This window comes from Chiloscyllium punctatum, chromosome 8 (genome assembly GCF_047496795.1).
Source record: "Chiloscyllium punctatum isolate Juve2018m chromosome 8, sChiPun1.3, whole genome shotgun sequence".
NCBI classification, from domain to species: domain Eukaryota; kingdom Metazoa; phylum Chordata; class Chondrichthyes; order Orectolobiformes; family Hemiscylliidae; genus Chiloscyllium; species Chiloscyllium punctatum.
The window spans coordinates 5,805,511-5,949,689 of record NC_092746.1 but is presented as its reverse complement, the minus strand read 5'-3'; the positions used below and the strand labels follow the sequence as shown (position 1 = coordinate 5,949,689).

The 144,179-nt window shown below is 41.6% G+C and overlaps 2 long non-coding RNA genes across 3 annotated transcripts; one reads left to right on the top strand and one right to left on the bottom strand.

Moving 5' to 3' along the window:
* Positions 1-20,826: 20,826 nt before the first annotated feature.
* LOC140480349 (uncharacterized) lies at positions 20,827-31,370 on the top strand. Its single transcript, XR_011961274.1, has 3 exons — positions 20,827-21,100; positions 27,917-27,992; positions 31,266-31,370. It is a non-coding gene; the product is annotated as an uncharacterized lncRNA (long non-coding RNA).
* A 20,164-nt stretch (positions 31,371-51,534) lies between these two features.
* LOC140480350 (uncharacterized) lies at positions 51,535-100,516 on the bottom strand. 2 transcript variants are annotated; one of them, XR_011961275.1, is made up of 3 exons: positions 100,354-100,516; positions 96,889-96,970; positions 51,535-52,702 (listed from the first exon to the last, which is right to left on the bottom strand). It is a non-coding gene; the product is annotated as an uncharacterized lncRNA (long non-coding RNA). The 2 variants fall into 2 exon arrangements; XR_011961276.1 differs by lacking the exons at positions 96,889-96,970; positions 100,354-100,516 and adding exons at positions 61,350-61,414; positions 74,188-74,476.
* Positions 100,517-144,179: the final 43,663 nt, after the last annotated feature.

Genomic DNA, 144,179 nt, shown 5'->3' with positions numbered 1-144,179 from the left:
CAGAAATTGCCTAAATGTTAATTTTGGAGAGTTTCGTAGAGACTTTGCTCTCCAGTGGGCTTTCTGACAGTATTTTCCATAACTCACCTTGTTACCAAACCTCGATGGATCCTGCTCACCCTTCTGCCCAGGAGGGGAAGTAGTTGCCAGTATCAGGACTGCTCAGGTTCCCTGATGTTGGCACCATATTTAAAACACAGTTGTGCATCAGGTCAAGCACTGGCAGTTCGGAGCTGCCGTGCACAGTTCCTGTTTCGCAGGAATTGCACCACAGACGGCGGACACAGGTAAGGTAGCTCCTCACTAACACGGAATTGGAGGTCCTCAGTGGATGGAGTGGAGTTTAGAATTCCATCTTCTTTTCTCAGGACCAGCACGAGAAATTATAGCACCAGACCCTGCCAGACTGGTCCAAGTTGCCATCAGGGTCAATGCAGTATCAATGATTAGAGAAACACCCAGTAATACTGCAAGAACAGCTAGTGCCACGATCGTCTCTCTGTGACCTCCAATTCACTCTATCTCTCCTCTTGCACCCATCGCCCACCAAGCCTCATGATTATGGTCTACTGCTCTCACTATTGCATGCAATATCTTCCTTCACTCGCTCTCCCCCAGCTACTAAACTCTGCATCCCCTCTGTGCTTCCTGCTCACTCACTTGGACACCTTACCACCTTTCTCCCATCTGCACCAGCATTAATAGTTAAGTACCAGCCAGTTTCATCTCACTCAGTCCCTCCTTCAATTTCTGGAGTGACCAATATTTGTCTCCTCATCCCTTATGAGGAGAGGATCTCCTGTTAGAATTCTTTGAAGAGGTTACATGCAGGTTTACAAACATGGAACCAGTGGACCTGATCCATTTGTATTTCCAGAGGGCCTTTGACCCCGGGTTGCACAGAAGGCTTGTGGGCTGGGGGTGGATGATAGATAAATGGAAGGAGGTGGGATTGGGGGGGAAGGTAGCTGAGAATGCGATAGGAAGATAAAGATGGGGTTGAAGGTGATAGATCGGGGTGGGTGGAGCTGATAGGTGGGAAAGGTGATTGACAGGTCACGAGGACTGTACTGAGTTGGAGGATTGGAACTGGGATAAGGTGAGGGGAGAGGAAATGGGGAAACTGGTGAAATCCCACTATGTGGCTGCAGGGTCCCAAAGCGGAAGATGAGGTATTCTTCCTCCAGGCATTGGGTGGTTAGGGCTTGGCGATGGAGGAGGCCCAGGACCTGCATGTCCTTGGCAGATTGGGAAGGGGAGTTAAAGTGTTCAGCCACAGGGCGGTGGGGTTGGTTGGTGCGGGTGTCCCAGAGATGTCCTCTGAAACGATCCCCAAGTAGGTGTCCTGTCTCCCCAATATAGAGGAGACCACATCAGGTGCAATGGATAGAGGAGGTGACATTTGTGGAGGTATATTTCTGTCAGATGTGGAAGGATATTTTGGGGCCTTGGACAGAGGTGAGGGGGCAGGTGTAGGTGCAAGTTTTGCACTTCTTGCAGTGGCAAGGGAAGGTGCTGAGAGTGGGGTGAGGGCTGGTGGGGGCTGTGGATCTGACAAGGAAGTCGCGGAGGGAATGGTCTCTCCGGAACGCTGATAGGGGTGGGAAGGGTAATATATCTCTGGTGGTGGGGTCTGTTTGTAGATGGCGGAAAGTGGCTGAGGACGATGTGATGTATGCGGAGGTTGGTGGGGTGGAAGGTGAGGACCAGGGCTGTTCTGTCCTTGTTGTATTGGAAGGGGTGGGGTTCAAAGGTGGAGATGCGGAAAGTGGATGTGATGCGCTGGAGGGTATCATTGACCACATACAAGGGGAAATTGGAGTCTTTAGGAGGCCATCTGGGATGTTCTGTGATGGAATTGGTCATCCTGGGAACAGATGTAGTGGAGGCAGAGGAATTGGGAATAAGGAATGGTGTTTTAACTGGAGGCAGGATGGGAGGAAGTGTAGTTCAGGTAGCTGTGGAAGTCAGTGGGTTTGTAGTAGATGTCCATAGTTAGTTGGTCACCGGAGATGGAGAGGTTCAGGAAGGGGAGGGAGGTGTCCGAGATGATGCAGGTGAATTTGAGGTCAGGGTGAAAGGTGTTTGTGAAGTTGATGAACTGTTCAACCTCCTTGTGGGAGCACGAGGCGGTGCTGACACAGTCATCGATGTAGTGGAGGAAAAGGTGGGGTGTGTGGTGCCGGTGTAACTGAGGAAGATGGACTGTTCCACATACCTGACAAACATGCAGGCAGAGCTGGGGCCCAGGCAGGTGCCCATGGCTACCCCTTTGGTTTGGAGGAAGTGGGAGGATTGGAAGGAGAAGTTGTTGAGGGTGAGGACCAGTTCAGCCAGGCAGATGAGGGTGTCGGTGGAATGGTACTGGTTGGGATGTCGGGAGAGGAAGAAACGGAGGGCTTGGATGCCTCTGTCATGGTGGATCGATGTGTACAGGACTGGATGTCCATGGTGAAGGTGAGGCGATGGGAGCCAGGGAAAGGAAAGTCTTGGAGGAGGTGAAGGATGTAGGTGGTGTCACGGACGTAGTTGGGGAGTTCCTGGACTAAAGGGTACAGGATGGTGTTGAGGTAGGAAGAGATGAGTTTGCTGGAACAGGCATAGACTGGGACAATGGATTGACTGGGGCAGTCAGGTTTGTGAATCTTAGGAAGGAGGTAGAATTGGGCTGTATGGGGTTCATGGACAATGAGGATGGAAGCTGTGGATGTGAGATCCCCAGAGCTGATGATGCTGTGGATGGTCTAGGAGATGATGATTTGGTGAAGGGAGGTGAGGTCATGGTCGAGGGGGCAGCAGGAGGTGGAGTCGGCAGCGAAGATGTTTCCACTAATAAGAGAGACCAGGAGCCAAGGGCAAAGCCTCAAAGTGAAGGGACGACTCTTTCGAACTGAGGTGATGAGGAATTTCTTCAGCCAGAGGGTGCTTAATCTGTGGAACTCATTGCTGTGGAGGCCAGGTCATTGAGTGTGTTTGAGACAGAGATGGATCGATTCTTGATTAGTAAGAGAATCAAAGGTTATGGAGAATGTGGTTGAGGAAAATACCAGCCATGATCGAATGGTGAAGCAGACTCGATGGGCTGAATGGCATAACTCTGCTCTTATCTCCCATGGTCTTATAATTATTGCCTTAGCTGAAGTCTGTTAATGTTGAAACATCCATATCACACCTACAGACTAAGAGTAATATCATCTGCTGCACTTCTCTCTTATTACTGCCGCTGTGACTGGACACTTAACGTGGCTGAACATCTGACCTTATTTTATGATGGATTTGCTCTTTTCTTTCCTGCAGACACCAGTGGAATCTGCTCAGCCTTTGCCATTAGGAAGGCAGTACTACAAGACATCCCTTCCCCAACTTTGAGGAAGAAGCCACAGATCCCTCAGAGGATTCATCTGTGATGCTGCCTCCTACCCCCTCCCTCAACTCAGATACTGACACCTCAGTGGGGACTCTCATTGGGTTAAAGCCAGGAACCCATGCCAGTACTGTACTTTGATATTGCTGCAGCTGCTTAGGAAACAAATACCCCCCAGTCACAGGCACTGGGAGGATTGGCAGTGATCAGGCACTTGCTCAGAGCCAGGTAGGACGGCCCCATGGTGTCAGCCATTCATGACATCATTGAAACACATAAGCAGATGCAGGTGCAGCAGATAGATCGCTTGGTGACTTGAAGGTTGAAGGATCCACTAACACTATTCGCACCATGTTCCCTTTGGGATATGACCCCCTGGATCATTTGACTGTTGCCATGGACATTCAGGTCCAGCGGTCTCAGAGTCTGCTGGATATATACACAGGCCTGCACTTCATCACTCCAGGCATTGGTGCTCAACAGGGGGCGCGTGGGACCTGGGCTTCACTCCAGGTGCCCTTCCTCACAAGGAGACAGGATGGTGCCCAGTAGGCACCCAGAAAGAGGAGGAATCTCATACAGGCCTGCTGGATGTCTCCTCTCAGGGCATTCTAGAGGTAGTTTGGCCTTCCACCTCCACTGTGCCTGTCACCCTCAGCCCTGTGGGAGTTCAAGCCGAGGAGGGTGCAATTGCCTCTGGGCAGGAGACAACCAGTCTCTGTTGGGGCCCTCAAAACACAATTGCGCACCTCCTCAGGTCATGTGACCAGAAATTTTGGCCAAGGGGCTCTACTGCAGAGCAAACTTCCTGTAACCCAACTGTGGAGTTGAGCATTGCACTGAGATGGAAGGGAACAAGAAACAAGAACCTAGTAAGGTAGGTAGATGACATGGATGACCCTTCATTGTAAATATGTTCTCACCGTTTAAATATTTGTTCATTTTACACCATCAGCTGAGTGAGTGAATGTCATTTTCATTGCAACAAAAGGTATGAAGGTACAGAGGTGATCCATTCTTTACTCTGTATGATGTTCTAACTCTCTCTGAGCGATAGCTATCCTATCCTTAGCACACATACTGGCATGGAACTTTGACAGCATTGAAGGAGGGAGGGTCAGATGCTACCAAGCCTTCCACCCAATTGTTATCCTAACTTTTATTAAACAGGATTAACTCTATAGAAAGGTCAAAGCTGGAGGTTGATACTGGTCCTGATCCTTGCAGACCCATGTGGTCCCCATCCTTTCATGGAACAGCAGCCACAGAGACAGCCTGAGCTATGTGTCTGTTTCCACTCAGTCCCAATGGTCCTACATTAATATGGTCAGTAATATGGTCACTCAGTCACAGCACACACAAATAACATTGGAATGGCACCTTCCAAACGCTGTGACACAGAAGACTCCAAAGCAGAGGCCAGTGGAATGCATGTTGCATGTCACTGCCCTAATTCACCATCTACTGCTCAAATCTTTTAGTGTACATACAGTAATAGGTTGTATATTTGGCAACTATAACGAGGACATCTCCCCACACACAACACCAACACCCAGCCCCACTTCAGACCCCAGGTGGGCGGCACGGTGGCACAGTGGTTAGTACTGCTGCCTCATAGTGCCCGAGATCCAGGTTCAATTCCCGCCTCAGGCGACTCTGTGTGCGGAGTTTGCACGTTCTCCCCGTGTCTGCGTGGGTGTACTCCGGTTTCCTCCCACACTCCAAAAATGTGCAGGTTAGGTGAATTGGCCATGCTAAATTGCCCGTAGTGTTAGGTAAGGGGCAGATGTAGGGTGGGGTGCGGTGTGGTGTGGACTTGTTGGGCCAAAGGGCCTGTTTCCACACTGTAAGTAATCTAATCTAAAAGACATCAATAGGGAGGATAATGGTGTTGATTTTATTTTGGTTTGGGGTGTAAAGTGAGCAACTCCTTAGGTTGTGGGAGCTTCGAAATGATTTCTACTTTGGCAAGAATGTGTATCTTTATAGACCACAGATGGTTGCTGGTGTCTGACAGCAATTCGCAATCGATCAACAATGTTGTCACATTTGGAGAAGTATGGTTGGGGTCAGAATTGCTTCCCTACGCTGTAGGTCAATGCATTAGGATCTTGCGCAGCATTTTGTGCATACAGTTGTCTTCTGCCTGGACTCTGTGGGTGTTTGCTTAATACTATTGCCCTTTAAAGGGCCTCAAGTCTCATAAAAGTGGAGCCTCCTCCCTCCCAGAATGAAACACTTACCCAGCCCACTCTGGGTGTGGCAGCGGCCATTTTCATCTCCACTGAATAGTTGTTATTTGGTTAATGGTGGCAGGTCGAGCTTCACTGAGTGAGTCTTACAGCCAACCTCTCAATCATGGTGACTCCTCCAAATCTCCGTACTCCCTCCTCGGTTGCCCTCCCTGCCAGTCTCATCAGATTTGATGTTTCCCATATTACCTGTTTAACCGTTCACCTCCCACTTCAGCTCCTGTGACCCAGGCACTTTGTACTGTCATGTCAACCACGGTAGTGTTCTGTCCCCATCTGGAGCCAAGATAGAGCTGATGAACACTGAACCTCTCAGGTTTTGCTTTTTTTCCCTCCTGGGCTCCATGGTCACCCCCTCTTATGTATCGAGATTTCCCCGTCACCATTATTATTTCTTCTGCATCTCAGACTGTTGCCAGCAATTCTTATAATTGCGTTTCCCTGCTTCCTTACCACTGCATGACTCCTGTTCACCCACTCTGGACAGAAACCCAGGACGGCCATGACCCACAGCCCTGACTGATGAGTGGCCAGACTTCTAACTGAAGTGTGTGATGGCAAGTTTAGGAACAAAAGTGGTAGGCAGCAAAAAATAAGGGTACAAATACCAGGAGTGTGTGAAAACCTGAGCATCCCACGCATTCCCTTCAGCAAGCTGCACTGCTCAGCTGGATCAGGGTGTGTGGATCTAGTATTTGACTGCTCACTCACCTCAGGGCCCACAGCTCCAGAATGCAAGAAAGTCATCCTCAACCTCAGGGAATTTCCTAAAAAGAAAAATCATCAACCACTCACCAAGCGGGACAGCACAGTGGCTCAGTGGTTAGCACTGCTGCCTCACAGCGCCAGGGTCCCGGGCTCGATTCCAGCCTTGGGTGACTGTCTGAGAGGAGTTTGCATGTTGTCCCCAAGTCTCTGTGAGTTTCTCCCACAGTTCAAGATGTACAGGCGATGTGGATTGGCCATCCTAAATTGCTCATAGTGTCTCGGGATGTGCAGGCTAGGTGGATGGACCATGGGAAATCCCGAGTTACAGGATTGGAGGTGGGGAGGGGGTTTGGTGAGATGCTCTTTGGAGAGTCAATGTGAACTCGATGGCTGAATGACCTGCTTCCATACTATAAGGACTCTAAGTGCACTGGGAGGATGGATTCCACCATTACACCTTCATTCTGATGGTGGGATCCATGCAATGACCATTGGCCTTTCTTCTGCAGCTCTGATTACGTTCAGGCTTGGAGCACCACTCTTGGTCTTGGGTGATGTTTAGCTTCATTGGGGAGTGGAATTCAAAGATTCCTGCAAGATTAGAGCAGCACAGTGGCTCAGTGGTTAACACTGCTGCCTCACAACAATAGGGTCCCAGGTTCAATTCCAGCCTTGGGTCACTGTCTGTGTGGAGTTTGCACATTCTCCCCTTGTCTGCGTGGGTTTCCTCCGGGTGCTCCAGTTTCCTCCCACAGTCACAGGTCAGGTGAATTGGCCATGCTAAAGTTGCCCATAGTGTTAGGTGCATTAGTCAGAGGGAAATTGGTCTGGGTGGGCTACTCTTCGGAAGGTTGGTGTGGACTTGTTGGGCCAAAGAGCCAGTTTCCACACTGTAGCGAATCTAATCTAATCATGTCTCAACTGTCTCTCCGTCAATGTTATTTATTGACATGTGTATCCGCTACACTGACCACGCACCCGTGTTCCTGCAGCGTTGTGAGGCATCATTACATCATATCCACCTAAGGCCAGCTGTATTCCACACGGAAAAGCCAGGCTATATGTCTAATGATGTGTGTGAGAGGAAAGTTCATGTCTGTGAGTGGCACGGGAGTGAAAGGTCTGCCTGCTGTTGTTTTGGTGGCATAAGCATTATATTGCAAATGATAGAGAAAAAAAACCATGTCCCAGCTTGCAAATGCAATAAGGGCCCAGGGGATTCAAAGAATATTTATAGCCTGTTTAAGGAGCTTCTAGGTAGGCCTGAGAGTGCTCAGTGTGTTACCTCCTCTGAATGGGGAGTGCACTGAGATGGATATTGTGATTGTGAGAGAATTTGAGTTCATGTGAGGGGTACAGCAGATGAAGTATTCTGTTGTGGCGAGTTGCAGAGATGTGTGAGCTACTCCATGATGTTTCTCTAGAGGAGGGATGAACAGTGAAAGACTGCAGCAGCAGGATTCTCAGAGAGTTGAGTAGCAACGTTGGAAGAGAACAGTGAACATATTAACACATGTTGGTTAACATAAGCCTATGCAGTTAATGGGCCTGCTCACACAGGAAAGGATGTTTTACCAACATCAAACCATGCAGTATTAAAACGTCAAGGGTAACAGGTCACTCTAAGGGGTGTAACCTTGTTGCCTCTAGGCAGCTTACTGAGTTTGGCTATATTTACTGACCTTTTACTAGGTAAAGTAAGTGCACAATGCTCTCTGACCCCAAAATTTAAGTATGGACCTAACTGTGTCTCACAAGCTGCACACAAGAGCTTGCCAACTGCTTGAAAACATATAAATGCTGGACAAAGTTAGTCCTGATTTGAATATGCATTTTGCAAGCTGCAAAAAATGTTAGACACTCACATTTGTGAGCATGGGAAGTTCTGGGCCTAATTAGATTAGATTAGATTAGATTACTTACAGTGTGGAAACAGGCCCTTCGGCCCAACAAGTCCACACCGCCCCGCTGAAGCGCAACCCACCCATACCCCTACATCTACCCCTTACCTAACACTATGGGCAATTTAACATGGCCAATTCACCTGACCTGCACATCTTTGGACTGTGGGAGGAAACCGGAGCACCCGGAGGAAACCCACGCAGACACGGGGAGAACGTGCAAACTCCACACAGTCAGTCGCCTGAGGCGGGAATTGAACCCAGGTCTCTGGCGCTGTGAGGCAGCAGTGCTAACTGTAACCTTTATTTAGACAACCCAAAGTCTATGCCAGTTTTGTAAAATTCAATGAGAAAAAATTGAAATAGGAAGCATTTATTTATCATTGATTAGATTTCCTTAGCTGCCTGTTAGCTCAAGTCAACATCATTTCAAGCACTGGTCTGCTTTCACAAGTAGACATCTCTGAGTCATCTGACTATCTGTCTGGCATCATCCGTGAATAAGACAATATCTTCCGTTGAACAGAAAGAAAACCAAAATTATTCTTCCATAAGTTACCACAAGTTCTGCTTCCTCCCATTGCCTCCCTCTATCCATTTGTTCCAGCTGCAGTAAACATGGGAAAGATAGTACCTTCATCTGACATCAAATTGAACTTTAACCCCTGCCTTTTAACCTTCATAAATCCGAGTAGGTCCACTTCTGGCATGTTGCCCCATCTTCCCTCAGACCTCGGCTCAATTACTACAGATTTTGTTTTTAAATCATTCATGGGATGAGGGTATCAATGGTTGGCCATTCATTTACTGTTCATCAACTGAGTGGCTTGGCAGGACATTTCAGTTAAGAGTCTGTGGGTGTGGATTCATGTGTAGTCCAGACCAGATAAAGACGGCAGATTTCCTTCTCGAAAGGACATTTGTGAACCGGGAGGGTATTTTCGACAATCGTTACATGGTAACATCATTAAAGTTCAGTTAGGAACTCTCTTCAATAAGTGATCATTGATATTAGACCATTATTAATTTTAAATTTGAGATGGATTTGCTTTTAAGCGAAGGTATTAAAGGATATGGGCCAAAGGCAGGTATTTAGATTTAAGCCTTAGATCAGTCATGTTTTCATTTAATAATAGAACGGATGTGAGGAGCTGAATAGTCATAGTCATATGTTTCTAAATTCCTTGTATAAATTGTGGATTACAACTCTAAAGAGCTGGAGGAGCAGAGGAATCTGGATATAAAAATGCACAGATCATTGAAGGACATGTGGACAGCAGTAAATAAATAGTGTTATCGGTTTTATTAATACAGAAAAAAAATCGCATGACACCAGGTTATACTCCAACATGCTTATTTGAAAGAACAAGCTTTTGGAGTGTTGCTCCTTATCATAGAACATGGATCATGGAACTCAGAAGTTATAGCAGAAGACCACTGATGCAATATATTGAACAAACCCAGAATGCTGTATGTCCTTCATCTTTTAGAATGGGCTGCAGGTTTCAATTCATTATTGTGTAAATCCCAGAACTTCTTTCAAGTCACATTCCCGAGATAACTTAAGGTTTTATAAAAAAAAGTGACATCTCAGCTCAGACAATGCATTAAAGTTGTGAGGTTAGAGTCTCTGTAAATTCCAAATTTGTTTTTGTTGCATTCAAATTCCACCTGTCATGATGGGATCATGAACCCCACATACCCACTTGGAACTCAGGATTACTGGTTAAGTGACATTATCAGCACACCACAGCCCTTACTCTTATCCATATGGCTGTCAACACTTGACTCAGATACATCAATACTTCCCTCACTGACTTTTCATCACCCATCCTGCTCCAATCAAGTAATGCTGTCTCAGAGTAAACATTACCGATCCATTATGAACAAAGGAACAGGAGTCGGCTATTTTGCCCCTTAAGCCTAACCCACATTTCAATTAATCATTGTTGAGAATTACTGCAGTCTTTATGAATCTGCTCTTATTTCTTTTGTTCCTGAGCTTACTTAAAAATGACATAGGATTACTTTTCCTCCTTCACCATTTGTTCTTTTCACTCTAGCCCTAATCACTCTCCCCCCACCCCGCCAACTCTCAATTGCTCTCATATTCTTACAAAGCTCTTCAAAAGGCTTATTTCTCCGAAAAACCTTGACACCCCTCTGAGATTCTGCCCATCTCGTGTTTTGTTGACCTATTTCCCAGTAAAGTGTCTTGCTGGAGGACCTTTTCACCTATGTATTCACCAGCCTGCAAGTGGTGTGCCCTTTGTTTTGATGAGGCAACATATGTGATTCTTTAATCAAATATGCAATGTTTAGAAAAGATTTTTCACTCCTAGATTTGAGATTGATTCATTGGGACAACGGACGTGGAACACTGGACTGGAATACTGTAGGGTGTAGTTGGGTTTGTGTACCACCATGCCTGAGTTCCTGATACATGCTCCTGATGTGCAGCTATATCAATCTATACATAACATACATTTTGAGAAGTGTTGTAGCTCATGTTGATGATAAGTATGTAAGTTAGCTCACTGAGCTGGAAGGTTGGTTTTCAGATGTTTCGTTACCATACTAGGTAACATCATCAGTGAGAGTCTCTGATGAAGGGAAGAAATTTGAGGCTGAAATTTTGTTGCTTTCCTCCCAGACTTAGTCAGGCAGCTAACAGAACATCTGTGAAATTTCAGCACCATTTTATATCATCAACAGAAAGATATATTGGAAAAATCATTTATATAACAGATGATGGCCAAATATTTCATGTGATAAATCGCTATCTTGCCACGCATGTATTTTACAGAATTCATTGATTCTGCATGAGTGAACAACTTGACAGGAAGAACTTTCCCCAGAGCAACCAGATGTTAAAATATAAATGAAACAGCTGGATGCTGGCACTGGATGTCTCCATAACAACTCACACCCCACAACTGCTACTGGACGTTTTGAGGACTCAATAAATAAATATAATGAAATATTGGTCTACTCAGTGATACATTCGATGGAATGTCACACAAACACACTAATGTAGACAAGGTGACTCCACCCGAAATATTATTGTTGTGATAACAAAGCTTCCATTCATTTTGTGTGCAGCACCATTTCAAATGAAATACACCAAGGGTTATTTAATTCAAAGGATACCATTCCGAAGAAGACCTTTTACATTTTGATTCTTATGGCCAGAACCTGGGCAAAATTCACCAAGTTTTAGTGTTTCAGATGGAATATGCCAAATTGCCAAGCCCCTGCGTTGGAGGTGATTAACTGGCTCCACATTTTTTTTTTGTTTTCTCTGGAACTTTGGAGGCTGAGGGGTGACCTTACAGAGGTTTATAAAATCATGAGGGGTATGGGCAGGCTAAATAGACAAGATCTTTTCCCCAGGGTGAGGGAGACCAGAACTAGACGGCATAGGTTTAAGGTGAGAGGGGGAGATTTAAAAGGGACCTAAGGGGCAACTTTTTCACACAGAGAGTGGTGTGCACATGATATGAGCTGCCAGCGGAAGTGGTGGAGGCTGGTACAATTACAGCATTTCAAGGGCATCTGGATGGGTATATGAATAGGAAGAATTTGGAGGAATCTGGGCCAAGTGCTGGTAAATGGTGCCAGATTAATTTAGGATATCCAGTCAGCATGGACAAGTTGGACTGAAAGGTCTGTTTCCATGCTGCACATCTCTCTGAATCCATGAGTCTATGACCATTTCCCTCATTGGTTGCAACAATGTGCACATACAATGGACCTCCTCCTTTGTGGATATATTTTAAGCAAAGCAAATTTAACCAGACTTTCCTAAGTTAAAAAAGGGCTGTGTTTATGAGTTACTAAGTGCATGAAGAAATAATGACACACACATACTTACAGATCAGGTATGAAGCCATGATGTGGACATGCCAGAGTTGGACTAGGGTGGACAAGATCAAAAATCAAATGACGCCAGGTTATAGCCCAACAGGTTTATTTGGAATTGCAAACTTTCAGAGCGCTGCTCCTTCCTCAGGTATGGTATGACAGAGAGGTATAAGACACAGTATTTATAAGCACAACTTTAAAACTAGCGGCCTTGCTGAATTCTTTAATCAGTTAAGGGGCAGACTGCTGACTAAAATGCAAAATCCAGATTCTTTTCAAGGCTTTGTGCTGAGATAATTAAAAGTTTAATCAATGTACAAGAGGTGAAATACATTTTAGGTGTGAGGTCCTGCTTTGAATCTGTCTAATGTTTTAAGCTGAGGTCAGGTTTTTTTAAACTTTTTTGACAGAAAAGAATCTTGAATGAAATGAAGAGTGAGTTCAAACAAATATAAAAGAAGATTAGTTTAGATTAGACTCCCTACAATGTGGAAACAGGCCCTTCAGCCCAACCAGTCTACACCGATCCTCTGAAGAGTAACCCACCCAGACCCATTTCCCTCTGACTAATACACCTAGCACTATGGGCAATTTAGCATGGACAATTCACCTGACCAGCACATCTTTGGACTGTGGGAGGAAACCAGAACACCCGGAGGAAACCCACACAGACACGGGGAGATTGTTCAAACTCCACACAGACAGACACCTGAGGCTGGAATTGAACCTGGGACCCAGATGCTGTGAGGCAACAGGGCCAACCACAGAGCCACCGTGCACCATACACTTATGAAAAATTGATGCTGCAACATTAATAGTTAAACAGTGGATTTTGGGATTATAGATTTTGTAAATCAGTTGAAATCCTTTTCTGCTGTATCCTTTTTCTTAATTACTGGTTAGCTGGATTCCAGCAGGCAGAGCAAGTGACTCATTTTACTTTTTTGACAGAAAAGAATCTCCCAGAGGAGATGAGTGAGTGGTTTTTCGACAGTGACCTCGTCACTGTACACTAATGCTTGAATTGAAGCTAATAGATGAACTAGTGCCTCACCCCATCACCACACCCAAGTATTTCAGTTCATGAGCACACTTTCTTTTACCAACACACAGATACCAGGTTTAAACTGGATTTTAAACCCTGTTCTTGTATGTTCTTGATAGAGAAAGACACAAAGCACGTTTCTTGCCCAGATTGTTACCATTTCTCCCATCACAATCTGAGATAACTCCGAGGAGATTATGGTTCAGATCCTGGTGTATTTCTCTCTTTTAAATTCATCCCTCTGAAGTTTCCATGACATTTGTCAGACTTGACATTTCAGTTTCTCTCTTCAGGCAGCCACTCAATTTACATTCACAGTCAGCTTTTGATTGTCGAAGCCTTTTTTTAAAAAAAACACATGTTGGAATTAATTTGATGTGTTCGTGGTTGATGTGGGGTCACGAGATGATGCATGTGTTCTTATTCTGTAAGAATATTTAACTGGATATAATAGAACACATTAGCTGATGAGAGTCAATGAACCACAAACTCAAATCAAAAATGCCCCATGATATCTTAGAACATTGTGTAGAAAAGCTCAAGAAAAGAATTTCATAGGTAGTATGGATCATTTGTTATGAATCATTTAAAAAAATAATTTTGGGGAAATGTAGAAAACATTCAACAATGTGAAAATCCTTATGGTATCTTTAGATGCATTTTGACTAGTTCTAATTACCTTCATCTCCTACACTGTTGGATTAGTAGATTATTTTAACAGCTGAAAATGTGTTGCTGGAAAAGCGCGGCAGGTCAGGCAGCATCCAAGGAACAGGAGAATCGACGTTTCGGGCATCAGCCCTTTTTCTGGAATGAGGACAGTGTGTCCAGCAGGCTAAGATAAAAGGTAGGGAGGAGGGACTTTGGGGAGAGGCGTTGGGAATGCGATAGGTGGAGGGAAGTCAAGGTGAGGGTGATAGGCCGGAGTGGGGTGAGGGCAGAGAGGTCAGGAAGAAGATTGCAGGTTAGGAAGGCAGTGCTGAGTTCGAGGGATTTGACTGAGACAAGGTGGGGGGAGGGGAAATGAGGAAACTGGAGAAATCTGAGTTCATCCCTTGTGGTTGGAGAGTTCGCAGGCGGAAGATGAGGCGCTCTTCCTCCAACCGTTGTGTTGCCATGGTCTGGCGATGGAGGAGTCCAAGGACCTGCATATCCTTGGTGGATTACTTGCAGCTCAGTCTGTAAATATAGTGAGGTTTTACAAAACAGGATCTGCTGAAAGGTTGCACAGGGGAGTTTCATTGGATTCCTTAATTATTTTAGTCAATGGTCTTGTGTGCAATTTAATGTTCTCACACAAAGTGTGATTGGAGCTGGGGTAAGGGACATTTACTTGAGTGGGTGAGTGCTCGTTGGAGAGTTAGAGTCAAACTAATATTTTCTGAGTGATTCCCTTAAGATTTTCTTTAGTGATACCTTGAGCTAATCAAAAGGTTCAACTGGCAACTGGATTCCCCTCTGCCACTGTGTAATTTGAGTGGTAATGGAGCCTCTGCTGCCTTCCTGTATCTGCTCTGATTGACCCTGGAGCAGGAGGGTTCCTTGATACCCTTCCTATCGAATTCCAACTGAGACCCTTAAATGGGCAATCATCCTACTTAAGGGCATCTTCCCATCACTACTTAGTGTAAAAGGTGGGGCTGATGTGGTCAAAGCCACTTAGTGCCTGTTACTCCTGTGCCCGCACCCTGGGACCAAGCGACACTTATGCTCTCACTCACTTGTGGCCTTGATCTCTCAGTGATTCTTTGCCATGCACTTCCAGCAGCAGCCGTTATTTTCATTGACAATATCGGCATTGTATAGGTGTTGTCTTCTAGTTGGCTGGTGGCACTCAGAGACGCCATTTCCATCTCCTGCATCCCTGATTCTGGGCTGGGTTCACCATCGGCTATACCAATTCCAGTCTGACACTTAATTCAGTGGGTATTCCCCAAAGGAAGTGGCAAGAGAGTTCCCAGTAGCTCCCAAGACAAATTATAAAGTCCCAACACCTCGACTAGCTATTATTCATTAGACGTTAAGGTGTAAGAGCAGAAATAAACCATTCAACATATTGAGACCGCACTGCCATTCTCACACCCAAAGGTGCCTAAAGCCAAGTGGCATGATTACTAGGATATTAATGCAAGGACCTTCATGATGTTCTGGGTTCGAGTCCTACCATGGTAACTGATAGAATTTGAATTCAATAACAATCTGGAATTAAGAGCCTTATGATGACCATGACAATCATATCTTGGGGAAAGATCTGCTCCTGGTTCATCAACAGCTTTGCCTGGTCTCTGACTCAAGATCCATAGTAATATGGGTGATTATTAGGGTCGAGTGATAAATGTCAGCCTAGCCACTGACACCATGTCCTGTGAAGAAATAAATGGAGATTTCACTGGAATATGCAGGATCTCTATTTGCCAGACTCCTAGTTCATCAGTTTCCAGCATCAAAGAGCTCTTAATAACAAATTTGAACCTGAGAAACCTGGAAATAACTTCGAAGTTATTTGATTCCTGTTACCTGAATCTTCAATGTTGACATTATAACGCTATCCCTGGAGCTAACTGGTTGACTTGGCCGTACGTTTGAGATGTTCTCAATGCAGTTTTGTTACATAAGGGTTGCAACCTACCCTCATTTTTCTGTCAGTAATATACCTCTCACATGCTGTAATTTTGCTCCAGAGAGTATATCCGGTAAAGTGTTTTTCTTTGATTTATTAACTGTCATTTTGAATCAAATATATTGCACTGTGACTCCCACAAGAAGTTTGTTCTTAATTGCGGCTGTCATCAGCACTTTTTTTCATTTGGTTTAATAGAGAAGTAAGTGTTTGTAAAAGAAGCTTGGATTTTTTTTTCAGATGAAATGCTGTTTCAGGTTATCAAAAGACTCAGCCCCTATTGCGAAAGGATTCAGCAACCCATAGTTCTTTCACAAATATGCGTTCCGAAAGGATAAAGGAAGCCCAATGAGAAAGCTGTCCCCTTTTTTAAACATTGCCACAAGACTAGCAATTGTTGGACGTTCATAGTTGCCTTTGAGAAGGTTATAAAGAGCTGCCTCATGAACCACAGCGGGTCATCTGGGTGCATGCACACCATTTTTCACATCATTTATTAATGACTTGGATAATTGCATAGAACATCATGTATCCAAATTTACCGATGACACAAAATTAGATGGCATTGTAGACAGCTTAGATGATAGCATTTGGTTATAAAGGGGTATTGATAAACTCTGTGAATGGGCCAAACAGTATGCAGGTGGATTTCCATGTAAGCAAATGCGAGGTTATCCACTTTGGCCTGATGAAAGATAGATCAGGGCATTTTGGAGATGGCATGCAGTTGAATACACTGGATGCCAAAGAGACTTGGGAGTTCAGGGGTAGAGATCTTTAAAATGCCACAAACAGGTACAGAAAGTAATCAAGACAGCTAATGGAATGCTGGCCTTTCTATCTATAGGGCTGGAGTGCAAGGACAGAGAAGTTACACTGCAGCTATATAAAACCCTGGTTTGACCCCACTTGGAGTTCTGTGAGCAGATCTAAGCACCACATCTCGGGAATCCTGAAGAAGGGCTCATGCCCGAAACGTCGATTCTCCTGTTCCTTGGATGCCACCTGACCTGCTGCGCTTTTCCAGCAACACATTTTCAGCTCTGATCTCCAGCACTTGCAGTCCTCACTTTCTCCTTACAAATATTATACTTAGACTTCTGGGCTAAAGTTATGAGGAGAGAGATTATATAAATGAGGCCTGTTTTTCTAGAATTTAGAAGGTTAAACAGTGATCCGATCAACGGCTTCAAGATATGGACAGGAAAAGACAGGATAGATAAAGATAAACTGTTTCCACTGGTTGGAGATTCTAAAACTAGGGAGCTTAATCTGAGAATTAGGGCGAGACCGGTCAGGAGAGATGTTAGGAAGCACTTCTACATACAAAGGGTGGTAGAGGATTGGAACTCTCTTCCATAAATAGCAGTGGATAAGGACTTGTTGTTAATTTTAAGTCTGAGATTGATAAGCAAATGTACTAACAGATATAGGCCAGAGGCACATATATGGGATGGAGCCAGAATCAGTCGTGACCTCATTGAATAGTGGTAGAACAGGTTCAAGAGACTGAATAGCCCACTGCCATCCCTGTATTTCAGTGAAGAAACATTTATATTCTTCCAAGTCAGGAAGCTGCGCAAGGTGTTCCCATGCATTTGCTGCCCTTATCCTATTAGGTAATATAAGGTGTGGGTTTGGAAGGTGCTAGATTAGATTACTTACAGTGTGGAAACAGGCTCTTCGGCCCAACAAGTCCACACCGTCGCGCAACCCACCCATACCCCTACGTCTACCCCTTACCTAATACTACGGGCAATTTAGCATGGCCAATTCACCTGACCTGCACATCTTTGGACTGTGGGAGGAAACCGGAGCACCCAGAGGAAACCCACGCAGACACGGGGAGAATGTGCAAACTCCACACAGAGAGTCGCCTGAGGCGGGAATTGAACCCGGGTCTCTGGCACTGTGAGGCAGCAGTGCTAACCACTGTGCCACCATGCCACCCGTGCTGTTGGAGAGGCCTTGGTGAGTTGCTATTGTTCATCTTGTAGATGGTACACACTGCTGCCACTGTTGTTGTGCACAGTTGGTAGCAGAGTGCATGTTGAAGGTAGTGGCTGGGATACCAAACAAGTCGGCTGCTTTGTTCCTAGATGGTGTTGAGCTTCTTGAGTGTTGTTGGAGCTGCACCCATCCAAACAAATTAAGAATATTTCATCACTCTCCTGACTTAGAATCATAGACTCATACAGTAGAGAAGAGGTCCTTCAGCCCATCAGACTGTACTGCTAAAACTATGCTAAATTTATACTAGGCCCACTTTCCAGTGCCTTGTAAATTGTGGACAGGTTTTAAGGAATCCGGAAAGTCTCCACTCAGAATTCTTAACTTCTGCTCTATCCTTGTGGACACAGTGTTCATTTCAGTTTCTGGTCAAAAGTAACACTTGGGATAATGATAATGGATGATTCAGTGGTGGTAATGCCATTGAATGCTAAAGGGAGATGTTTGGATTCTCTGCTGAAAATGATCATTGCCTGGCAGTTGTGTGGTATGTTACATGCTACTTCTCAGCCCAAGCTTGGAGAGTGGCCAGGTCTTGCTGCAAATGGACATGGATTGCTTCAAGTGTGAGGAATCATGATTGGTGTTGAACATTGCGCAATCATCAGCCAACACCCCCACTTTTGAACATTTAATGAAGGGAAGGTCATTGACTTCAACTGGGAATGGCAATTTTGGTTGTTCTGCACAAAATACTAATCCATGTTCTCATGGAACAAATGAAACTTGGAAACTAATTATTAGTGCATTTGACTTCGGTTTTTCAAATACCATAAATCCAGGTACATATGCAATAAGCTGGTGTTTGCTTGGGTCACATTTCAACCAGATATGAAATTTGAGAAACCCAGGATATCCGAGTTCCATAGTTCCATGACAGCACAGATTAATAGTTTGTGCAGAGCAGCCCAAATTGCCAATCCAGGTTGAAATCATATAACTTGATCATAGATGAGTAAATTTATAAATAATTTTGGGAGATTGTTGTTGTCCGTGCTTTGGATAGTACAACCAGTTTCGAGGTAAACTTGATTTACTCAGGTATGGTGCTTGTGAAATTAACCAAAGGGTCAGAGTTGACTTACAATTCTAGACAATTTTATTCACAAAAGCAATGTATGTCCAACTATTATCTAAACCCCTGTCCTTTCATAATAAAACTCCCACTTCTTACTTTAATTTTTTAGATTAGATTCCCTACAGTGTGGAAGCAGGCCCTTCGGCCCAACCAGTCCACACCATCCCTCGAAAAATAACCTACCCAGGCCCACTTCCCTCTGACTAATGCACCTAACACTATGGACAATTTAGCATGGCCAATTCACCCGACCTGCATATTTTTAGACTGTGGGAGGAAACTGGAGTAAATGCGTAAATTCCACACAGACAGTTGCCTGAGGCTGGAATCAAACCTGGGACCCTGGTGCTGTGAGGCAGCAGTGCTAACCACTGAGCCACCCCATTACTTGGCCAATTGTAACATTAAGCTTTTATCACAATCCTTATCTAAAATACTATTGGCTAGGTACTTCGCGTGCAGTTAAAGGTGGCCAGGCTCTGATGAACTTGACAAAGGTTACCCATGCACACCCATGCATGTGGTCATCTTCTCTCTCTCTCCAGATGATCAGAGCTCCACTGATCAAGTCAAGGTGAAGTCTTCGCTGAGGGAATGGCTGCCAAGTGTCCCTTCCTAAGCCTTCTTGCTGCATTCTTCCAGAATGTTCTCTGGCTCTCAACTATTTGACCTTCCAGGTCATTGTCACAGTATCCAATGGAATGTCCAGTGCCATGTCTGGAAGACTCTGAGGCTGTCTTGACATCCATTGTATGGCATGTCAAAGGCACATCCCCCTCTCTATACATGCTCATGGAAGGAATTCAGGCTACTAACAAGTCTGCTTGCCATACTCCAACACACAAACCAACCTCTTTTTCCAGGGCAAGTCTGAGCATGTCCTTGCCTGCCTTTGTCTGGTGTGGATGCTTTGTGTTTGACCTGTCCTGAAAGTCCCATCAGGCCTGGCTGCTCAAAGGATGCCCGTTCTGGTTTCAGGCCTCACCCTTTAGGCCCTGGGCTATCTGGCCACAGAGTATAAGAAGAGATAAAGAAGAAGATGGGTGACTATGAACACCCAATTATTCATATTCTTGTTAGAGGAATAAATTTAGAAGAATGGCAATTGAACATGACAGGGCCTGAAGTGAAGGATGCGAGTGACCAAGGGCCTAGTGCAGAATGTGGTGGCAGCCAGAGGTCAGACCTCGTGTGGCCCCCTGCGCTGAATGACTGAGGATAGCGTTTGGACAGACACTGATTTTTGTCTTTTAAATTTTGCTTCTTGTTTTTCTGACCTTTGGCCATACTGTACATAGCTATAATGTAACTTTTATCTCTTCATTTCTCTATTCTGTAACTAAGAGTTGTATCCATGCATCTTCGTACCTAAGATGTTGCTAAAAGTGGTGACTTATAAACTTTTCACTGTACTTATTTGAGTACATGCGACAATAAAGCTACTTCAATTCAATTCGTAGACAGTGAATGTATTTTTGTTGTTATGTTATGACCAGGGAAAAGACATAATTCAAAGCCTTAATTCTGAATGTTGGGCCTCAAGAGAAGCATACTTATGTTTAAAAATGGAAGTGCAGTTTTATGTACAACTGCAACATTCAGATTGTAAGGCCACTTCCACCACATTTGAACTCCATGACAGAACACAAATAGACTTTACCACAAAGCAAGCTCTCTTGTAAGCTGTATCTGGTGTGTCACCAAGATGGGGCAGTTATTGAATTATTTCAGGGCCTGAGTGCTGTTAAAGTGATTTTAATACTTTAAAGATTTCAATGTGCTCTGGGGTGTAGTTAGTTCACTGTCCTTTCAACTTGCAGAACTCGATTCAAATCGAATCCAGACCAGTCTTGCTTTCATACCCTTCCAACGTGAAATGAATGTCAACCAACTTTCAAGTGGGTTTAAGTCTGTAGCACAAAAGCACATTATTCAGAGCAAACTGACATTCTGTAATCTGACTCACAGAGGTCACAGCAAGGCTGTTGCAGGAACAAAATTTGAAAATGGAACAACAGCAGGGGAGTCCTTTTGCGGTTTAGCTAAGGCATGTATTTTATTAGTCTGCTGGAACTCTGATGGACAGAAACCTATCATCATGCATCAAAGTCTCCAAGTCAATCTGCACAGAATTTTATGCAGGTCAAGTCTCTTTGTGGTCCTATTAAGGACTGCACATGCTCAATGTGGGGAGAAGGCCCACTTATCTGAGTCCAGGAGTTTATATCATGGCTGCCAGATATCAGGGTTTGGAGGTGGTAAGTGTCTACAGTGATTTTTTCGGAGGTTTAAAATGTAAAAGTTTATTTATAAATGTTAAATATGAAGCGTAGTTAAAACTCCATGACATATAAAATTTATTCAACAGACAGGAGTAAACTTAAAAGTTTTTGAGCCACTAGCAGTTAGAAATCAATTCAAGCTGGTGCCTATGTGGCAAGTGTAAGCTCGAACTTTAGTAATAATGGGAAAGAAAACAAAACTTGCATAATCCCAAACCCTAACATTCAATGGAAAAGTCCTGTATGGACAAAGTTATAACACCTACAATGTGTAAATAGAACATTCCAGAGGACAATGTTAAATAGGATGTTTATTGCACTTGTGAATATGCCCATGATAACTCATGGCTGGCTTTGCAAACTATTTAAACTCTGTTGTTCAAAAACAACTCATTATTGGGATATAACAAAGGGTGTTTGTCTCTACATTGGGCTTGTAACCACTGATGCTAAAATTGATGTTTCTTCCATTTTGATGAGTAAAAAGTAAAGTTACCATGGTCCCACACTATCATTAGTGAGGGAGATGACTGGGGATGAGTTCACCTAAGGCTAGGGGTGAAGTTGAGAAGGAGAACCCTTCATAGTAATCTCAGTTGGTGTGGGAATTGAACCTACATTGTTGATATCGTTTTGCAATACAAACTAGCCAGCCAGTTAGTTAGTTAAGCTAACCTACTCTGTACAGGTGCCAGGAGTTACGATGCTGTGATGTCAAGTCATTTCAGAAATCCAATCAAATTAAGAAAGTTATACATGTAACGAACCACAGGAAGGGGGCTATATGGAGCAGATCAGGTTACAGTTCACAAAAAGACGTGTCAGCACCCACTCAGTCGTACCTATTCCGTACACAATAGAAAGCTAGAATTCTACCCATGGCATGTGGTTTGACTTTCAAAGGTTCACTCCAGGGGTGAATACTTACCCTCGTCAAATGTTGCATCTAAAGTGAAGTTCCAGTAGTTAATCTGAATCAGAGTTCAGTAAAATTGGGCCATTTAATGAAATGTTCACAGGTGTGGTGACTTCAGCAACAGTGGAGCCTAACCTCAAGCAACTTTATTATCATTTTTAAATCATTGTGTTGTTTAAAAGTGCACCCCAATGATTATTTCTTGCCCTATTAGGTTGTTTAAATAGTTAAGATATACATTTACAATATTAGTAATGCTCCATTAGTACATTAAGCTATTGCCCAAGTTTAGAGAATAAAATGAACTTCCGAATTTGCCAGCAAATCACTAACCTACATACCTAATTAATTTCTCTGGACATGCTGTCTTGTGCACTTTCTGACAGACCAGCATTTACTCAATAAGAGATGAGAGAAACACGACTTCTTTCCCTCAGAAACCTCCTGAGTTCAGTACTGTGTTTAATGAGGGGTGGGTGGGAGGTGAAACAGCAAGATCCAAGATTTGCATTTATACCAGCTGGAATTCCAAAGATCTATGTCATGTTTGGGCTGGATTGAGAAAACCAGTTCAAACTAGCAACTTAATTAATAGTACAACTGACACTAACAGGTAGCTGATTAAATTAAAACTGGAAGCAATTACAAGTTAATATTTGAGGTGAAGTTTCTACTTGTTAGCATAAAAGAAATTGAAAGTAATGGTGTCATGTCCATTGTCATACACCTGGTGAAAACCTTGCCGGGTGAAGAGTTTACTTTTTTTTCTTAATGCTGTGTGATCAGCCTCCTGGTCATATTTTTTTTCTCTGCGGTAGTGTTTATTTTGTCCCCAGCACCCATGGTGTGTGTGTGCAGGTGTGAGACACAGTGAGAGACACAAAGTGCACAAATCTTTATTCAATTTCCACCACCAAGAAGATAGGAAAACACCCGAGTTGCCAGTGACAAGCTCTGCCCTTCACATCAAAGGGAAATGCTGTGTGATCAAAACAGTGAAGGGGAGGGTAGGGACTAAATCAAAATAAAGTTGGAGGGAGAAATAATGCACTCCACTCCCTGCGGCGCCCACCTCTCCCTGAACAACTCCAGGGTGTTGGTGGACACTGCGTGCTCCTTCTCCAAGGACACCCGGGCTCTAATGTAACCCCAGAATTGGGGCAGGCAGTCGGCCCTAACGACCCCCTCCACGGCCCGCTGCCTGGACCTGTTGATGGCCAGTTTGGCCAGGCCCAGGAGCAGACCCACAAGGAGGTCTTCGGACCTGCCCTCCCTCCTCCGTACCGGGTGCCCGAAGAACAGGAGCGTGGGACTGAAGTCCAACCAAAAGCAGAGGAGAAGGTTTTTGAGAAAATCAAAAAGGGAGTGCAAACTCCCACACCCAATATATACATGGTCCACGGACTCCACAGCACCACAGAACAAGCAGTTGGGCTGGGAGTCCAAGAACCACCGCAACCTGCGGTTGCAGGGGACTGCTGCGTGCAGCACCCTCCACCCCAGATCCCCGAGAGAAAGGGGGAGGACTGCCCCGTAGAGAGACCTCCACTGGGGATCTCCACCGCCCGGTGGCAAATGGGCACGCCAAGGCGTGTCCAGACGGTGGATGAGGGAGAAGAGGTGGACGGTGAAGAGTTTATATTACCCAGGACAGTCATTTGTCCTGAACTAGGCTCAGAACTGATTTGCTACAACCTTAACCTGCTCAACTGAATAGCAAGCACACCAGGCAACACGGTGGCACAGTGGTTAGCACTGTTGCCTTACAGCGCCAGAGACCTAGGTTCAATTCCCGCCTCAGATGACTGACTGTGTGGAGTTTGCACATTCTCCCTGTGTCTGCATGGGTTCCCTCCGGGCGCTCTGGTTTCCTCCCACAGTCCAAAAATGTGCCGGTGAGGTGAATTAGCCAAGCTAAATTGCCTGTTAGGTGAAGGGGTAAAATGGGTCTGGGTGAGTTGTGTTTCAGCAGGCCGGTGTGGACTTGTTGGCCCGAAGGGCCTGTTTACTTACTGTAAGTAATCTAATCTAAAATTACTGTGCTCATTGTTCACATTTACATGTTGGGCCTTGTTGGTATCACCAGAGATGCATCTGCAATTCTTGCTCAGCATTTGAACAGAAAACAGGCATGAGTTCTAAGGCTAAATTAGTGAGAATGTTGATCAGGGCCACAAACATTAAGCAAGATGATTTTTAATGTTCTCCTTAATTTCCTGATTGGGGAAAAGTTTATTTGATGGGAACACAGGGAGGAATAGGAGAGTATCGAACTCACATTACTGGTCTTGCGGTCAAAACCTGTCAAAATGTAAACCTGTACGCACGACCTGGAAACATAGTTACTAAAACAATGAGAGTTCAAGTCTTGTTCTGTATTGATTACATTGCATAATTAGTCTGGTGAACAATTAGATAGATTCTTTAGATGACCAGGATGTCATTTAGATTTCTAATTTTGTTTGGATGTCACAGAAGACAGGCCCATCAATCTGTTACACTATCTATGGTACATTAGGTGGTCTTTCAGTTCCATCAAGGTATCATGCTGCTAAGGTATTTGGAAAGACACATTACAGAAGCAAACATCAGGAGACAGGGAAATCCAGAAGTTTACAACAAAAAGTAATTTAATATTAATTGAGAGTACGGATACATTAAATCAAACTGAGAGATTTGTAAATATAAGGGCCGGAAAAAGAAACTGGATGCTTTGTGAAAATAAAGAAACAAGATTCTAAGGCAAAGCACTCTGGCATAGCCATGACAGGAATTGTTGATACATCATGCCTTATGCAGAGCCCCTGAAAGGTTCAATCATCAGCTGCTGACATAGAAGAATGATGGTGAGTGCTGTGGTTTACCAAAAAATAAACCATTGGGTAACATTAGACTGCACAACTCACAAGAGATTTGCTTCTCAATGAGCAGCCGAGTCTGACTTAGGTGTCTGGCTTCTACCACCCGCACATAGGTGTACCTTAACATTATATGTTTATCTAAGGAAAGAAAATTCACTTGAAGCAAGGACAGTTGTTGTGGTGGATGCTCTGTGGTTGGTACACCAATCGTTTTGTGTTGACCAAGATAAGTGCTGTTTAATGTCATGTGGTACAAATGGAAAAACTGGCATTTCAAGAGCAAGTAAATCTTTTGGATTAACCCACAATTAACTCACTAATCAGACCAGAGATTCCAACTTAACTGGTTCCACGTGACTTTATCTTGATCAAATGTTTAGAACACAGGTTTAAAAAATATAACTGGGATTAGGTTTCACAGCATATTTACTTTAAACTTCTTGATTTAGCTTTTATTTTGAATGTTTTTATGTAATACACATGGCACAGCATACATACCCATTGTTTTTGTTAGTCTTCTCATTCAATCTCCTTTCTGTCATTGATCTGAGGGAAAATGTTCCATTATCCATCACATGACTGCTTTGTTGTTTTGCCTGTGTTGGGCATCTAGTAAGCATGCTCATATATCAAAGTGGGATATTAGGTGTACTTGAAAGATAGACAAGAACAGAAAGAGTGACGAGTGACAATATCAATCAGGCAAACTGCTGTAGTTCTGGAGAAAGAAGACGTCCTGCAGAGGTCAAGAAAAGACTGTATTTGATTTTGAATTAAGAAACATTAGAAGGGATATTCCACAACCTGTGGTGAAAATTTAGAGAAGCCAATTTTCAGGAAAATTATAGAGAGGAGCAAAAATCAGAGAAGTAGTTGTAATAAATGATTATAATTATCCTTAAATGACTGGGATGTTAATGCTATGCAGGACAAAGTGTGGACAATGCGTTCAAGGGAATTTCCTTGATTAGACTGTTTCAGCCCTGGATCTGACGTCAGTGTAGGAACATCCAGGGAAGAGTGATCATTATATTGTAAGGGTCAGGTTAACTGCAGAAAAGGAGAAGGGGCATCCTAGAGTAAACCTCAGTTGGAGAAGGAGAAAGTGAGGACTGCAGATGCTGGAGATCAGAGCTGAAAATGTGTTGCTGGAAAAGCGCAGCAGGTCAGGCAGCATCCAAGGAGCAGGAAAATCAATGTTTCGGGCATGAGCCCTTCTTCAGGAATGAGGAAAGTGTGCCAAGCAGGCTAAGATAAAAGGTGGGGAGGAGGGACTTGGGGGAAGGGCGTTGGAAATGCCATAGGTGGAAGGAGGTTAAGGTGAGGGTGATAAGCCGGAGTGGGGGTGGGGGCGGAGAGGTCAGGAAGAAGATTGCAGGTTAGGAAGGTGGTGCTGGGTTCGAGGGTTGGGACTGAGACAAGGTGGGGGGAGGGGAAATGTTGAAACTGGAGAAATCAGAGTTCATCCCTTGTGGTTGGAGGGTTCCTAGGCGGAAGGTGAGGCGCTCTTCCTCCAGCCATCATGTTGCTATGGTCTGGCGATGGAGGAGTCCAAGGACCTGCGTGTCCTTGGTGGAGTGGGAGGGGGAGTTGAAGTGTTGAGCCACGGGGTGGTTGGGTTGGTTGGACCTCACCAACCTCCATATACATCGTATCATCCGTTGTCATTTCCGCCACCTCCAAACGGACCCCACCACCAGGGATATATTTCCCTCCCCTCCCCTATCAGCGTTCCAAAAAGACCACTCCCTCCATGACTCCCTCGTCAGGTCCAAACACCCCACCAACCCAACCTCCACTCCCGGCACCTTCCCCTGCAACCGCAAGAAATGTAAAACTTGCGCCCACACCTCCCCCTTACTTTCCTCCAAGGCCCCAAGGGATCCTTCCATATCCACCACAAATTCACCTGCACCTCCATACACATCATTTACTGCATCCGCTGCACCTGATGTGGCCTCCTCTATATTGGGGAGACAGGCCGCCTACTTGCGGAGCGTTTCAGAGAACACCTCTGGGACACCCGCACCAACCAACCCAACCACCCCGTGGCTCAACACTTCAACTCCCTCTCCCACTCCACCAAGGACATGCAGGTCCTTGGACTCCTCCATCGCCAGACCATAGCAACACAACGGCTGGAGGAAGAGTGCCTCATCTTCCACCTAGGAACCCTCCAACCACAAGGGATGAACTCTGATTTCTCCAGTTTCAACATTTCCCCTCCCCCCACCTTGTCTCAGTCCCAACCCTCGAACCCAGCACCACCTTCCTAACCTGCAATCTTCTTCCTGACCTCTCCGCCCCCACCCCCACTCCGGCTTATCACCCTCACCTTAACCTCCTTCCACCTATCGCATTCCCAACGCCCCTCCCCCAAGTCCCTCCTCCCCACCTTTTATCTTAGCCTGCTTGGCACACTATCCTCATTCCTGAAGAAGGGCTCATGCCCGAAACGTCGATTCTCTTGCTCCTTGGATGCTGCCTGACCTGCTGCGCTTTTCCAGCAACACATTTTCAGCTCAATTGGAGAAGGACCAATTTCAGAGTGGAAGAACAGATTTGGGCCAGGTACTTTGCAATCAAAAAAAAATGGCAGGCAAAACTGTAACAGAACAAAGGAATGCTTTTAAGGAGGATGTGGTTTGGGTAAGATTGAGGTATGTTTCCACAAAGGGGAAAAATAGAGCCAACAAAGCCAGATCTCTTTGGATTAAAAAAAAGTTGAGTCAGTTGAAACAGAAAAACATTTGCAATGTCTGAAGTCAGGCGATTAAACAACTATTAAATATGAAAAGTCCAGAAAGGAAATAAATATAAAAAAGGCAAAAAGAGACTATGAGAAGAGATTTGCATCTAATGACAAGAGGGAAGACAAGGAATCACAGAACTTTTCATATTCATATAAATAAGGAAAGTTTTTAAAAGGCAGAATGGGACTGATTCAGAACAAATAAAAGGACCTTCCAGTGCAGGCAGAGACTAAATCAGTACTTTGCATTTGTCTTTCCCAAGGAAGAAGATTTTGCCAAGTCCACATGAAAGACGATGCAGTTGAGACACTGGATGAACTAAGAAAGATAAAGAGAAGGTATTATAAAGATTGGAATTTAATCTTCATGTAGATTGGGATAGTTAAAATTGGCAGAGGTAGCCATGAAGAGGAATGCATTCTGAATAGTTTCCTGGAACAATGTATTTTGGATCCTATCAGGGATCAGGCTACTTTGGATCTGGTGCTGTGTAATGAGGTAGGTTGAAAGACTGTAATAATTAATAAATTATGTCAGAGTAAAAGATCCCCCAGGGTACAGTGACTATGGTATGGTATAATTCGTGGTAGAATTTTGTATTCAGCACAGTTTATAGCAAAGATATATCCCAGTGAGACAGAGGGATTCTTTCTCTTTTGTTAATATTAATGATCTACACTTACTTTTTTTTTAGATTAGATTACATACAGTGTGGAAACAGGCCTATCGGCCCAATCAGTCCACACCAACCCTTCGAAGTGTAACCCACCCAGACTCATTTCCCTCTGACTAATACACCTAACACTATGGCCAATTCACCCTGACCTGCACATCTTTGGATTGTGGGAGGAAACCCATGCAGACACGGGGAGAATGTGCAATCTCCACACAGATGGTCACATGAGACTGAAATCGAACCTGGGACCCTGGTGCTGTGAAGCAGCAGTGCTAACCACTGAGCCACCATGCAACACCATGATTAAAGGACATATTTTCAAAATTTGTGGAGGTTGTAAAACAACGAAGTATTTTGAATGTGAGAAGGTTAGTAATTGATTTCCAGCAAACATGGGTAGATGAGCACACAAGCATGTGAACATACAAAATAGATGGAGAAGCAGACCACTTGGCCCCTCTATCATCTATACTAGACTGAATGGGGTTGAGGTTCACAAGGAGGAGGTGTCAGCAATTCTGGAAAGTGTGAAAATAGCTAAGTCCCTTTGGCCAGGTTGGATTTATCCTAGGATTCTCTGGGAAGCCATGGAGGAGATTGCTGAGCCTTTGGCTTTGATATTTATGTCATCATTGTCTACAGGAATAGTACCAGGAGACTGGCGGCTAGCAAATGTTGTTCCCTTGTTCAAGAAAGGGAGTAGAGACAACCCTAATAATTATAGACCACTGAGCCTTACTTTGGTTGTGGGTAAAGTGTTGGAAAAGGTTATAAGAGATAGGATTAATAATCATCTCAATAGGAATAAGTTGATTGAGGGTAGTCAATGTGGTTTTGTGAAGGGTAGGTTGTACCTCACAAACCTTATTGAGTTCTTTGAGCTGGTGACCAAACAGGTGGATAAGTGTAAAGCAGTTACTGTGGTGTATATGGATTTCAGTAAGGCATTTGATAAGGTTCCCCACGGTAGGCATTTGCACAAAATACGGAGGCATGGGATTGAGGGTGATTTAGTGGTTTGGATCAGAAATTGGCTAGCTGATAGAAAACAGAGTATAGTGGTTGATGGGAAATGTTCACCCTAGATGGGCTTCAGATTGGTTCCACAGGTCGGTGCAACATTGAAGGCTGAAGGGCCTCTACTGCGCTGTAAGGTTCTATGTTCTATGTTCTATCGTGTTCTACTAATCGATATGATTGTGTCTGATATGTTTGTATTTCAGATTCCCTACTCTCATAACCCTTGTTTGCCAACTGTTCATCTCTGTGTAACACATTCAATGACCTCACCTCCACCATCTTCTGTGGCAAAGAGTTCCAAAGTCATATAGCCCTCTATACAGTATATAGATCTCTAAAATAAATCTCCTTACCTCACCCCTGAAAGGGCGATCCCCAATCTTAAGACCATACCCTGTAGTTCTAGACTGACCCATAAGAGGAAATATCCTTTACACTTGTTGAGACTATTCAAGATCTTATTCAGTGCGATCAAGTTATCCCTCAGCCGTCTAACCTTCGGTGGAAACAAGCTCAACATTTTCGGATAAATAACCTGCTCATCCCAGAGCTCAGTCGAGTAAATCTTCTCTAAACTACCCGCAAATCATTTACATATTGCCTTAAAAAAGGAGGCCTAACCACACACAATATTCAAGATGTAATTCACCAATACCCTATATGATTAAGACATAAAATATTTGTGAATTGTTAAATTCCTCTTCTAATAAAAGGATAGCATCCCATTAACCTGTACCTGCATATTACCTTTCTGTGACTCATGCACCAGGGGAGCTAAATCCTCTGTACCTTGAAATTCTGCAGTTGATCTCCATTTAAGTAATACTCTACTTCCTCATCCTTCCTGATAAAACAAAGAACTTCACATCTTATATAAGAGCCAGATACTTTGGAGGTGTCTGACTTACCAATCATAATAACTAGCAATGAGTAGATTGAGCTAGAGCGGAATGATAAATGTTTAAAGCCATCTCAAATGACTGGCTAACTATAAAACTTAACTCCCACCGAACTCGGATGTGCCATAATTACCAACAGCTGATGCTGCCTCCCCCTCAAACCTCAACCCACCATTCCCATTGGATATCCCAACCCCCTCCCTGAACTCATAGTCCCCCCTCCAACTGTCCTGAATCCCTCCTCCCTTTGACCCACTATTATCCTGACCAAACCTCCACTCTGAACCCTCATGGATCTCCTTGGCTGAACACTGTGCCTCCTAACTCTCTCATTGTCATGACTCGAAGTGACACCCATCCCCCCTCTCCTGAATGCCTCAAAAAAACCCTTGAGTAGAGATTAAATGAAAACTTGTAGGTGATTCTTTTACTTTCCTATTTATATTTTGATCCTATCCATTAAGAAAATAAGCGTGATGATAAAATATTTAATTGTATTCAGTGAAAACAAGTAACAAGTTCATCTATGTCAGAATTACAATTTAATTAACATGATAAATATTTGGTCAATATTTAAATAAAGCAGAACACAGCAAGAACTTCTAACCAAAAGGATAAAAAGAATAAATGGAAATCAAATTAGCAAATGGTGAAAATACATCACAAGTTTACCAGCATCTAAACGAAAGTGAAAGAGTTTTTAGTGTAAACTCATTGTTAAAAGAATTATTAACTGTTACCTGTTGTTCCCTCCCCCTCCCTGCCTCACATTGTCTATACATATGAGGTGTCTTTATTTTTTTCTGGTTCTTCCAATCAAATGAGGGTTTATATATTATATGTTAACTTACCTTTCTCACTTTTCCGATACTGACAAGGCTTACGGCAGATTTCCAAAGACTTGTGGTTCTGAATCTTTGATCAAAGTAAGAGCAGTACGTATATAAATTCTGCTTTCTTCTCATGGATGTTGCCAGACCTGCTGAGTTTCGCCAGTAATTTTGTTTTTGTTTCAGATCCGCCAGCACCCGCAGTTCTTTGTTTTATTTTACTTGCTCATATATAAAATCTTGTTGGCTTCAGAAAAATGGAGGGAAGAAAGAATTTGCATTTACGTAAGATGTTTCATCGCCTCAGAATGTTCATGAGTGCTTTATAAACAATAAATAACTTTAATGAAGTGACTGCTGTGAAGTATCTAATTGAGTGTAAAACAGCCTACTGCAATTCTGAGGGCTGTCCTGTTGGAGGTGCTGTTGGATGAGATACTAACTTGAGACTGGATCTGTCCTTTTGGATGGATAGAGCCATTGAGCCTTAGAGTCATGTAACACTGAAACAGACCCTTTGGTCCAACTTGTCCATGCTGACCAAACTTCTCAAACTAAACTAGTCCCACTTGCCTGCATTTCGCCCGTATCCTTCTAAACTTTTCCTATTCACGTATCCATCCAAATATCTTTTAAATGTTGTAAGTATACCTGCATTTATCACTTTCTCAGGCAACTCATTCCACACATGAACCACCCTCTTTGAGGAAAGGTTCCCCTAAGGTCCTTCTTGGGTCTTTCCCCTCTCACCTTAAAGGTATGTCCTCTAGTTCGGAATGTGCCCACCGTCAGGGACAAATCCTTTGTTATTCATCTTTCTATGCCCCTCATGATTTTATAAACCTCTGTCAGGTCACCCCTCGATCTCCTATGCTCCAGTGAAAAAGGTCCCAGCCTATCCAGCTGATCCTTACAAACCCTCCATTCCTGGTGAATCGTTGCTGAATGGTCTCCAATCTAATAATATCCTTCCCACAGCAGGACGACCAGAAATTACTCCAATAGTGGCCTCGCCAATATCGTGTACAACCTCAACACGACATCCCAACTCCTATTCTCAATGCTCTGACCAATGAAGAAAGCGTGACAAATGCCATCTTAGCAACCCTGTCTACATGTGATGCAACTGTCAAAGACTTATGCACCTGAACCCCTAGGTCTCTCTGTTCGACAACCCTACCCCAAGCCCTACCTTTCGCTGGTGCTAGAAAAGCAGCATCCTAGGAGCAGGAAAATTGGCGTTGGCTGCAATTTTTCACACATTATAATATTATAACATTATAACAGTGAGACAGGTGTACCCACGATGCAATAGATCCATAATATTGCACTGTAACATCAGGCTGGATTTTGTGTAAAAAGGCTCCAAAGTGGAACTTGAATGCATAATCTAATGACTCACATGTATGAGTGTGAGCACTCAACTTACTTAGTAAACCTTCCCATAGCTGAGTTTTAACTTTGATCCAGAAAATTATGCGCTTGAACCTTAGGCCTGAAGATTACTTTAATCCAGTCTGGTTAATGGGTTGAATGCACAGCTCTACTTCGACCTACAGTATTGTGCACAGAAGAATATCTGACATCAAGGAATGGTTGATAAAAACAATAATATTATTTAACTTGACTCATTTAACCAAAGCTTTTTACCAAGATGGTCATGGAGAACTTGGTAGCAATCTGCTCAGCACATCCAGCCTCAAGACAAACACCATAATCCCTGAACTAGAAGAAGACATTTTGAGGAAAAATTATTTCACAACAACAGAATTTTAAACATTTCATCTACTTTTATCATCAGGTACAAGTCAAAAATTTTCCATCAGACAGAAGCAGACGATAATGAGTTGTTACTGAGCATGACAGTCCAACAATAGACTGTAAATAACCTTCTGCTTATTTGAAAGGTTTGGAGGTGCCTAAATCTAAAACCTAGTTACTCATCACTTCACAGTCTAATACTTCTCCTTGACAAACAATTGCAGATTAAATCTTGCTGACACATAACACATTTTCAGATCTGACAAGCTATTTACTTTTCTTTAGATACAGTAGCAGCCCTTTCTCTAATGTACAAATTACTCTGTCAAACCTCTGAGTGGATTTTAGCCTGAAGCAGCCAAATTTGGCGAATCACAGGTAGAAAGTGAACCGATTTGCCTAGCTGGTTTCCAACCATTTAAATTAATTCAAGGATCTTCCCTTTTTTTGTGAACATCAATTTTGGTTGCTATTCATTTAAGTGAAAAATATTAGGATCCATTGTGCTGTACGCTGTGATTTTGTGCATCTGGTTTTAGTTTCCAAGTATCATTGTAGTTGATGGAAAGGTGGAATAACTCAGTTACAATGATGTATAAATTCCTTCTTAACATTGTGGATTTCCTCTCAAGACAGAAAAGGCCTGGAATGACCAATGGTCACGAAAGCATTTCAGTCACCATTTTGCACAGTAGCATCCACAATTCAGATAGGAAGTAATGTCTGGGAAGCAGGAATTCAACAGCAAGTCACTGAAAGCAGAATTTCAATCAAAAAGAGCACTTCTAAAACTGGATGATCTCGTCATGAAAACCTTGCTGGTTGTGGCAGATTACCGTGAACAAAACTGACTGTCATGCTTTCCACCGTATAACATGAACCACACTTCATGTGTCTTTAATTGGTTTTAAAGTATTTTAAACATCTTATGGTTGCAAAAGGGTGCTATATAAATTCAAATCTCTTTTAAAACTGTAAATATTTTCTTATAGGTTCCAAAGATAGTATTACAATATTATCTGCTGTACAACTACTGCACAGATTCTGGACTATAGAGACTTGAAACAGTGCCGTTAAATGCCCCAAGCCTACAATAGTGTCAGTTGGAGCCTGCACACATGTCCAGCTGGAAATGAATTGCCCATCGCATACAATGAAATGACTACTTCAAAAGAATACATAGAAACTTTCAAAGTCACGTGTTATTTATGGAAATCTGAAATGTCAGCTTCTTACAAAATTGGTTTCAAGTTTTGAAAGCCACCTGATATATAGGACTAGCCAGTTATTGGTTTGTAAAAAAAGATGTTGATAACCATTGATGGAGCTTGCTAGATTGTCGGTCACTGTGTAACTCCTCCAAGTACTTCACAGTATTCTCCAACAGAAGATTGTGAAGATTCAGAAACTGTGTCACAGTGACGCCTTTGCTGAGTAAGTTGATATTGATGCTACTTTCTTGGTGATGTCAACTAATCAGGATAACGCTTCGTGTTAGTCAATAAAATTTATATCAAAGAGCAATCTGTGAATGGAATATTCATGTATTTGTGAGAATTTGGTACTAGTAGCCAACGTCGTAAGCTTCTGTACAATCAGAATGTTGCAGTCAGCAATGAGAGTTTCTACATATTAAAAATCAATAATCAGTCATGAATTGCTCTCGAACCAGGGTTCAGAAGTTGTAATGTGTGCTCATCATAAGCAGGAAGATATTTTGAGAGCTTCTGCAGGACTCAATAACCAACACTGAGAATTTCTACAGGGGCAGAACTCAGTGAAGGGGGCAGGGGGCAGGTGAAAAATGACACAACTATGAGGACCTTGCTAAAGCAAATTTGCTTTGGGAGATGAGCTACAAATTTTAATAAAAGCAAATAAAATAAGCAAGCAAAATAAAAGCTTTGACAAAGGGTCAGTTAGACTTGAAACATCAGCTCTTTTCTCTCCTTACAGACGCTGCCAGATCTGCTGAGATTTTCCAGCATTTTCTCTTTTAGCTACAAATTTTGGCCTACATGAAACACAATTAGCAAAGGAATGATTTGTCAACCCCTGACAAACATAGAGGAAGTTCACTTCTCAGCAGCCCCTGGGTTAGCTTCAAAACCTGAGCTCCAACTGTCCAGCTATTACAGATAGAAGATCCATTGTAAAGATCACTTCAGGGGTCAGGGCACCCTGCACAGTCGTGACTGATCATTGTGTAACTCTGACCTGATCATTGAACTTTGAACTCAGTGACAGTGACAAGCAGCCTCAACAATCCCTCTTTCCAACAAAAGCTTAAAGAAAAAGTTTCTTAATACTCAATGATGACTATTCTACACCATATTCATAGGCTAAAAATAAATCAGCAATCCTGTATCTATTATATGGAGCAGTACTTGAGCCAGTAACAGTTAATGCTATGGGTCATTAACAGTGTAGTAAGAGAGAAACGCACTGAGATTGGCAACAAGAATCTGTTAAAAATTCCAGCTCTCTTTTACATTTTTGCAATCGTGATTTGAGTAACAGGAGTGGGGACAGACAGGACTGCAAAGCATTAACAATGAAAACACAATGCAGACAAATCCTCCTCCCTTATTCAGCTGAAATTCCAGATGGCGCTACCACCTTCTTGGGAGCTATCCAACTTCAAAAGGAGTCTATTAGCTACGCAACATACCAAGACATTTGGTGAGCTCCTCTGAAACCCCTCTTAAGTTGTTTTGATTTTGTAATGTTAGTAAGGACAGACTGGGAAGACCACCCCTTGCTGTTCTTTTCCCACCAGTGAAAGTATTAAAGTGGGTCAGAAGTCAGGCCAAAAACTACAATGTCACTCACCATCTCTGATCTGCCCAAATGCATTTACATGGTAGTGACAGTTATATTTTATGAATCTAAAGAAAGAATGGTGTAACTGAGAGTGAAAGGGTCACTAGGGCCAATTTAATTATCTGATGTGTGTCGGTATAACCAAATTACTTTTTACACCATGATTGTTCTGGAGCACATTTTCTTAGTGGTTCCAGATTGTGGGGCTGGGTGTGTCTTGATTAAAAAATATGTTTTGATAAAGGAATCTACTTTTGTAAACAAAGTCATTAATTGATTTGTACTGTAATTGAAATAGCTACAGATTCCAAATGATAGTTGTGGTTCTCGTCTCTGGTTTTTACTAGTATTAAAATAGAATCTAAACTTAGCTTATTGTCAAGGCATTCAAAATTCATGGGTCTTAAAAATATTTGTTGATCTGCATTTATAAAAGGAAACCTTTGTTTTGTAGCAATACTTCTTTCATGTTTGAAGTTAGCTTAAAAATAGCCTTTCAGTCATTTTCCAAAAGATTAACTAGCCTGCTGGCCACCAACACTTGCCAGTGAACGGCGTCTTCTAGATAGAAAATCATTCTGAGGGACTTCATAACGGTGCAATCAGACAAAATTAGTTCAATCAAGAGGAACTCAGAGGATCCATATGGCGGCCCAGTCATGTCACAGGCTTTGGCACAATAGAAACTCAGAGCGTTAGAAATGGTCACAAATTCATCCTCCCCTTCCGGCACCTTTCCCTGCCACTGCAGCAATTGCAAAACCTGCGCCACATCTCCCCTCTCACCTCCATCCAAGGCCCAAAAGGAGCCTTCCACATTCATCGGAGTTTTACCTGCACTTCCACACCTGTCATTTATTGTATCTGTTGCTCCCGATGCAGTCTCCTCTACATTGGGGAGACTGGATTCCTATTTGTAGAGAACATCTCCGGGATACCCGCACCAACCAACCCCACTGCCCCATGGCTGAATACTTCAACTCCCTCTCCCACTCCGTCAAGGACATGCAGGTCCTGGGCCCCCTCCATCGCCACTCGCTAACCACCCGATGCCTGGAGGAAGAACACCTCATCTTCCACCTCAGGACCCTCCAGCCCCTTGGCACCAATGTGGATTTCACCAGTTTCCTTATTTCTCCTCCCCTCACCTTATCCCAGTTCCAGCTCAGCACCACCCTCATGACCTGTCCTACCTGTCCATCATCCTTCCCACCTATCCGCTTCACCCTCCCCTCTGACCTTTACCCTGACCTCCATCCACCTATCACACTCTCAGCTACCTTCCCACCAGCCCAAACCCCTCCCATTTATCTTTCCACCCCCAAGGCTCCCAGTCTCATTCCTGATGAAGGGCTTTTGCCCAAAATGTCTGAACTGCTGTGCTTTTCCAGCACCCCACTCTCAACACACAAATTCATCTCTGGCCACTTTTAACATAGCTCATGACAATCTCTGGCAGGGCAATAATGAAGACCTGCTGCAGTAAAAGCCCCAGAGTAGGCACATCTTGTCATGAGTCATTGTCTTAAAGCTGATTGGCACCCGATCTCCCACTTTGTGAATCCTTCTAACACCTCTTAAATGTTGATAGCTGAGCATGTGCCCGACTGATTGAGGAGTCCCCACTGGTGCCATTTAAATGGACGAGACAGGCATTTTAATTGCCTCAGCATTAATGGAGTACTGTGGCTTTGAGAAACTGTCTAATTGTTGGAGCCAGGAGGAAGTGGTGCTGGATCTCAACAGTTGAGTGTGGCTTGAAGGCCATTGAGCTCTACCTGGCTAAGTTAGCAACCATCAAGGTCTGCATCTGTTTGGACTGCAGTGGGCTGAGCTAACAGGTCATGGCAGGGGTCACTGAAAGGGTGACTCTGACCTGCTGAGAATAGACAACAGGTTCATGCTCCATTGGGTCATGGCCAATCTCCAACCTCTGGAGATCTGAGGAAAATGCTCGAGTACAGATTGCTGGGCGGTAGCACAAACATTGGCATCTGTAACCATGTTGGCGGCAGCCTGAGCCTGGAGGGCAGCACGCTGTGTTTGCGTGACAACACCCGTGGAGCTCATGAGGTCAGTCTTCAATGGCAGCATTCAGATGTGCGGTAGGCTGTGCCTGCGCTGCCACTGAGTTTCAGGATTCAGCCACCATGCAACATCTCGCAGCTGAGTCCCTAATGTTGTAATGTCTCCACATTGGATGGACTCCAGGCTCATGGTGAATGTTTGTGCCTTGTGAGCGATGGACTCTGCCATGTATCCCTGACGGTGAGAACACGCTCTGCAGCAGCCCTGCCATTGCAATATGCAGATCCATGTGCCTGCCCTTTTCCTGGGTGCTACCGTATCCAACTCTTCATCTGAATCCTCTGCAGCAGAGCCTGTTTATGGCCTTACTGTTTGGGAAGCTGGTGTAGCATTATCCTTTGTCCATTACTGGGCTTCAGTGGTGACTTCTGATATGATGATCCCATCTCGACATTACCCTTTAAGAATGGCATGACACAAATAGCTGGGCTGGTGGTGTGCGTGTCAGATCAAGTGATAGCACTTCACAAGGCTTCTGTTGTTAAACACTTTCATCATCAGACTATGCTGACCGGCTAGGTGGTAGTCCTTTAGTATCCAAGTGTATAAAAGTATAAGGTACAATTAATGATAGTTTCATGGTTACTGTCACAGATGCAATCTTCCAATTCCAATTTTATTAAATGAATTCAGATTCTACCAGATGCCGTATTGGGGATTGAACCAATCTCCCCAGAACATTAACCTGAGGATTACTAATCGAGTGACGTTACAGAATCACTGAGTTTGTATCGTGCAGAAAGAGGTCATTCAGTTCATTGTGTCTGCATCAGCTTTCCACATGAACATCATGATTTAGTTGCAGTCTCTTGCTTTTCCCCCATACCTCTGCATATGGTTTCTCTTCAACTAATCATCCAATGCCATCTTGAATGCTTTGACTGGACCTGCCACCATTACATTTTCAGATAGTGCATCCAGATCCTAACTACTCACTGTGTGAAACAGCAAAACATTCCTTTCTTTTGCACATTGTGTTAAATCTGTGCCCTCTCATTCCGGATGATTTTACTAACAGGAATCTACTTAATTCAGCCTCCTCGTAATTTTGAAAACCTTTATCGGAACCACCCTAAGCCTTGTCCTCTCTAAGGAATTCCCAATGTCTCTAAGTTTTCCTCATAACTGAATTGTGTTATCTCTGGTTCAATTCTTGTAAATCCCTTCTGCATTCTTTCCAATGCACTCACATCTTTCTTATAATGCAGCATGCTGCACTGGACACAAAATCCTAGCTTATGTCTAAAATGTGTTTTATACAAGTTCAACAGCACTTCCTTACTGTCGTGCTCTTTGCCCTTAAGACTAAAGCTCAGACTTGTGTTACATTGTCTGACAATGTTCTTTCTGAAATACATCATGTCATACTTCATCTTCCACCTCTCTGCCAAATTGTCCATATCCTTTGGAGTTCCACACTGTACTCCTCACTGTTTACAATGCTTTGAAGTTTTGCATCATCTGCAAACTTTCAAATTGTCCTCTGCACATCAAGATTGAGCTCATTAATATATATCTGGAAAAACAGGGGTCCCAATTCCAATATCTGGGCAATTGCACTACAAACACTCTTTCAGCATGAAAATTACTCTCTGTCAATTATTACCCATCAGATTTAAATTCCACCCCAACTCCATTTATAAGTTTGCTGATGTGGGTTGGATCTCAAACAATGACAAGACAGAATGCAGGAAAGAGATTGAGTGCTTAGTGACATGGTATAAAGATAACACTCCATCAATGTCAGCAAAAAGAAGCAACTGGTCATTGACTTCAGGAAGCAGAGTGGAGGGCCTCTGCATCAGTGATGCTGAGGTGGAGATGGTTGAGAGCATCAAGTTCCTGGGAGTGATGATCCCCTACAACCTGTCCTGGTCTACTCACATCAACACACTGCTCAAGGAAGCACAACAACATCACTACTTCCTCAGGGGGATAAGGAGGTTCAGCGTCCACAGAGACTCTTACCAATTTTTATAGATACACTATAGACAGCATCCTATCTGGATGCATCATAGTGTGTATGGCAACTGCCCTTCTGAAGCCTACAAGAAACTGCAGCGAGTCATGATGTCAGTCACATCCACCACACAAACCAGCCTTCCCCCATTGACATCATCTATGCTTCCTGCTACTCTCCCACCCTGGTTATACTCTCTTCCACCCTTTTCCATCCAGCAGAAGATATAAAAGTTTGAATAGATGTATAAATAGATTCAAGAACAGCTTCTCCCCCACTATTATCAGGCTTTTGAATAGACCTTTCAAATGCTAACCTTGATCTCTTTCTCGCTGCACCTTCTCTGTGGCTATAACACTGTATTTTGCATTCTGTTCTACCACCCTGATGCCTTGTGTGGTACGATCTGCCCATATCGCACACAAAACAACACTTTTCACTGTATCTCATTACATGAGACAACAATTAATCAAACTGAAATACCTTGCTAACGTCTCTTTAATGACATATTCTCAGAGGATGTTATGTGTCTCTCTCCATGAAATGTCTTCTAGATGACCATGTAAGCCACGTCAACAGCATTACCTCATCAACACTTTCAGTTACGTCTTAAAAAAAAAGTTCAACACATCAGTTCGACATGATTTCCCCTTAACAATCCAATCCCAGTCAATCCACCTTTCTTCACGTGACTACAAACTCAATTTCAATTAATTGCCTATTATTGATACCAGCTCCCTTTCAATTACTCTAAGCCATCTCATCTTGTAGGAGGCAAGAGGATGAGTGAAAATGTTTGGGAGAGGCACCTGCCGTGGGTGAATAATTGGAAGTTTATGAATGCTGTACAAAGTGGAATAAGACTGTCTATGGTGTATATAAGAAAGTGATGTGGTTATAAATGAACTTTGATCAAAGGAGATTGCAAATAGGTGATTGAAAGGGGTATCATATTTTGAGCAGTGTGTGGGTATGGTATTGTGATGGGCAAGGGATGGCATTTGAAGATGCATTCACTAAGCTTGTCCAGATTTGGTCAGGTCACTGTAATTTTGCAGCAGAAAGGCCAGGTATTCAGGAGCAGGCTCCATACATTAACCTATGCCCACCCTCTTCCATTCCCTTTGCAGAGTCAGAAACATGTGAGCCATGGTAATGCATTAAAGAACTTGGGATCCCTCTCTCTCTCTGGCTCAACACTCCATTGGTATTCGGTTCTTTGGTGGAAATACTTGCTGAGGTAATCACAATGCCTTTTGCAGGCAGAGTGCGTAGCCCCTTTAACAGGGGCTTTCGGAAATGCAAGTTAGCTTTAATGAATGCTAACCTTGCATGCCTCTGGGATCTCTGCTGATCATGCAGCCAGTTGGTCGTTTAGCACTGAATATACAATATTCGTGAAGATACACAAGCAGTACTGCGTTTCTCATTGTGTTTGGAGTCAAGTTATTTTAAATCCATTCTCTGAGCTATTACTGCATGCAGCCAGAAATATTTGCATGCGTAACCTTAGCACTACAGTAGCTTTCATCAAAAGGAATCCTGGCTGCGTTTGTTACACTTCCCATGATTGCCCTTGAATGCAGTATGTTATTGTGATCTCTCTGAAGCGATGCAGGTATGATGGGCTGAATAGCCTCCTCTGTGCCATAACACTTATGTGGATTCTGTGACATTTACTCTTGAGCTTCTTTAGTTGGCTCTTGAGTGACAGGAAAGGGTGAACTGGCTGCTGCATTCCTTCAGGAACTTCCAGCGACTGAATAGACTGAGCATTCCCCCTGGCGAGGAAACTGGAAGCTGCGGCCAGGACCTTACTGAGAGTTGCACCATTTTACAGGATACAAGTCACATCAAAGTACCCTCTCAATCTATTTGGGATATGGGTAAAAACAAAATGGGCACATGTGGACACGTATATACAATCGAGGCCAGAGGGAAGATCGAACCGACTCCATTGTATTCCTTGAATGAGGCAAGGCCATCGGTGCTCCTTTACATGTGTCTGCTACATTCTGAGTCAGACAAGCACCTCCCTTTGCTCCATCCAGCTTTATGCAGAAACACTTCTACATTCCACAAATTCTGGGTTGTACTGTCAGACATCTTTGGAGATATCTTTTGTGCTACGGCCTTTTTTTATGTTATAGGAATATTTCAGATTCTGCGGCACTATCAATTTCCTGCTTCTACCAGCAAACTACCAAGAGGTGACTGCTAGAACCCAGGAATGCTCGGCTCAGCAAAGCTCAACATTATTTATGACAAAGACTCCTGTCCATCATCTTCCACATACACCCCCTCTGCTACTGATGTACCATCTGCAAAACCCACTGCCACAACTCACTGAGTATCTTGCAACAGCACCTGCCAAACTTCGGATTTTTTTTTTAGATTAGATTAGATTACTTTCAGTGTGGAAACAGGCCCTTCGGCCCAACAAGTCCACACCGCCCCGCTGAAACGTAACCCACCCATACCCCTACATACCCACCCATACCCCTACATCTACATCTACCCCTTACCTAACACTACAGGCAATTTAGCATGGCCAATTCACCTAACCTGCACATCTTTGGACTGTGGGAGGAAACCGGAGCACCCGGAGGAAACCCACGCAGACACAGGGAGAATGTGCAAACTCCACACAGTCAGGCGGGAATTGAACCCGGGTCTCCGGCGCTGTGAGGCAGCAGTGCTAACCACTGTGCCACCGTGCCGCCCGTGTGCATTTTGATCGGCTTGTTGGGCAAGGCCAGCAGATACATAGGAACATCACCAACTGCAGCTACTCCATAAAATCCCATGCCATCCTGACTCGGAAATACATCGCTTTCCCTTCACTCTTGCTGGGTCATCCACCATATAAAAGGTGATCCCAGGCAATCTGACGAATAGGTTCCTTTGGGAGATGTTGAATTTTTGCATGTGAAATTATGCGTTCTGGTTAATTTTAACACGTTTATATTTCAACATTGATTTCTTTTTAATCTTGAAAATAAGAAAAACAGAAAGTCATGAGGGTTTTAACTAGTCAATCAAATGCACCTTCCCATCTTCCTCCTGCCTGTTCCTCATTCTCTCTTAACTCTCAGTAGCATTGCTCCTGACTAATTCTCCACAAAGCACTGTTCCCTGTAGGGACTAGCAATGAAAAATGACTAGAACATGGAAACTGTGCTTTTGCCAAAACAAAGTTATATAGGGTGGCAAAATGCAGAATATTCTCCATCGACATCTGGAGGAGATTAGCAATCGGCATAATGACTGGAAAATTGCAAATAATGAGGATGAAGGAAAAGTAATACATTTTAGTACAAAAAAAGATTGATTTTGATTGCAAGATGAATAGTCTTTGTTTGATTGAAGGTGGAAGAGGAAAGAGATTTAAAAGTGGTTGCAGACCTAGCTTTAGTCTAGTCTAAGATGCTGATTAATAATGAAGACTGAATGTTAGGGCATATTACCAGAAGTAAGGAGTATGTGCATGAAAGTTACATGATTAAATTTAGATTAGATTCCCTACAGTGTGGAAGCAGGCCCTTCGGCCCAACAAGTCCACACTGACCCTCCGAAGAGTAATCCCCCCAGACCCTCTGACTAATGCACCTAACACCATGGGCAATTTAACTTGGCCAATTCACCTGACCTGCACATTTTTGGACTGTGGGAGGAAACCAGAGCACCCGGAGGAAACCCACGCAGACACGGGGAGAATGTGCAAACTCCACACAGACAGTCGCCTGAGGCTGGAATCGAACTTGTGAGGCAGCAGTGCTAACCACTGAGCCACCGTGCCACCCTTGTACATGTACGAATTTGAAAGATATTTGAGAAACCAGGTTTAGGTATTCCATTAAATGTTGTTAATTACTTTTTCAAAAGGGCAAAGTTGCAAAACAAACCATTGAATTGTTCCCTGCGATGAAAATCTTAAATGTATGAAGATGGGGTAGAGAAAGGAATACATTTCCCAGCAACACATTTTCAGCTCTGATCTCCAGCATCTGCAGTCCTCACTTTCTCCTAGATGGGGTAAAGAAGTCAATATTAGTTTCAGAAAATGAGACAAGATTTCCTCTTATTGCATTACTCGTGGATGGGCCAGGCTCTGGAGGAGAAGTGTGATTTTTAGTTGCAGTATTGTAGATCTTTGAGATCCAAACACTGAGGGTGAAAGGAATGGAAGATTATCTGATAGGGTTCTATGAAGAGGGATGGGCAGAGATGTGTGGAGTATTAGCATAGAAGTAGACCAATCAAGCTAAAAGTCTGTTTCTGCGCTATAGATTATATAATTCAATTATTTCCTGCAGCAAAATCAGTACATGTTTGAGATCAAGTACAGATACCCTACCCTTGCAGGCTTTCTTTCAAATTACTAGCTGTTTAGCACTGGTACTTGAGGAGAGGCTAAATATTGAAAGATCAGCAAAACCATTCAGAAATGATTCATGCTCTTTCACTTTACAGAAATGTTATGTAAAGAAATCTGCTCTTCTGGCTTGCTGGCATTTTAAATGAAGCATGGACCTGAAATGTGACAGAGATATCAACGAATATACTCGGAACAAAACTTCTAACAGATAGCCTATAAACTCTTTCATTATGTTACCAAGAAAGTCATAAAAGCAATATTCACATGACATGGTATTTGTAAAAGTCAACTATTAAGCAACACGTGCAACAGTCTTTTCAAGGGAGACAGTGGGTCAGTTAGAATGGATGGTTTGTGATGTAGAATGATACCAACAACATGGGCTCAATTCGTGCACTGGTTTAGGTTACCATGTACAACTCGCCTTCTCAACCTCTCCCCTTGCCTGAGGCATGATGACCCTCAGCTGTTTCTCTCTAATGCAAAAGCAACCCTACAGTGGGACATTACCTTTATTAGGTAAACAGCAAAAAATGAATCTTGAACTCCAGGTCAAACCTAGGTTGGTCAGCTAAATAAAGAACCAAGAACAAAGAAAATTACAGAACAGGAACAGGCCCTTCGGCCCTCCAAGCCTGAGCCAATTCAGATCCTCTCTGTAAACCTATTGCCTATTTTACAAGGATCTGTATCCCTTTGCTCCCTGCTCATTTGTCTATCTGTCTAGATACATTTTAAATGGCTCTATCATGCCCGCCTCTACCACCTTCACTGGCAACACGTTCCAGGCACCCACCACCCTCTGCGTAAAGAACCTTCCATGCATATCTCCCCTAAACATTTCCCCTCTCACCTTGAACTCGTGACCCCTAGAAATTGTATCCCCTACTCTTGGGAAAAGTTTCTTGCTATCCACCCTGTCTACACATCTCATGATGTTGTAGGCCTCAATCAGGCTCCCCCCTCCACCTCTGCTCAACCTTCGTCTTTCTAATGAAAATAATCCTAATCTGCTCAACCTGTCTTCATAGCTAGTACCCTGTATACCAGGCAATATTCTGGTGAACCTCCTCGGCACCCTTTCCAAAGCATCCATACCTTTTTGGTAATGTGGCGACCAGAATTGAACGCAGTATCCCAAATGTGCCGAGCCAAAGTCTTATACAACTGTAACATGACCTGCCAACTCCTGTATTCAATACCCTTCAGGCACTCTGCCTGTATTCCTGATGAAGGGCTTTCGCCCGAAACATCGATTTTACTGCTCCTCGGATGCTGTCTGAACTGCTGTCCTTTTCCAGCACCACTAGAATCTGGTTTCCAGCATCTGCAGTCATTGTTTTTACCTGTACTCAATACCCCGTCTGATGAAGGAAAGCATGCCATATGCCTTCTTGACCACTCTATTGACTTGCATTGCCACCTTCGACTTGAACACCGGCAGATCTCTCTGTACATCAATTTTCCCTAGGGCTTTTCCGTTTACCGCATACTTCGCTCTTGAATTGGATCTTCCCAAAATGCATCGCTTCACATTTGCTTGGATTGAACTCCATCTACCATTTCTCCGCCCATCTGCATTCTCTGGCAGTCCCCTTCACTATCTGCTACTCCACCAATCTTAGTGTCATCTGCAAACTTGCTAATCAAACTACCTATACCTTCCTCCAGGTCATTTATGCATATCACAAACAACAGTGGTCCCAACATGGATCAATGCATAACACCACTGGTCACAGATCTCCATTTTGAGAAACTCCCTTCCACTGCTATTTTCTGTCTCCTGTTGCCCTACTATTTCTCTATCCATCTAGCTAGTATATCCTGGACCCCATGCGATTTCACTTACTCCATCAGCCTACCATGGGGAATCTTATCAAATGCCTTCCTGAGATCCATGTATATGACATCTACAGCCCTTCCCTCATCAATCAACTTTGTCACTTCCTCAAAGAAATCTATTAAGTTGGTAAGACATGAACTTCCCTGCACAAAACCAAGTTGCCTATCACTGATAAGCCTATTTTCTTCTAAATGTAAATAGATCCTATCCCTCAGTATCTTCTCCAGCAGCTTCCCTACCACTGACGTTGGGCTCACCGATGTATAATTACCTGGATTATCCTTGCTATTCTTCTTTAACAAGGGACAACATTAGCAATTGTCCAGTTCTCCGGGACCTCACCTGTGTTCAAGTATGCTGCAAAGATATCTGTTAAGACCCCAGCAATTTCTTCACTCCTTCCCTCAGTAACCAGGGATAGATCCCATCCGGTCCTGGGGAGTTGTCCACCTTAATGCCTTTTAGAATACCCAATACTTCCTCTCTCCTTATGCTGACCTGACCTAGAGTAATCAAATATCGATCACTAACCTCAACAACCATCATGTCCCTCTCCTCAGTGAATGCTGATGTGAAGTACTCATTAAGAATTTTCTCTGACTCCACGCATATCCTCCCTCCTTTGTCCTTGAGTGGGCTGACCCTTTCTCTAATAACCCTCTTTCTCCTTATATATGAATAAAAGGCTTTGGGATTTTCCTTAACCCTGTTTGCTAAAGATATTTCATGTCTCTTCTTAGCCCTCTTAATTCCTTGTTTCAGGTTGGTCCTACTTTCCTGATATTCTTCCAAAGCTTCATCTGTTTTCAGTCACCTAGACCTTACATCGGCTTCCTTTTTCCTCTTAGCTAGTCTCACAATTTCACCTGTCATCCATGGTTCCCCAATCTTGCCATTTCTATCCCTCATTTTCACAGGGACATGTCTCTCTCTCGCACGCTAATCAACCTCTTTTTAAAAGTCTCCCACATATCAAATGTGGATTTACCCTCAAACAGCTGCTCCCAATCCATATTCCCCAGCTTCTGCTGAATCTTGCTATAGTCTTCCCCCAACGTAGCACTCTTCCTTTAGGACCACTCTCACCTTTGTCTATGAGTACTCTAAAACTTATGGAATTGTGATCTCTATTCACAAAGTAATCCCGTACTGAAACTTCCACCACCTGGCCAGACTCATTCCCAGATACCAGGTCCGCGTATGGTCCCTTCCCAAGTGGGACTACCTTAAAGGTAATGGCATGCAGTGCTGATGGAAGGGTACATTTTAGAGACATTTTTTGTGGCGTGACATTGGTATAGCAATTGCCAGTCATGACAAGCAGTAGGAGGTTAACAGAAGTCTGGAAATATGGAGGGCATAAAAACATACAATTTGAAATACTATTTACCCCAGGCAGCACGCGTACTGCAGCATGGTCAGTTATCTGGAATTGATCTTGGTAATGATGCTGTGATTGAAACGTGCCAGCTGGTCCATGAAAATCTATAGAGATAGCAACCATCCATACTGTGCTGTCAGTAAAGGTCACCAATACTTCAACTTCATGTCACAGTCTACTTCACTTAAAAGGGACACAAAGGAATTGAATGTTTTTCTATGTACCAGTTAATTAAGGAAATAACTGAAGGTATATTTCAGTATATACCCACTTACATACACATGACAGCAACCAGCAAAGACAGAAAAAGTTTTTCTTAAATTGCTGATATTCCCAAGTCACCACTAGTTTGGCTGTACATGGACATTCATCAATTCTACATTAGGTCAAATCAAGAAAAGACAGTGCTATGTCTTCTGTAGAGAACAGATACAAGGAGTATGTATGGGTTGGATTTTTGTTTTGCGACCCTAATGCTACTACCAGGATGAATTGCAGATTGGGAATCTTGAAGTAGCTGTGCTGGGACCCTGGAAGATAGTTTTAAAGAGGTGGCCAGTCAAGAGGCTGCCTCTGGGAGCCCCTCCATTTAAGAACGGTGATGAGAATTACTTCTGAAAAAGTTGCACACTGCTGTTATACGTTGTGGACCTGATGCTACCACAAGTCAAAGGACTTTGTTGATCATCCGAAATGTACTGTGACCAAAGCTGCCAGGCTAGAATGATAGAGGACAAGCCCTTGAGAGGATAGCCTGCTGCAATATGCATCACCCTCACAGCCCAGTGATTCCTTGCTGAGCTGCCATGTAGGACGTGCCTTCACTCTCCCAGGCCTGACACCATGAGGCTACCACTCTTCAATTGATGGACTCCAGCCACATCGGCTCTTAATTGGCCAAATCTTTCCCTGGTGTTGGCATTCTCACAGCCAGAATTGGTCTCCTGATAATAGGGCAGAGGCAGTACCATGAAAATGGATGACAAAGTGAGCTAGTTCTGAGAAATTGCCAACATACCTGCCTCTAGAACACCCTCTGGCTTGGGGTAAAAATTCTACTACATCAAACAAGAAACATGGGTTCTGAATGGTGAATATGAAGTATGTTGAGCAAGAAGCACGTATCATATTCTTTAAGGCAGCTTGTTGTTGCCCTGAACATCTGTCTGAAACTAGATTTCAGCCACTTGCTTATGCAAACAATGTCTAAGCTACCTGGAGGAAATCTATTGTGTACGCTATCCTGATAGAGCAGCAGCCACACCAGCAGTCATTAAAGGGACGAATGCAACCTACCCAAAGGATATCCTCTGGAGACTTTGCACCCAGGAAGAGACCCACTGGGTGTCCCCAACTGCGTTACAAGGATGTCTGCACGAGGGACGTGAAGGTGTTATGATATAATTATGGAGTCCTGGGAAAGGCTTGCAACTGACCACTCGAGATGGAGAAGCTCCCTGATCCAACACCTCAAAACAGGGGAAAGAAGCTGATGGGTGCTGCAGCAGAACAAGCGGGCACGCAGGAAGGAGTGCAGCAGCTCCAACAGATCAACGACCACACACAGATGTGAGCTCTGCGACTGGCACTGTCACTCCAGCACTGGTCTCTTCAATCACAAGCGACGTTGCTTCAGGGAAGCAGAAAACCAGAACAACGAGGATGCAACCCGTGGTCAGCCATGACAGGAAGGGGCCTCACACAAGCTGCCATCTCAATTGTGAACTTCTGTTGCTCATTCTTTCCAATCTCTTTCTCCATCTCCTGGATTCACCAGGAACTCAATGACATGATTCAACTTTTAACCTCAGAGTCAGCGCACTGCCTCTTGAGGCATGACAAGGTCCATCCAGTAGACATGTCATATCCTGATGAAATAGAACCAGGTTTACGGGATGCATATTCTATGATCACTGTTGACACTGCACTTGAAGTTAAGGCCATGCCAATTTCTAGGACTTTGTATTTAATTGCAATCATTGTAGCTCAGAAAACTGATAGAAATAGCTGATGTTTGATTTAACATTTGTTGATGAGATGTGAATGTCACTAGTAAGGTCAACATGTGTTTCCCATCTTAAATGTCTTTGAGAAGATGGTAGTGAGAAACAGTCCTGAATAGGTGCAGCCCATGATATGTAAGTTTGTACACCAGATTACTAGGGAAAGAATTCCAAGGTTTTGATCTGATGCCAGTGGTTCGACAGTGATAGATTTCAAAGTCAGATTTGAGTGGTTTGGAGTAAGAGGTGTTCCCATGTTTCTGCTTCTCTCGTTCATGTACACGGCCAAGGTCATGGGACCAGAGTGTTCTGACTAAAGAGCTTGAACGAGTTGCTATCCAGTAGATGGTACACACTGCTGCTATAGTGTCTGTTTCTGGATGGTGTGATGGTTTAAGGTGCTGGATCCAATGCTGACTGAGCAGGCAGCTTTGTATAGAGGGTATGAGCTTCTTGCCAGATGAAGATGGCATTTACTTTTGAGCTTTATCCTTAGTTAAAATATCTTCACTGAGCACTGTACTGGTAATTACAATGAATACATAAATGATTATCTTTAATCTTTAGAATTTTATTAGTTGCATCTAAATGCTCATAAACACATTTGTTTAAAAATACAATACATGGAGTAAATGAGTGCACCATTTAAGGTACCAAAGGCAATTGTCAAACAAGTGCTGTTGAAATTTCTGATTCATGGTCATCAACTTAACTTCAATACTGTTTTCTCTCTGCAGATGTTGCCTCACCTATTGAGTATTTCCAGCATTTCTGGTTTTACTCAGATATCCAGCATCCACACTATTTTGCTTCTGTCCTTTGATGAACTAGAACACCCATTAACCTTCAAAGAGGGATTTGAGAGTGGGATCCTCTCACAAGTATATCAGAAAGCAGCTCCATATGATTATTTTCAGTGTCCACTGATATACTATACACAAACACAAACAAAATCCCCAAAATTCAAAAGGAACTAATTTAGGAACATAATACTTTTCTCATTTGGCTTTGAAGAGAGTACTTTGTGTGTCGGAAGATGTCCATATGCTTTCTCCAACCTCCCAGGTTAACTTAGCCAGAAGATTGACAGAAATTCCAGGTAAACAAATGTGTTTAGCTAAATTGAAGAAAAAATGCTGGTAGCAATCAGCAAGTCACGTAATATTATAGGGAAGAGTTATAGAGCTGATCGGCTGAATAAATGGAGCTGGGAATGTCAGGACTTTCTTCCTGCGATCTTGTGCTGGTACTATGTATAGGCCTCGCAGCATTACCAGCAGCAACCACCACTTCCGGTTGCGCTGTAGACAATGTTCCACAAGTTGGCGTCCTTTCTCCCCAGTGTAGAGGAGATCGCACCAAGAGCAACTGACACAGTAGGTGAGATGTTTGGATGTGCAGGAAATGGCGATAAGGTGGGGGGAGGGGAGATGAGGAAACTGGTGAAACTGAAATTGATCCCGTGTGGTTGGAGGGTCCCAAAGCAGAAGATGACGTGTTCTTCCTCCAGGCGTCGGGCGGCTAGGATTTGCTGGTGGAGAAGGCCCAGGACATGCATGTCCTTGGTGGAGTGGGAGGGGGAGTTGAAGTGTTTGGCCACAGGGCGGCTGGGTTGTTTGGTGCATGTGTCCTAGAGATGTTCTCTGAAGCGTTCAGCAAGTTGGTATCCTGTCTCCCTGGTGTAGAGGAGACCACATTGAGAACAACGGACAAAGTAGGTGAGGTGTTTGGATGTGCAGGAAAATCTCTGCTGCATGTGAAAAGATCCTTTGGGGCTTTGGATAGAGGACAGGTCATCTATCTGCCTATCTGCTCCACCCTCTGCTCCAACCTATCACAATTACCCTCCACCTTCATCTCCCGACTGCATTCCCAGCTACCTTCCCCCCAGCCCCACCCCAGCCCTCTCATTTATCTCTCAGCCCCCTTGGGCCACCAACCTCCCCCTCCCCTTCCCCGCCACCCCCCCCCCCACTTTCCTGATGAAGTGCTTATGCTCGAAACAACAACTTTTCTGCTCCTCAGATGCTGCCTGATCAGCCGTGCTGTTCCAGCACCACGCATTTTGATCCTAACTTTACTAAAACCAGAGTTTTGAGTTGAAAAATGTGTTGCTGGAAAAGCGCAGCAGGTCAGGCAGCATCCAAGGAGCAGGAGAATCGACGTTTCGGGCATCAGCCCTTCTTCAGGAAGAAGGGCTGATGCCCGAAACGTCGGTTCTCCTGTTCCTTGGATGCTGCCTGACCTGCTGCGCTTTTCCAGCAACACATTTTCAGCTCTGATCTCCAGCATCTGCAGTCCTCACTTTCTCCTAAAACCAGAGTTTTCTCATCTGCTGGAGTTTTGTAGTTGAAATTAAGTGATCTAGAAAGCAGAAGTTGGATCTGGGTAGCAATGCTATAGAGTGTCGATAAATGCTATGAGAATGATCCCCATGGGGCATCTGACCAGAGATAAAAGAAAGGGAAGTCAACCAATATATGTCTTAGCAGTGGTAAGGTTAACTATTCCAAACACACTGACACTTCAGAGTCACATGAAAAATGAACACTTGTTAACCATAATGCTTTAATTAACAAGTTAAGTCACTGCTCTTGCTAAGAGCAATGTTCATAGAATCCCACTGTTGCACTGCTAGACATCGTCATGCACTACAGCCCGGCTGCACACGATTAACTGCGAAATGTATTGTCACTTGATGACTTGGTGATGTCAACAGATGCCAACAGACTGCTTTAAATTGATGTGAAGAATTCAGCCTGCTCTTCTGGGGCCAGATGACAACCACACAAATAAATGAGGCCCATTAATGTCACAGAGTGATTAGAGACTGTCCACATTAGTTTTATGTGTAAATGTCCACCATGTGGTTCGAGTCAAGTAGTGAAAAGCCTTACAATTCTCACAGAGTATCTATTCTGCATTTGCCAACATTCTACATAATGCTGAACTACTTTATCATGAACATCGGACAGTCCAAATATGAACAGACAGAAGTAAAATGACAAAGGCAGCATTTAAAACCTGTCATGTAGCAATGTACGATCAGATTTTATGACTCTCAATGAGTAAGGTAGCAATAGAAATAAAGATTCTACTTTCCCAATGTTAAGTGACAAAATTGCATCATAAAACAATTGAAACTAATTTCCTAAACTATGTGAATCACAAAACACTCATTAAAATTAATGGACTCTGAGTTGTATAATATTCTGAAACATTGTTTTGGAAGATCACCAGTGATGAGACATCCACAGCAGTTCAGAAATATGCAGAATCAAGCAGCAGAAGGAGCTGCCACCACTGCTGGTGAACACCCTCTGCCCAACCATCACTGTTGGCTCACTGTTCAGTTACTGGGTTGTGATCCAGATGACAACGTTTTCCTGAAAACGGAAGAAAAGAATATCACTGAACAAATAATCAGATTTACAATGGAAGTAGCAATGGTCATAAGGTCAACAAAGGTGGACATCAGAGAAAACACAACAGAGCATTGAATAAGAAAAGGTCTTGAGCTCTATCAAGCCCATCCCTTATAGATTATACATAAGCTATCAAATTATCAACTACTTCTCCAGTTGTTTAAGAATTTGAGGGATACTTCTAGGTTAGTTCTAAGTCATCATCAAAGATACTCAAGCAATGTTTTGGAATGCCAATCTATCCTAATGTTGATACTATTCAGCCCTGGCTGACTAGCAATTTGAAAGGCACTCCATCCTAGCTACACTGGAACCAGAATGAAACCAGAAGTACATTGACAGCTTAGTCCCTGCTATATTGTTGTATCATTGAATCAAATCAGATACTTCTCTATCACAACTCTTATGATGTTTATCAACCCATCAGTAGCCTCATTCCACTAGCCACTGTTTTGTGGGAGGAGAATGTTTCTTAGCCCCAGTCTCGCTCACTTGGAATTCAATATAAAGGAAAATCAGGCAAGGGTCCATCACGAGATGCTCATCTGTTTTGCGCTCCTCGAGTTTGATCGAGATGATCACTTCAGGGTCTTAATTGCTGGTGAGTCAAGAAAATTCTTTTTTCATTTAATTGCAGAGAAGTGGGGGTGAAATCTCCAGGCCCAACTTGCCAATGACCATCCCTTTTGACCATCTCTCTTGCAACCATCAGGGAGCGGAAAAATTTCACCCACATTTTGTTTGCCTTTTGCTGTTACTACCATCGTAATTCTAATCTTTAACAAGTAATTCTTCTCTTACAGGATAAGACTTTCAATTATTTATTTCCAATGAGGACCATTCCTGCTCTCTTTGACATTTCAATGGAGCCCAGGAACTGTTTACCATTTCCAGTATTTTACCAGGTCCAATCCTTTGCATTTATTTATTTCCAAAGAACCCTGTAGCTGAATATTCATTTGTTTAAATGAATGTACAACCTGTCATCTGTGTTCTACTGACCCACCACAAATACTACACAGGTCGTTCTGCTATAACACGTGATTCGTCAATGCGAATTGGCTGTGATGCATTTGACGAATAGGGGACTTCGCTTTTATAGTGCAAACTTTCAAAACAGGTGTTGCCTGTAACGCGATTACATCACCAACACTTTAAATGTTATTTGTACTGTGTAATTTTTTAATAGCGTGGGGTCACACAAAAGCGTGACTATCACGCTATAGAAGAAATAACTGTATCATCTTTCTTTCTGCTGTCTCTTTTCTTATTTTTCTTTTATTTCCATGACTTTTACATTATCAGATTACTTCAAGTCAGATCCAATTAACTTAAATATACTAGCAATATCACACAAACCTCTCCTTTAAAGTCTTACATACAATGCGCAACTACCATATAAACCCCACATTTAATTAATCAAGATTTAAATATTTGTCTACCTTTCACATTGGATCTGCTTGTAACCCAAACCTATCACACTTAAAAAATCTTACATTCTACTGAGCTGCCAAAGGCTCCATCTTATTCAAATGACTGCTTAGTTCTGTGCCCTCTACAGCACTCCCCACCTCAACACAACTGAAAAAAACTGATTGATGGGTCTCTCTTCCAGTCTCCTCGTGTTGTCTATTAACTCAAATTGCTGTTTCCCTTCTCCTTTCTTCGAAATGGCAAAATCCCCTACTTGACCAACAGTCCTTTTTTCCACTAAACCCTTTGCTCCATTACCTGCAAAACAGAATTCACATCTAGACTAGGTCACGAAAAGGATCAGAGTTGCTTCCATATTTTCAGTGCTTTTATGTTCACAACAACAAGACAGAAAATACTTAAACAAATCAAACCAGTTCCCAGGTACTGCCAGGAATACACTTGTGAAGTAGGTTTTGATTTGATTATTTAAGGAACTTTCCTCAGGTGAAATTCTTAATTCTGAAGCTGCTTTAAATAAAGAAACATTTCTCACCTCAGTGTTGGGGAAGTTCTTTTCCTTTTTAAGTTTTCAGTAGAATAAGACCAACATTCTTAACTTTTCATATTCTGTAAGTGTTCAAATGTGCCTTTTGTAATGTGTCAATGATATTTTAGGAAAACATTTATCAGGTTCAGTTATGACAATGTTTTAGTTGCACTAACTTCTCCAAGTTTTCAAAACCCCATTTTCTTTTCAGTGCTAACAGCTCTATTTCTTCCTGGGATCCTTTTCAGATCGCTCTCAATATCTGCTGGCTACACATAAATCTAGTTGCGTATTTCCTCTTAATGTAGTACAGGCTGGAATTTAATGCTGCACTCCTCAGTCTTTGCAAATGTGCTCAGAAAGTTTAACATGAAACATCTTCTTATATTTTAAAGTCTGATTTTAATCAAAACATGGAAATTGACATAGCACTCTGCCTTGACACATTCACCTTCTGGAGTAGAACAATAAATTCAGCCATCATTTCTAACACAGGAAATCATTCATTATCAGGCGTTGAATATATTCCAAAAATTGATATGAATTCCCAGTGATATTAGAAAGAGACTTTAATTGATACTAAAGTTAAGGATTCTTTGGAATGACATTTGATATCATAATATATATTTCATTATTGGTTTGAAATCTTGATTTCATCACATATTAAAGTTAGGCAAGATTAATGAAATCACATGAAATATTTATATAATTAGTGTCCATCGTGGAATAATATCTTTTATTAAGAGCTCAACTCACATGAACTATAATGCAGAAATGCACAATTAAAGCACAAAAATGGCTAGTCATATGTAGAAAACAAAAACAAAGAAAACAGTTATCCATAAAATGGGTCTACAATTAGAACAGCTCCTTTGATATGTTTTAAATTTAGATCATTGTTTAATTAATGCCACTTAACCTAATGGCCTTTTCAAATTCAAAACATTCCTCTTCCCTTACAGCAATATTGCATATTGGTTTGGAATACAGTTTGTTCATAATGCCGAGCGTTGATGAAGTCCTAAAGGAAGAAAACGTAGGATACTTATTTCCTTTGTTATCTTATCAACCATATTCACCACTGCAGGGGTATTTAGCATCTAGGACCATCGGGTCTGTTCCACCATTCAATAAGATTGCAGCCCATCTGAAAACCCTCAAATCCACTTTCCTGCCTTTTCTCCATAACCCTTGATTCCCTTACTGAATAAGTATCTGTCGAACTCATGTTTAATGATCCAGCCTCGACAGCCCTCTGCATTAAGAATTCCACAGATTCACTGCCCTCTGAGAAAAGAAATCCCTCATCATCTCGATCTTAAATGTGCAAACTCACTATTCTGCGATTACATCCTCTAGTCTTATACTCTCTCGCATGGGCAAACAACCTTTCTGCATCTATCCTGTCAAGTCCCCTAAGGATCTTGAATGTTTCAATAAGGTTGCCTCTCATCCTTCTAAACTCTAAGTACAGGCCCAATATACTCAATGCCTCTTCATAAGACAGTCTCTCCATTTCCAGTATCAGCCTAGTGTACTCTCAATGTACTAGCTCCAGTCCTAGTATATCTTTCCTGAGATAAGGGGCTCAAAACTGTTCACAGTATTCCAGCTATGGTCTGACTAGTATCATTTTTATATTCCATTCCCTTTGAAATAAAAGAAAACATTCCATTTGCCTTCATTATTAACCATTGAACTTAGATGTTGGCTTTTTTGATTCATGTATGTGTATTCCCAAATCCCTCTGTTCTTTAGACTTCTACTCAGTTCGTTTACAACAAAAACTTCAGGAACAGATGTGGAGTTTACAAAGAGTTCTACAAACAATTTCCCTTAACTCTATATCTCAATATCACCCCACACCTCTAAGATCATACATTTGCAAGTCCAGAAATGAGTTGTTTTTCCTAAATTCTTGATGAAATCATGCACTCAGAAGACACTTATTAGAACACTACAAATGTATTGCTCACAATTTCCCAACCATTAATGTTAATGGGTAGAAAATCATGGGCAAAGAATATGTGATTTACTGAAATATATTCTGCTGTCTACAGAGTCCCACCAATGACCAAAGATTTCAGAGAACGTCAACCTCTATTCAGTAAAACCAATGGAAGTGTAATTGAGGGACAAGGGTGGGGTGCAGGCTATTTTGCTCCCACTGTTTTCACCTGCCAATGATACCTTTCCAAATCTCAGGGACAAGTTCATTTAAGGAAGCAGGGCAGATACCCATATCCAGTGAAACAGTAGGGCTACATTGACCAAGGACAGAGCTGATGTTAGAGCAGCACTGACTCTGCTGTTGTAGTAAAGGGAGCCAGAGACTCACATTTTGTTAAAGAGAAAGGTTTGCTTGAATTTGTTCAAATTTCTAAACTGAATTCCTCAGCCGCTCTTTAGCAGGCAGTAATTGATTTTTCTGAGCGCAGGTATATGTTCAGTTCGGCCTTTTGGGAATTCTTCAGGGAAAGCCCCCATGGTAACCTCCAGGGCCACCTCTAGACTGCCTGTTCAGTGTAACTAGGCTGAGCAGGAGTCTCCAAACCCCGAGTGTAATTTGCTGGAAGATGAATAGAAACCTAATTCATTCAGATTCTGTCAGAAATTTTGAGTCTTTCTAGGAATTGGCTTGTAATTGTGCAAAATTGATCATGAAATTTCTTTGCAGCTAGTCTGTTTAATTGGAATTTGCTGTGAATTTATGCATAGAAATATTGGATTTACTTTCTTCTGTTGTGAAGTGTAGAGATGTGTCAGATAATTACTATTATTGGATCTAAGGTCTTGTTCTATCAAGGCTTTTTTTGATGTTTTGTCTTGCATCTCCGAGTCAATTGTATAATTTCCATTGCCTGTGTTCTCGGGGGAAATGCAGCTTCTCTTATTTTTCACATAAAGATTCCGCACTAATAACAAAAAAATTGAAAGACAGAAAGCAGCAGCACAATAGCTGTCTATCCTTTTGAAGATAAACGAGCAATTATTCATGTACTTTTAAACAATGTCCATCATCCCAATGAAGTACTTGACAAGCGAATGAAGCTCTACAATTAGAGCCCAAGAAAAATGTGTAGTTAAGACTTAAAGTGCACAGCATTGAGTGAACTGTCTCGGACTGTCAATCAACTTACCTTTAAGTCCCAAACAGGAGGGAAATTCTTATCACTGCAGGCAGTATAATGTGATGTCTCAGGTAACTATTACCAAGAGGATATGATGTTCAAGTAAACATGAGGAATGTACTGAGAATCTTATTTCACTTATCTGAGAACTATATCTAATAACAGAACAGAACTGCAATTACCAATTAGCAGTGCCTTAGCTCCAGGCTTTAAAATATTTCCTTAATCCTGAACTCAACACAGAAAAGGAGCTTGTTCTTTACTGTGACAGGTCTGCAGACAATCCTTCTGCGATAGATTGATGCACTGACACAAAATCTTTCAACCTTAATGTGGAAAGCAGCCATCTAGCAGTTGGTAGGGACACAGAGTGCTGTCAGATTTATGGCTTATTTCCCACCTTCTTATGTGACCGAGGTTAAAATACATCATACTCTATCCTAATTGTATTTATACAGGATCACGTCAAAACGTTCCAAGGCACTTCACACGGATACTGAATCACTTTAAATAGTAACAATGATTAGATCGGAAAACATGTATCTATTGTATCTTTAGGCAAATATTGATATGGGCAACTTCAGCACTGAGGAGAGGTTTAATTTAGATGGTCTAGCCCAGCAAGTCATACTGGCAGACAGTCTGATGCAATTTTGATTGCCCAATTTCTCTATCATGAATTTCCAGTTGCTAATAAGAGACCTGAAAATGTGACTCCTGGAGAAGGTGAAGAGTAACCCATACGACCATTGATGCTCATGGATAGGATAGATAGACAGTCTTCACCCTGGGGGTCGGGGAGTCCAGAACTAGAGGGCATAGGTTTAGGGTGAGAGGGGAAAGATATAAAAGGGACCCAAGGGGCAACTTTTTCACACAGGGGGTGGTACGGGTATGGAATGAGGAAATACTGGAGGCTGGTACAATTGCAACATTTAAAAGGCATTTGGATGGGTATATGAATAGGAAGGGTTTGGAGGGATATGGGCTGGGTGCTGGAAGGTGGGACTCTATTTGGGTTGGGATATCTGGTTGGCATGGATGGGTTGGACCGAAGGGTCTGTTTCCGTGCTGTACATCTCTGTGACTCTACAACTGTTTTACCAATGCAGTGGAGCTAGCTTGTCAGCATTATGTTAGCTCTTATGGAAACATAACACATGGGAGAAGCTAAAAATTGGTAGAGGTTTTGCTCGATCCATTAAATGCTAATTTCAGGAAGTCCAAAGCAGTCAATTGGCATCTTGAGAAATAGTTGATGCCAGTAGGGGTCAGGAGGATGGCAGCTGGTGTGTGGGACAGGGAGTGGTTCCAACAATCGATTCAATGGGCGAGACTTTTAATTCCAGATTGTTATTGTGTTCAAATTCCACCATGTACTGTTGGTCTCCAGGGTATCACCCAAGTATCTGGATTAACAGTGCAGTGATAATATCACTAGGCCACCACCTCACCTAAGTGCATAATGCCTGGTACAAAGAAATGGATCATGTGTTGTATGAGCTCTGCCCATTTCTACCTGAACACTTTACCTACAATCCTACAACTAGTGTGAGGTTCCAATTTTCACATCTAAGCAATCTTCTGTCTCTATCACTGCTCAGTGAAATTGCATGAGGTGGACCTTAGAGAGGACGCTCTCTGCTTTCACAACTTTTAACCACTGCCCACCCATTTTTATTTCACAAGTGCCACAAAGACATTGAAGCAAGGAGACATCACTTCTCAGCCCTACCTCATTCCCAGGAGAAACATGTATAAATAACAGGAAGTTGTATATAGTAGCATTGACATAATGTGATACTTGAGCCTCACAAAGAGGTGTTAGGGCAAGTGACAAATAGCTTAGTTGAAAAGTTAGTTTAAAGGAGCAGCTTAAAAGAGGTGAAAAGGGTCGATAGGTTCATTAGGCTACCGCAGAGATCAGAACCGAGACAGCTGAAGGCAAAGCCGTCAATGGTGGAGTGAAGGAAACTGGGGATGCTCAAAGGGCAAGACTTAATGGATTACACAATTCCAGGATGGTTATAAAGCTAACGGAAATGAAATTGGGGCAAGCCATTGAGGGATTCAAATCCCAAGGTGAGAACTTTCATCGAGTGGCATTGCATACCAAGAGCCAATCTAAGTGAGCAAGACAGTTACAATGGTGAATGGGGCTAATGACAGGATTACGATATGAGTGGCAGCATTTTCAGAGAATCCCTACAGTGTGAAAGCAGGCCATTGAGTCCACACTCTCCTTCTGAAGAGCATTCCACCCAGACCCAACACCCCCCACCCTATCTCTGTAACCCAGCATTTCCCAGGGCTAATCCAGCTGACCTGCACGTCATTGGACCGTGAGAGGAAACTGGAGGAAACCACGCAGTGATGGGGAGAATGTGCAAACTGCACACAGTCACCCAAGGGTGGACTTGAACCTGCGTCCTTGATGCAGTGAGGTAGCAGTGCTGACCACTGAGCCACTGTGCCGCCCCTAAACTTGGAATGAGTTCAGTTTGCCGGAGGCTGGAAGACAGGCACACTCTAATTAACAATGCAATAGTGAAGGTATGACTTTCTGGTATTCATTACCTATCAGCAAAAGGAATGATGACAAAGTCTTCTTAACCCTAAGAACTGAGAATATTGATATCACTCTTGTTGCCTTCCTAGCTGATGCCATATTTGCATACTAAATACAAATGCGAGTTGTTCAAAAACAGTAATCTAAGAACTGCTGAGGAAACAATTTGCAACAATTCTATAGAAGCTAAATCTATTCAGTGGAACACTGCAAATTAATACTTTAGAGTTCATTTTTTTATAATCATCTCACAGCATCCAAAATGATTCAAAAATCAACTTGTAGATGCCCTTTGATATGTGTTTTATAAAACAAATGCCTTCGAAACTATGAAGGAAAATCGATATTTAAAATATGAACCTCACAGTAAGTCTGTTTCTAGTTGCAGAAAGGATAGGCTACATCAAAGCATTCAGGTACATGTTATGTTACCATTGTGAAAACATCTGTGTTAAAGTGTCAAATGCACCTTGAATCTATTGCACTGAAGTTCAGAGTTCCAAGGTCAATTATCATGACCAATGTTTGTAAGCCTCGATAATATTAATTGCCTCAATAGCACTGAAAATGTTTTACACAAAAATAGTCAAAATGAACTAAAGATTCATTATGTATCCCAGTTTTTCTCTCATCATATAGTGCAATGCATGGTATGATAAATGTGCATCATTAAAGAAAATAATTTGGATTTTTCCAGTAGAGTTTCTAACAACTCAATGGTTGGCACAAGATGTTTACAGGAAAGATTTCCACTAGTTGTTAAATAGAATGAAATCATTAACAGCTCCCCTCTATTCACATTTATGATTTCATAGCAAACAGCACGCAGAGGAAACTTTACCCATTAAAGTAATTTGGTGTAACACATTGCTCATTTCATTCCAAATTAGCAACAATAGGATGACTATATTCAGCAGTTAGTTTGTCTCTGTGAGTCATGCTTACCAGAGCTACGTAACTAATCATGGGACATGCTTTTCTATCTCCATTCTTTTGATCTTGTTGTCAATCTGCTTAAAATAAATAGGTTAACATCGGCATTAAATATTACCAAAGCACCCATATGTTTCTACTCGATAGCTTAGCACAATGAAATATTTTCTCTTTGATTCACCAGAATTGGAACACAAGGGACTGCAGTGATTCTTGTATTTTTGTACTTTTTCTTTGAACTTACTATTCCTACAGCTGGAAAGTGCTTTGGATGACACCCTTAGGTTGTAAAAGTCACCAAATAAATGCAAGGTCTTTCCTTCAATTAACACAAAAATAAAAATGAGCATACATGCCCTTGGTATTAGTTTAATATCTTCCTTTGACTTTTTCTCTTCAGGTTGTTTATATTAAATAACATATCATTTTATTTGTAACACAAAGTTTTGCTATTCAAATCATTTGCTACTCAGTCTTAAAAATAAAATGTCATTTGTTTTAAAAAAACCGAAAGAACTGCAGATGCTGGAAATCTCAAACAAAAGCAAAAGTTACTGGAAAATCACAGCGGGTCTGGCAGTGTCTGTGAGAGAAATCAGCAATGACATTTTGGATCCAGCGATCTTTCCTCAGAACTGTTGGTAGCGAGGAAAAGGATTGTTTTTTTGTACAGAAGATGGGCTAGGGGACGAGGAGGAGATGGAGCCCAAAGAGAGAGAAGCACGGTTGCACAGAAAAAGGAGTTGTTAAAGTTCAGTCTGAGAGAAGGAATAATTGCTAATGGTGCCTGACCATTGAGTATGGTATGTACGTGTTAGGTGTCCATGTGATGCCAAGGCCTGTTGTGTGGGGGTTGTGGGAAAGCATGGAGAAATTTGCTCAAGCTCTAAAATTGTTGAACTCAGTATTAAGTCCAGATGGCTGCAGGGTTCCCAAGGAGAAAATCAGGAAAACAGTGCTTAATTTCTGTTTTTGTAGCTCTTGTTTATTTGTTCTCAAGATGTACAGGTCATTCTGCTATAATGCTTCATTCGTTAATGCAAATTCACTATCACACAATTGATGAATTGGGGACACTGGTGCTAAAGTATGAACTTTTAAAGTGTGTATTGCTTATAATGTGATTCTGGCCCCAGCAGTTTAAAAGGTGCTGCTGTTACTCAATCGTCTTATAATGCAGGATTGTATGAGAACGGAACTATCGTGTTATAGCAGAACTGACTGTCGGTGAATCTTTAACAGCCTCAAATTTCTTCAGTGCTTTACCCTTCCTTACATGAACCTATTGATGGTGGAGACATTTTATTAAGTCAAGATATCAGACAGTTGTAGCAGAGTAACAAACTTCTACCTTACTGCAACTGTACAAGGTGCTGGTAAGACCATATCTGACGTTCTCTGACATTTGGTCCCTTTATTTAAGGAAAGATATCATTTCATCAGAGGCAGTTCAAAAAAGGTTCATGAGGATGATCCCTGGTGTGGAAGGATTACCTTCTGAGGAAAGACTAAACAGCTAGGGACTCTACTCGCTGGAGTTTAGAAGAATGAGTGGTGGTCTCATTGAAATATTTAGAATTTTTAAGGGGCTTGAAGGGCAAATGCTGAGAGAATGTTTCCCCTCATGGAAAAGTCTAGGACCAGAGGGCATAGTCTCAGAATAAAAGGGTACTAAACTAAGACAGAGATGAGGGGGAATTCCGTCTTTTAGAGGTTTGTGATTCTTTGGAACTCTTTGTCATTGGGAGCTGAAGGAGCAGAATTCTTGTGCATATTTAAGGTTGAAATAGATAGATTCATCATCAGAAAGGAAATCAAGGGCTACAGGGAAAGGGCAGGAAAGTGAACATGAGGAATGTCAGATCAGCCATGATCCTATTGAATAGCAGAACAGGGGTGAGGGGCTGAATGGCCTACACCTGTTCCTCGTTCTTATGGTCTTATTATGGTCTTATGATCCATCCTGCTCTTTTTGCCATCTTGTTAATGTGACTGCCATAAATTAAGCTGCTGGTCAATGGTAACCCCAAGAATGTTGATTGTGGAAGCCAGTCCGAGCAATGTTAGTGCTTTTGATGATTAGGGGAAAGGGTGAAGGATTATAAGCTGGCTGCAGTCTTGGAAATAGGATGCTGAGTTATTTGTTGGCAGCTATCATACACATTCTATGGCTTGAGGGTTAGTGGCATATATAAATGATCGGCAATCTTGCATTTTATTGGGTGATATTCCTCTCAGAAGAAGACATTGAACCAATGAAAGTGAAGAAAACACAACAGATGAACACAACATGACAGAGAGATATTACAGATATATTCTTTGCATTGTGTGTATGTATGAATTTAATATTTTCTCTGTAACTTGACCATGAATAAAACGCAAATTTAAAAATCGGTGGAAAGGAAGGTGGCTTAATGTATTGTAATTTCATAATTAAATCATAATTGTATTCCGATCAGAAATAAATGGAGCTTCTCAAATTAACATCTTAATTGGAAGTTAAATACATAAAAATAATTATTAGTGCAGAATGCGTTAAATAATTAGCTTGAGCACTGTCACTGGACTAATGCTTTAAAACAGCCCTATTCCATATCTGGCACTGGTATCTGATAACTGTGCTCAGTCTGTAACTCAATCAGCAATGTTATTACAAACACCAGTGCCAGTTACTATAGCTTTTCACATTTGTCCTTGAAATTGACAGAAAGCTGCAGTAATGATATTCACCAAGGCTACTTAGTGAAGAGTGAAAGCTGGTGGTATCCCATTAAATGGTACAAAGTACCAGTGTAAGACAACTGGAATTACACCAATGACAAGCATGAAAAATGGTAAATGCTCTAACAACATTTCTTTTCTGTTTTCTCCTCACACCTTAAAAGCTTGTGGAAAACTAACATTTTTTTCTGGATTTTATCCTCAACAAATGAAATTTACTTTCCAGAATATATACTGACAGATCAGATCTAGCTGTGATAGTCTCCGTTTCATTGTACCTTTGACTTAGTTGTACAGAGCAAAATTAGCGCTGGTTTCAGCTTACGTGGGTCTGTGAGATAAATCTCACTTGAGTTGAAATGCTGTTGTTAGTGACGTGAATTTTCCCAAATTCAGTTAAAGCATTGTGTCTAGTGAGATTCATGGTGCCCAGCCCACCATATAATCTTCTGCTCTGCACCTGTTCAATTCTGTAACCAGGGCTTTGGGTGCCTTTCTCTGGGAATTGTGTGATTGAAGAGGTGGAAGTGCTCATTGACGTCAGAATCTTACAGCATACATACCTCTGGTATCACCTTTAAACCAAGATGCACACCACTGTAGAGTCTGCCAGGCAGGAGTGTTTGGACCACCACACTCAGGACATGGCTCTGAGGAAGCTGCCCCCTTCAAAGAAAGACAGCTGAAAGTCTTGTTGGATAGGGTGTGCTGGAGAGAAGGTCAGGTCTTTGTCCAACTAACTGCCGCAGGCTGTCATGTCATCAGACTAAGTCAGCCTGGACACAGATTGCAGCTTGTAACACAGTGCGGAAAGTATTGAGCATGTGCTAAGAAAGCAATGTGAAACATTAGCAACCTCCAAGGGACGGCACGGTGGCTCAGTGGTTAGCACTGCTACCTCACAGCACCAGGGTCCCAGATTCGATTCAAGCCTCGGGCGACTCTGTGGAGTTTGCACATTCTCCCCATGTCTGTCTGGATTTCCTCTGGGTGCTCTGGTTTCTTCCCACAGTCCAAAGCTGTGCAGGTCAGGTGAGTTGGCCATGCTAAATTGCCCATAGTCTTAGGTGCATTCGTTAGAGGGAAATGGGTCTGGGTGGGTTAATCTTCATAGGGTCGGTGTGGACTTGTTGGGCCGAAGGGCCTGTTTCCACACTGTAGGGAAATCTAATCTAATCTAAGTGCAAAGTGAGTGACCTCTTATAATGCAGTTGAAGAGCGATAAGATGCATCCTGGGCAGGCACATGAGATGCATATGTGTTTCTGCCTGAGTAGAAGGATCCAAGCTCTGAAATGAAGTCATAGAGGGTTAAAGCTGGTCTGAGAACAGCCAGAATGATGAGTTGAGACTGGCAGTTTACTGATGCTGACTTTCATTGACAGATTGTTGAGGAGAATGGTGGCCATAGGACATGCAGTGACATTGCCGTGAAGACAGTCAGAACAAGTCTTTGGTGAGCTTCAGCTGCCAGGTTCCACATTGATTTAGGTGTAGGGAACTGTCGGGTCTGGGTGAGATGCTCTTCGGAGGGTTGGTGTAAACTCGATGGGCTGAACGGCCTCTTTCCGCACTGTAGGGATTCTACGATTCTAAAAATTTGTACTGTCGAGCTTTTTTGGTGGAAAAGAAGAGAATTAAAAGTGGCAAGTAAATAAGGTTAATTGGGGCAGAGGTGAGTTGCATATGCATAGAAATACGACATAAAAGCAGCGTGTGCTAAACGAGTTTTCATTATAAACTTCAATGAAAATGAAAGCAGCATCAAGTACCATCAGAAGCGAAGGAAGCTCCAGAAACCAGTGTGAGGCCAGGAAAGTAATACAAGTGACCTATAACTGACACCAGTGTGCATATCCCTAGCACATAACTGAGCTCAGTGTCTGTAATAGCATTGCTGACTGATTTATTCTGACTTCTACAAGAAGTGCTATCAAGCATCACTGTCAGACAGTCGCAATTGGACTTAAGTGGTTGACACTAAGAATAGCTCAGCACTGAGCTTCAAGATCAGCACAGTTGAAAACTGGAATGTAAAGACAGGGGAAATCGTTTTCGTCTTGAGGGGTAAAGCATTTGATTCCTGTTTTATAATCTTCCAGAAATCCAGGCACTAATATCAAGCAATTTAGCATCCAGCATTATTTGTATAGCAATCACAATTCCAAATGCAGGCTCCACTAGCTTTACAGTGATAGGAAATAGGCAGGCAGAAGTCAACTTTAAAGTTATAAGGAAAATTAAAGTTAAATATTGGAAGGAGGAGGCCAAAAAATGTAAAAACATTATGGAGGTTATTAGAAACACCTCACTCCATCTGTGATGTTTACTTCAGCTGTGAAGGTATGGGAATCATAACTGTTAAACCAAGGTGAAGAGAGGCAGAGTTATGAGGTACAAGAGTGAACTCTGTAGATAACTGAGAGATCGAGCCACAACAAAAACGGAAATTGCTGGAAAAGCTCAGCGGGTCTGGCAACATCTGTGGAGAGAAAACAAGAGTTTATGTTTCGGGTCAAGTGGGACCAGAGTGATTAATCCAATTAATGGAAGCTAATATCAACCAAATGCTGAATCAGATGTCCTGAGCAGGGTATTCCTCTATTTTATTGTACTGCATCTTGCCATAGACAGCCCTGCAGGATGACTATAAGAAAGTGTGTTTAAGTTTCAACCCATCGTTGACCATTACTATACCTTTCATGTACAACTTCTATCCCCATATGATAGCTCCAGGTATCCATGCAATGGATCACAAAGCTAGGCACATATCTATCTACCAACACAGCTGCTGAGAAACCAGTTTCATTCATGGATGGTGTTTTAAGCCCTAGATAAATAATTGTTGAAATTTTAACCAGGAAAGCCAAACCGGCAATTGCAGGATCTGTCAAAACCATATAAAGCATGATACGCGGTGATGGAGGTTTCGGAATAAACTCTCACTACAATACTTAGACAGACATTTACAATGCATTGCGAAGGCATCGTTGGAGAGAGACATTAATAACTATAAGTTTTCCTATCTCTTTCTGCAAATGTTGGGGTGTGGATGTGGGCAAGAGTCTCAATGCACCACCTGAGCAGCTTTGCGTGCTTGGTATCTATTGGCCAGTTCTGGGGAGTAGAATACAGAATAAACTGCTCTGTGGTGGGATAAAATTGCATGTAAGGTCTGATAGGACCAAAATAAAATGACAAGAGAGGTCTTTAAGAGGCAGAAAGTGGCTGAGTTTAAGGTGCTTGCCTCACTGACTGTAGCACCCCTACCCCAGTAAATCTCAGGAGAATGGCAGCCAGAACCATAGTGGGTGGGGCCAATTGAGAATACTGCAGAGGTGGAGGGTACATGTCTGCTTCATCTGGCTTCACTGCAAAGAAATTTAAAGAAAAGCTTACCTTGTAATGGTGGGTCATGATTCAGATGATTGCTGAATGGCTTCTAAAGTACGAAGCCAGTTAGTGTTTTTGAAAGAAAATGAGTTTAATTTAGAAAAATGTGATGTGTTGCATTTTGGGAAAGTAACTCTTAGCAGGACTTATACACTTAATGGTAAGGTCCTAGGGAGTGTTACTGAACAAAGAGACCTTGGAGTGCAGGTTCATAGCTCCTTGAAAGTGGAGTCACAGGTAGATAGGATAGTGAAGAAGGCGTTTGGTATGCTTTCCTTTATTGGTCAGAGTATTGAGTACAGGAGTTGGGAGGTCATGTTACGGCTGTACAGGACATTGGTTAGGCCACTGTTGGAATATTGCATGCAATTCTGGTCTCCTTCCTATCAGAAAGATGTTGTGAAACTTGAAAGGTTTCAGAAAAGATTTACAAGGATGTTGCCAGGGTTGGAGGATTTGAGCTACAGGGAGAAGTTGAATAGGCTGGGGCTGTTTTCCCTGGAGCGTCGGAGGCTGAGGGATGACCTTATAGAGGTTTATAAAATCATGAGGGGCATGGACAGGATAAATAGGCAAAGTCTTTTCCCTGGGATGGGGGTGTCCGGAGCTAGAAGGTATAGGTTAAGGGTGAGAGGGGAAAGATATAAAAGAGACCTATGGGGCAACGTTTTCATGCAGAGGGTGGTACGCGTATGGAATGAGCTGCCAGAGGAAGTGGTGGAAGCTGGTGCAATTGCAACATTTAAAAGACATTTGGAGGTATATGAATAGGAAGGGTTTGGAGGGATATGGACCGGGTGCTGGCAGGTGAGACTAGATTGGGTTGGGATATCTGGGCAGCATGGATGGGTTGGACCGAAGGGTCTGTTTCTGTGCTGTACAACTCTATGACTCTATGACTCTCGGGTCAGACATCGTTTAGACTTGCTTGTGATTCAGGGTGCTTGTCCCTGAAACTGGGTTGATTACACCTAAACGTGTAGCAAGATCAGATTGACACCAATTCTAGCCCATTCACTTCTGGTTTCTCTTGTATTAACTAATGCATCTCTATTCAACCATTATACCAGTCCACTCCATACACACTCTGATGTTTAAATAAAAGTTCTCCTTCTCAGCACCAGTCCTGCCCGCTGTTGTTAGTTTTACACTTTCTAGCTCAATGCCTGGGTCCTCTCTGACTTTAAAATGAGTGGCAGGAACTTGGAGTGAAATTAGGAGTGAGATCTGCCATAAACCTATCACAGCATTCAGTGGAGTGCAACGACTGCTGACAGCAACAGCTACGAGGAATGCGAGAACATAAGCACCTTGCTGGCCCATCTCCAATTTTAAATCAGCAACAGAAACCTCGGTTGAAATCAAAGGTTTTAGGACAGAATTGCAAGTTAATTATTGCAGCATTAGTAGGAAGACTCTCCTATCAGTTGTTGACTGCTGTGATTTTTAATGATAATTCTACCCTAACCCCTGACTCCAGCTTAACTCCCCCTGCTAAATTAAAGCAGAGGGCAACAAATTGAATACATATTAGCCACATTAAGACAGTTCTCTATATTTGGTCCCGATTAATTCAGGCTTCCATTTTTGTTATCAGAACATACCACACCCGCTATTATCATTTGCTGTCAGCCTACTGTACTCTATTTGATTTTCTATGTAATAATCCATGTAACATATACCACAAAAATAGTTTTGAGTCAGATATCTGAAAGTTTATTAACAATAAACTATGTAAACTAATATGACATCTGACACATACATATACAATCTGTGTGCTCATCTTATTTAGTTTACAGTTACCTTCCATACAGACTGACTGGCTAGCTAGCTAACTGTTTCCTAACACACCAAGTGCCAACTAATGCAATGTGGAGAGAAAAAGGTGGATATCTCAGAGATAGCAAACTTTGTTTTATGCCTGCACCTTATGAACCCGCACTCTTGATAAACAGGCAAAAATTATATACTTCAAAGTTTATTGTATCATTCTGTCCAATTATTATTGTTTTTCAAAATTTATTTACTTCAATGTAAACATTGTTTGTTACTCAATTGAACAGCCACACAAAATATCAACAATTAATTCAATTTTGAGTCAATTTCTTCTCAAATACCACCATCTACCGTGGCCTCTGAGTAATCAGTTGAGGGTGTGAGTGAGAAGGCTTTCTGCTGTTAAGTTTTATTTAAGGCAAAGTTACATTAACATTTAAGTGGTTTATCCTGATAATAAAGTATATGGGTGATGGGTATACCCCATGCAATATGTTTTTATTACTTAAGGTGTGTTTTTCCATTGATAATGTGGACCCCTTGGTTATCTGGAATATTTGATCAATTGGCATACTCCTGGTCCCATAGGTGCTGGTTAATAAAAAGTTTGCCGTACTACAATGTCTCATGCCATGCTGGCATCCAATTCTTAAAGGTATTCTGAGATCTGTGCAATAGTACAATATTCCCGTACTTTCCCTTTGAAGAATAGGAAAGCTATTGTGATTGATATATACAAGGTTGCCATCGGTGCATTTTCTCTACAAATTTGTGTGTCATTTTGATTGAGATGTGATATGGCCATATCTAGTCTTTTTACAATTATGGCTATGTAGCTTCATTTACAATGTGCTATCTGACATCGTGGGATGGACATGTATCATGTGTTACGGACGTCTGAATGTTATGGAGCGTGATACTTTCAGAGTCTTCATTTATTTTGAGGGATGATTAGTCATATGCAACTCAAAGGCATGTCGGCTTCATTATAGGACTTGACCATTTTTTTGTGACAACATTTTGTGACCTGGTCTGTGCACTATATCATATTATCTTTCTGACAATCTATCTATTTCTATTAAGGCCTTGAACTCTGATGCTTTGTCTTGGTTCAAGTTGGGATCATTGTTTGTTTGCTCAGCAATCATACACTGGTACCATTTTCTTCTTTCTTTCCAACAATATATCATGTACGAGTGTTAGATTGTTAGAGTGTGAGAAGGTATAACTGTGTGGATCTGTTTTCCAAACATGAGAGGTGCTGGTGAGAGCAAACCATTGCCTTGAGGTATAACTCATAGTCTTAATGTGAATATCTCAAAAGCTTTGCAAGTAGTGTTGTATTTACTGATCATGGACTGCACAGTATGTATAGTGTGTTCTGTGGCAGTAGTAGATTGGTGACAATGAGGAGAGGAGGTAATGTGTGGAATACCCCTTTCTGCATGTCTTGGAAGGGAGCAGTACTGTACTGTCAAACACAAATATACTGAATATGGTAGTATCTGTGTCAACAGCCGTTGTATTAGTGGCATCTTTGACTTGTCTCACAAAAAGAGATTTTGTGGAATGGTCACCAGAGTGTACTTGTATCCATGGCCATGGAAAATATTGATTGCAATTTGCACCATGGCTCAGAAAGCATTTCACATGAAGTGAGAGGTTCTTTTGATTATTGAGGTTGTTGGAGCAGACCTGACTTAATCAGTTGGTTGACATTCTTATTGAAGCTGTATTGTTTCTCATCCCTGTGTGACCTATGTATACAAAGTTAAAAATCACACAACACCAGGTTCTAGACCAACAGGTTTATTTGGAAGTACTAGCTTTTGGAGCACAGCTCCTTCATCTGGTGGTTGTGGAGTATAAGATCGTAAGTCACAGACCTATGTGTAGTTTGCCTAAGCTATCATAAGGACTTTAGGATTTGATGATGATATGTTGATCTGTGCATGATGGTAGACCAGTAATAGAAGGTCCAATTGTATCACCAGTGTAAAAGGTTTTCAGATATGCATCCTGGAGATCCATATTGACATTTAAGACAGGTGGTTGTAATGCATGATAACAGACCGGTTGTAAGCAGTTACCTTATCATGTGTGGACTGCATTATATTGTTCCAGTTCCAGAGGACATCTTGTGGAAGACATGTAAAGTGATATTTTTGCTTACATCAGTATCAGTCTTTGCATATAGTGCATGCTGTTCTTTCCTTTTAATATATGTCACTTGAATGGAGGTGAAGGCTTCAGTTTTATAACAGCATCTATAAGGTGTGTCAAACTGACTATGTGCAGTGTAGCATTGCAGCTACCTCTTGGTCTTCACAAACTTGGATGAAAGTTTGGAAAATTCTTTGGCATTGTTCTAAGGTTGACCGTACATATTACTGCACTTTGTGTGACTCCAAACATTTTGACACTTCTAGCAGGCTTTACCCCACTGCCCTCTCTGAGAACATAATCTTCCATGTGTCACAAAATGCTGCATTCTTTTGGTGGATGAGACAATTCCATCTTATACAAGACTTGCATGTTTTGCTGCTCATGTTTATAGCTAGAATAGTAGTTATAGAGTCATAGAGTCATAGAAATGTACAGCATGGAAACAGACCCTTCGGTCCAACCGTCCATGCTGACCAGATATCCCAACCCAATCTAGTCCCACCGGCCAGCACCCGGCCCATATCCCTCCAAACCCTTCCTATTCATATACCCATCCAAATGCCTCTTAAATGTTGCAATTGTACCAGCCTCCACCATTTCCTCTGGCAGCTCATTCCATATACATACCACCCTCTGCATGAAAAAGTTGCCTCTTAGGTCTCTTTTATATCTTTCCCCTCTCACCCTAAACCTATGCCCTCTAGTTCTGGACTCCCTGATCCCAGGGAAAATACTTTGTCTATTTACCCTCTCCATGCCCCTCATAATTTTGTAAACCTCTATAAGGTCACCCTTCAGCCTCCGACACTGCAGGGAAAACAGCCCCAGCCTGTTCAGCCTCCTCCTGTAGCTCAGAGTCTCCAACCCTGGTAACATCCTTGTAAATCTTTTCTTAGCCCTTTCAAGTTTCACAACATATTTCCAATAGGAAGGAGACCAGAACTGCACTCAATATTCCAACAGTGGCCGAACCAATGTCCTGTACAGCCGCAACATGACCTCCCAATTCCTGTACTCAATACTCTGACCAATAAAGGAAAGCATACCAAACGCCTTCTTCACTATGCTATCTACCTGCAACTCCACTTTCAAGGAGCTATGAACCTGCACTCCAAGGTCTCTTTGTTCAACAACACTCCCTAGGACCTTACCATTAAGTGTATAAGTCCTGCTAAGACTTGTTTTCCCAAAATGCAGCACCTCACATTTATCTGAATTAAACTCTATCTGCCACATCTCAGCCCATTGGCCCATCTGGTCCAGATCCTATTGTAATCTGAGGTAACCCTTTTCGCTGTGCACTACACCTCCAATTTTGGTGTCATCTGCAAACTTACTCTTATGCTCGCATCCAACGACAGTAGTTGTGGAATCAGGTGCTCACAGATGCCGTTCTCCTGTGGCAATTGCTTTGAACTTGCATTCTACTTTGAGCTGTATGTCAACATTTCTCCAGAATGACTTTACAGCAAGATTTGATAGGTGTAGAGTCAATAACTAGTACCATCTGGCTTTCAGCGAAGTTAGCTTCAGTGAACCCACATGCCATACATTTGCTTTGCCATTTGCTTACAAATTAGTCAAAATGTCCACATGCCTTTTGGCGATATGACATGAACTCAAAACTACGAATTCTGAAGTGGACTCTGATCTAATGTTGATCTTCTAGGACTTGGAAAATTTTGTCTGGATCTTTGTGATCATCATTTGAAATTTTGGAGGATTTAATTAGCTGTAACCCATTCTTACCCAATGAGGTGTTTGACAACCTGTCTTTCTTTATCAGTTATTTGCTGGTCTATGAAAGTCATTGTCTCTTAGAATAACTGAAGTTCAGACAGAATGTCACTGGAGTTCTAGTTCACATACAGATGTTTGCTCTGCATCCTTACTGCGCTGTTTTGTACTCTTTTCAACTGCACAATGAAAATCTGTATTGAAGTGTAGTGTTCTTTTCTGTTTTTGAATTGTTTTGGCTTCTCTCCTCTCTTTTTGTTTATTGTTGCTACTCTAAAAGTTGCAGGTTTATGTCTGTAGATGGCATTCACACTGAGAAAGTGAGTGATCAATTTCAAGAATGCATAGCGACTGAATCAACTGACCACTGGACAAAGTTAGTACCTTTTTTGATGTTTAAAGCGTTGTCTCAGTGTTCTTTCTCAGTATTTTGTTCTAATACATTCTCAAAGTGTTTATTGGTTTCTTATGACAAATTTCCACTGACCTAGATCATCCACTTTCTGATCCCTTTATCCTGTCTACATTGAGCTACAAGCTGTAAGTTTAAAGGATTCTTGCTTGTCAGTGATTAATGCCCAAGTTATTGTTAATCCACTATGTAATTCAAAATATACGAAATATATTTACTTTCTACATAAAATGTATCTTTCTGTTAATTACTTTCTTGTGTTTTCCATTTAAATGTAGTGAACGATTAATTGAAATGCTGCAAAACAGTTTGTTAGTTGCTCATTTTACTTTGCGATACACAACTAACCTTGATTCATATAGAAGTTTTATCGACAAACTAATTCTATCATTATTTGAATTTGAACTGTTTGCCCAATACAATCAGGCTTGGCAAGCATTTGACAAGAGGACATTTATTAATACTTAATTAGGCTTGTTTGTGTTTTCTGACTAGCTAACTTGTTTTTGGGATACACTGCGTTGCGAAGTCCACGTAATAATGAATTGAACCACACTTATCCCAGAGCCTCATAACTTTTTAATGGCTCCTGTTGTATACAGTTCTTGCCACTAGATGGGGCATTGCATGAAATCAGAATACTCACGTCCTGCAGGAGGATGAAATGAAAGGACCAAGGAAAACCGCTGAAGTTTTCAGTCAACTGCTGAACCGGTGCTGGAGGCTGTATGTCTCACATTTGTGACTGAAATTAGAGACTCAAGTCTGGAAGCTAACAGCAGGCAGTTGGAGACCTGTTGCAGCAAGGAAAGAGTTAAAAGAAACACTTGAGGACAAAACTGCAGAACTGAATGTATATTAGCCTTCTGTTGAATTTCACTTCAGCGGCTGTTCAAACAGCTCTGTGCCTGTAGGAAATAACTCAGATTTGAATTGTACTTCACAAACCGATAAACTTGTGTGAAAGTAGTTTTGGTGTGAGGTAGTCTTGGAATTAACGATGTGATGATTATTAAGTTAACCAACGCTCACATACTGCACAGGTCAGCTGGGAATGAATAAACCAGCCAAAATATTTTTCAGCATCGTAAAGTACACAAAATGTGAAGAAGGTCATTGGGGTTTGTGGATGTAACATATGATTGACAAGCACACGGAAACACAGCTAAATAATATAAATGCAATGACTTTGAATCCCAATATGAGTATTTGCAAAGTAAAAGAGTAGATTTATGCGTAAAGTTGAGCTACAATATGTATGTGAAGTGCAGAACTACAACTCCCCAAAGTGACCTCCACTAAGGTTAAAAAATGATTTATACATGATCTCACAGAAATATGTCCCTGGGCCTCTTATTAAGACTTGAAACCAGTCAGTCTGTGCCATTCCCCAGCTCCTTTTATTTCCACATGAAAGTGATTAGAGATGTTTATCTGGGCCAGAAAGCTGGGGGCTGGAGTTGCTTTCATCACAGAAACCATGGAGATGTCAAATACATCAGAAACTACCAAAGACTCAAGCCATTAACCTGCCTCCTTTTCCTCCAACCATGTCACTCGGTACAACAGCATGTATTTGTGAGACATGAAATAACATTTCCAGATTAAAACATTATAAAAAGCAGGAAACTCATTTGCTCATAATTTGTAGCTACAGGCCAATATATGAGTAAATGCCACTGACGTAAGGCATGTTCTCACACTTTTATCCTGTTAGTTGTTACAAATGATCTCGGTCATATAATGAGACCTTTTCGTGATGGTTCACAGTCACTGATTCCATAGGCAAGAATGGCTTTCAAAGAACTTGTGAAAGAGCTCCCTTGGGTAATCAAATCACTTGCCTGACCTTCAGGACTTCCTTCAACTGTCAAAACCACTGAAATCCCAGCAGAACATTTTATCTTTTAATTCATAAAGAACAAAGGAATATAGTTATGTTTGCAAGTATTTTGCAAAGTATTTTATAAGTAATACAAAGAAATCAGTAACCAATCAGTGATAAATATCCTCAGCTTGAAGTCAACGCCTCTGACAATCCATTCCTTTTGCCCTTTCCCTTTAAATCACCATTTTGAAGCACTCACTCAATAAAGCTGCTACCATGTTGAGCTGCAGATGTTTCATATGGTGCTCATTACAGCCACTACTGCCATCTTGAGGGAAAACCGAAAACCCAGAGGCCTCAAGTTTTCAGCAGGGATCTATGAATAATCAATTATATTCTTGAAGATGCCATTAATCTCTCAAGTGGCTCTGCAGCCATGATATTGAATGTAGTTTGTTCCCCATCCCCCACCATTTTAGTATCTTGAGTATATAAACCTTGAATTTAAAAAGATGGAGCATCCATTCAAAGTAAAATATGAATTCCTATTAAATTTTATAAATGAATCAGCAGCGTAGCATAGTCTAATAGTGTCATATAATAGATTATTAAGTTTCATTGCAATTAACCAAACTTGACAAATTAAGCTTCATGATGAATTATGATTTGATAAACCCTTCTCATTTAAATGTATGAAAAATCATTATTATCTAAATAGATGTTTTAAATGTACAGTATTATATGAAGCATGCACACATACACAGCTTCACTTTCCAATTAAAGAAGCTGATGCGATGAGAATTAAAAATTAACCTTTCATTTACTATCTCTTGATATCATCACAGTGGCATAAGGGAAAATATATTCAAAAATGTGAATCAGACAAAAATCACAATACTGAAAAGAAATGAACATGTATTTAGCTATAGACTTCCTCAAAGCATGGGGCTGAATAACAGAAATATACACTTGTTACCAAAGTAATAAATTGTGATACTACAGTGTGGTTAGTGCCCATTAAAAGGCAGAGGAAAAATATCCAAACTATTGCTTCATAGTGCAGGTAGTATCTATACGCCTTGATTTCTGGGCTTTTGAGCCTTCCTAATTTTAATTGCTTCACCAGAAGTGATTATGCCTTCAGCAACTAAGGCTGTAGCTCTGGAATTCCTTTGCTAAATCACTTTGCCTTTCATCCATATTCAGAATTTTGGTCACCTGTCCTAATATCTCCTAAGGCTCAAAGTCAAATTTTGTTTGATAACATTTAAAACTGGCTTTTGAATGTTTTACTAAGTCAATGTTCTATATTAGTGAAAGCTGCTCTTGTTGAGTGTGTGGTGACTTCCACTGCTCACTGATCCATGGAGTTGAATTTGCTGAAGACTTGTGTCATAGTGCATCTATTATTCCTGCCATTATTACATGTGGAAATTCTTAGTGATTCTAGTGTGGGTGACGTATGCCATTTTGTACACAATATAACAATTAGCTGGGACTTTTGCCCTACTCCTGTGCCCAAAACATTGAACAATTGATTGTCATAGCTTTGCTAACAATGAAAATTATTGGAGAGATCAAGTCTGCTAAATTAACGCCACAGTGATCACCTTAGCCACTTAGACCATAACAGAATAGCACTGGAAGACTCAGGATGCATTGAAGTATTCAGTTGTTCAGCACGTTGCCATAGGGTAACATTTTTACTGACTTATTCTCCAAACTTCACTGAGAATTTCAAACTTAATTAACTAATAAATTAGTATTTTGACAGCTAGGCATGTTCTGATTTTTCCTGACTGATATCTTTATATTAATATTTATTGAGCTCAAGCATCAAACATGAATTGCAACCATAATGAATTATGGATAGACATCCCACAGAGTCAAGGAGAGAATCCTCTGTGTATGGATCGCATCTTAAAGTCAATTTATACATTAATACAATGGTTTGAATATAATCTCATCATTCAAATGAAATCCGACCTCAGTTTTCTGTTTGTACATACTGTGACTCGTTCCAGCTATAAAAATAAGAGCCATTGCTTCTAAATACATCCCTATTTCCTATTTAACTTGCTTGGCTAAAATCAGGAACATCCTAGATGGAAACTGGAGGACTCCTGCATCGTTACAACATTGAATGAAAAATGAATGATTAGCTTTATTGTCACATGTACTCAAATCAGTGCAATGAAAAGTTTCCAAGTCACCACTTATGCTGCCATCTTAGGTACAAGGTACCGAGGTACAGATTCTTCAGTACAACTTCTTGGAGGAAAAGAAAATTAGGAAAATGAAGAAATAAAAAATTCAGCCAAGTAGCAAGCTCAAGGGTGGCATAGGGACAATAAAGTTACATGGAAATTCTTCAAGTGATGAGATGTGAATTTGGAACAGAAACCATTGAATGCCTAAAAATGAACACGCCTTTCTTGTTACAGATCCTGACTGAATTGCTGCTTATTCCGAAACTATATGGCATGGGACATGTGTGATGCAAAGTTTCTCTAACTATATCATGACAGTGATAACCCTATCATCTCAGTGCTAAATACCAGATAATGTTTGTCATTCAGCAGTGTCTATAATTATTGTTGCATGAAGTAGATGAATTAGTGCTGTGACTTTGTGCTAAAGGCTCTCATAAATTGGGAACCGAACTAAACCTAATTCACTTAGAATATTTGAGAAGTACAGGAGAGAAGCCTATTATGTGACCCATTAATGTTGGATTTTAACCTAGGTTTGAACATTCTGAAAAGAATCCCAGTCTCCCACAAACAGCTATAAAGGGTCTCTCATCAATGTATCGTATTCCATTATTTAGAACAGTATTGCTATATCTTTCAAGACATGCTACTGCTTCTTGAAGTCTCTCTTGTCCCCCCCAACCTCTACCTACTTGAATCAATCCTTAATAGTGTGTACATGGTTATACAATTGAGATTTCCCCAGAGCAGATCCCTAAAGAAATCAGGAGCATTTTTTAAATAGGTATTTACATTGATCGGAAGCCATTTATAGAGGTAGTGAGCAACACGATTCTAATTGCAGCTGGAGTTTGTGAGAGTTGAAATAGATTAATTGTTGGCTTGCACTTCTAATAAAAACTTGTGGCCTCAAAATTGTATTCTGCCCAAATGGATACTGTTGAAAAGGTTACTACACATGTTTTCCTTCATTTCAAAATTTTATTTGCCTTTACTCATGAAAACTAACTTAAATAACTGCTGACAAGAGCAAGGCTTTCGGAATGTGAACAGGATAGATTTGGAATTCATGTTATCTCGCATGGCACTATTCAGGTTCTCTGTATGTCTTGACTCCCATTCCTCCTACAACCAGCAAAAAACAAGGTCAACAGGTCAAACACTACTTTTATTTGTGCGATCTTGCAGTGCTCTAAGTGTCTGTTTTGTTTTTGTACAAAATAACAGGACTATGTCACACAAATAATTGTTTGGGAAGAAATGAACAAAAATGCTTTATAAATACAGGCCTTCTTCGGTTCCTCGATACATAATATTTCTTTTCATCTGAACAGACTAAAGATATAGGCTTTGCATTTTCATTGACCTCATGACCCATGTCTAGTTGGATAAGAGTGAACCAAATGAAGGAACAAAGTCCAACAGTGGTCCAGTGCAGGTGATGTGGTTTTAATGCAGTTTGTTTTGGTGGAATCTCCATCCAACTCAAAGATGATCCATGATCTCAAAGGGGGCATGGTGAAGAACTTTCCACAACAGGAGATCCCTTGACCCCATCACCATCAAAGCTAAGTGAGAAAGGGTGGCACGGTGGCTCAATGATTAGCACTGCTGCCTCTTGGTGCCAAGGACCCAGATTCAATTCCACTCTCAAGAGACTGTCTGTGTGGAGGTTGCACATTCTCCCTGTGTCTGCGTGGGTTTCCTCCGGGTGCTCTGTTTTCCTCCTACAATCCAAAAGATGTGCAGGTTAGGTAAATTGGCCATGCGAAATTGCCCATAGTGTCCAGGGATGTGTAGGCTTGGTGGGTTAGTCACGGGAAATGCAAGGGTTACAGGCATACAGTAGGATGGGATGCTATTTGGAGAGTCGGTGTGGACTAAATGGACCGAATGGCCTGCTTCCACACTGTAGGGATTCTATGATTCAGCAGAAGGACCCATCATACCTTCAATCGTGGAGTTGACCTGAAAATATAAACTGAATTCCTGTGGTGACCTTCACCAACATCATAAATGAGGCAGCCAATCAGGAGCTAAAAGAGCCATAGTTACCTTTTCCGATTGTTTTCCCAACTTTCCTGCAAAAAGCCCAGATGTTCTTCTCATGGCATGGGCCGGTCACTACCATTTAAACTTAGTGACTTCTCCCTGGAGTCAAATAAGCCGTCAGGGTTAGAATCCCACCCGCTCTGTTGTACTGTTACTGGTGAAGCAGCGATAAGAATTTCTGGAGCCAGCATTGATGTCTCCCCTAAATTTAAGTAAGTGCTTCATCTTCAATTGGATAATCGCCCATCTCCAAGTACATACAATGCACAGAAAATTAAAAATTAAAATTTTCAGATTGGGTGCAGTGAGGTCTACAGAAACTGTAAACAGAGTATTGAATATAAAAATAATACAGGCGACTGTTTGGAGAGCAGATATAAGAGAGACACATCAGCAAACAATATTCAGCTGGGTCCTTCGAATAATTCTCAATTTATCAGTAGATTCGGTCCCCTATTTGCATCTGACTCGTCATCCCATTTACACAACAATTTAAGTAATTTGATCAAAATTAAGGTTTTGATTCGCCCATTGTGAATGTTAAGCATCATTCCAGATTTTCGAATCCCCTACTTTAACAACATTTTAAAACTTCAAGGGAACAAAGTTTCTGTTAAGAATTTGGGATTTATTGTGACTCTTATAAAGCACAACTTACTTCTGGAAAGCATTGAGTGTTTGACAGTCACAGCAACAATATGTTTACCGAACATTTTTACAGACTTACTGACTGTATAGATTGTACAACCAGAAAATCCTGGGCAGACAGTGTAAATGGTGAGGGTGGGAGGTGAGGGCAGGTGGGGAAAGTTGAATTCCTTTCAGAATTTTCCTTCTTGTTCACTCTAGCTTTGGTGAAAGACCTTGAGGAACCATGGCTAAAGTGTTCACACAGATTTTCTGGTGTATCTATGAGTCTTCAATCAAAGTTACATCAGATAAGGGGAAAGAATCCCAATGGAACTGTCCTACTGGGTTCAGATATTTGGCCAGATGTGGTTTCCGGAGATTGAAAAATCTGCAGTTTACAAAATCAAAACGAGGAAAAAAGAATTCATCCAGCCAGGTCCACTTCATCCAGAGATTATTTACAATCTAATTATTTTTCTCTCTCAACTTTTAAAATATCTGTGTCTGCAGTCAATCCAGTACTTTTTAAAGCAAACATCAATTTTTCAAATCTCTCCTGATAATACAAGACCACCAACTGAACACAGTTTCTCCTCATGTATGCTTATGCTGCATATTTTTTTTAACAAAACAGGCAGAGCCAACAAAACGCCACAACAGGAACGTAAATTTTAAAAATTTGCTCTCATTTAAAAGGAAGTCATTAAAATGAAAATGATACAATTTTAAATTTTGGAAGCTAAATCTCCATGTGGAATGCAAAGCAGTTCCGGTCAGATCGCAAATTAACTTTTTCTCACAAGAACATCTGTTCATCATTGTGGCATTGTCACATTTTGAAGTTTTGACCATTTTTCCATAGAATAGAAAGTGGGAAAAGGAGTTGCGTTTAAAGTTGCGTTTTCAAAAATCATGACCAGCAAGTTTATAAAAGACGGCTGGGATGATTTCTGGTTAAGATGATAATGATCTAGTTTTAATGAAGAAAACATTCTTCATGCTATTTGACAGAAAAATCACTGAAACCATTCTTTGCTGTGCTCTGAAAATGAAAGCTTCTTCAAATAGTTCAGTGTGTGCTTTCCATGGCTGAGTTTTTGCTTTCGAGAGAAATAACTTCAGTTGGGCAACTTACTGATTTGGTTGATCCCCTTGGTAAAAAGTGATCCAGTGGACCAAATTCTCAATCCAGGGGAGGGTGGATGTGAGATCGGGTTGGGTTCATTGTTCCCCAGAAGTTGATCAGTTCTCGGGGATTTTGTCCGTTTGTTGTGTTGCATTTCAAGCCTTCTAGTCCTTAACCCTTCAAAGTCCATCACCTCTACCAATTCTGCTGGTTATCACCATTCCCCCATGCCATTGCAATGCCAACTCATGGCTGCCATCCACATTCTGGGACCTCTCACACCCTTTCTACAACATCATGACCCTTTCATTCATCCAATGTTCACTATGTACAGACACCAGGAACTGTTTAGTAACAATGGCATGTGTGAAACTGCTCAGAAACAAAACAACCTTTGAAAACAAATTTGGCATTCCGATAACCCTATGGAAGGTTCAATTAAAGCATCACAATTCAAGCAAAATAACAGGATAAAATTATTTACTCTCAATCTTGTGCAAATAAATATTGAGACTCTGACAAGGCAGATGAATTACAATGTTTAAAAGACGTTTTGATAAGTACATGAATAGGAAAGGTTTGGAAGGATATAGGCCAGGAGCAGGCAGGTGGGACTTGTTTAGGTTTGGATTACGTTCCACATGGACTGTTTGGGCTAAAGGGTCTGTTTCCCTGCTGTATAACTCTATTTGAGGGGGCACAGTGGCTCAGTGGTTAGTACTGTTGCCTTACAGCACAAGGGATCTGGTTCAATTCCAGCACTGGGTGACTGTGTGGAGTTTGCATATTCCCCCTGTATCTGCCTGGGTTTCCTCCTACAGTCCAAAGATGTGCAGGTCAGGTGAATTAGCCATGCTGAATTGCCCATAGTGTTAAGTGCATTAGTCTAGGGGTAAATATAGGCTAGGGGAATAAGTCTGGGTGGTTTATTCTTTGGAGGGTTGGTGTGGACTTGTTGGGCTGAAGGGCCTGCTTCCATACTGTAGGGAATCTAATCTAAGTATGACTCTCTGAGCAATAAAATAACTTACAGACCTTTTTATATTCATGAAAAGTTCTCTCCAGCCGCCCAAGCTCACAATCCCTTTATAAGTCAGGCTCTCAGTCAAATCTCATTATACTTGCTTGTAGCATGAGGGGTGGAGGTAGAGGTACAGTTGGCATGAAGTCCAATACAGGGGGCATGGATAAGATCTTTTGAATATACCTCCTTAAAAGTTTGAGAATCCAAACTATTGCTCACGACTGCTCTGAAATCTGTGAACCATGAGTCAAAGAGAAGTTGGCAAAACTCCACAAAAATGGCAGAATGTTTGGAGATGCCAGCCTAAGCAATAGAGCCAGTCTGAGATTCAGAGTGCATGGTACATTCTGTGCCAGCAAAAACTGGGAATGGTGTCAGAATTCCCAAAATCAAGCTCCACCCATCATTTTGTTAATGGCCCTGGAGTCACTCCAAATCAGCCAATGTCTGGTTGTGTGTATCAGAGGGTGCAACCCTCTTAGCTGTTTCTTTAGATGCTATATACCTCGAGCACCATCGGCAAACAGGAAACTTCTTGAGCGCCAATTAGACAATGTCCGATGTTTTCCAGACACATTGTCTAGCATTGCAATGAGATTGGAGGAATCTGCCTCAAGCACACCACGGACATTTTGGAAAGATGTCTGCATCCACAGTATGACTGGTCCCCTGAGTGGAACATCAAACATGGCTATCACATTATGAATGAAGATCTTTACAAATGATTTGCAGAGTCAGAATGTCATTTTAAACCAAATTCTAGGCCTCAGCCTTCTAGAACTCCATTGACCTGCAACAAAATATCCACAAGCATATAGCTAGCAGTAATATTTAGCTAGCAGTGAAGTGTGGGTGGGCCATGAAATGAATGATGCTGGAACTCGCCTCAAAATATTTCATTTCTCACTCATTGACCAACATGTCCATCAAAGTCCAATATCCTGTCTTGTGTTCCAATGGACAGATCTTCCCCTGTACTCATGCTAATCTTTGCCAGTTCCTTATGGGGTCAATAACCCAGGGATCATTAGCCATCGGGGTTTCAACAGTTAAAACAGGTATCCTGCCTTGAGTTAAATTGAAAACACAGGGTTGTACTATATACAAGTGCATGGACAAGAAAGATTAAATATTTGAACTTGCATAAGGATATATATACACGGATGTGTTATGCAGTGTTATCCAAAAGGATTTTGATGCTTGTCAAACCTGTGGCAACCAGAACCCATGTTTGCTACAAAACATATCTAATATTCATAAAATACATATCAATACTTTGAAAATAGGTTTGAGATTTTAAACCATCAAGTTGTGAATCTATTTCTGATAATGTGCTGCAGTCTACTAAAAATAAACAAATTTCCATAAGGATAAACTGACTATTTTATCAGAATTAATATATTAGGAAATATATTAATTTCGATTCTTTCAAAAAAGAATCACAAGTCTCGAAGGGTGGAAGTTTTCATTCTCCTGAGTGAGGTAGGCAATGGCCAGAATGTGCAAGAAATATAATGAACGTTAATAGAAAATCAGAATCTCACTGTTGTAAGAACAATATCCAATTATCCCCTTAAGATTGAAACAGTGAGTTTAGAATCTCACAGGAGAATACGACTGCCTTATTTTCATGTATTTACATCTCATTATTAGCCCACCCCGTCTCACCCTTCCTTCCCCAAGAAACTGGACAGGGGCAATTCTCAACATGGAAGTTACCTCAGAGAGTTGATGCAGCCAAAAATAGCTATGGATGTAAACTAAATGGCTGTCTGGAGAGAGAGGGAAAAAAACCCCAAGAATGTCACACCTAGAAATTTGAAGAAAACAATAAACATCCTTCCTGCCAAGAGAAGAAAGGCAACTCACAACAGACTTTATTGCAATCTCTTGTGAGTACAAAGATAAGTCAGACTGACAATGCCATCCTGCACAGCTGGCCGCATGGGGTCACAGCTTGAGGTGGAGAGCATGATTAAGGACAAAAGTGTTTTTTTGCATGTGTTTGTTCTATGCCCTGGAGGAACCCAAGTGAACCTTACATTACTGAGGACATTTCAGATGGTAATTTGCAAAACTGGTGTTAGATTGTCCTCAACCTCACAACATCTCACTTGAAATAGCTCAAAAACACTCTTAGCCTTATGACTGATTCCACTGGTAGGTCTAAGCTTTGCTATAGAACTATGTTGTGCAGAACAGCATAGCCACTTGCCAGAGAGACCTAGGCCTGTTTATATCTTCAGTACGTGTCTCAAATATCTGGTCAGGTTTGTGAACACGTGTTTCTCAAGTTTGGTGAACAAGATTGTGTCTGCCAATTCAGTAACTCCAGTAGACCAGTGTGTTAATGAATGAATAATACTAAAGGGTTAGAAGAGAGGCTTGCATTATTTCTGCTTTAAAAGCTCTGAGATGTTATGATTATAAGGTTGTGTTTTTAAATTCTATAATGAACACACTATACTATAATTTAAGTATAGTATAAAGTATAATTAATATACTTAAATTGAAGCATTTAAAATAATGAAGAAGTTTGACAGTGGATGGACTATTTGAACTTAATTATTCAGGAGAAGCAATCGAATATATGTATAAGCATAGTCCTAGATTAGCTGCAAAGAAATTTTTAGTTTCGCCGTAGTTCACAAATTGATAACCCCAGGTTTCAATCCACATGGTGACTGCAGATACTCTGCAATAGCTCAAAACATTCTATGAGGTTTTTGTAAAGCTAATTACTGTCACAACTGCTACCACAGAGGTAATGTGTTTTACTGCTGTTTGCCAGTTGATCTGTATGACTGTAAACAATATAATTCAAAAATAAGAGACAGATACAGAAAAGGTATGGCCCAAAGAAGAATTGATTAGTTTTTGGTGAAAATGAGGATTTGGATCCATGTGGTGGAATATTTTTACAGGATCAGTCTCCATTGGGAAGTGGGGTATGTTCACACTTCTTTTTTAAAGAATGGTAACCGTGGTTTTATTTCAAATGTTGTGGATTGGCTCAGCTGCTGTGATATAATTTGCCATATTTGGCAAAACATGAGCACATTTTTCAGAGCAGGTTGTTGGATGTGGATTGGGCTGAAGCCTCCTCAATGAGATGGAATGCCAGAATAATTTTTTTTATCATTATGCAAAGAAAATATTCAAGGAAGAACTTGAAAAAATATTCAAGGCATAATTGCAAAAATGTAAAGGTGATTCGTGGAATCACAGTGTGGAAGTAGGCCATTCAGCCCACACCGACCCTCCAAAGAGCATCCCACCCCATCCCTGTAATCCTGCATTCCCCATGGCTAGTCCACCTATGCTGCACATCATTGGGCTGTGGGAGGAAACCTGAAGGGAGAATGTATGAACTCCATACAGAAGGCAGCCAAGGCTGGAATTGAACCTTGGTCCTTAGTGCTGTGAGGCAGTAGTGCTAGCCACTGAGCCACCATGCTGCCCTTAACACAGTGTAGTAGAGGCATGTGCACCATGAAGTATTCTCTTCGCTATTATTTTATTTTTTTCTACCAGGAGATTACATAAGTGCTGGTGGTTAGGCACATTAAAGACAATGATGTTTAGTTTAAAGAATGGTAACCGTGGTTTTATTTCAAATGTTGTGGATTGGCTCAGCTGCTGTGATATAATTTGCCATATTTGGCAAAACATGAGCATATTTTTCAGAGCAGGTTGTTGGATGTGGATTGGGCTGAAGCCTCCTCAATGAGATGGAATGCCAGATGACTGTCGCATATTTGAAGGACTAGTTCTGTATTTTTACAAATGTTTAAATGTTTTTCTCCAGGCCTTCCTGGGCCTCAGCCTGCTATTACAGTTTCAAAGTTTTGATTTTCATGGCAGCAGAATAGCAGGAACATCTCTGCCCTAATTAAAGCAATAACTCCTCACCCATAAATTTAGAGCAGGATGAGAAACTGGGAGAACAATTGTGTCAAATTTTACACTCTGGATGAACGGGGATTCTGAAATTCCAGGCCAACAGCAGAACTGCTTGAAGTTTTTGTTTTATTTATTAGCGCTAAAAAAAAAGAGTGATGAGGGTGACAGGGAATGGTAAAATGTTGACATATATCCATCTTTTATTGTAGCGTTGCATTACACACAAACCATGGCCTTGCAAAAAAAAGTTTCATCCAAAGCCTGGCTGTATGTCTCCAGCATTTCTGCTGTTTTCAATATTTTGCAAACGGTTTAACAGGAGAATATGCCCCTAATTGTTTTTGTCTCTGAATGTCATGGTGACACCAAATGACTTGATTAAGTTGTCTTGCCCTCCTTGTATAAGATTGCTTTTGATTCACAACCTACTTCTGATTTTGTTGCGCAGTTCAGAGTTTAGGAAGCTGCAGCAAGTAACTTAGCTCCTGACTTCCTGAAGCCTGTTGCAAGGTACAAGTGAGAAGTGTGATGGAACACTCCCCACTTGCCTCGATTCGTGCAGTCCCAACAGCCCTCAAGAAGCTTGATGCAATTCAGGACAAAGCAGCCCACTTGATTGGCTCAGCATCCACTCCCTACACCAGCAACATTCAATAGCAGCAGTGTTCACTATGTACAAGATGCCCTGCAGAAATTCACCAAGGCTCCTCGGACAGCACCTTGCAATCCCATGGCCACTATCATCTAGAAGGACAAGGACAGCAGATACATGGGAACACCACCACTTGCAAATCCTCCTCCAAGTTACTCACTGCCACCTTGATTTATATATCACAATACAAGGTGAAATCTATCATCATTCCTTCAGTGACACTGGGTAAACATCCTGGAACTCCACCACCAATGGCATTGTGGGTCTACCTATAGCAGTTCATGAAGGCAGCTCACCACCACATTATCAAGAGGGATTAGGGAAAGGCAATAAGCACTTGACTGACCAACAATGTCCACATCCCATGAACAAATAAGAATTAATGAAATAAAATAATGACCTCTTGAGACATTCTTCTGAAAGCTTGTAGTATATGCCATGGTCCAAATAAAAGGATGGTGGTTTGAGTTATCTCAACTCTAACTCTGGGGGCTGGATCCTGGAGAGTGTCAGCTCATGTAGCCAGAGCATGCCATGCCCATTACTCAAGTGAGGGACCTTTAGACCAGCACTTACAGATTGTTATGATTAATTATTCTTGCATCACAATCATTTTGTTTGAATTGAACAGTATTCAAAATAGGTTCCAGCTGTTCTCCTTGGCCATTGTTGTGATGGAAATGATTAATTGTGGTGTGATTTAGGCCATGTGTGTGTGTCTGTGATTTTAAATGTTATACAAAAAAAATACAGATTTCAGGTCAGGATATAATTGAGGCATTTTGACCAAACATGGCGAAGAAATTGTGCAACTAACATTTAGCAAACCCAAGTGTGATTAATTCTCATCTGGGAATGGGATTAGTTTCTGCTCTATGTGCAGGGTTACATTGCTTGATGTCTTTCAGTGTTCCGTTTACATACAGTCCACTCCAAATAAATGTATTCAGGAGCTGAGCACAATTGAGCCTTTCTGTGCTAAAGTATGCACTTGTCATTAATTATTTCTGTCTGTGCCTAACGGGCAATAGATATTAATACAGCTGGCTTCATAATGAATAAATAAGAAGTTCTTTGAGTCTCTAATCTGTTTCAATATAACTTAATATATTTGTATAGCTATAGTTGTATATGCATGCATTTATAGGTATAAATAAATTTTAACAAATTATATGTAGACAACAAAAATGTTAAGAAAGTATTTTATAGACATTTCTACCATGCATTTAATAACATATAACTAGTAATTTTACCTTTTGTAACTATGGATATATTAATTTCTAATGGATGTTACAGATGGACAAATTCAATTATTGCATGTTTAAGCACGGAAAGGTTGATTCTGAATAGAGCACAGAACACCAATGTGTAAAATCAAGACACAATTTCTACTTCAGGGCTGTAAAACAGAGTTATTGATCCCTAATGTAATGTGACAGCAGCACATACCACAACTGATCTTGTACATATGGACATTTTACTTAAAGGATTTGTGGTAAAATTGTTTGGGCCTGAACCATTAGGACTATTTTTTGTGGTAAATTCAGGGTAATCCCCTCTATTTACAAACCAAATGTTACCATGGCATTTAGCACTTTCTCATGTATTAATTTAAGGCTAGTGCTTAGTTAAGCTTTCTAATGCAATATTTGATGTAATTATGCAAATTGTAAAGCATATCACCCGGAAATTAATTACTTGACCTTCACTAAAAGCCAGATTTCGTTCCTGTCAGTAATAAGTGGAGCAGATCACACACAAGACCTTGCTGATGCACAGCCTTTGTTACAGAGAATGAGCTTTATATTTTAGTGAAAAATATGTATTAAAAGCAGCTGAAAAGGAATATGTACCCAGAGTAAACAAGTGACTAAAATCTAGGAGAAATAGAGCATCAAAAGTAAATAACACTTCAAAAGCAGCAAAGAATGTAAAGGACTGCTGCTTGGGTTTCATAATTTTAAAAGATGACAGAGGTTGAGATGACCTGCTTGAAAGAGCTATGGAACAAAAGCAAAACTGGAGCTATGCCACTGAAAAAATAGTTCTTAAAGAAGTAAATAAAAGGGTGGGAACTTGACCTGAGCAGAAAGCAAAAACAGGCAGCATTACATAGATCACCTGCTGTTTATCTGTCAGGTGGTTTGTTTAAGTCGAGGCCAAAGTGATACCACTGATTTTGCATTATCACTTGTGGTGACTATTTACCCCATGATGTTCTGAAACTTCTTCTGAAAGTGGAATATAGACTCCTTTGATGCAGATAAAACAAGTTTTAGCTTTTGCCTCTCATCATATAATTCATTGTATAACAATGTGATGCACCAATGCCATTATGATATGGGTGTCAGAATATATAACATGCTATACAACAGCTTATAAGCATAACAGAGTAGCACATCTCAAAAGGATAAATTCATTTTTCACTTGACCTGGGAAACCTGAAGCAAATATCAGCTATAAGTTCGAGGAGTTAAATCTTCAATTTGTCCCTTACCAATATCTAATGCAATCACAACAGGAGTGCGTTGAAAGCTTAGACCAATAAAAATGTGCTTGTTATGTTTGTTACTGTCATCCAGCTGTATTGAGACACTGCATCCTTACGTAACTGCAGGTCAGGGCACATTTAGCTCAGTGAGTTGGCTCTGCTGTCAATATGCTGCCTTTGCTTTTGATGACTAGCCCCGTGGTATTATCTGTGTGCACTAGTTAAGTTAAGCCATGCTTTATGTATTTAGGACAAATCAAGAAAACAAGCCTCCCTCCCGAAGTGGCTCTCATCACTATCCTCACGACTGCATTGGTGACTTATAAAAACAAGTTCCACATTTTGTGGTTTCCAGGATTGCAGATTGCAATTTATAGACAAGATGGAAAAGGTGTGCACTGTATGCATTGTAGAGTATTCAGAGCACACAATTACATATCATGCAATAGTAAAACATTTTTAAGTACTTCATCATTTGCTAGAATACTATATTAACGTTTCTTAAATTTTACACTTCTGTTAAAGTTGCATTTTCCTTTTCTCAGTCCAAGTATGACACAAATAATTAATCCTATTAGTTACTTCATTTAGTGTTTCTTTCCGGAATTATTCACTTTTATCCCAAAGTCTCTTCACATTGTCCCTTTAGATTGCATTACCCGGATCTGATTATTGAGCATGTGAAGTTGATCTTCAGGAGCAGTTACGTATGTATGATGGCTGCAAGTGTTTCTCAATTCACTGCCTCATAGGACTATTTATCTTTCAATCATTTCTCATAGTATGCAATATCCTCTGTGGTAAAATATATTTCTGATCCTGCTGTTTTCTTTTGGTACCTCCATGTTTTTGCTCCATCCTTTTCCATCACACAAACTCTTTAGGGTTCATTTTGATTTATACTGTCTTGTCACAAATTATTGTCTGGCTGGATGTCAGAAAGCAAGAGTGAGCAAAGAGGATTTCACAATGTCTTTGCAGTCTTTAAGCCTGAGTTCCCATTCTGTGCACTCCCGAAGAGATGGTTGAAATGCAGAGCCATAAATGAAAATCTACTCCTTTGGTGTGGGTTTATTTAATCCCAATCTGCTGGGGTGGAGCAAGAGAGCATTTAAAATGATTGGCTTAATTTTTCCTGCCAACTTCTAATTTTGACACCATTGGTTTTGGCAGAGGATGAGGAAGCTGTTGAATTAAGCCAGGTGGTTCATGGTCAGGAGCTAGTCCAAGTCCACTAATGTTAAGATACCTTAATAGCACTTTAACTGCAACTTTAACAGGTCAACAAATGGTGAGATAAGTCATTTTGTTCCCTTTATTTGGCATCAAGAGCAGGAGTGTCCCTCAGTTTCTCCACAGGGACAATTACTGCCTCACTCCTCCAGATCGCCCCAAACCTCCTTCTCTTCCATTGATCCTGCCAACAAAACATTTGGTCTCCTTTATGCCTTAAAAACTGGAGCAAATGTTTCTCCCCTGAGGACATTGACTGGCATGCTGAGCTAGTGCACCAAGATTTCCAATTGAAACAAGGTCAGTCTGATAGAACGGAAGTTTTCTGCCATTGTTAACTGTAAGGATCCAATGTAAAATAAGTCTGATTGGTCTTCTCCTACCTCCTGTTGGTGACGTGCCCAAGACTAATTTCTAATTTAGTACGGCCAGAGGATAGTTGGAGTAGATAGTAAAATAAATGTTGCAATAAGAGGTGTTCTTTCAAGATTATATTCATTGTTGTCATAAAGTGGAAGATGCCTTACAACCATTTGAGTTTCCCTGGAGGCTTTTGATTATGAAATTAGATTCTTGAACTGGAGAACTGCAACTCAGAGAACACAGAGTTAGCATGCAGGTACTGCGAACAATTAGGAATACAAATAGTAAGGGAACTTAATCACAAGGGGACTGGAATGTAAGTATAAGGGTGGGCTCCTTTGGCACAGTGGTAATGTGTTCACAAGACACCTTTTCCAGAGGAAGGTCGTAACATGTCTGATTAAAAATATCTGCAAGGAAATGGAAGTCTTGCTTATAAATTATAAGGGGATTTGTTGAGGCCATGCTAGGAGACCTGTGTGCAGTTTTGAATAACCTATAACCTTAGAGTACCATCATAGCATTTTAACTGCAACTTAAATAGGTCAATAACTGTTGGAAAGGATAAAGAAGCCCTTGAGATAAGTCATTTAGTTTCCTTTGTTAGTTTGCGTGACAGAAAAGGATAATGCCAAAAAAAAAGGAGTTACCAAGAGAAAATAGCAGCATCAGAAACATATTTTATCACAAAGGATATCGCTCACTATGAGAAATGATTAAAAGATAAATAGTCCTATAAGGCAGTGAATTGGGAATCAAAGTAGCAGCTATCAAAGTGGTGTTGAGGCAAACGATCAGCCATTATCATATTGAATGTCAAAGGAGAAAGGAGAGCACAGGTATTCTATCCCATTTCTTTTGAATGCATGTTCTTAGCTGGTAGAGACTGGATAAAAGACTCCTGCCTCTTCTGGCCCACCAGCAGTGCTGCAAAGGTTGATTTTTTTCCCCTAAATAACCTGTACTGAGATGTTATTACACACCTTTGGACAAAGCCAGAAGTCACACGACACCAGGTTATAGTCCAACAGGTTTATTTGAAATCACACGCTTTCAGAGTGCTGCTTCTTTATCAGGTGACACCTTCGCCTGCAGCGCTCCGAAAGCTTATGATCTTAAATAAACCTATTGGACTATAACCTGGTGTCATGTGACTTCTGGCTTGATGTTGGGTGACTTTTGACCTTGTCCACCCCAATCCAAAACTGGCACCTCCATATCACACACACCTTTGAAGGAGATAGGACTGGAAACTAGGCCTCCATGTTCAGGAGTACGGATACTACCACTGCACCACAAGAGATCCCCAGTGCAAAGGCTCTTAACTTATATATTGAACTCTTCTTACCTGACTTTGACAGTCAGGTTTGCTGAGGTATGGACATATAGTACTTAAAAAATAAGACTTTGTAAAGTTGGAGGGCCAAACGATTTCAGTCACCGATCTACATCCTGAGTGTAGATTAGACTTCTGACCTTCCTCTGTTAAAGTCAGACGTGGTTGGATTCAAGGCAGATGTTGCACCTGCTTCAGATTTTTAAACATTTTAATCTCCCAAACAAAAAACATTATTTTTTGAGGTTTAAATAAAGAAGCAAAGGTTAGGACAGCAAAGAAAGAGACAGAAAATAAAATAAGAAAAAAGTATGTCATATTTAAAAAGCTCTTATCAAAGTTATCTGTCAGAAGGAGGTCCAGTTGTTGCTGGGCTGCAGAGATTGATTGGTAGAAGCATCAATTGTGTCATTAAGAACTGGGAACCACCAGCCTTAACTTTTCACAGTGAGCTTAACTGGCTATTAAAGCTCAAAAAATACAATTTCTTGAAATTCCAAGGAGATCGAAAGCAAGCTTCTATTCCTAGAAAGTTAACAGTGGAACAGTGTAGATCATCGAGAAACTTGTAATTCATGATTCAGAGAATATTTCTTCCTTATCACAGGTTTCTCACTGATTTGAAATCTAATAACGGCATTTGCATTAAATTTACCATTATTTTGCTGCAAAAATGTGGCCTGTGGTTTTTTTTTAGGTTTGGACAATAAAGGGTAGTTGCATACACTGCATTGTGTTACATCAAAAAAGCAGGACTACAATGAGAGCACAATATCAGTGTCCTCACGCAACATTTTATTATAATGTTCCTGCAGATAGCAATATAGAACAACACTGCAGGTAAATTTAAAAAAACTATCTGCCTGTAAATTGGCGAGCATCACCACAATTTTATATTTTTGCAAAGAAACCAAAATCCAAATTTCTGCATGAGGAGTACAACTCACCATTACTAAGATGCTCCTCTGTCACTGACCCCTACAGACTCTGCAAGTTGGAGTGGTCCCCTGTCAGTGCTAGGATATGACAGTTGCAATTTCATTGGCCAGAGATCCGAGAAAAGTATGTATCTGTCCAATTACTCAACCATAAGTATTCCCCAAGCTCCGTCAACCACAGATTACTCTGGGACCGACTTCCATTTGATAGCTGCTTAATCAACCCTACACAGATGAAGAAAGAAACTTCAATGCTACCAAGACCTGCACTCCCCTCCACTGTTGAACATCACCACCTCATTATCACAATTGGCCACTGCAGTTCAGAAGGGGAGAGAATATCAAAGGTGGGTTACATCCCAATGTCCAGTCTTTCTGCTTCTTGGGATATCTAACTTCCCTTTCTGGATGGAACAGAAACTTTGGGCTCTCAAATTCCAGTCTGCACACAGTGAAATTAAGGGGTATGCTTAAAGCAGCAAGCCTCAGAATTATAGGTTGTGTATAAACATTAACAGATCTCATGGCATTGTTCAGAATGAGGCAAAGATTATGTTGTTGACCTGAGGGTTGCTGAAATGTGAAAGTAGACAGGGATTGACTTTACCGAATAACTTTGAAGCAGTAATATTGCAAAAAAAAGTTTACTTTTGTATGCCTGTTTACATCAGTGTTTTTCTTCAAAATCTGCCTCAAAAGCAAACTAAGAACACAATGTTTCAAAACTCACTACCATTTGTATGGATTTAGGTTTATGTTATAACTGTAATATTAATAACTAGAAGGAAAAAAGTTGAAGTCACCCACCTCCTGCAAAAATGACATCCCGTATTCCCAATTCCTCCGCCTCTGCCGTATCTGCTCCCAGGAGGACCAGTTCCACCGTAGAACACACCAGATGGCCTCCTTCTTTAGAGAACACAATTTCCCTTCCCACGTGGTTGAAGATGCCCTCCAATGCATCTCGTCCACATCCCGAACCTCCGCCCTCAGACCCCACCCCTCCCACCGTAACAAGGACAGAACCCCACCCGGTCCTCACTTTCTACCCCACCAACCTCTGCATTAACCGCATCAACCACTGACATTTCCGCCACCTCCAAACGGACCCCACCACCAGGGATATATTTCCATCCCCACCCCTTTCCACCTTCCACAAAGACCGTTCCCTCCGTGACTACCTCGTCAGATCCACGCCCCCTAACAACTCACCCTCCCTTCCTGGCTCCCTCCCCTGCCACTGCAGGAATTGCAAAACCTGTGCCCACACCTCTTCCCTCACCTCCATCCAAGGCCCCAAAAGTGCCTTCCACATTCATCAAAGTTTCACCAGCACGTCCACCTATGTCATTTATTGTCTCCATTGCTCCCAATGCGGTCTCCTCTACATTGGGGAGACTAGACGCCTCCTAGCAGAGCGCTTTAGGGAACATCTCCGGGACACCTGCACCAATCAACCCCACCGCCCCGTGGCCCAACATTTTAACTCCCCCTCCCACTCTGCCGAGGACATGCAGGTCCTGGGCCTCCTTCACCGCCGCTCCCTCACCACCTGACGCCTGGAGGAAGAACGTCTCATCTTCCGCCTCGGAACACTTCAACCCCAGGGCATCAATGTGGACTTCTCCAGTTTCCTCATTTCCCCTTCCCCCACCTCAAACCAGTTCCAACCTTCCAGCTCAGCACCATCCCCAGGACCTGTCCGACCTGCCTATCTCCCTTCCCACTTATCCAATCCACTCTCCTCTCTGACCTATCACCTTCATCCCCACCCCCATTCACCTATTATACTCTTTGCTACCTTCTCCCCAGCCGGACCCAACCACCCACCCACCTCCACCCCCACCAAACCACCCCCCCCCCCGGCTCCCCATTTATCTCTCCATCCTGGAGGCTCTTTGCCTCTATTCCGCATGAAGGGCTTTTGCCCGAAACATCGATTTTCCTGCTCCTCAGATGCTGCCTCTCCTGCTGTGCTTTTCTAGCACCACTCTGATCTAAACTCTTGTTCATAATATATCAAAATTAAGCATTTTCTGTTATTGTGCATGAGTATGTTTTTTTGCTAGATGCAGATTATGGAGAAAAATTGGACAGGGAGCAACACATTGCAGGAATGGTCCCCATTAATGTGAAAAGTTGGGCATGCACCTTTCACCATCCAATTTTCTTTTAACTGTGATATGTGAAAGCTTCTATTACATATATACTTCCGATCCCATGATTAGTACATACTCTACTTCTGTCACGCCAATAGTTGGGTGTAATATCTCGCTATGATGTCTGTCTCTAGGTTTTCACAGCTGCCTTTCAATCCACTGCTGATAGTTCAAGGTCCGTTTCCAAATCCATTCCATTTGGTCCATTGTAGATAGGTTTATTTATAAAGACAATGTCTAACTTCTGGCTCACTGCAAAGCATGTCAATATTTTAACTTGAATTTAGACTTTAAAGAGGCCTAAAAGAGAGAGCAACAGGGAGATTTCATATGCTCTAATAACACACACGCTTACACAGAGCAAAAACAGAAAAAGCTAAGAACCCTATGTCTAGTTACTAGAACCTTATGCATAACAAATTTTCACATCCAGTCTCAGCTCTCAACATTATCTTCTCTCATCTATCTCGTGTCTTGTTCCATCATTAGACCATCCCTGCAGTTTTAGTTGGAAAATTAGAACTATTCTTTACACACTTGTCAAGCAACTTTGGACAGTATTTACTGATCTTTTTTTCTATTGTGAATAAATTTAAGTTCCTTCTATAAACCTTAATTATAAAATAAAACTCTGTTTTATGAGTTTGAAACAAGCACAATTCTAACTTTGATCTTGCCAATGCCATTAATAACGTAGGTGAAGGAATTATTCTTCAGGATCACTAGGGCCTGATCTATGCCTGTGAGAAATGAAGCTTTTCAGCTTGAGCTTATTTTGAGTTTTGGCTTTAGTATGGTTGACAATTATCAACTGTAGCCTCTACCTTCTGGCACTTCAAACAAAAAACTTAACATAATAGAGGATCTGTTTCCAGCCACAGGATCTAATCTGAAACAACACTCCTTCTTACTGTTACTCACCTACTTGGTGACAGATTGAATTTAATCAACTCTTGAACAGAAGGGAGAAGCTGTTGTACCTTGCACTGGTTAATGTGGCATAAACTGGTTTAACTTAAAATTGCGCTGTTTGTAGGGAAGGTCTGTTTATTTCAAAGCACCAGGGTTAACACTGGTCCAAAGTCGAAGCAGAGAGCCAATTTACCACTATGTTGAGCAACCTACATAACACAATGCTGAGCTTTCATTTCAGTACTCCCTTATACATTTTACTTTTGTGGCTTCAATAGCAAAATAAAATCTTATCTTTTTATTTGTTTAGATGCAGGTCACCTGAGAACCAATTTTGATTTAGATTTAGATTTAAATTATTATTATTTTCAAATATTAGACATTTTTAACTTAATTTGCACTTCTTTTTAGTAAAAATGTTTTTACTGTAATTTTCTCCCACTGTTTCATATCAAGTGCAGTCCATTAGGTGTTTGCCTCTGCTTACCTCAAAGTCACCTCGAAAGACTGTGCCAGAGAAACCAAGAATGATTGTTCTTTCCATTTCTCATGTTTGTCTCGGAATGACACTGCAATACAATGGACAAGGCAGGGAACTTGCAATGTGAGGAATCCCAATATAAACATACAACCTGCGGTACAACACAGACCTTAAACAAATCATGTTTTCAACTGGCATATTGATAGCAGGGAATTGATGGTAGTAAAGTAAGAAGGTTAAAGATTTCAATAACAATGACAGTTCTGGCATATCCTGCCTTTAAACTAGAGCACTGTATGTTTCAATTTTTTATGATTATACCGCCCAGTCGGTTATTTGCAGAAGATTAATTTCAGCATTATATTTACTTGAACTTCTCAAATTGTGCAATTCATCATGTCACACGCATATAGTATAAGTTAACCCTCCCTACCTTTGAGTTAAAATCCACTGCAAAATCTATGAATTGGTGATGAAGCACCTCATTGTTAAATAGAGTGGGAAGATTGATTTTAATGTAGATTGTTGCTTGCGTTGCTACCATCATATATAGAGAGAAGGAACCAGAGGCCTGAGGAGGAGCAATGGGAGACAGGAAACTGGGGAAAGTGAACAAGACAGTCAGGTAATAGGCACGGATGGAGAAAAAATAGGTCATGTCCTCTAGAGTGAATTACAGAATAAGATACTGCAAACTCGAGTACAAGACAACCTTTAAACAGTGAGGTCACTTTCTCATCCACTGCACAGGTAGCCATTATTCAAGTGAACATAAGAGAATGACTACTTTAAAAATGACCTCAATTGTTTTAAACAATGTACAGTAGTATTGGACAAAGATTTTGCCAGTAATTTCTCTCTGAATTTATAATTGACTTTTCTGCTATTTTCCAGATGTTGTGTATGGTGGTCAACCCAAGTCTCACGAAGTAGACAATTACAGAGTGATCCAATCAATTTGCACTGTGGCTTTCCACACCAATAAGTACTAGAATTAATTTAAAAAGTTTCTTCGTTTTCCTGCAAGAACTTAAATAAACACCATTCATTTGCAAGACCCATGCATTTTTGCCATCCTCATTAAAATTAGAACTGCACAGAAGTTTCTGTTCTGAGTCATTCTTTACCATTCCTTATTGCTATTTCTAGGGCACTCATTTCTTCATGCAAAACTTAAAGGTTGACAGTAATGTCTTGATAATATTATAGTTTTTGCGTGAGTCATCTCCTATTTTCTTTATCGGTGATGCCTTGTGCTCTGGTTTGGCCCTTCACATGTTTGTTAATTTGAAGGAAAGTTCAAATTCACTGCGAGAATTTTGAAGATATAGCATAAATAAAACCCACATGAGGATTTATAGTAGAACCTGCACGACTAACCCTTCAGGTATACTTGCCACATAATTCTTCGGGCAAACTATTGGGTCTCATAGTGTATCCATTACTTAAAATATTCAAATGTTTAATAGCTAATGCAAAACAAAGAAAAACATTACAAATAAGAGAGAAAAAATATAATGTGCACGTTTCTAAAATGCATGGAGAGGGCTGTGCTATTTTTGATCTTTTACATAAAGAAGTCATAGAAAGTTGAGCTGTATGTTATATATTAAGAGATTATTAGTAAATCCCCAGAAAATAGTAGTTTCTAGTTTTGGAAAGTTCTTTCACTACCTTGAGAAAGCAAAGGCCTGTCTTGCCCCAGGTAATGCAGCATATGTCAACCAGTTGTTGCACAAATCCTTCTTACTATTACCAAAGGAAATGAGAGCCAGTGAAAGTATGTGTAATCCATTCCAACATAATGTTTGCAGCTGCTATGTCAGGTCAAAGGCCAGGATTGAACTTGGAGGCATAACAGGGACAAGGCTGAAATTGTACCCTTTACAACTGAATTATCTTGTTTACATTAACTGTCTGTGTGCCAATCTAAAATTTAATTATTCTCTAAATATTTGGACATCACTTTCAGATGATGTGTTATTATCAGCAACACTTGTGTCAGACCAGAAAATGTATTGTTAAGAATTCTGACTGACAGGCAACATTACTGAATATAACATTTGGAACAGTTGTTCACCTGGTGTATGTTAGATGTCAAACTGAGCAAGATGTTTACTGCGACTGACTAAATGAACTCTATTTTTCAATTTATTTTTGAGTGAGATTGTACAGGTCTTGTGCGAGGCCAGCTGCTACCGGGTCAGGTTACACGACAGTAACCATTCCCTTGAATGGGAATGTGAAATGAAATCCATGAGGGCTTTGTTTGTCGCTGATGGGACACATCAAGTCCAATCTATTGACATTGTGCATATCCACATTGAAGTTTCCAGTAAAGTGGATACAGAAAGTTAAGGTATTCTGTAGGTTGCAATGAAAATTACCTCAGGGCTTTTCCTCATCAAGTGTTGTAAATTAGGCAGGTGCCCTGGATTCACTGCGTGAGAGGAGTTTCCACTTTTTCTACTCATGTTGCAGCAGCAGTCAGGACAAACTGAGACCAGGCAGCAAAACCATGACAGTGATGGAGAAGGGGACAGTAGCATAGGGATTATGCTACTGGACTAAAATGTCAAAGGTCTGGACTATTGACCTGACGGCAGGATTTTAAATCCCGAATGGCAAATGGAGCATTTATATTCAGTTAATTAAATAAATCTGCAATGAAAACCTGTCCAACATGAAACTACAAAATTATTGGAAAAACCCATCCAGTACATTAATGTCCTCAATCAAAAGAAGTCTTGCCATCGTTAACCCTGGGTCTGGCCTACATGAGATTCCAGACCATTGCAGGTTCCTTATAAAATGGTCTCACCGACACAGTTATATTCACGAAGCTGGTTCACCACCCCCTTCTCAAAGGCAGTTCGGGCTGTGTAATAAATGCTGTTCTTCCCAGCAATGTCCACATCCAATGCATTAATGCAACAATTGTCAAAATGCATCAGGAGAACCCATGAGTTGTGAAATTAGAGAGGGATTTAGCTCCGAATGAGACGAGAAATCAAAAGGCCTGGAACTAATACTGTCAGACAGGGGACTAAATACCACCTCAGCTGGAGAAATGGAAATGCAATTAATTAATAAATCTCAAATAAAATACTATGCCTCATTAATGATAATCATGATACTACAAATGTATCATAAAACCCTGTCTGGTTGACAAATGTCTTAAAACGGAGAAGTTTGCCATTTTTACCGAGCCTGGCCTGTATGTGACCCCAGACTAATGGCAATATGGTTAACTCTGAACTAGTCTAGTAAGCCAATCATTTGTATCTAACTTCAACAAATCTAAATAAGAATGTGCAGCTTCACCGCATTGCAAGGTCCTGTAAGCTAAACTGAGTTCTTGGAACAAACAGAAAAGCGTTAGACAGTGATTTCAGTACAATCAATTAACCAAATGTATTAAATAAAATGATTTAAACAATAATACTTAACAATTGGTAATAATGAACACACTGCTTTCCATTCTTGTTCCTCGAAGCTGCCTGACACAGGTGATGCCTGTGATCTTTTCCCAGATAACCACTCATAATATCTCCTCGTACTTGCTATTCCGATCAATCTGCAGTAGCAGACAAGGGTTATATGAGGAGTTTTGCTGCCACCAATCAAAGGGAAAAATCTGTAAAAGAGAAATGAACATACTGGATGAACTGGAATTTCAGCTTGAAGTATACGTGAGGAATCAGACTGGTATGTGGCATTTGCAAGTTTTACTGGGTTGAGCCCATCTCGTAATTCATGGGAGAGGCTACACCACTGTAGAGTATCTATAGAAGAAGCATTGTTCTTAGATAATAAGAACATTTATTCCATGATAACAATAAGTAAACATTCACGGGGTGAGGCATAATTATCCGGATCATAGGGAATTTCTGCAAGTCCACATGTGCCCTCCAACGTATCTCATCCATGTCCCACACCTCCGCCCTCAAACCCCACCCCTCCAACCGCAACAAGGACAGAACCCCCCCCGGTGCTCACCTTACACCCTACCAGCCTTCGCATAAACCGCATCATCTGACAACATTTCCGCCACCTCCAAACGGACCTCACCACCAGGGATAGGTTTCCCTCCCCACCCTTTCGGCAAAGACCATTCCCTCCATGACTACCTGGTCAGATCCACGCCCCCCCAACAAGACACCTTCCCCTCCTGGCACCTTCCCCTGCCACCGCAGGAATTGCAAAACCTGCGCCCACACCTCCTCCCTCACCTCTATCCAAGGCCCCAAAGGAGCCTTCCACATCCATCAAAGTTTTACCTGCACATCCACCAATGTCATTTATTGTATCCATTGCACCCGATGCGGTCTCCTCTACATTGGGGAGACTGGGCACCTCCTAGTAGAGCGCTTTAGGGAACATCTCCGAGACACCCGCACCAATCAACCACACTGCCCCATGGCCCAACATTTCAAATCCACCTCCCACTCTACCAAGGACATGCAGGTCACTGGCCTCCTCCATCGCCACTCCCTCACCACCCAATGCCTAGAGGAAAAATGTCTCATCTTCTGCTTCGGAACACTTCAACCCCATGGCATCAATGTAGATTTCACCAGTTTCCTCATTTCCCCTCCCCCCACATTACCCCAGTTCCAACCTGCTAGCTCAGCACCATCCTCATGACCTGTCCTACCTGTCTATCTTCCTTTCCACCTATCCACTCCACCCTCCTCCCTGACCTATCATCTTCATCCCCACCTCCATCCACCTATTGTACTCTTGGCTACCTTCTCCCAAGCCCCACACCCCCCTCCCATTTATCACTCCACCCTGGAGGCTCCCTGCCTCATTCTTGATGAAGGGCTTTGCCTGAAATGTTGATTTTCCTGCTCCTCGGATGTTGCCTGACCTGCTGTGTTTTTCCAGCACCACTCTAATCTAGACTCTGATCTCCAGCATCTGCAATCCTCACTTTCACCGAGTGCCCACTGCAGCCAGTTCTCTTTTAATGCAACTGGGTATCAATTTATCCAGCTTGGCTTGTTGAGTCTGACGCTGCTACACTCTGTCATATGAAAGGTGATGGTCCCCCTGTTGAATCTTCTTATCTTCCTCCTGGGAAGACTGCTACTCTTCTCACAGCCTCTCTGCCTGCTGCAGTTGCACAGAGCTCAGCGTGCAAGGATTGTGTGGCACACCCTCTCTGGACTGTACTGCAGATGCATCCAAGCAATGGAGGCTTATATTCCAATTAGAGCTGTCATCTGCTTCACAATGATCCTGTCAAAGAATAGGCCATCTTGTACATACACTCCACTGGAGTCAGGAGATAGCATAATGGAACAGTCATTAGCCATGGCCAGAAGGGGTAGGCCTCTTTCCTAGTAACCATCCTTGAAACCTGGCAAGAACATAAGAGCACTCAAGGACAGAGGTATCATAGACACTCCCAGGGTCTTGGTGCAAACTTCTAAGATGCAGCGACAATGCCAATAGATGACTTGCACATTGATGAAATGGAAACCTGTTTTTTTCAATGAAATCTGCTGCACTCTGATAGGACACTGTTAATGTAACGCGTTTCCAGTTTATTATTGCCTTGCACCTGGTAGAAGCCAGTTACATTGGCAAATCTACTGGCTAGCTATATAGCTGCCCTCCACACAGGGAAACTGGATGAATTGATGTGGTCTTTCACTTATTGCATTGGTAACAGTCTTTAATAGATTTGTGGGAAAGTTGTGAGATTGCACACAAGTCCTCAGCGGGTCCTTGGAAGCAGTCGGTTTAGTGAAGCTATCTCTTTGACAGCCATTCAGACCAGATGCCACCATCAGCTCCCAGGACCAGACGCCTGTGGCAGTGTCCTGGGACATCTGCAGTCTGAAGTGACAATGCACCTTACTCATCTGGAGGAAATGATATTGAGGACAATCCACTCTGTGCCTCTTGTGCCTCCTGTAGGGATCTTCACATGCTATCTCTTCATGTGGAGGCCGGTTTGGAGTTTGCCGCTGGTCCAGGGCTTTCTGCAGCATCTGTTCCTCTCTCAATCTTTCTGCATCTCTGTTGCATCACAGCAGCAGCGACGATAAGCCTGCTGTAGTTCGATCTCATGGAATATAGGGAGAGCTAGCCATCAGAACAGAACTGGTGTATGGAATAGGCTGCCAGTGGAAGTGGTGGAGGCTAGTACAACTGCAGCATTAAAAAGGCATCTGGATGGGTGTACGAATAGGAAGGATTTGAGGGATATGGGCCAAGTGCTGGCAAATGAGAATAGACTAATTTGGGAGAGCTGGTCGGCCTGAACAAATTGGACCGAAAGTTTTCATGCTGTACACCCTTATGATGCTATGACTCCATGTTCATGCTTCCAATGATCCCATCTGGGGAATATAAGAAACAGAACAACTCGTTAGGAAATGTGAGCAGTCACATCATTCGCAAATGACAATTTAATATCATGCCTCATACAATGGGTCATTGTGGGTTCCAGTCAGGAGAGCCATGAAACCTCTCTAGGTGGACCTTTGACATAAGGACCTTATTCCGAATAATATAACATGAATCATTTTGCGTAAATACATTATCATATTGGCAAATACTTGCAGTTTAAGGTCAGAGGGTGCTAGCTTTGTGTCTTTGTGTAGCCAATGAGATGTTAAATTGTGTTTATGAGGTGTGGCCTATGAGTGTTCGTTTTAGATTTATTTAATCAATTTAATTAAAAATTATTTGTTCAGAGATACTGTGACTCATCTTTGGAGCAGGTGGGCCTTGAACCCAGGCCTTCAGGCCCAGAGATATGGACACTGAGCTGCAAAAGCCACCGGCTGTCACTTTAATGGTCACCTGTGATTCCTTCTGCTTCACGGAGCTGACTATCTTCAATCTGACCAATGATCTGGGCTAGATTGCACTGACTAGGATCTGTCTCCCACACAGTTGGACACTGTAAGCATTTCACCTGCTGGGTTCTGTGATTCCTAATAACTTCACCCAAATTGTGAGACTGCCTGATATATACAACTGCTACTTGAAGGGTCTCAAATCACTCAAAGCTGTGCCTGCACACTCAGTCAGAAAAATACCCACTGAGCCTGCCCATTCCATGTGGTCACAACCATTTCCCATTTCTAGTGTGGATTCTCGATTTATATGAGGATGAAAGACAACACTGACTGCACTTGGCCCAGTGACTCACATTCTTCAGTTGGTAATTGAGGGGCCCTCATGAATCTCCATCTCCCTTTCTTCCTTCATAAGAAAAAAAAAGAACAATGGGTGCTGTAAAGCAGAAAGAAAAGCAAATGTTGCTGGAAAAGTTCAGCAGATCTGGCAGCATCTGTGAAGAGAAATCAGAGTTAACGTTTCTGGTCCAGTGACCTTTCCTGAGTTCTGAGGAAGAGTCACTGGACCCGAATCATTAACTCTGATGTCTCTTCACAGATGCTGCCAGACCTGCTGAATTTTTCCAGCAACTTCTGTTTTTGTCCCTTTCTTCCTTGCACTCCCTGTCAAGCCCATCAGTATTGGGCTATAAATGCTATAAAAACAATAGAAAGGTGGGGGTCAAGAGAAGAGGGGGAGTAGCATTTTCGACAAGGGATTACATTATGGCTGTACTCAGGGAGGATACTCCTGGGAATATGTCCAGGGAAGTTATTTGGGTGGAACTGAGAAATAAGAAAGGCATGATCCCCTTATTGGGATTGTGTTATAGGTCCCCTAATAGTCAGAGAGAAATTGAGAAATAAATTTGTAAGGAGATTTCAGTAATCTATAAAAATAATAAGATGGTTATGTTCGGGGATTTTACCTTTCCAAACATAGACTGGAACTGCCTCGTGTTAAGGATTTAGATGGAGAGGAACTTGTTAGGTATGTATAAGAAAATTTTCTGTTTCAGTATGTGCATGTACCTACTAGAGAAGGTGCAAAACTTGACCTACTCTTGGGAAATAAGGCAGGGCAAGTGACTGAGGTATCAATGAGGGAGCACTTTGGGGCCAGCGACCATAATACCCTGTTTTAAAATCGTGATGGAAAAGGTTAGACTAGATCTAAAAGTTAAAGTTCTAAATTGGAGGAATTCTGACAGCATTAGGCAAGAACTTTCAAAAGTTGATTGGGGGGATGGATGTTCGCAGGTAAAGGGACAACTGGAAAACGGGAAGGCTTCAAAATAAGATAACAAGAGTCCAGAGACAGTATCAAAAATCACTAACAGTATATTCTTGTCAGGGTGAAAGGCAAGGCTGGCGTAGGGAATGCGAGGTGACTAGAAAAATTGAGGTTTTGGTCAAGATAAAGAGGGGAGCACATGCCAGGTATAGATAGTAGTGATTGAGTGAATCCTTCGAGTATAGAGGCAGTAGGAGTATACTTATGAGGTAAACCAAAAGGGTAAAAAGGGAACATGTGATAGCTTTGGCAAATAGGGTTCAGCAGAATCCAAAGGGATTTTATAAATACATTAAGGAAAAAAGGGTAACTGGGGAGAGATTAGGGCCCCTCAAAGATCAGCAAGGCAGCCTTTGTGTAAAACCGCAGGAGATGGGGGGATACTAAACATGTATTTTGCATCAGTATTTACTGTGGAGAAGGACGTGGAAGATATAGAATGTGATGAATTAGATGGTGACATCTTGAAAAATGTCCGTATTACAGAAGACGAGGTGTTGGATTTCTTAAAATTCATAAAAGTAAAAAAACCCGAGTACCTGATCAGGTGTACCCAAGAACTCTGTGGGAAGCTAGGGAAGTAATTGCTGAGCCTCTTGCTGAGATATTTGTATCATCGATAGTCACAGGTGAGGTGCCAGAAGACTGGAGGTTGGCTAATGTGGTGCCACTGTTTAAGATAGTGGTAAGGAGAAACGAGGGAACTATAGACCGGTGAGCCTGACATCGGAGGGGTTACACCCAAATCATCTTGATGCTGCCTGGCTTGCTGTGTTCTTCCAGCCTCCTGTTTGTCTACTTTGGCATCGGTGGTGGGCAAGTTGTTGGAGGGAAGCCTGAGGGATAGGACTTACATGTATTTGTCAAGGCAAGGTCTGATTAGGGATAGTCAACATGGCTTTGTGCATGGGAAACATGTCTCACTAACTTATTTGAGATTTTTGAAGAAATAATGAAGATTGATGAGGGCACAGCGATATATGTGATCTGTATGGACTTTAGTTAGGTGTTCGACAAGGTTCCTCATGGTAGACTGGTTAGCAAGATTCGATTTCATGGAATACAGGGAGTATTCACCATTTGGATACAGAACAGGATCAAAGGTAGAAGACAGAGGGTGATGGTGGAGGGTTTCTTTTCAGACTGAAACCTGTGACCAGTGGTGTGCCACAAGGATCGGTGCTGGGTCCACTGATTTTTGTCATTTATAGAAATGATTTGGATGTGAATATGAGAGGTATAGTTAGTAAGTTTGAAGATTGCACCAAAATTGGAGGTGTAGTGGACAGCGAAGAAGGTTACCTCAGATTACAAGAGGATCTTGATCAGATGGGCCAATGGGCTGTGGAGTAGCAGATGGTGTTTAATTCAGATAAATGTGAGATGCTGCATTTTGGGAAAGCAAATCAGGGCAGGATTTATACACTTAATGGTAAGGTCGTGGGGAATGTTGCAGAACAAAGAGACCTTAGACTGCATGCTCATAGTTCCTTGAAAGTAGAGTTGCAGGTAGTTAGGATAGTGCAGAAGGTGTTTGGTATGCTTTTCTTTATTGGTCAGAATGTCGAGTATAGCAGTTGGGAGGTCATATTGTGGCTGGACATTGATTCGGCCACTTTTGGAATATTGCGTACAATTCTGGTCTCCCTCCAATAGAAAGGATGTTGTGAAACTTGAATGGGTTCAGAAAAGATTTACAAGGATGTTACCAGGGTTGGAGGACTTGAGCTACAGGGAGAGGCTAAATAGGCTGAGGCTGTTTTCTCTGGAGAGTTGGAGGTTGAGGGGTGACCTTGTGGAGGTTTATAAAATCATGAGGAGCATGGATAAGGTAAATTGACAAGGTCTTTTCCCTGGGGTGGGGAAGTCAGGAACTAGAGGGCATAGGTTTAGGGTGAGAGGGGAAAGATATGTAAGGCACCTAAGGGGCAACGTTTTCATGTCAAGGATGGTGCATGCATGGAATGAGCCACCAGAGGAAGTGGAGGCTAGTACAATTACAACATTTAAAAGGCATCTGGAGAGGTATATAAATAGGAACAGTTTAGAGGGATATGGGCCAAATGCTGGCAAATGGGAAGAGATTAATTTGGGATATCTGGTCGGCATGAATGAGTTGAACTGAAGGGTCTGCTTCCATGCTGGACATCTCTACGACTGTGTGATTTTAAATATTCCCACACAACATATTGAATTACGATCTCTCCAACCACTGTACTGAACTGCATTCCTGTCTCAACCAGGGTGGTTTGAACACAGAAACTGACATGTTCCAATGCACAATTGTAACTCTTCACTTACACGTTGAGCTTTCTCCTTCCCAATTATTGTCCTCTTGGCATCCTAGCTTGCTGCCTTCAATCCTTCAATCCAAATCTATAGGATCATTAGCTACCAATTCCACCTCCAACATGATGCCAATATAGTTAGGAGAATTTGACTTTTAATGCAGAAGATAGGGTGGGGCTAGAGGGGATAAGGAGTAAACAATAGGTGGAGATAGAGCCCCAAGCAAGAGAACAGTTGGACAGACAAAGGAGTGAACAATGATCAGCCTAGGAGAAAGAATGGCCACTAACAGGGATTGTTTGTGGCTAACAATGGGTTGTGAGTAATTGCAGACCATGTGATAACAATGTGAGGGGGTTTGGGTAAGGACATGGGAGAAAGTACCACAGGCCTTAAAATTGTTGAACTTGATATTGAGTCCAACAAGCTGTAGAGTTCCCTATCTTCTGATTAAATAAAAAAAATTCCATAGCTACCATCAGTTCTGAATAAGGTTCCCTGGATCTGAAAAGTTAAATCTGATTTCTCTCCACAGATGTTGCCAGAATGAAGAGTCACAGATGGATAGGATAGTGAAGAAGGCATTTAGTATGCTTTCCTTTATTGGTCAAAGCATTGAGTATAGGAGTGGGGAGGTCATTGGTTAGGCCACTTTTGAAATATTGCATGCAATTCTGGTCTCCTTCCTATCAGAAGGATATTGTGAAACTTAACATGGTTCAGAAATTACTTATAAGGATGTTGCCAGCGTTGAAGGATTTCAGCTATAGGGAGAGGCTGAATAGTCTAGGGCTAAGGGGTCACCTTAAAGAGGTTTATAAAATCATGAGGTACATGGATAGGGTAAATAGACAAGGTCTTTTCCCTGAGGTGGGGGAGTCCAGAACTCGAGGGCATAGGCTTAGGGTGAGGGAGAAAGATATAAAAGGGACCTAAGTGGCAACTATTTCACGCAAAGGGTACTGCATGCATGGAATGAGCTGCAAGAGGAAGTGTTGGAGGCTGGCCCAATTGCAACATTTAAAAGGCATTTGGATGGGTACATGAATGGGCAGGGTTTGGAGGGATATGGGCCAAATGCTGGCAAATAGGACGAGATTAGGTTAGGATATGTGGTCGGCATGGACAAGTTGGACCAAGGGGTCTGTTTCTGTGTTGTACATCTCTGTGATTCTATGATTCTATAACTGCTGACTTTTTCCAACAATTCATTTGGTTTATTATTCAGACAGACGGTCCTGACTGTTCTGTGACCTGACCAATAATTGATCTCTGTGCAGCTCTCCAGCTTACCATGACTCCCTCGAGTGAGTGAACTGACTCACTGCAGGGTAGACTATGGCACCGCCCTCTGGACTGCAGTGAGACAGATCTCTGAATCTTGATGCGCCCGAGTAGCTGACAACCTGTGCCCATTTGAAATTCACCTGGAGAATTGGTCATTTTCCTCTTCATGTCAATAATCACATTTCTAGGAGAAAGTGAGGACTACAGATGCTGGTGATCAGAGTCAAAAGGTGTGGTGCTGGAAAAGCACAACCAGTCAGGCAGCATCCGAATAGCAGGCAAGTCGATGGTTCGAGCATGTGCACATCATCAGGTACTGATCAAGAGCTCATGCTCGAACCATCGACTCTCCTGCTCCTCGGATGCTGCCTGACCGGCCGTGCTTTTCCAACAATACACTTTTCGACAATAATCACATTTCTGCCAATCTCACCTTATTTTCCCAACTGACATGCCAATGTCTATATTGTTTACAGACTGGGAAGATTTCCCCCTTTGTCTCTGCTTACTGACTCTGTGTGACATCAGTAGAATGTGTGGTCCCAATGAAACGTGAATATTAACACTTTCTGAATTATTATCTGAGGCAACGTTACTCCCCAAGTGCTTTTTCTCCATAATTGATCTATTACACAATCATATATATAATTGCATTGCACTTACAATACCCCAAATTACCTAACTCCAAATTTCTGACTTTTCAAATGCTGTTTGCACATTCCGCACTTCTCCTTTTCTTCACTTTCTTCAGAGTTGGAAAAATGATCGATCTCTTGCTTTCAGACTATTGACCCCTGTTTTGATTTATGGATCATTCCTCCATCAGGTATTCTCTCAGATATCCTTTGTGGAAGGACTTGCTCTTTGCGGATGGTGTTGTTGGTCTCATACCTTACCTGGAGGACCCTTAGTCTCCTGACTTCCTTTCCTGGAAGATTTTTCTTTCAAATGAGTAATATCTGTCTTGTGGCATTTTGGATTTCTGGATCAAGCAATTTCTACTTCTGACTGAAGTGCTCTCACCCTTAAGTTGTTGAGGGTCTGGATATTTTCAGTCACCCACAATTAAATCTTTCAGACTCACTGCCATGTTACTGTAAGATTGTTGCTCACTCAGAACTACCTCAGTCACTGGCATTGACTGTTCTGTTTTGGAATGCAGAGCATTGAGCATTTCCACCAGTTCTATGAAGTCTGTGACTTCCTCTATGTTGACAATATTGGCTCTACACCAACACTAAGGACATGGCTTGATTCTTTGCCTTCTTTGACTTCTGCCATATGTCTGGGAAGCTCAATGAAGACTTCCAGTGGCCACCTTTTGATTGGTTGGTCAATAATGATTTGCTCTTGACCAGTATTTGGACAACTGTTTGCATCTGGACCAGTTGCACTCTGGGAGGTTATTGACCTCTTCCAACTCTTCTGATGAACATCCGGCGGAGGTAAGTGTGCAGGCTTAAGTGTAGAGTTAGTTGATTGTGAACAACAAACATATTTTCAACTCTTTTATGTGTATCCCAGTGTAATGTAAGTTGCAACATTCCTGTCCTCCTGATTTTTATTCCACCTATGCCATCTCATCTTACTTCTGGAGTTGTAACTTTTACTTCTTCAGCCTTGTGAATTGGCTAGATAGGACAAGTACACTTGCTCCTCAATCAGGCACAAAATCAACAGGATTCCCATTCACAAAGGTAGCTTCTGTTTTTCAGTCTTCTCAGAGTCATTAGTCCCCCCCAGGAATGCCTCAGGTGTATTGTCCAGAGGTGGTAATGTGTTTAAATGCAGACACCTTTTCTTGTGATTGTGGTCCCCTTGGCATATGTGGCAACCAATACTTTTACCTTTATGAAATTGTGTCTTACATCTGAACATTTTCTTGAAGTGATCTACAGTTCTGTAAATGTAGCATTCCTCAATAATGGCTGAACATTACCTGAGCCTTTGGTGTCACTTTGGTCTGATACTTTTTTTGTCTCATTGGGTTCTTGGCTTGTTCTCTTTATAAGCTTGTCACATGCCACTTTATGGAGTCCATTTCAGACAAATTAAATAGACTCTGTTTCCATTTTGAAGGAGTGTGGCATTCTCCTCTTAAAAGATCTGTCTATGAGTCTTCTGACACCAGGTTATAATCCAACTGGTTTATTTAAAATCACAAGGTTTTGCAGCATAGCCCCTTCATCAGGTAAAGACACCTGTTAAGGGGATATCTTCCAAAAGCTTGTGTTTCAAATAAATCTATTGGACCATAACCTGGTGTTGTGTGACTTCTGACTTTGTCTACCCCAATCCAACACTGGCACCTCCACATCATGAGTCTTCCTGATCTCTATTTCCAGCATGATTCAAATAATTTTCTCTAACATTAAGTCTTCCTTGTACCAGAAGAAATCTGACAAAGTTTCATCAAGCAATCTAACAACAAACATCTTTTATGGATTATGAATTCAAAGCTCATATTCACAGATTTGCACTGATCTGAAGAAGTAATTAATGAGGTTATTTGTGGATTAATCTCGAAGTTGAACTCTTTGTTAAATCTTACTCATTCAAGAATTATATTTTTTCTTGAATCGAAATAATTATCAAAAGCTTCCATGACATCTTCAAAAGTGCATGTATTCTCTGTGATGTTGTGTCTGTTAATACTACATTATCTGCATCAGACCCACTGAATATAAGTATGTATTTATTAGATCAGCTTCAGTCTTACTGTTTAATATGGACACAATGACTTAACTTCATAATTGTGGCTGCCATAAAATCTAATCGCATGCTCTGTAAGGCCCTTCTCTGATCTTGAATCTCTCAAGACATATTAACTCTTACATTTCTTTTCAATGTATCAATTAATCATGTTATGTAAATGTAGTTTAAATTTGTATAATTTCAATATTTTTAAATATTTGGTGTTCTTTAAGCTTCTATTCTTGTATTCAAAAATTCTGTTTTAAACTGAATGATTGTAGATCTGGTTAGATTCTGTACAACATTTTCTTTGCCCGCCAGTTTTGTAAACTCTACTCTGCTGTTCTACTATTTCAAATTCTTCAATAAAGTTTTCAATTGTGTTCCAGAAAGAAAAACTCAGTAAGTCCAGTAGCATCTGTGGAGAGAGAAACATGTATGACTCTTCTTCAGGACTTCAATAGGTTGCAGTATTTGTTGCCTCTACCAGCATGTGATACTGACTAAGGGTTGTTTGAGGCAATTCACTGTCAATAATCCTCTTTTGTTTACACTTTGTCATGGGCACATCGAGTGGTAGAGGATACGTTACTAGAAGGGGTACAATTCTTAGATAACAAGAGGGCTTATTGTACGTCAGTAATAAGTACACCTACATGTGGACCTGCGTAATACTGGGATCTTGTTGAGTTGGTCCAGGTATATCTGGGTGGAGCTCAATGTAACATGGCCATTAGTTCCTTCAGAACCTTACAGAGCATGACTGCATCTCAAGTCTGTAGAAATTAGGAATTCTTTAATGATATTAGTCAATTGTGCATGATGTTGAATTTGAATCTACCTGCAATTCCTATATCATTTTGTTCACAACTGGATAGCCTGCTGACAAGGGGCCATGTGGGAGAACACCAGAGAGATAACAGTGACTCTTGGAAAGATTCAGTCACAACTTAATCTACTGGTACTTCACCAATGCGCCTATTTTTTTGTTTGAATATTATCAGGCTATTTAGCTAACAGTAAAGTTAAATAGTCTAAGTAGAATGTGCCAGGCTCAACTTTATACCCTCTCAGTAGGCATTATACAGCCTACTGTAGGAAGATAGAAGGGGGAACAAAACTGGAGGGAAAAGTGCTACACCTTCAGAAAGTTGGGAAAAGAGTGCGATAAGCAACAAGAAATGACTTTGCTATTGTGATGACATATTTCATCTCTCCATATCCTAGCTGTACGATTAGAACATATAGTTACAAAGGCATTATATAATTGCACAATGCCAAAAATCAGAATGAAATATCAAGAAGAAACATGTAAACAGCGTGCAATCTCAATTTTATGTCAATATCTTCTATTATTAGATTCTTGGACTATACTCATAGTTTTTTTTGGAGTACAATTGATGATAAAATCAATTATATCCCATGTGAGAGTTGAACTTATAACCCTGCAGACAATGCATTTAAACACAAACCTTGTCATGGCAGTGACCAAAATCTTTACCGTGATTAATACAGAAATTAATATCACCTTTATTTTGCATATATTATTCCTTATTTAAATGTCTTAATTAGTTCCTCATCACCGTCAGTTACTTATTTTCCCCACATCCATGCGGGCTCTCTTTTCTTTACATAGATCAATTACATTTTGTTTCTTCTCTCACCATTGATTTCTTGGAATTACTTTAATTGATTTTCTTTTCAGTCATTTTTGCTTGTTTTCATCTTTCAACCTCACAAACTCCACTCATAGTAACTTGCACAGCAACGAGAAATAGATGTGTCTGTGTTTGCACCAGAGTGACAACATATTTCGATCTTTGCAATCCAATCCTCACCACGCGTTGATTGATTGTTGCCATTTTCAATGGATATCGGAATAATTTGTCATGATTGTAAATCACTTAGGTGATGCATATTTGACAATGATCAGTAAAATGATCTGCACTTAGGGAGATTTGACAAGCATTCCTAAGCTTCCTAGACAAGTGCACTATCCAGTCTGGTACCCACTGAGACAGATTCAGTCTCTGATCTGTGCTAACAAATTTCAGTATGAACAGCATTAGGGGTAGACACTTGGTTATTGGGTTAGTAGGTGTGAAGGGGACAGGAAGCTGAATCCCTCTGGTTCTCACATTGAATCACTATCTGTTGAGTTTTGCTGGCAAATCTATGTTTCTAAGTGTGACTAAAGGTATTATAGTAATTCTTCCATATCCACAAGGGCTCTGTTCCTGAGAACCTCTGCGAATGATGAAATTTGTGAATGTGGAATTCATTAAAATAGGTTAAAAATTGCAGATACACGATTTTCACCAGCACATGTTGATTTTAGTTCTTACACATCTTTTAGCGCAAATAGGCAAATTTGCAATTCGGGATCTTGCAGATGTAGAGGATTTGTGGTAACACAATTTTCCTCTCTCCATAAATGCTGCAGTGTGTTTCCACGTTTTTCTTTCTTATCTTGTAAAGTATTCATCTTTCACTGGTTAGCTTCATTTCCAGCTTCCACCTCAATGTCAAAAAGTGACTGCATGACAAACCAATCAGATTCTTAAAGCTACATTACCACTCGCATAAAACATTGTTGTGTGTTTCTGTTCTATTTCCCCCATTCACATTTAGCTACATCTGGGCGATAAAATTGAAAAAAAACTTACAATGCAACTACAACATTTTGTAGCTGGAAAGGTGATCAAATTGTCTGCTGAGGCTTGAGTTTCAGTACCAAGAAAATGATGTCCTCTTATATTCTGGATCTACTCATATAATGCAACCAGTGGTAACACAAGGTAGAACTAGTTGAGTTTATGGATTGTTCCCATGATTGTATTGGATCATTCCCATGATGTTTCAAAGAAAATGGGTACAATCTCAGGGCCTCCCCAAGCCAACATAATGAGCGGTATCCCCATGATACTGTCAAAGCCAATTTTGTAGGTAATACTAATCTGGCAAATTGGATCATTAAACAATGTAAAAGATTGTAGAAAACATGAGTGTAAGTGGCTTTGATTTTTTTTTGGATCTGTTGTACTGGTTTGTTCAACTCTGCCAGATTACACTGATGTAATTAACACAACCAAGCAGAAACCTGCACTGCACATATATTACTATCAGAGAAGCGATGAACATTTCAGTAAGAAATTATATTGTGAGTCAGTGGAGCAATTTGGACAGCTGTTTCTTCAAGCAGGGGAATCGTGATGCTGAATGAAGAACTAATCAGTCAAACTATCATTCATGAGTAAGACCCGTGATTTGTCAACTTTTGACAAATTCTGTCATTTTTGTAATCTAAATGTTATACCAGGTCGAACAAACTTTTCAAAATTCAACATTTGAGGATAATATTTTATTGTATCAATTTTTACTGATGAACAAATATCTAAATACCCATTTTAAGGGAATAGTAATTGAATGATCAGTATTCCATGCTATTGGTGTAGTGTCACTTGATGCCATATTCTTGCAGAGAAGTCCAACTGAGGCCAGACATAGTGAGTAGCCCAAATAAAAATGCAGGACGTGATCCAGAGATGTTTCAAAACTTTGCAGAAGATGTCTATAATGGGCTCATCACAGTCCATGAGCAGAAACTGGTCACAGATTACTCTAGACGTCTCTACCCTTGAACATGGAGCCACAGGCTCTGCTGATTTTGGACTTCAGGTTGGTGAACCATGGATACCTCAGTACAATGGGCATTTTAATTTCCTCTCATTTTAATTTCCCTTACAAAGGGAAAACAAACAGATTGAGAAAGAGCAAAGCAGAAAATTCTTGAGAGGAGAAGAAGCAAATAATTCTTAGAAGATCAGTTTTTTTTAACAGTTTTACTTAAAGGTGACAGGAGTTCATGGGGACAAAGTGAGACCTGGTTAACAGGGTCTAAAACCTGGAAAGCTTTGTGAAAGCTTGAAAACACTAAAACAAGCTACGCATGGATGGGTACTACAGAAAAGGAACTCTAGAAAGCAACACCATCAGGACTGATATCACCCAAAGGGCTCAGTCTAATGAGTATGGTTATTAAATGTGAGAAACTCAAAGGTGAAAGCTATTGTCAGATCTGGCTCCTGACCGATCCTGCATGAATAAAGAGCAACATATAGTAGAACTGTTTAGCTTCCTAGCACCCTGTTTATGTGAGGAATGTAAATTTACATGGCTGATATTATAAAAGAAAGACATTGTCTGCAATGTATTTTGGGGTGTGCTGATAATATGATAGGATTCTATACAAATGCAAACTTGATCCCACCTATGAATTACCCTGCCTCATATTTTTGTTCTTAATGTGTGCAGGTTTCCAGTTTAAGCGAGGGTTCTTGCAATAACCTACTGTAACCAGGAAAATTCCTGGAAAAACACCGTAAGTGATTATTTATTCAATCTCTCTTCGTTTTCCGTTAGCTTTGCACCAAAGTTATAACTGGATATTGGGAGTATCTGTGGAAGTTCAAGGCTGCAACAATGTTCTCCACTAACTCACAACATCATTTTCTTTTTAAAATGTTCATTGCTTCTTTTTTCCTGTGCTATGACAGTTAGACATGTGTAGTCTGGGTTTCTGTGGTAATTACGTCAATGTAACCTGGCAGGATTGCATAAATCAGTGCAACAGATCGAACAATTTCAAATATGCGTGCATTCAGGACTGCTCTTCTTCCATGTTGAATTCATGTTGATGTTTGTATCATTTAGAAAACACTTGCACTGTATCTGATAACACAAGTCATTTATGTATAATAGCATAGAAGTCTACAATACAGCGTAACTCCTCCCACAAAATATTAATTCAACTAAACTCCCTTTCGTGAAGACACATCCCTTATGCCAGCTATTCATCCACACTAAACACTTGATACTCACCAAACTTTATATCTAAAATACTTTCTAATATCATTAAAGATCTTTTGGAAAATGAGATCCTCTTTACAAGATCACAGGGTTCAGTTCAATATTGCCTCATTGGATCCGTTGGACCCCATTTCCCCTAACTCTGATGTAAAGTTCCATGTTATAAGATTTCTTTGTCAACCCAACATCATCATGCCAGTCTGTGATAATATGGATGTTGGTCAATGTTGAAATCAGACACCCACCCTCCCCATCTTTGAAAATCAACTTATCAGGCAGTTCAATTTGTTAACAAGGCAATCAATTGAAATATTACACAGTCCACTCAATTTCTCACTAGATGGACGAGAAATTGACGGGAGTGATTCACATGAAAGTGCCGTTGCAAGGACAGATCAAAACGGTTGTGAGAGGAACCGAGGTTGATTTTCACAGAACCGTTGGTGTGGATCAGAGCGTTTGTAAGTGTTTTTCATTTGTAGTTTTATTTCTCTGAGATCTTCATTAAGAGAGGGGATGTCGGATGATGGCACTCCGGTGCTTTTTGAGGCCTCCAGTATATCATGTGGAACTCACTGTACCCCATGTGTAGAATGGCTCTTTAGGAGATTCCTTTATTGGTGAGGAAGGAAGGAGGGGGAAACAGAGAAAGTGATGTACCACCTAAATCAGAATCAGGACAACCAGGAGCTTTTGTCACCAGAAAAAGATTCCATTTGACCTGTGTGCAGCTAGTCTGAGACCATAGGCAGCAGATTCTGCTGATGACTCCATGGTTCATGGGAGCATGATGACTCCTACATATTCCGAGGTGACAGGGATATTTCTTCCACCAGAGCCTTTGGATGACTGGCCTCTGGGAGACAAGGGATCTCCACTCCATTGATGGTTTGTGACCCCAGTCAGATGTCTGCTCACACAGGCTGAGAAGCAGTCCAACGAGAGCTCCACAGTGACAATCAGGCTGACCGCTGCTCTGCTCCAAATGAGGCTGCACTGTTCGGTCCATTCAAGTGGTACAATGCAGTATTCTCCCGCTCAATATCACTCATGGGTGTAGTGTGCTGAGTGTTACACAAGCTGGGAGTCCATAATGACGCAGAGCTGGCAGACTATGATGTAATAAAGTGAGCTGTATCCTCTCACAAGGTGTTTGAGGAAGAGTCTGATGATGAGAGATGTGAGCTGTGCCATCTAGTCGTGGAAGCTGGTGCACAAATGCCAGAGATATACGTTAAGTCCCTCATTTGGAAATGTAATAAGTAATGTTTAATTTTCTCAATGAGACCATCTTTGCTGTATGTGCCTTTACTTGATTTCTTCAATGATTCAATACCAATGCCACTTGTTCCTGGGTCAATAGTGAGGCACCAATGAGGCTGCCCAGAGGGAGCCTGTATAATCTATATATTTAGGCCTCAACCCCTTCAAACTCAGACGCACACTTCTCTCCAAATCCTATGAGGCTTCCAAAATAATTCCAATGCACATTCCTTCCCTGCTCCTTTCTTTATTTTCTCCCAGTTTTCCTCAGAACAAAGTTTCCGTGAGGGAGTTATAGAGCTAGCCATAACACTCTGGCTTTTTCCCTGCCTGCTAAAGCTGCTGAACATGACACTGCAATGTCACTACAATGAAAAGACATGCTCTTACCAGCTACTGCTGCAATGTAGGTGATGATCCCTTTTGTAGTGACTTTGTCTGAATGACAAATTCGTGCATGTTCGCCAACAACCCCGTGCCAAGATGCCTTTAAATTTGTGACTGGGGACAACTGATATCCGGTTCATGGCCTGACCTCATCCTCACTGGCTGTCTCTCAGTGAAGACCTGATTTGGCAGGGAGCTCTCCTTCCTGTCACCTTCACTCTCCCCAGATTGCTTCTAATTGGCCACAATGCGCTCAACTTTAAGTCTGGGAATGGCAGGAGCAGGTGTCAGAGGAAACATGCGCTATTGGATTTGCCTCCCTTACCCCACGGAAAGTTGTAAAATCTAATCCAAAGAGCTGTAGAAACAGGCCAATTGGTTTACCTCGTTGACTCTGGTACTTTATTTCAGTGACCAATCTAACCCCACTCTTTTGCCCCCTTATATTTTGAAGCAACCTTTATGTCGATTTGAAAATAATTTCTGAATTCTAATTCCTAGCTAACAGAGATTTCCACAGACTAGTCATATGCTGTGTAAGGATTCTTTTTCCCTAACTTCCCCTGCAACTCTATTTCAGGTCATTGCGAACTTGTTCTCTCTTGTTACTGACTTGCCAATTAATGGAAAAGGTTGGCTAATATTTAACTGACCAGAGCCTTTTCATAAATTTGTCAGCTTCTATTAGGTCAAAATAACCCTTTCAGCTCCGGTCAGACATTCCTGAGCTTTTCAAGTTGCTCTTCTTATCCAGAAATCTGCATTCTTGGAATATTCTAGTTACTATTGGGTAAGGTAATTTCCATCAGTGAACCAAAAGTGGGCAATAGCAGCTTTTTCCCTGTGTTTTTCCCTTCTGTTCACAAAGGGTGGAAACAGAGCTGCTGTTTTGCTATTATTAGTTTTTTTTTTCAGTGTCAAAAGCTGAAGTAATTCCCAAAGAGTTTTTAATTTTCTCTAATGTACTTACAACTGATTGCTTATTCTAGCACCCAGGCCTGAGATTTACTGGAAAACGGTGAATATCAAGCATTCATCCTGAAGCAATGTGTTTGGGCTACAGGCGAGCTGCAAGACCAGCAAACGGTACTGTGAGGGATGGAAAAGGGGCCAAGAATGAGGGAGATGAGATTGGGCTAAATCGTAGAAGTGTACTCCTGCCTCCACTGACTTCAGTGATCTTCCTACTGGAGTGTACCACTTTAACTTTATGTATTTGGGAAAGGTCCTCTATCCATGTTCAGTCAGACTGTATGTTATCACACAATGTCTGGCACCAGCTCCAGCTTGGAGTTCAATTATCCTTTCCTCCTGAAAGCTTGAGCGCATTCAATATCCTTTCTTCCTTTATTTGATTTGATTTATTATTGTCGCATGTACCTACATACAGTGCATACAGTACAGGCAGATCATACCATGCAAGGTGCATGGGGTAATAGAACTGAGAGAGGAATACAATGTTACGGCTGCAGAGAAGGTGCGCAGAGAGCAAGATCAACATTAAATTTGAGAAACCTAATAACAGCAGGGAAGTAGCTGTTCTTGAATCTACTCATACATGTATACAAACATTTATATCTTCAGAAGAGAGTGGAAGAAAATATACCTGGATGTGAGGGAATGCTGATGATGTTGGATTGTTTTCCTGAGAAAGTGGGAAGTATAGATGGAGTTCATGGATGTAAGGTTGATCTGTGTAATAGTTTGGGCTGTGTTCATGACTCTCTGTAGTTTCTTGTGGTCTTGAGAAGAGTAGTTGTCAATCCACACAGTGAATCATCCAGATAGAATGCTTTCTATGGTGCATCTAAAATAATTTGATAAGGAGTCTTTGTGCCGAATTTCCTAAGCCTTCACCAATCATTATATGCTCTGTTTGTTCAATTTTTATTGACGTATGGGTGACTTCCATTTGAATTTTTGTGAATAGGTTCTGGAATCAGCCACAAGAACAAGTTCAGAAGAACATTACTTTCCTTAGCAGCTCAATGTACCATGGTTAGGGTCAGGCACTATTTGATTTTGGAGTCCAATGTCATTTACATGTCAGCAATCCCAATTTATTTCCATCGGATTGAAGTGCCCAAATTGTGCTAATTCCTTATCCTCGCTCAACTTTCCAATTTCAATCATGAAGTGATAAGTTCTCTTCATTCTAGTCCGGCAGTCTGTATGAATGCCTAAACATTGTTATGCCATTTCTTATGACACAGATAATTTCATATATCGCTTTCACTGTGATGTTTGCTTGACAACCTTAAACTCCCGTGTCCTATATAACATATAAGGTAAGGTTCCTTACTGCTCTTCGATCCTTCTTGAATGCTTATGAGCACGTGAACAATTAACTTAATTGTATAAAATTTCTGAGTGCGGTTTTATCAGCAAGTTTTTAAAACTAGTTTTATCACTTCCAGTATCCTCTCTTTCTTTATTCAATCCAATCTTTCTGTGTTATGATTGCTCAATATTTTGGGAGGTATAATGATTTCTGTTTTATTTTTATGTTGTGCAATGTATTTTCCTTACCTTGTTTAACAGAGGGAAGAGAGAGGGAAATTTTGAGCCTGTCAGTCTGGCCTGCCCTGTGCAGGCCTTCAGCAACCCATGAGTCCCAGCTGCCAGTTCCTGCGCCCTGTTGTTAATTACAATTGACTCCTCCAAGCTGAAAACATAATGTGTTAACCCACTGTGCTACCCAGAGTCTCAATTTCCCTGTTACTTTCTCTGGTACAACTTCATAATTGACACACTTATTCCTTACATGCATGGAACCCATTAATGCGTTGAACACATGTTTTTCTTCAATTGTTCTGTCCTTTCATCAACAGTGCTGTGACATGAAAAAACACAGATTATTGCAGCGTGACTTCATGGTTGTAGGAAAGCTAAAATCAAAGGATATTAAAATACACCAGCAAAGGGAAATTCATTTGAATTTTTGTTCATCCATAGCTGCTGAGGCCTCAAGCTACAATGTAATCAAAGGTATTTTAAAGCCATATTCACAAATGGTATTTAGGTCAAATTAGCAGTGGTCTTACACGAGATATATTCATTTATAGGCTTGTTCTTAGCACAATTTGGAACACTTTGTAGCATACAAGTTGGATTCTGGCCCTTCTCCCCAGGTATGACCAAGTATTTGATTCATAGAGTCATTGAGTTAGATAACGCAAAAACAGACCCTTCGGTCCAACTCATCCACTCTGACCATATATCCGAATCTGACCTTGTCCCACTTGCCAGCATTTGGCCCATATCCCTCTAAACGCTTCCTATTCTTCTATCCCATCGAGACGCCTTTTAAGTGCTGTAATTTTACCAGCCTTCCCCACCTCGTTCCATGCACGCACCAGCATCATGTGAAAATGATGCCCCTCAGGTCCCTTTAAAATCTTTCTGCTCTCACCTTAAACCTATCCCTTCTAGTTTTGGACTCTCCTACCCTAGGAAAAAGACCTGGGCTATTTACCCTATCCGTGTCCATCATGATTTATAAACCTCTGTAAGGTAACCCCTCAGTATCCAACGCTCCAATGAAAATAGCCGCAGTCTTTCCAGTCTCTCCCTATAGCTCAAACCCTCCAACCCTGGCAACATCCTTGTAAATCTTTTCTGAATCCTTGCCAGCTTTACAGCATGCAAAGAGACCAGAACTGAATGCAGTATTCTAAAAGTGACCTTACCAATGTCCTGTACAGCTGCAACATAACGTCCCAACTCTTATACATTTGTTCCAACGAAATTGATTTCAACCTGGCGATGTGAAGGGAGCAGGCCTATTCCACCAGGGTGTAAAATCATGCTGATTTCCATGATTAAGTTTGTTTTAATTAGAAATTTCTGAACCATTCTTAGTCTAAAGCTGTAATTGTATATATATGAGCATTTATCCAACTCTTACGCCTCCAAACAGATCCTGATTTTTCAATGACCTTCAGAGGATAAAGAAAATCTATTCTCCTTGTTGAAAAACTTGCAAAAAATTCTGCACTTTTATCAGTTCCTCCATTCAGTGTTTTGATTGCAAATGTTTTCTCTTTCTGGATTTTTTTTTCTCTCACACTGAGAGGTAAATATCAGATCATCGTAATAGAATAAAATACCTTCTGAATTGTAATCCCTGAAGATGATGCTGATGGATGGCTGTTGAAACTGGCCAATCAATCTGCTGCACTATCCATCAGCGGTGACAGACAATGGCAAACGAGAGCAGTTTGCATCAATAGGACACCCTCTACAAGGTGTTTGAGCTTCATTTTTCTTGACGAAGACAAAACTCAGTGACAGGCCAAAGCCCAGCCATTAATCAAGTCACTCAGTAGAATCAGTGTTCTATCACCACAACAATAAACAAGCTACCTCCTCCTCCTTTATTGGACAGCTGGTGTTTGTATTTTTCTTACAGATGCTACACGCACCTCATTTTATTTAGGGAGCCAAAGCCTGCCTTCTGTGACATTTCTATTTAATTCTGCATGATTTGATTGAAGACGACATGTACAATGTTTACTGGAAGGGGTAGATCCAAATATACTGTCCAAACATTCCCCATATTCACCATGCTATTAGTCCTCTCTGATTTCACAGCACCTTCAGTCATTGCATCCCTTCTTATTGTCGTAGCCTAAAAAGCACTTTCATTTAAATAACAGGTTGTAGCCGCAAAATTTGTCCATGCACAACATAAAGTTATTAGTAACAATTTATTTACATCTATAAGAACAGACAAACAGAACATGCTGGAAATAGGCACGGAGTTTTGCTTTGTTATCGATGTTTAGCAGCAATCACAGACCTGCAGAAACAGATTGTTCTGCATTAAGTGCCAACTAAAGCTGACATTGGGAGCTCCATTAGCTGAAGGCATGAGGTGCAATGAGAATAACCATTAGGAAACATGGTACAACCTCCAACATGTAGTATTTGCTTTTATCGCTGATTCCAGGAACATTCTACCTAACAGAGGTGTTTAATCAAAGACAAACAAAATCAGCTTTTAAAGTCTCTTACAAGTAGGACAATGCCACTTGACAATTACAGAGCACCAGATGCCAAATTGAAGAATTGCTGGCACTTCAGTAGCACTAGGGCAGCTCCACAGGGGCTGTCAGCCTCAGGAACATTGACAGCCTCCCTTGTGCTTCCTCACAGCCGTCAACCTCAGTGTGGGATTACTTTTATCTTGTGGACACAGGAGCTGCTTCTAATCACATTAGATCTCAGCAGCGAGGGTCAAACATTAGCCCAGAGCTGCCGAGAAAAGACCTGGACAAACTGTCACCTTCACTAGACAGATAAGCTGTTGGCAGGACATGGTGAACTACAGCAAACAGTCAGCCATCAGCAAACACCATAAATATGTCAAAATGCCAGCGGGAAGATGAGGCTTTGCACACATCCACAATCCTATGTTTAATGGACTGTCAAGGCTTCGACATGGTATTCATTTTCGATAGTATGTGAATGGGCATCATTAAGGAGCTTTTTAATGTCTTTTCCATTTTCAATAATGTAGCTTAGGGCTACTTCCACACATTTGCCATCCAATATATCGCTTTATCTTTTAAACTACTAAACCCATCAAGTGTTTTATGAAATTTTAATACTGACTCGAAAAATAAATTTGATAAAGAACCAAATATTATGAACATCTTGTATTCAGTTTCAAAATTAAGCAAGTTGTTGATGCAAAAATATATATTTTTGGTCAAATCTTTCCTTGTGGACATTAGCCTTGAGATTTTAACTACTCCAAATCAGAGTACTAGTGTCAGGGTACAGTAAACAGTAGTGACAGCATGAGTCAGCCATCTCCATTTGTAGGAGCTTAAATGTCAAAAGGTTGACGAGATGAATGTTTGGAAAATAAATTGCTTTGCCATATAATGTAATTGATGAAACATGGCAGCTTTAAGATGATGCTGAGAGAACATGACAGAGAAGAATGTGAGAGGCTGTTTCCCTGTTTGAAGAGTCTAAAACCAGGTGAGTTAACCTCAGGCTGAGAGGTTGAGCAAGAGGTTCTTTACCAGCAGGTTGTCTTTGGAAGTCTAAAGCCAAAAGGCTTCTCAGACATTGCATGCATTCAAGGCTGAGATGGATATAAAGTTTTGGATTGTAATGGAATCGAGTAATAGGAAAAAATAGAGGAATAATTCATAGTCATCAGGGACCTTGGGCACCTCTCTTGGTTCAAGAAAGAGAGAGAGAGAGAAGCAAGTATTGTATAACTGGAAGAGCACTAGTGCACATCAAACATAGGGCAAAGCAACAAGGCATGTGTCCATGCCATTAGGGAAATGCATCATAGGGTTAGCTTCATCGTGCACCCACACTCTAGCCAAGACGTTTTGAAAGTCAGGCAAATGGAGTTGAGGTTGAGGATCAGACATTAACTGATTGCATGGCAGACCAGACTCAAAAGGTTGCATGGCTCACTCCTACCACCTTATACTACACTCGTCTGCATCATTTTGTTTCTAAACTCATTATGTTTGATTTAAAATTGTGTAATTTAGCACAACTATCGCTTTGATAGCACCCGTTGCTGGTAATTACAGATTTAAGGAAGTTAGGGAGAACCTGAGAAAGAGCACAATGATTAACCTGCGCCCATTGCTTACTACCACTATCAGAAACAAGCATCACACTACCTGCTCTTTAATGATTGGAAGAAGGACCCGGCACTAAGCAAGTCATTGAGTGGAGGTGCCCAAACGGATGAGGATGGTGTGAGTTAAAGTTAGCTTGCACATGCCTCTTAAAGGGGAGGTGGCTTTTGTTTGGAGCTGGATTTGGAAGTTATTGTGAAAGTGATGTTCAGCCAGGAAAGGCACAAGAATGGCACAAAGTGCAGAACCTTGGCTCCAAGATTTTCTGATGCTTCACTATTGGCTTTGGTGTGTGAGTTAAAGAGCAGGAGAAATGTCATCAATCCACAGAGGCAAGTTAGCCCTCCAGTCATCCTCTGCAAAGGTAGTGGATCCAGATTGCTGTGGTAGTCAATGCCAGGAAACTAACACAGTGAACTGTTCTGATGCATTGCTACAACAAGTTTAATAACCTCACATGAGTGAGCAAAGTCAGTGATATATCTCAGATACTACTTTATACATATCATTCACCTACCGATCAATCACAACTAATTCTTAACATTTATAGACTCACCTCACTCTCACACACACACTGAGTATTTCTCTGAGCTTCATACCTGTATCTAACAACTTGCATAAACAGGATACCACATGCATCGCCTCCCTCTTCCTTACAGTAACACATCATTGTCAACAGCAACACCTAATTGATAGGGAATTAGAGACAGTGAGAGCTTCATTGTAGTGACCAAGACTGAACCCATAGTCAGCAGTAAATTGTTCATTGAAAATGTTCAGAACTAATCCTCTTTCTTGCATGTCCTCCTTCTCACAAGTCAAATCTTCTCTTTTCCAAATTTCTAATGGTCTAAGTATGCACGTCTTGCTCTTCCACCTCCCCTCACAACAGCTAAGGCAAGAAATATTATTGAAATAAATCAAACAGATCATCTCAGAACAAAAGAGAATCCGACAAAATTTAACAAGGAGAAGAAGAGGAAGACATGAAAATGATACATTTCTTTGGTCAAGTGACTATTGTTGGCTTGACACTAAAAGGTCTCCATGATGTGGAGATGCCGGTGTTGGACTGGGGTGAATGAAGTTAAAAATCACACAACACCAGGTTATAGTCCAACAGGTTTATTTGGAAGTGCTAGCTTTCGGAGTGCTGCTCCTTCATCAGGTAGCTAGAGGTGCAGGATCATAGGACACTAGCTACCTGAGGAAGGAGCTGTGCTCCGAAAGTTTGTGCTTCCAAATCTACCTGTTGGAGTATAACCTGGCGTTGTGTGATTTTTAACTAAAAGTATGATTAGCACCTTCAGATTTCATCAGTAACCTTGCAAGTCAAGACTTTTGATTTTAATTCTCTTCTTGCTTCAGGTGAAAGGGTTACTGTGTTACCGAACAATTTGAAACGGATTTATACTTTGTGGTTTCAAACATCGAAGGTCAAGAGGCCATAGCCTTTCAGTTAGAGGTTGAGTTGGAATAACACTTATCTACAAGTGGCCTGGAAGATGTGGTCTATGGCAGGATTTGTGGTAAAATTGCGTGAGAGGTCTGGCAAGGCCTCTGTCAATGTCAGGAGCAACTTGCTGCCTCTGCTGAATGCCACGGTGAGATTCTCACTTGGCAATGAGGGAGTTATGTATTCAAGGGATTATTGCTTGTTAATGACATTATTAAATGTACATCTTGCCTCATTAATATGCTACTTCCTATCTTTCCAAATGCACCAAACAAACTAGATGCCAAGAATTCCCAACATGGAGGTCAGAATGGAAACCTGGAGACTTCAGCTAACTGCTTGCTCCAAGGAACCTCCATGTTGGTTACTGGGCAACACCTTCTCAGGCCATGATACTTGACCACCAATCATAATCACTCCATGTCCACACCTGTTGGTGTCCGACATGCACCAGTCTCAAAGAACCCTCATGACACATTGCCAGTCCATGTACAGGACACTTCTGAATTTCATGATGCAGTTGTCTTAACCAACAACTATCACTCTAATGCTGCACCAAGGAAACTGTGTGCTCAGAGACTGATCTAGACTGCATCTCCATTCTTTTCACTTGATCTTTCAGCACTCAGTCATAGACTCATAGTGTCATAGAGATGTACAGCACTGAAGTAGAATCTTCGGTTCAACTTGTCCATGCCGACCAGATTTCTAACCTAATCTAGTCCCACCTGCCTCTAAACCCTTCCAGTTCATATACTCATCTAGATGCCCTTTAAATGTTGTCGTTGTCCCAGCCTCCACACTTCCTCTGGCAGCTCATTCCATACACACACCACCCTGTGCCTGAAAACCTTGACCCTTAGGTCCTTTTCATACCTTTTCCCTCTTACCTTAAACCTATGCCTCTAGATCTGGATTCCCCCATCCCCAGGAAAATACTTTGTTTATTCACCTTGCCCCTCATAATTAAATAAACCTTTATAAGGTCATCCTTCAGCCTCTGACGCTCCAGGGAAAACAGTCCCAGCCTGTTCAGCCTCTCCCTGTTGCTCAAATCCTCCAACCCACCTTCCTATAGGAGGAAGACCAGAACTGCACATAATATTCCAACAGTGGCCTAACCAATGTCCTGTGCAGCTGCTACATGACCTTCCAACTCCTATACTCAATGCTCTGTCCAATAGAAGAAAGTATACCAAACGCGCTTTCACTATCCTATCTACTTGCAACACTACTTTCATGGAACTATGAACCTGCACTCCAAGGTGTCTTTGTTCTGCAACACTCCCCAGGACCTTACCATTAAGTGCATAAGTCCTGCCCTGATTTACCTTTCCAAAATGTAGCACCTCACATTTATTTAAATTGAACTCCATCTGCCACTCCTCAGCCCATTGGCCCATCTGATCAAGATCCGGTTGTAATCTGAGATAATCTTCTTTGCTGTCCATTAAACCTACAATTTTGGTGTACATTCACATCCTACATTCACATCCAAATCACTTATATAAATGACAAAAGAAAAGTCAGACTGAGTTTCTATGGATGGACATAACATTCTTACCTTGCATTGTCTTGCCTTGACGTTTTATGTTTTGCTTCCTCAACCAAGGTTGTCAGCAGTCCTCAGCCAAGTCAAGTGGAATAATCTTAACACAGGGTGCCCCGGCATGTATGACAAGGGCGGCCTCTGCCAGTCCACTGGCTCCCGGACAGATCTTCAGCTACTTGGACCAGCCAGAGTCAGACTCATCTCCACAAAAGAAGGAGAAGCCAAATGTTGGGCAGCCCATCACCCACATTGAATCATCCTGTTGAGAGGAGATTGTTTCTTGCAAGGAGAAAGAGGCAGGTACTGAGAGTGGCACAAGTGGGAATGTGTCCTGTGCAAGTGACCCAAGAGGCAACTCAAAAAAGGCTGGCATAGCCAGTTTGTGGGAAGAGAAATCCTTACCGCCCAACCCTCCCATTCAGCAGGACCTCCAGGTCCCTACTGGCGAAGCAAGGTGCCAATTCTCTTTTGATTACTATGTCAGTGGCAAATATAATGAAGCATGCAGTGCAACCAGGGATTCTGGTCAGTTCTTGAATATCCTGGGAGTGGCAAGGTGCTCTGGGAATACACGTGATAACTGAGAAATGAGAAATGCCATTGGAACAGGGTAATGAAGTGAGTTTAGTGAGATGCAGCAGGAGATCTTGCTAGGCCTCACAGTCGAAGCCATCCAAAAATACTTAATGCAAGTGACACAGTCAAAAGAACATAAGATTCACCTCCTCGTGTTTTTTATATTTCTTTATTTTGGGTGATGGATCAAAATTCGAAAAGGATACTGCTTTAAGGAAACTGTGTAAGGAAATGTTGCCGTTTTAAAAAAAGATTACTGGAACTCAATGTGACCTGTATTTACATTGTTGCCCATTGAAGGAGTAAGGGAGGGTTGCTGGACATCCGTGATACTGCTATGTGCATGTTTGGGGCAGCTTTGCCCAGAGATTGATTGGTTGGTGCAGAAGTGACCAACTTCTATGTGTATGAACAACAGCAGCAGTAAACTCTCAGAACATAAAACAAACAACATCTTCTCTCCTTGCAGAGAAGAGACAGGATTTGGAAGATAGCTAGTTACTTTCATTCGCCATTTGCCTAGAAGATACTTATTCTAACCAGTGGCTGAGTCTCTGAGCAATTAGTATATCAACTGCCCTGTGTCTTCAAAAAAGAACTGAGGGGATTTGAAGGACCAGAATAAGCAGAAGGACACCTCAATGAATCCTGCAGACCATTGTTACTGAACTGTGATCCCCAAATAACGTACTTCTCCATCCATAACACCTATGTCTTTTGTTTGTCTGTATATGGATAAAAATGGGATAATTCGCATTTTGCCTGCAATTAGAACTGATTTATTTTTAATTAATAGTAGTTTCTTGTTTTGCAGAAATCTGTTCAGTGTTCATCAGAAAGGGATACTGCAAATTTTTAGAAATTTAATTAAGTCTTTAACATGTGTGACAAGCCTAGGATTAGTGGGAATTGTATATCAGCACATTATTCGCAAGTTGATGGAGGCATAACACACGAGCAGGCAGTGCAGTCTCCATTTATATGTGACTACAAAAAGGACTGAGCAGCCTTAGAGATCTGAAGATTCTCCAGCCACAAATCTAAGAAGCTGTTTGAGCAAACAGCCACCAGCTGAAAGAACTGAATATTCAAGAAGGCTGCAGAAAAGAATCTCACCATGTGATTGTACAAGGTAGAATCTACTGCTGACAGTAAAGAAAGACACTTCAGAGCTGGTCGGAGACTCGCTGACCTTGGAAACTCCCCAGATCTGGAACAGTTACCGATTGTATTGAGTACAGACAATCTGCAGAGATGGCCCCAAATTGAGGTTCATTGAAGAGAAAATTAATATTGAATGCTTCAGAGTTTTACAAAAATGGTGGTGTGGTTTATAGCTAACAGAAAGCTAGGGCTAAGCAAAGAACCTACAGTTCAGATTGAGCATGATTACCATAGCAAGTGAGAACCACAACGCATGGCTATTGTAAAGGAAATCAAAGGCCACACAAGCAGCTTAAAGCAAGTTTGCAGACTTGGAACATCATAAAACGAAAAATATTGTGGTAATAGATTAAAGTAGAAGCTTAAGAAGAGAAAGGAAGAAAGAATTTAGGAAATTATTGAGTCCACAGAAAAGATTATAGACCCATTGTTTAAATGATAGTGGTGACAGTAACATATAGAACATAGAACATAGAACAATACAATGCATACAATGTTGCACTGACCTATGAACCATTCTCAGCTCGACCCCCTACACTAACCTAAAATCATCCATGTGTTTATCTAAGGATTATTTAAATCTCCCTAATGTGGCTGAGTTGACTTCATTCGCAGGCAAGGCATTCTACTCCCTTACCACTCTCTATTTAAACTGTACACATTCAGGAAAAAAAAATGCCATAGCAAGTACCATTAATGCTGCAGACAGTGGGAATCTCCACAGAACTATGCCAGAGGAACGAAACTTGTCTTGTCAAGCTGTAAAGAGTGTAATTCATTTAGTAAAGCTATTAAGAGTACAAGGATTGTTAGTAAAGCCACAAGCAGTGGGATTCATTTAATAAAGCCTTTAAGAAAATGGCAATCATTTATTAAGGACATGAGTAGCAGGATTAATTAGAAAAACCATGAGAAAGATAAGTTTTATTTTACTCACCGAAGTTGAGAATCAGGAATTTTACTTGCAAAATTTTGACCACACAAGTTTCCAGAACAGCAGTACAGCAATTAGCAGAATGCTATGCTGTAATATTTAAAGCCTTTAAGGTAAATTAAGTAATTGCATTAAGAAGACACAACAACAGCAATAATATTTCTAAGAAGATATAATTCCAGAGATGGGCTGGATAGAATACTGAATTGGACACCTTGGAGAAACATTTTCTTTAGATGCAACATTGGGCAGCATGGTGGAACAGTGGTTAGCACTGCTGTCTCATAGTACCAGGGTCCCAGGTTCAATTCCAGCCTTGAATGACTGTATGTGTGGAGGTTGCATATTCTCCCGATGTCTATGTGGGTTTCCTCCCACTAGCCAAACATGTGTGGGTCAGGTGAATTGGCCATGCTAAAATGCCCATAGTGTTAGGTGCATTAGTCAATGGGTCTGGGTGAGTTACTCTTTGGAGGGTCAGTGTGGACTTGTTGGGTTGAAGGGCCTGTCTCCACACTGTAGCGAATCTAATCTTAAAAAAAATTGTTTCTAAACTTGATACTGAAGCAGAGCATGGAAATGCATCTTTGTATTTGTTTGGGACTAGCTGATTATTTTATAGCTTGCCAAGAGATAAAATGAACCAAATATACTTTGATGAAGTTCTGCAACCTTTTAACAATTACTTTAATAACAGAACAAATAAAGTTCTTGAAAGAATGAAATTTAATTGAAGAGTTCAGTATCCTGGGGAAACCATAAAAAACATATGAATGATCTCTACTGATTAGATTAAAATTTGATTATGAAACTTTAAAGTCAAAATTCAAAAGATATAGAATTGTTGTTGGACTTGCTAATGAGACTTTGTCAGGGTTATTACAATTAAAAGAAGATTAGACTTTGAAGAAAGCCATTTTTAGTGACAAGTGAAGCAAAAATCTAAAAGCACAGATCAATTCTAAAAGTGGAAAATCAACCTTAGCACAAGAGATCAGCAGAATCCATTCAGTTTGTAAGGTACAAACCCCTTAAAGATTTGCCTAAGAGAAATACAGGAAGTAGGACAGAAACCAGATAATAATGGTCACTGTCAATTCAAATGAGCAAGCAAACTCAAAGTAAAAGCAGTGCCCTTCTATTTCTACCAAAAAAATGCATTATTTGTGGCTTTTGGAAATGAGCTAAAGTTGGACACTATCACAGAGCAACAAGGAACAATTTGCTATTGACACAAAGAAATTGATGAGTTAGACATCCGAAAATACAATAAAAGCCAGGAATATTCCTAGGAGAAATAATTGATCCATACTTGGCATTTTGGCAAGAAGATATTTACGTCCATGTATATCTCACTGCTTTTAAGCTCAAAACAGAGACAAGTGTCACTATATTATAAGATATTGTACTATGGTTGAAGAAAATGTTGCTTACATTCAACTACATGGTCCGGGAGGTATAGCATTTAATATCAAAGATATGCTACAGGCCACTCTGCAGCACAAGTGGTGTCAAATTGTGCAGGACACATATAATTCTCATCCTCAAGCATGTTTTGACCTGACCCTTCTTTCTTAAAATGCAGGAAGACACAATTAATCAAAGCCAAGAAACCACTACTCAAAGAACAGCTGGTTGTGGAAAAACTAGTCAAACTAGCTTGGTGACTGAACAACTGGTCAAGGAACAACCAACAGAACAATTCAGCTGGCTTCCAAGACATATGGGTGTCAGTCGTTGTCCATCTCAACAGGACCCAAGCCCAAGTCCCTCCAGGTGATGGAGGTTGGAACAGCAGGGCTTTCTCAGGTGACTGCAGCTCACAGCCAATGGATCAACACAGGAGAGCTAGCGAACTTCATCAGAGTCAGAGCAGCCGGCACCCCAATCTGCTGTGCACCCTGCAGCTCCCCCACCAGCTGGGAACCATAATCCAATGCAGGATGCCTGTGACATGAACCAGCATTACAGCCAGTGAGGAGAGAATGCAGGGAGCCCATCTGCGATTGCCTCGCTGCCTGGCAGAAGGAGGGGGAGGAGGACCAAGGCCCCACAGCCAGTCAAGAAGCACAACCCTGTGGGGCAAAGGCCTGAGCAGACCCTGGAGTCCATGGCAGCCAGCCAGAAGGGCTGATGCAGATCTCCCGACTCCACCAGTAGCTGGATTGCTGTGACATTGAGGGATATATATTAGCCAGGACATGGTAGGTAATGAAACTTCTGTTTTTCTTTGAAAATAATGACCTGGGGTCTTTCACATCCACTCAAGCAGGCAGATGTGACCTTGGATTAGTGGTGCTGGAAGAGCACAGCAGTTCAGGCAGCATCCGAACAGGACAAACAGTACAAACCCACTGACTCCCATAGCTACCTGGATTACACCTCTTCCCACCCTATCTCTTGCAAAAATGCCATCCCGTATTCCCAATTTCTCCGCCTCCGCCGTATCTGCTCCCAGGAGGACAAGTTCCACCATAGGACACACCAGATGGCCTCCTTCTTTAGAGACCGCAATTTCCCTTCCCACGTGGTTAAAGATGCCCTCCAACGCATCTCGCCCACATCCCGCACCTCCGCCCTCAGACCCCACCCCTCCAACCGTAACAAGGACAGAACGCCCCTGGTGCTCACCTTCCACCCTACAAACCTTCGCATCAACCAAATCATCCGCCGACATTTCCGCCACCTCCAAAAAGACCCCACCACCAGGGATATATTTCCCTCCCCACCCCTTTCCGCCTTCCGCAAAGACCGTTCCCTCCGTGACTACCTGGTCAGGTCCACACCCCCCTACGACCCACCCTCCCATTCTGGCACTTTCCCCTGCCACCGCAGGAACTGTAAAACCTGTGCCCACACTTCCTCCCTCACCTCTATCCAAGGCCCTAAAGGAGCCTTCCACATCCATCAAAGTTTCACCTGCACATCCACCAATATCATTTATTGTATCCGTTGCTCCCGATGTGGTCTCCTCTACATTGGGGAGACTGGGCGCCTCCTAGCAGAGCGCTTTAGGGAACATCTCCGAGACACCCGCACCAATCAACCAAACCGCCCCGTGGCCCAACATTTCAACTCCCCCTCCCACTCTGCCGAGGACATGGAGGTCCTGGGCCTCCTTCACCGCCGCTCCCTCACCACCCGACGCCTGGAGGAAGAACGCCTCATCTTCTGCCTCGGAACACTTCAATCCCAGGGCATCAATGTGGACTTCAACAGCTTCCTCATTTCCCCTTCCCCCACCTCATCCTAGTTTCAACTTGCAGCTCAGTTACTGTCTCCTTGACTTGTCCGACCTGCCTATCTTCTTTTCCATCTATTCACTCCACCCTCTCCTCCTTGACCTATCACCTTCATCCCCTCCCCCACTCACCCATTGTACTCTATGCTACTCTCTCCCCACCCCCACCCTCCTCTAGCTTATCTCTCCATGCTTCAGGCTCACTGCCTTTATTCCTGATGAAGGGCTTTTGCCCGAAACGTTGATTTCGCTGCTCATTGGATGCTGCCTGAACTGCTGTGCTCTTCCAGCACCACTAATCCAGTATTTGATTTTCAGCATCTGCAGTCATTGTTTTTAACTTTTAAGATGTGACCTTGGTTTAACTTCTTATCCCAAGGAGAGCACCATTCCAACAGGGCAACACTCGCTCAGACCCGTCCTGCTGCAACAACCTCAAATAAACACAGAGAATGTTAGAGAAACTCTGCATGTTTGGCAACATCTGTGCAGACATAACATTTCTAGTCAAATGTAACTCTTCTTCCAAAGAAAATCTTGATTTTGATGTTTAAGATGGGAATCGCGCACAGAATCTTAGAATAAAGAGTACTATTCCACACACTGTTAAGCATAGTCAGTCTGGAGCTGCCCTGCACAGTGCATGACATTTGCTCTTAGCGCAGCAGGTAAGGGAAAGTTGGCGGCCTTCTTTGTAAACAGGGACCGTGAGGTCTTGGTAGAGGAGTGATGCAGAGGGGAATAGTCCCCTTTCCATAGAATTGGCAGAAAAGGGCACGTCACAGTACCCTGCCAGTATAGTCTGAGATTGCCGAATGGCCAGTCCACACCTGGAAGAATGCCCAGCAGTATAGGAGGGGTGAACTACCTTCTCCTAACTCTAACCCTAACATTTACTCTAACCCTATCGCCAGGTTGGTGCTACCATCTCCTCTCTGCTACCTCACTCTCTGCCACTACACCCCCCTCCTACCAAGGCTCATTCTCTACCACTCTCACTGTCGCCTGCAACTCTCTCTGCACCATCCTATTCCCCCACACCACTAACTCTGCATGGCCTCTGCTTTGCCCATTCAGTTACTCAGCTCACTTCCACAACCTTTCCCTCGCCTGCACTAGCACAAACTGTTATAACCCCAATGTCTGGAAGTCTTCCCTCCTTCCCCAACTCACCAAGGAATACTGTACATTCATGTCCTCTGTCTACATATCCATATATTTTTATACCCACTTGTGTGTGGTGCTGGAAGAAATTTGGAGATTACTACCTTCGAGATCTGATTTGCTAGTTTTGTGCCTGTCTCCCTAAACTCTGCCGGAAAGACTACACCTTTCTGTCAGTGGCAGAGTTGATGGTGATGTGGACATTGAATGCTTGTTGTTTTTCTCACCACCTTCCCCTCCCTCTGCAGCCCCCCTCCACATCGGGGGAGCCTTTGCAGTAGCTCAGTTACAGATTTGACCCTGGAACAAGAGAGGTGACATACCATCTTGGATTTACATCTGTGGTTGCGGAAATGACTGTGTTCCCCAGTCAATTATCCTTTTTATTCTTAAGCTATTCAAAATGGCCAGATTGTGGCTGGTGAAGTTTTTCGATGTATTATTCACTATAAAATCCAACTGACAATAAATCAATCAAAAATCCTGTATCACTCTTGATTTTATAAACTTTCTTCTGTATCCCTGCATAGCTGAACGAGTCGGGGGTGGGGGGGGGGAGGTAATGGAATTCCTTGGTTGCACTTCCCAGAGGAAGCATCACTTTCTCCAGCTCGAACCATCTGCATATTGAGTGTCGAAGAAATTAGCCCAATAAAGCAGAGATCACACGAGCCAGATCGGGTATGAGGTACAATCAGGAGTCTCTTAAATTACCTACCCGGACCTTCTTGAATACTTGGAGGTCACCTGTTCCCGCTGCACACCCTTAAACTAGCTCATAACGTGCTATCCACAAACATTGCAGTGATTCCAACTGCGGCTCAGCTCGAGAACATAAGCTGAAGCTGCTACAGCTTCCTGCTGTATCTGCTACTCGAGAGATTGCCCCCAGTGATCCCACATAGGTCTGGATGCACTAGTCATAGGTCTCAGCTGCCTGCTTCTAGTTATTTAACTTGCAACTTAAATAAGACTTACCAGCTACTCCATTGCTTCTGCCATGCTGGTGTCACTTAATTATAGTTGGAGCTTAACCAAAATGCTTCTAATTAATTTATCTTACGTAAAAGTCTTTGGTAATAACTTGCTGAGAAATTCAAAACTTCCTTGGTGTTACTATTCACGACTGTTTAATTTTAACCTTAACCTCTAGATCTGATTGATGAAATGAGCACTAATTTAAATTAAATGATAAATTATCAAATTCACTTCAGTTCTTATATTAATGAATCAGTCAAGTCTTATTTTATAGTTGATTAATTGAGATTAAATTGAAAGCTTGCCAGTGTACTCACCAGTCTGCTTCCGGTTTCACTGCATTCTCTGTTGAATGCAATGTCACACCAACATCAGTTTCTGATTTTTACTGTATAGGATTTGGTTTCCTCTGCTTTATATCCTGTCCCTGAATCCTGTTCTCCTCCATCCCTTAAAGGACCTGGGGGACAAAGCATGGAAAAATTTGGTTATTTTCCTATTTCTGGGCCCAGCATTATAATGCCTACTGAAAACTCATACTGGCCTCACAAAGTTAACTCTTGCACAGTGTTTCTCTCACCACAGATGCTGCCAGACCTATTAAGTTTCTCCAGTAACCATTCCTGTCTGTTTCCTATCACTTGGTTAATTTTGTATCCCATTGCTTTTACTCAATTGCTTATCATTTTCAAGATTAATCTGTCGTGTGACACTGTATCAGATACCTTTTGGAAACCATGCACACCATATCAAGAACATTGTCCTCTTCAAAAAGCTCCAGCAAATTAGTTAGACATGATTTTCCCCTAATGAAACCACGCTAACACTTTTATATGCACCAACATTTTTCCATATGACTTCTAATCTGATCTTGAACTTCTAGTTTCTGTCTGATTATCCAACTGTCCCCAGTAGTTCTGCTTCTTACAGATTTAAACTACAGGCTTTAGACCATATTTCTGTCTCAAATAGGCAGCAAAGTTTTAGCTAGCCTAGGAGGCAAATAAGGACATGTCTGTATTGCTTCATTCTTTGCCTTCGGCTAATAGTGAGCCTGCCAGTTTGATACTTTCCCTTGGTATGAGCTGTGGGTGTCTACACTCACACTCTATGAGGCCGTTGACTCTTAATCCTTGGATAAGGCACTTTCACTTTGGATTTACTGTTACTCTCTTTCTTTACATCTGTGCATTCCAAGTTAATAATTACAAACTCCCCAGTTTAGTGCCTAAGACCTCTCTCCTTCTGTGTAACTTCTACATTGATACCTTCTCTTCATCTGCCTGACTGATATCAGAGTGACATCATCAGCTACCCATCCATTTACATCTTCCATTATACTTTATCTCCTCCCAGGTTGCTTGGTAGACATAATTCCAATAGTTTACTTTTAGTGCTTAACATAGTCATTGTGACCATTAACATCATTATCTCCATCTCCCAGTTTCTCTTAAAGTGTTAATCTCATGGGTTGAGATGATCTGGAAGTATGATTTGATGTTCCGATATGGTGAACTTAATTTCAACACTCAGGTTGATTTTTCCCCATCGGGAATTGTTGTACAATTGTGCAAATTATTTAATGTAGTAAGGTTATCTCTATCTCACATTCTATGATCATTGTACTCTGCCTCATTCTCAAATAAGATCAATCCCTTCTTGATTCTTCTAAATGTCCCTTCTGATGTTCTATGAGATTTTGGTTAATTTGTTCCTCTGCTGATTATTGTCTCTGACTTCCTACCTCTTAACCAGACTTCCTGTGCTGTGTTCAAAATTGCCAGTACTTTTATCGTTTGTCTAGAATTGTACCACAATTGCTTTTTGCTGTGATGTTTCTCCACTTCTTTTACCTTCTCGTGGTCTTTAGAGGTTATGTTTGGTTCAGATTGCATTTAAAAGCCAGTACATTGATTTTAAGGTTTCTCCTGGTTAAGAAGTCAGCTGATGGATACCCATTATTCAATGCCATTAATCAGTAACTGAGTAGTGCTCATTCTCAGTTTGCATTCTTAGACGTCTGTCACTCTGCAGTGTGGATAGCTCTCTCTGCTTCTCTGTCTGGCTGAGAATGAATAGCAGAACTTGTCAACTGGTTTGCCTTTAATGTGAATGTTCTGAGTTCCTCATTCACAAATTGAGATCCATTGTTCAATATTAGTTCTTCTAGGAAATCAGGCATTGTAAAAATTCTTTTCAGCACTCTGATCACTGACTCTGTTCTAGGTGAATGAAATCTTGCCACTTACACCCACCATAGATAATAGTTGACTGAGACTAAATATATCTTCCCACTAAAACCAAATAAATCCACATTAGCCTTTCCCCTGGTCTTTCTGGAAATTTTGAGGAAATTAATGGTTCTGTCGGGACTTGACTGTTCAAGGTACGTGTACGGCATAATGTAAAGCAGCAGGCCTGGACACCAGACTGTCCCCTATGGAGTCTCAATAGAACTTGTCATCTCATCCATTTAATAGTCGAATACCATGATTGCTTGTTTTTGCTTGTGGTAGCTTTTCAGCAGTTGTTCAACTGCATTATATTTCATTGACCATTGCAGATGGAATTGTCTGACTTCTGTGTGAATCTCATCATATTTTTAAGCTGCACAAATTTCACTGGGAATTCCCTCAGTTCCTGGTAAAGTATTGGTTATTGCCATAGAATTAGACTTTACTTCTCCCCATAAGAATTAAACCTTCCCTTTTCTGCTTGATCCACTGCTGCCCCTGGGAGTGTGTCAGCCATTACTTGTGTCTTGCCTAGAACATAAATATTACATAGTCGTACCTTATCAGCCTAAGCCTGAATGTTTGTATTCTCAATGGCTTTTTGCAATCTCTTGTGATTCTAAAAACACTACCAAAGACTTATAGCCTGTCTTGACCTGAAATCTAAGTCCCACGAGATGCTTAAGTCTCCATTTAAACTGCAAATTCATCCTTTTCCACTGTTGCATGTCTCTTTCCAGTTTCCGTCAAAGCTCTCAATGTGAAATATGCAGGTTTTCTTGTTCCATTAGTTTACTACTGGATGAAGACGACTGCTAGTCCTGTGGATGATGCAACTGCAGCTAGAATAGTAAATAAACTCAGATTATAAAGAGCTAGAACATCAGTGGAAAGTTACTTCTCTGCATATTTGTAAATAAGTTAAAAATCACACAACACCAGGTTATAATCCAACAGGTTTACTTGAATGTACTAGCTTTTCCTTTGTCAGGTAGCTTTCTGAAAGCTAATACTTCCAAATGAACCTGTTGGACTATAGCCTAGTGTTGTGTGATCTTTAACTTTGTCCACCCCAGTCCAACATCGCCACCTCCACCTCATTGTTTCTGAAAAGCCACAGCTTCTTCTTGACTCCAGTATAATTATTTTCATATTCCATCTTACCACATGTATGAAGATTTTGACAGTGCAATTTTAGGAGCTCCATAAACTAGGTAAGGTGACTGCCCACTGCTGATAGACAGGTAACTTTGCTGTCTCCCAAGTCTCCTATTTTATATTTGGTAACATAGCGCTGGGCCAAAATGAAGTAGGAGGACTGGTGTGTTGGCTGGCAAAGTGAAATTCTGTATAATCTGCACTCACCTCCCCTAGCATGAGCTCAAAACATACCATGTTTTCCAGATACCACATGAAGTGCAAATGCTTGGACCTCTCTAGCTGTCCTTCACACAGAAGCACAATGATATCAATCATATGATAGGATTCAAATGATGTTCCATCCTATGAATATGCTTGCACCTTGAGTTGTTAATAAAATCAGTAAATTTGTTAATTTCCCTTGACCTTCTTATGAGCTTTTTAAAAAATCATTCATCCATGCAATATGGGTATGAATAGTAGGACCATCATTTATTACCAATCCATACTGATTCAGCCTTGACAAGGTGTCGGTGAGCTGCCTCGTTGAACCACTGCAATTCATTTGGTGTAGGTGCAGGTCCTCCCAAAGTGCCAGAAGAAAGGGGAGTTCCAGAATTTTGACCAAGCAACAATGATATATTTACAAGTCAGAATGGTGAGTGGCGAGGAAGGGAACTTGCAGGTATTTCAATGCATCTGTTGCCCTGGTCCTTCAAGATGGTGGTAGTCAGGGGTTTAGAAGGTGCTATCTGTGGTGCCTTGGCGAATTTCTGCAGTCTGTCTTGTAGGTGGCTCACACTGCTGCTCCTGAACGTCAGTGGTGGAGGGAATGAAAGTTTGTGGATTTGGAGCTAAGCAAATGAGCTGGTTTTTTCCTGATTATGTTGAGCTTTTTCAGTGATGTTGGAGCTGCACTCATCCAGGAACGTGAGGACTCTTTCATCACACTCCTATCTTGTAGATGATGAACTGGCTTTGAGGATTCAGGAGGGGAGTTACTTGCTGCAAGATTCCTAGTCTTTGACATGCTCTTGAAGCCAGAGTACTTGCATGACAAGTTCATTTCAGTTTTTGGTCAATGATAGCCCCAGGATGTTGACGATGGATGATTTAGCTTTGGGAAGGTCATTAAATGTGAAGGGGTGATGTTTGGATTCTTGCTTGTTGGAATGGTCATTGCCTGACATTTTGTTGATGCAAATCTTGGAATAAAGGAGGCATTTTCAGGATGGTAGCTTGTAATAGGTCGTTGTTACAACTGACTTGTTTGCTTGCTCAGTCAGAGAGAACTTAATAGTCAATCACACTGCTATGCCTCTGGAGTCACAGGTCAGTCAGATTCAATAAGGGCAGCATATTTCTTTCGCTGAAGAGCATTCATGAACTAGATGGGTGTTTGCAACAATAATGGTTACAAAGCCATTATTAGAATTGTTCAAATTAATTTCACCACCTACTATTGTGGGAGTTAAATGCAGAGCCCCAGAACATTAGCTGGTTTTTATTTTTGAATGACTGGTTCACAATGCCATTAGTTCCCTGGAATTGCGATTTGATTTAATATTTACCTGAATTTGTTTTGTGGAATACTGACGTGCTGCACATGAACACTCATGTTGGCTTCTGAATCAAACATCGAATTTTGATAATAATATGATTACATAATTAATATTCACCACCTGGGTTGCATTATAATGTTGGTTTAGTTTATCAGATTTAACTTTTGTTGATGGCATTCCACAAAAGCTTTTCAGTATTTACCAAATGTTTTTAGAATTACTGTAGACATTGGTAGTTGAAGGAGGTGCATGCATTTACAACATTTAAATGGCATCTAGATGGGTACATGACTAGGAAAGGTTTAGAAGGATACTGGCCAGATCAGATTGGGACTAGATCAGATTGGGTTGTCTGGTCGGCATGGATGAGCTGGACCAAAGGGTCTGTTTCTGGATTGTGTGACTTTACGTTTCTATAAGTGCTTGGTATCATACTGGCTGATAAAGATCTCAGGCTAATCTATATTTGATGTAATGTAGGTCATTATTTTATCAATCTGCTCAGATGTGTCATGACACATGTTGTAGATTTATAGAATCCCTATAGAGTGGAAGCAGGCCTTCTGGTCCATCGAGTCCAGACCAACCCTCTGAAGAGCATTCCACACAGATTGAGGCCCCTACTTTCTCCCTGTAACCCTGCATTTCCCATGGTGAACCCACCTAGCCTGGAGGTCCCTGGACACTATGGGCAATTTAGCATGGCCAATCCACCTAGCCTCAACCCTTGGGATAAGTGGGACTTAGCAAGTGGCACTCAGACCTGGACGTTCTTACCCAGAGGTAGGGACACTAACACTGCACCACAAAAGCCATAAAATGTGAAGAGACACCTCAAGGGCAGGTGGGACTTGAACCCAAGCCATCTGGCTCAGAGGTAGCAAAGCATCCACTGTGCCACATACCTGAGGCAAGGGGGTGAGGTGCTACAACTGGCCTCATCATTTCCCTTCAAAAGCACTTGCTGAGCTGAAGCACTGTTATTTATGCAGGATTCTCAGATTTCTTATGACAGGGGTTTGGCAGCAGCTTTGGAAAACGATGTAACATTGTCTTTCTGAGGAGGAACTAAACTGGTCCTGCCTTCTTGGCTGGCAGTAAACGTGGCCTTATTTCAGGGGAGCAGTGGGGAATTGGTAGTGCCTTAACCAATATGTATTTTTCAACTAACACCTGGAAATAGATGATTAGTTCACAGAATCCCTATAGTGTGGAAGCAGGCCATTTGGCCCATCAAATTGACACCAACCCTCTGAACAGCATATCACCCAGACCCACCCCCTTACCATATTCCTGTATCCCCGCATTTCACATGGATAATCCACCTAACCTATACATCCCTGCACACTATGGGACAATTTAGCGTGGCCAATCCACCTGGCCCACACATCTTTGGACTGTGGGAGGAAACCGGAGCACCCGGAGGAAACCCACACAGACACAAGGAGAATGTGCAAACTCCACACAGACAGTCACCCAAGGGTGGACTCAAAACCAGGACCTTGGCCTTGTGAGGCAGCAGTGCTAACCACCGAGCCACCATACCATCCCGCTTATTGATTTATTCAATGGCTATTTGAGAGATCCCGGGACTGTAAATTAGTTGTTGTGTTTTCCCCATCACAATGGTGCTTAGACTTTGGAAAATATTTCATGAGTTAGGAAAGTTTTCAGATGTCCCAAGATGCGCAAGGGCTAAAGTCGGGAATGCTGGAAACCCTCAGAAACATTTATGGAGAGAGAAATCAAGGGTGGAGTGTTCCTGTTTGAAGTTAAAGGGTTTGGTCCGTAATGGTTAGAAGCAACTTTTCTGAACAATCTTTCACTATTATCTCATTACGTACATAACTGGGCGTTTGGTGAGCTGTAGTATCAACTCTGTTTTACATGGTGGGAATTTTCACCATCCAGTTTCTCAGTGCAAGACAGGAGATTTGGAACATAAAGACAGAGAATTGAGGTCAAAATGAGGTGTGAGTGTATGGAAAGAAAGTAGTCATGCTCAATGATGAGATTCTGAAGTCATTACCTAAGGCTTGAAGGGAAAATACAAAAATGTCTCGTGGTGTCAAGATCAATAAGTTTTCAAATGAAATTCAAACACCCAGTTATAAACCAAAAGAATTCAGCCTCATGATAACTTTTACAGTGTAAAAAGTAAAAATAACAAATACTATTACTAACCTAACATTATATTTCATAAACATTTATGCTTTAAACATGAAAATGTCAACAGTCATCCTTTGTTCTATCATTACTTCCAGACAAGATTTCCTTATACAGTACTTTACAGACTCTTTAACATTCCTTCACTTCTCCTGAATCCAAACCAAACTGTTCCATAGCCCTCACATTGACTCGTGACAGAGTTTGCACTAAACTCCAAGGTGTGTCGTTTCTATGGGTTCTTCCATTAGCATCTGGCTCAATGACACTCAGACTCTCTCACAATATCTCATGATTATGGACTCTCCAGTTTAAGCATTGGCCTCACGACATTCTTGACTCCAAATCATAAGGTACTCTTGGTTTCTCAGAATCCACTGGTATTGGGTCCAGCAGCTTCTAAGCTTAGATTGAGAAATCACTCAATTAAACTCAAAACAAACAAAAAAGCCCCATGAAATCTATCCCCATGGCAAGGTGGCATTAAAATATCCCCGAGAGAGATTTATATCAGTGATTTCCAATTCCTGAAACTGCCCAAAACCCACATAAGGAATTCAAAGCCAAAGGAAAGAAAGGGTTACTAGTTCAGAAATTGTTGGAAAAACTCAGCAGGTCTGGCAGCAACAGTGGTGAGAAAACAAAGTTAACATTTAAGGTACAGTGAGCGTTCTTCCAATCTGATTGTAACTAGGATAAAGTTGGTATGCTGAAGTTGCAGTGGGGGAATGGAATAAACAATAGGTGGAGATGGAGCTCAGGGAGAAAGCCTAACAGATGGACAGGCAAAGAAATGGGTAATGGTCATCTGGGAGAATCTATAGCTGCTAATGGAAACCATTAGTGATGGCAATGGTGTGTGGACTTGGGTAAGAATTTGGACAAAGGTGCTCAGGCCCTATAATTATTGAACTTGATGTTGAGTCCTGAAGGCTGCAGGGTTTCCAAGCAGAAAATGAAATGCTGTTCTTCCAGCACGCGCTGAACTTCACTGGAGCACTGCAGCAAGACTGGGACAGAGATGTTGGCCTGGGAACATGGCGATGTGTTGAAGTGGCAGGAAGCTCAGGGCTATAGGTGTAGGTGTTCTCAAAGCGATTGCCCAGTCTTGGTTCTGTCTCTCCAGTGTAGAGGAGACCATATTGCTGCGAATACATCAGACTAGATTGAGCAAAGTGCAGGTAAATTACTGTTTTGCCTGGAAGGTGTGTTTGGGACCTTGAATAGTGAAAAGGGAGGAACTAAACGAGCAGGGGAATGTGCCATGAGATGGTGGGAAAATGCTCCTAAAGAGTCTACAGTTACGTTTGTAATGATTGTAACGAGGTCAGCCAAGTGGGCCTCATACAATATGAGTTCCATGACTGGAGCTGTTAATCTGGTCCAATCAGGGAGCCCTGGTTGATAGATACAAACAGGAGTGTCAGAGGTTCTGTTCACTCTGAAAGCTGGCTCTGAGGGAGTTGGATCAATGTTAAGGACTCTCCCTGTGTAAATCAAGGATGACTTGGTGTGGGGATACTGGCTTCTGTGGAGTTATTTCAGTGAGAATGAGATAAAAGCTTGCCCCTGA